At 32.7% G+C, this 105,372-nt stretch overlaps 4 protein-coding genes across 5 annotated transcripts; 1 reads left to right on the plus strand and 3 right to left on the minus strand.

Moving 5' to 3' along the window:
* Nucleotides 1-2,123: 2,123 nt before the first annotated feature.
* LOC139496152 (ras-related protein Rab-35-like) lies at nucleotides 2,124-15,021 on the minus strand. Of its 2 annotated transcripts, none has more exons than XM_071284617.1 (8): nucleotides 14,364-15,021; nucleotides 8,522-8,782; nucleotides 7,333-7,393; nucleotides 6,141-6,201; nucleotides 5,213-5,290; nucleotides 4,307-4,414; nucleotides 3,613-3,732; nucleotides 2,124-2,905 (listed from the first exon to the last, which is right to left on the minus strand). In XM_071284617.1, the coding sequence occupies exons 2-8, from the start codon at nucleotides 8,652-8,654 to the stop codon at nucleotides 2,450-2,452; spliced, it is 1,017 nt and encodes a 338-aa protein (XP_071140718.1). In that variant the 5' UTR covers nucleotides 8,655-8,782; nucleotides 14,364-15,021; the 3' UTR covers nucleotides 2,124-2,449. The 2 variants fall into 2 exon arrangements, with proteins under 2 accessions (XP_071140718.1, XP_071140719.1); XM_071284618.1 differs by lacking the exon at nucleotides 14,364-15,021 and adding an exon at nucleotides 10,737-10,876.
* A 9,983-nt stretch (nucleotides 15,022-25,004) lies between these two features.
* Nucleotides 25,005-44,061, plus strand: LOC139496153 (G patch domain-containing protein 4-like). The gene is made up of 7 exons (XM_071284619.1): nucleotides 25,005-25,098; nucleotides 29,603-29,676; nucleotides 30,811-30,903; nucleotides 37,538-37,639; nucleotides 39,128-39,219; nucleotides 40,931-40,981; nucleotides 43,559-44,061. Exons 1-7 carry the CDS (start codon nucleotides 25,044-25,046, stop codon nucleotides 44,031-44,033), a joined length of 942 nt encoding a protein of 313 aa, XP_071140720.1. The 5' UTR covers nucleotides 25,005-25,043; the 3' UTR covers nucleotides 44,034-44,061.
* A 6,822-nt stretch (nucleotides 44,062-50,883) lies between these two features.
* LOC139496154 (uncharacterized) lies at nucleotides 50,884-63,818 on the minus strand. The gene is made up of 7 exons (XM_071284620.1): nucleotides 63,749-63,818; nucleotides 61,322-61,356; nucleotides 60,160-60,480; nucleotides 56,477-56,791; nucleotides 55,429-55,470; nucleotides 53,810-53,881; nucleotides 50,884-53,077 (listed from the first exon to the last, which is right to left on the minus strand). Exons 2-7 carry the CDS (start codon nucleotides 61,353-61,355, stop codon nucleotides 50,925-50,927), a joined length of 2,937 nt encoding a protein of 978 aa, XP_071140721.1. The 5' UTR covers nucleotide 61,356; nucleotides 63,749-63,818; the 3' UTR covers nucleotides 50,884-50,924.
* Nucleotides 63,819-67,376: 3,558 nt separating this feature from the next.
* On the minus strand, nucleotides 67,377-79,828 carry LOC139496155 (ficolin-2-like). Its single transcript, XM_071284621.1, has 6 exons — nucleotides 79,743-79,828; nucleotides 74,575-74,682; nucleotides 73,705-73,838; nucleotides 72,760-72,856; nucleotides 70,250-70,414; nucleotides 67,377-69,537 (listed from the first exon to the last, which is right to left on the minus strand). Exons 3-6 carry the CDS (start codon nucleotides 73,816-73,818, stop codon nucleotides 69,302-69,304), a joined length of 612 nt encoding a protein of 203 aa, XP_071140722.1. The 5' UTR covers nucleotides 73,819-73,838; nucleotides 74,575-74,682; nucleotides 79,743-79,828; the 3' UTR covers nucleotides 67,377-69,301.
* Between the last annotated feature and the right edge of the window lie 25,544 nt (nucleotides 79,829-105,372).

Here is a 105,372-nt window from a genome sequence, read left to right on the forward strand (position 1 = left end):
ATCTATTAACTGCACTAGATGTGCACATTCGATAGCTAGCTTCTTATTTGAAGTATGAGGCTGAAGTTTTTGAAATCAAAATCATTATACTAATGTTGAAGACATTATGTAAAGCTTTGCGTGAGGAAGATAAAGTCTGTTACTTCAAATTGCGTCCGAGTTCGTTCTGCAAATTTCTTACAAATAAAATCCATATGTTCATGAAAGAACTTAAGGATTGGGGTAGTAGCCTGGTGATACCTGCAGGAACTAACACTAGTGATACCGTCAGAGAATAGCGGTCCAACAGAGCCTGGTGATACCTGCAGGAATTAACACTAATGATACCGTCAGAGAATAGCGGTCCAACAGAGCCTGGTGATACCTGCAGGAACTAACACTAGTGATACCGTCAGAGAATAGCGGTCCACCAGAGCCTGGTGATACCTGCAGGAACTAACACTAGTGATACCGTCAGAGAACAGCGGTCCACCAGAGCCTGGTGATACATGCAGGAACTAACACTAGTGATACCGTCAGAGAATAGCGGTCCACCAGAGCCTGGTGATACCTGCAGGAACTAACACTAGTGATACCGTCAGAGAATAGCGGTCCAACAGAGCCTGGTGATACCTGCAGGAACTAACACAAGTGATACCGTCAGAGAACAGCGGTCCACCAGAGCCTGGTGATACCTGCGGAAATTAACACTAGTGATACCGTCAGAGAATAGCGGTCCACCAGCAAATATACTGTTTCAGTTGTAGTTATAAAATTAAGCGATATCAGTGTTACTGCACCAGATGCACATTTGGACAACTTAATAATGTTCGAGGCTAAATAATTTTAAAATCCAAAATAAAATAGGCAGCACGAACCTTATACAAAATTATTAATCAATTCTGATGTCTATGCATTTCTGCCATTTACGTTTCGTCATTGATGTTCGACGCCAAACAATTAAAACAATCTATATAAATGAAGAGATGTGGTATAAGTTCCTATGAGACAAATCCTCATCCAAGATTCAATGTATAAAAAGTTAACAATTATAGGTCAATGAATGGCCTTCAACACGGAGCCTTGGTTAATACCGATCAGCACTCAATAAATGACCCCAAAAGGACTAGTATAAACAATTCAAACAGGAAACCAACAGTCTAGGATATCTTTCTATGTTGGGATGTTACACTATTGTTTCAGGTAAGGGGGAAAGTTCGTACCTTTTAAAATGTTTAAACACGCTGTATGTGTTTGCACCTGTCCTAAGTCAGGAACCTCATGTTTAGTGGTTGTCGTGTGTTGATTTTTGTTCATAAGTGTTTTTCGTTTATTTACATTGATTAGACCGTTGATTTTCCTGTTTTAATTCTTTAACACTATTCCTTGTGTGGCCCTTTATAGTTTGCTGTTCGGTGTGAGCCATCGCACCGTGTTGAAGGCCGTACTTTGACCTACAATGGTTTACTTTTACATATTGGGACTTGGATGGAGACTTGTCTCATTTGCACTCATACCACATCGTCTTATATCTATAATCTATATAAAAAACGGGAACCAACAGACATTTATGAACCACACAATTAAACAACAACAACTGAACAACAGGCTCCTGATTATAATATAGATTAGGTAACGCTTTAGGCCTTTTCACAACTGAGGATGAACTTAGTTGCCTGGTAATTGTGACGCTCATTGCAAATCAATTTATATTATTGATAGAGATAATGCAGACAATTTCATTGATATAGGAAATGCAACTCTTATCCTACCAAAAACTAGGGATGGACTTGAACGCTTGACAACTAAACATTTTTGAGCGATCTCTGAGGACTCTGAGGGTGAACAATTTATATCCCACAATAGATTAGTAAAACTCATACACTTTGCAATGGTAAATAGTTCAGGTTCAAAACGTGACTTCAGACTGGTTACTCTTCTTTAACTCCGTTGATGAATTCTATCCTGAGACTAGCAAGTTTGTAAATGTACATCGCAACTTAAATAAACGATTATATTATTTTCAATGCATTCAGTGAATTCAATGTTACACACGCGTTATCTTCAGGATTAAACCTTGCACCCTGTTGTAGCGAGGACCATGCACAATTTATATTACTGCTTGTACAAAAACAAAACTGGTGTGATTGCCTAAAAAACTATATAGCAAGTTAATTTTTTTTCTCTAGACAAAATTACAAAACTTAGAAAAGTATTAAACATGTTAAATACGTTTTTCAAATACAATTAATATAAACCTTTAACTTATATTTCAAATTAAGTTTGAGAGAAGTCAACATGGTCACCAATGCCACTAGAAATAATTTAATAATGAACACATTCATACAATAAAATGTTAAACAGTGGTCTTCAGTATAGTGTCAAAACAGCACCTTCCTTTCTCAATGACTGTTCGATACTTTGCCTTGGCTTCAGAAATGAGACACTGTATAATGATGCTTCTGAAGTATCACAATATAACACAACTATGATCATGTCTTGATGTGTGGCCGTAACTGCTGTCACTTTCTCTCTTAGAACTATTTTGTTTCCGCCTGAAAAGTTTCCGCCAAAGGAATCCTAGTGTCTTTTTCTTCTTTTTCCTTTTATTTTTATTTGTAGTTTTAATGATTCGTAATTTTCTCTTTGTTAATTTGAGTCCTCGAGATTTTTTCTTTATTTTCCCATTTTGTTGTGGGTTATGTTCCTCACAGTTTGTGATTTCATTTTCTAGGAGATGGCCATTTGAATGTTCTGTTGATGTACATGGAGATGTCAATAACTTATCTTTTTTCGATTTATTGTTATCTTGTTTGTTCGTTTTCTCTTTCTTTTTCTTCTTTTTCTTTTTCGAATTGTCATTTTGCTTCCGCTTTTCTTCCATTATTTCTGGCGGTCGTAACATGTATGGATGATAACTTTTCATCTGTTAAAAATAAAAGTTCGAAAATACCATTGAAATTTTATTATATGATCAAATAGTTAATATAAAGAGAATATCTACCGTATATTTGACATGTAATGTTGTGATTTTTACCACAAAGCGTGAGTTGCGGCTAGCCACAAAACCAGGTTCCACCTACCATTGTTTACAAAGTCAGGAATATGACAGTTGTTATCTAATCATGCTTTTTGTTCTTTTCTATGTATGTTGCAGTGTCGTTTGTTTTTTGTTGCACTTCAGTGCTTCTGATTTTTCTTTGTTTTCCTTTTATAGTTGGTATGCCTCCCTCAGTTTTAGTTTGTAATCCGGATTTGTTTTCTTTCAATCTATTTATGACTTTTGAACAGCGTAATACTACTGTTGCCTCTATTCACCATGATGAAATCATAAACATAAATAAATACAAAATCTGATGTACAGTTGTCGTTTGTTTATGTAATGTATACGTGTTTCTCGTTTCTCGTTTTTTTATATAGATTAGGCCGTTGGTTTTCCCGTTTGAATGGTTTCACACTAGTAATTTTGGGGCCCTTTATAGCTTGTTGTTCGGTGTGAGCCAAGGCTCCGCGTTGAAGGCCGTACATTGACATATAATGGTTTAATTTTTTTAATTGTTATATGGATGGAGAGTTGTTTTATTGGCACTCACACCACATCTTCCTTTATCTATATAAGTAAAATATTCTTACCACTTTAGGATCAAACGTTTCAGTAACATACTGAGCCAGTCTTTTAAACATCATGAACACATTTTCATTCTTTTTGGCACTGGTTTCTATGAAGTCAAACGCCAGTATTTTCGTTGCTAGCTATAAAATATGAAACAAACTTTACTGCTTTCGCTTGTGAATCATTTCAGCTTTTTATTTAATTTTTGTGTTAGTTTTCTAAGCAGTCTTTTGTGGATATAATTTTCTATTTTCTAGTATTCAATGGTGTCGGTAATCGGTCCTTTTTGCACTTTGATTTCAACATACATTTGTGCATGCTGACTTGATTTTGTGTCGTTACGTTACTGTCTCATTAGCGTATTCCTAAAATCTCAACACAGTTATATTCGAGTACTGGTTTATAAAGTACTTCGAGTTTCCAGTAACAGTTGAATGATTTCTTTGCGCAAACTTTTGCGTACCTTTTCATATTCTACAGTGGCGGATCCAGTCATTTTAAAAAGGGTGGGTGGGGGTCCCAACACAGGACAAAGGGGGTTCCAACTATATGTCCCCATTCAAATGCATTGATCGGCCGGACCCCCCCCCCCCCCCCTGGATCCGCCAATGTTCTACTATTTAAAGTTAAAGGGCGAGGGTTTGAACCGTAGGAAAATGGTTTCAGTTCTATAGAAATGGTTTTATTGAAGTGTTTGTTCTAAGCTGTACCCACCTCTTTGCCTTCTTCTTCCTCTATTTGTCTGTCTTTTTCTAGATCAGATTTGTTCCCCACTAATATGATCGGTACGGTGTCATATTGATTCTTACTATTGGTTATTCCCTGAAAAATGAGAAAATCATACTTATCATACACAATGTTAAGGAATTGGTCAGAAATATATTGAATAAATGTGATACATAGTATAAAGGGCATTTTCACTGATTTGTTTTGATTTGATAGTGGCTTGCTAAAAGTGAATTATTATTTCACTTTTCGCTGTCATTACATTTGAGCGTTGTGGTGTTACATTTGAGCGCATTACCATTACATTTAGCGCATTGTCGTTACATTTGTGCGCATTTACATTACTTTTAAGCACAATACTGTTACATTTGAGTGCATTACCATTACATTTAGCGCTCTACCATTACATTTGAGCGCATTATCATTACATTTAGCGCATTCCCATTATATTTGAGCGCAGAAATTATTACAAATACAATGATTTTAGCTTAATATATATATATAGGTTAATTATTTTAAAAAAATTAACCTATAAAATTGAGAATGGAAATGGGAAATGTGACAAAGAGACAACAACCCGACCATAGAAAAAAACAAAAGCAGAAGGTCACCAACAGGTCTTCAATGTAGCAAGAAATTACCCCACCCGGAGGCGTCCTTCAGCTGGCCCCTAAACAATTATATACTAGTTCAGTGATAATGAACTATGTATTGTTAATGATGTGCACCGTGCAAATAGGGTGTATCTCCTAATGAAGAAGACAAAGAAGAAGATGGAGCATGGGTCAATTTTCTGTTATTACGTGCAGTTTTCAAATATACATGTGTCTTCAAGTCATACTAGAGTTGTCTCACCGGCACTCATACAACATCCTCTTATTTCTATCTACTTACTTTGTTTACACTGTCGACCCAAAACGATAAATGTGTGAATGATTTCCTGTCTGTGATATCATAAACTAATACTATACCCTGCAATAAACATGATAAATAATGATAAATTATACATGAAAAAATAACCTTTGGAATTGAAAAAATAATAAAGAAAACATTTAGAGTATACATAGAGGAAGGACATATTTCGCTCCGATCTTTATACGATTATATTATTTTTTTTAAATTAATTACTTTATGTTTTTTTCTGGTGCCATTGCATCATTGATCAATGTTATATTTTATACTGTTGAATGGTTGACTACGTGGGAGGTTTGTGTACACATTTGTATATCTTCTAAGTTTGGCTATCTGAATCATGAGTTGTTCATTGTTATTTGAAAGTTCGTTTTAATGAGTTTGGTTTTGGTGGTTAGGGTCTGTTATACTCTCTAATATTTTTGACGGTTCCTCTTATTAATTTTATGTATTAATGTTTTTTGTGTAGTATCGAAGCGTAGTTAAAGTATATCAATGTACACAAGTAAGAACACCATCATACGGGGTTAGAAAATTTACTTGTATTAAGAACACGGACGTGGGGTACGTAACTGTATTTGATAAAAAATACACTCTCTTTGAATAAGAATGTGTATGTTATTATTAATAAATGGACTACCATTTGATATTTTGTGGCTGAGAAGGGCAGCAGGATTTATTTTCGGATTGATAATTTATTTTAAACTTTTGCTTTATATGTATTCAAATCCCCCCTTTTTTTAACACATTATTATAGTTCCCTGCATTCTGTGTTGCAGAACACTAATTTTCATCCTGTCTTGTGCTTAATTATTCATTTTCAGTTCTTCCCGGTCTATATTTTCTAAATCCTTCGGCCCTCCCGGGAAAATCAAATGGTATTCCCTTAAATGATTGATTAAAACTGTACCTGTACTCCTCTATAGTGCTTCCTCGTGACGGAATGAAATCTCTGTTGACCAGCTGTATCCCTGAATAAAAAAAATAACTAATACAATTTTTCACAATTCGCCGTTTCAGAATGTAATGCATCCTGGGTACTATTTTCAAGAGTGTACACCAAAACGTCGTTTAAAAATGTCATAAACAATGGAAATTTAACCAATGACGTGACGTTATTTTCATTTTGGGGTACGAACAATGAAGTTACCCATGATGCTTTAGTTTCTGAAACGGCCAACTACTAGTAATCAAACGGGTGTGTCGATATGGTATTCTGTTTGTTTTCATGTAACTTTTCTAATATGTTTTCATTTTATTATTGTTTTCTTAAAAAAGATACAACGTTTAGATGTATTTTACCAATGTTATATATAAAGTAAAACCACAAAAGTACCGAACTCCGTGGTAAATGCATAACGAAATCCATAATCAAATGGCGAAAATACCGAAAGCTCAAATACATCAAACGAATGGATAACAGCTATCATATAATAAGCTATCATATATAAGGTTTTTCTTGATAATATATTTTAAATGTCAAACAAGCATCTAGTATTACATGTATATATAGACTTCCTTCACCTTCAAGCTTCTAAAACCGTCACTTCTTTCTGTAATTAACCGTGCATTTCAAATATAAAATTTGATTCTTGCGGGTGATCTAGGGTTGTGGCTAACATGCATTTAATAAGACTTGTATTTCACACCATTAGCAAGTAAAAACTTCTTTTACATGAACTCCTTCACCAAAAGATCATGAACCAGGTTTAATCCACCATTTTCTACATTTGAAAATGCCTGTACCAAGTCAGGAATATGACAGTTTTTGTCCATTCGTTTTTGATGCGTTTTGTTATTTGATTTTGCCATGTGATTATGGACTTTCCCAATTGATCTTCCTCTAAGTTCAGTATTTTTGTGATTTTACTTTTTATTCTTCGTACTTTGATGGGTTAAGTAATTTCATCGGACTATTATTCCAATTACGCAGAGTGGCAAGCGTGTAGTCACCAATGTTGGCATATCATAATGATTATTTTTTTCTCAATGCCATAAAAGTTGTAATAAACAGAATTTATCATTGCAGGTCTCCAAACAACGTCTAAAAAGGATATGCTATTAAATAATTATTGATAAACAAAGCACTATAAGCCACTCACCATACATTTAGTTTGACAACGGCACCATCCACTTCAAACGTTCTTCGAACAAAGTCAATACCTTAAAATGTCAATTAATACAGCATTAGTATACAAGCTTATAAATCCCAAATATGATGATAGTTTTTAGACGGATAGTTGTAAAAATTCGCTGAGGCAAGTTACAGGAATACAAAATTACTATAGTTAATCCAATAGTTGACTTCGGTAAACAGATAAGTTTTTTTTATTCAGGGATGTATAAATACTGCCACGTCCGTTCGGACTGGGGATATAAATGGTATGCCTCTTATAAGGAACGTGCATTATACTCTCACGTATATATAAGTAATTCATTGTAGCAACTCTTTTCTAAAGGGGCATGTTGCAGGGTAACAGTTTTGTCCTATTGAACTCAATATCCATTTAAGTGGCAGTATAGATTGACCAGCATTCACCTTAGTTGATCAATTTTGCATAAGCTAATGTATTTATTTCAAATCTTGTCACGTTCTAATGCATGAAATATTTGCCACTGAAAGTTAAGCAAACAGTAATACAGCAAGAAGTCAAATTTTTCATTCAATTACTTTTTAATGTGGTACATTACAAATCTGTGAATCCTACAATAATCTTATAATAGAAATAGACTACTTGCAAGAAATGAATATAGGCAGTAGTGGCTCAAAATGTCTCGGGGCGGGGGCGGGGGGGGGGGAGGGGGGGGGTTGGAATACCTTATTGGACGATAACTGCTTTTGAATGGGAACATATGGTTGGAACCTCTCTTTTTCAAAAATAACTGGATCCTCCGGATCCCTCGATAGGTGCTCCTTCCACAAATCTGATGATCAGACGTTAACGCACTAGCACATATAAAAATTGCATCCAACCAAGTTTGTTTACCTCAACTATTGTATTTATATTTATATTGTATATTTCTCTGTAATATTGTATTTGGTTTTTAGAGAATAAAGTATCTATCTATCTATTTACAGTTTTCCAAGAAGTGGCTAGTTTTATAACTTAGGCATAATATTTATAGTAACAAAATTACTGTTAGTCTGACTTATTAGTTTACAGTTTCAAAATGTGCTATTGAACTACTACATGTATGTCTTTGTTTTTTGCTACATATACGTGTCTAACAATTAAGATTTTATTATATTATTTCTGTATATCAAATTACTAATTAATATAAAATACTTACCAACAGTCGGGAGAGTCTTATTGACGAAATCTTTCCCCGTTAAAGTTCTTAATATAGAAGATTTTCCAACAGTTGTATCCCCTAATACTAGGATCTTATAGGTGGCAGCACAGTCAGAATCAGTTAATGGCATAGTTCAGTAACACAAATAAACACACTAAGTTTCTGTCTGATTTTTAAAAAGTTACATTGTAATAACGATTATTTTGCTTTTCGTAACTTTATTTCCTTTGCATCCTGTTTATTTGTCTTCTCACAGATCTGCAAAATAACGAAAAGAAATTTTATACATCTGAAAGTCAGTGGATTGTTACTTTGTTTACTCCTAAACTTTTCTAAAATAGCATTATACAAATATAGCCTTTGTATGAGGTCGATACAAGGATATATTGACCTGAAAGAAGTATATTGACTGAGGACGAGGTCGTTATACTTCTTTGGGTCGATATATCCTGTATTGACCTCATACAAAGGCTATATTTGTTATATTATTAATTTCCGACCATGTTTGTATCAGAATCGTCATTTGATTATGTTTGAATTTTAAAGATATCATATTGTCTCCTTGACAATAACAAAATATTAGTTGTTATTTCAGTTGCTTTTTTTTTTGTGCATCTTATGTATTTGAGGATATTTTTTGTCAAATAATCGATCACAGATATCATTTGTTTCAAGATCGTTTAACAATATCCTAAAATCCATTACATGACGTCACAAAGTATATCGGTTTTTAGACATTCTAAACTGAATAACCGTGCAATATGCTTTTTGCTGTGCGATATGCTTTTTGCTATCCGCCGTTTTTTCTCTACCTTCGCAAATATAGTTTAACATGTGACTATCCCTAAACGAATCAAATTTGTTAAAATAAACGAAATAATAGTATACACTCATATATAGTTTTGAACGTAGTTTTCAATTTAGACTCACTCATATATATATATACGTCAGATATATGTAAATAAATTCTTGTAACAAGTCTACAATGAAAATCAAGGCACCGCGTTTACTATCACGTGTATTTATGTAAAAAAAAACCTGCGAAAAACTTGAGCCACAAATATGTGAGGCATTCATTTTCAAACATTCACATGTATACGAAACATGTGTACCAAGTTTCAAGCTGATGTGACAATTCGTGATAAACAACATTAAACCAAAACGTAAACTTTATACGGGACCGACGGACGAACGTGAAAACCTTAGGCCCCGACCTTATTGCAGTCGTCTAGTACATAATGGATTTATTTGATGGACAAATGTTGTGTTGTTAATTTATCATCTTAAGTCGATTTGATTAGGTACAATGTCAATTGGAATAAGAATCCAAATACCTGGTTTAATTATAATAATTTTGTCGTTGTGAGAATTTTGTTGTCGAAGCGTAGTCTACAGAAGAAAGAAAAAACGCAACTCGAGTATCTTTATACTGAAAGGTGGCGAATTCAGGGCATATTTTTTTTAAATAAGTATAATTTTTTAGCATTGAAAAATCGTCCGAATTTTTTCGCACCGCCCGCTCGGCAATAGGAACATATTTTACCGGAGTCACGCCCCTTTTTTAAATCCCTGAACAGCATCAACTGCTTGTCATGCCAAGAAATTGCCTCCGTTGAAATTCTGCAAACACCCCATAGAGCAAATTACATGGATGATTAATATTGACCATTTGGTATATGGCCAATCTAATTAAAAACCGATCTCTCATCGCTCCTGTTTCTGATATGTCGCGTGGGAGCGATGAGAGATCGGTTTTTAATAAGATTGGTATATGGCTGTGTTCTAATTGACACGGACATGAAGGTCATAAATTAATTTGTTGAATGAAATCAAATTTTTAACTACTAATGGGTGCCGTAGGAAGTCGACCGGAATTTTTAGCGAGGATTTCTTGGCATTGTAGATCTAGGTAGCGCAAAGCAGAGCAAAAATACGAATACGATGCAATAGATGATTGAAAGCGTAAGACGATGTCGTATAGTGCAGTTCTTACAATAGTTATGGTTTCTATTCATTTGAATATCAGGTTGTAACACTGTAAAACATGATTACTTAAATTTAAAAGTCTTACATATTCATGTACGATATAATTTCTATAACATCATATATTATATATCAAATTTAGTGTGACTTAAAAGTTTTAAGAAAGATTATACGAGTTTCATTTAAAAGAAGCAGCAGGACATATTTCACATTCTTTTAATCTTCTTACCTTGTTTATCGTATTGTGTCCTTGTCATGCAAATTAAATCATATGACTTCTACATGTAATTAGAATAAAACGGGTTCTTCTTGACAGGTATAAAACAGTTACACATGTTAGTTATATTTTCGTGATTGCATTCAAATATAAAACCGGTTTATCATTGAACGGTTTTCATTTCGCTTCGATTTTTATTCATTTATGTCTATGTTCGTCTATGAAAAGGTATATACTATGAAATTTATCCAATTGAGCACATATTTTCAACTCGAGTAATTTTTTAATTGGTCTATTGGTAGCTCTTTTTGGCTGACTACTTATACTGGGTAACATATTTATAAAACGGAGCTCTTAAATGAAGTTTTGTAAATCTACTCACTAACTATCAATGTAACATAAGTGATTTCAAGAGGCCATTCAAAATGAAAAGATGCTTGCTGCTGGTGTAATGGTGTTTATTGATATAAAGCGGTGTTTTACGTCTTTACATGGAAAGATGACAAAATAAATTGACAAAAATCATGATCAGGCAATTGTAATGGAAGATTTACATTCTTTAAAACATTTTTTTTAATTTCACAGAAAAGTAAAGCTATATTTTTTTTGCAAAATAAAGAAAGTATGCAGTGGTGGATAAAAAAAAAGTGGGTCACTGGTTGGAAAACGCTCTTCTTGTGCCGATCAATGCTTCTGAATGGAGATATATGTTTGCCACACCACTCCTTTTTGTATCCTGGGTTGGAAATCCCTTTTAAAAATGGCTGGATTCAACCCTGGTATGTACTAGTATCCATAGATAGTCAAGCTGATAGTTATTAAGTAGCAACAACCAATAGTCTAAATATACTATATACTTATGTTTTTTTTTAAATTTCAAGTGTAAAATAAAAGATTTATCAAAAGATGTATATACATGTGGCGCATTCTCTTCAGGCATTATCATGGTTTTTCAATTCACATCGTCCTAAAAATGTATGAAATATTTGCCACTGGACAGTAATCAACCAATAATCAATTGATTCATGACGAAATAGATCAAGTTGTCTTAATTTCTTCACACAAGGTTTCATAGTACACACTTTTTGGTGTACAAAGTATATAATAGCATGGATGATAAATTATCACAATTTTAAGATGGCATTGACATGATTTATTGGGCCATTCAAGTTAAATTAATGTCTGCTAATTAAAGGAAGATAGATGGTCCTTTCTGAGGGGTGTAAAATTTATACATCTTAGGGATGTTATTTTTTTTTCATCTGACACGTACTATTATACGCAAAAAAACTTCTGAGGTTCTTGCAGCAGTCTGTATTTTTTTCCTATGAAAGACCATCCGCCCAACATGACCAGACACTCTACATCTGATAGGTCCTTATTTTTAAATCTGATAGGTAGTTTTTCATAATGTTTTGTCTGATACCTATAAAAAAAATCTCCCCATCCATCCCCACCGGTCAGAAATTAACTGGAATGGCCCATTACACAAGCATTAACCAGAGTCTTTTACCAACATCGTTGTGCTTAACAGGACTTGTTATTCAGAAGCTTGCACTGGCTTCTACATAAAAATGATGAGATGTGCACACTTATAATTACCGTACATTGATATTGAATGATCTTGAAAGTAAAAAGTTAACCTGCAGGAACTACGAAGCAGTGTCGTAATCTAAATGGAACAATACATCAAAAATACAAAAAAAATCACAATTTAACAATAAACACGTTGTAACATATTGAAATTTGTATATGTCAACTATCGTAAATAAAGGTAAATCATATAAACATTATATATAAGGTAAATGTTGTTTATTTTGAAAATACCGGTATAACCTTAGGTGTTTGTGTGTTGACATTTATATCAATGAAATTAACTTTAAATGAACTCAATACCCGTCCCTGTTGGGATAAAGTTAGGAATGTGTGCTGCACTTTATTTAATTACGATATATTTATCAATAACCATAAAAAAATGTAAATAGAAATAGAAAATGTTAAGACCGACCACAACATTAGCATAATAACATTTAAATGGAGAAAAGGTAATTTCCTTATTATATATTTTTACGTAGGGGAAACTATCAAAATCATTAGTATGTGGTAAAGGAGTGGCTTTGTATAAATGTTTAAAGGGTAGTAGTTTTAGATATACAGACGTTGCTATCGGAGACCCCTTTCTCAAAAAAAAAAAAAATGAAATAAAAGTCAATTTGTTTGTTTCAAAGTAAAATAGACTCCGTATGTTCTACATAACTAGCATATTAAACTGAAAATGTATCTAAAATGTTAATTTGCGACCAAACTGTGACCTATCGGGAAAAGATGCATTTTGCTAATGTTTTTTTTATGCTTTAAACTGATTTAACTTGAAAACGCGTACATAGACCCCTCTTTTTTCAAATGGCATTAGGTTTGAATACGTATGAAGATTATTTGTTCAAATTTTAATGAAAAAGTCAAAATTAATGTATATACCCGGTATATAGGTTCTACGAAATCAGTCTACCGATGTAGAAGGCCATTTATATTTAAGGCCACGCACTGGAAAATGAGTTACATGTATAATACTATATGTCGTATATCATAGGGCTAATACGGACCCTTCAGTAGTTGCATGGCTTTTTTAACGTAGCATGTTCTCTTTAACGCGGCATCGGATTTAACATTCCAAATCCGACCCAACTGTTTATCTCATTCAGCGAAACAGACTCTCTACTTGATGAAGGATTTACTGACGAACGAGAGAAGTCGAAGAGATGTCAATATTTATAAAAACCCCAGTTTTTATTGGGGTCATAATTGGACTGATAGAGATATATATGTTTCTTATATTTACTCATTTGTTACTTGTGCGTTAACTCGAATAATTCAAGCCCTTTCGGTGTCCGATTTTCTACCACACGAGGTAATGTAGCCATCGTAGATCAGCGGAATATAACGACTGAATTATTCGGGTTACTTGTGCGTACATGTATGTATTTTTAAACTGTTTTATGACAATCTACTGTGAGTTTTTGGCAGTGAACGTCCATTATTTTTTTGTTTCATTAAAGATTAATAGACAGAAACAAATAGAGTCGCATTGTCTGCATTTGTAATATTAGTTTTACATATTACTTCGGAAGGGGGATGGTTAGTCTTGAATTCCCTGTCATTTTCTCTTTGGTATTTAATTTAGATAAGCAAGCACTAGTTAGGTGTTTTTAAAGGTTGTGCAAGGGCTGCTGATATTAGAAAACATTGAGCAAAACCCATGCTGTGCTTTATTTGAATTTAAAATTTCATGTTATATTAGAAGTAATAAGAAATAGATTGATTAACTGTGACCTCGATGATTATAGTAGGAAAAAATGCAGTAGGAGGTAGTAGAAAATATGATTTACAGCAATTCAATTCTTCAAAGTTGTGAATTTTGCATTAAAAAATCTCTTTCTTATTGAAATCGTCTTTATATATGTTTTTAACTTTTCGTCGTTTATGTATCACATCAATGAAAAATTCACGATAAAATGTGTATGATTTTGAAAGATAAGCTTTGTGTCAAAATGAAGATAATTTAATGTTTACATACAAAATGATAAATATACTTGTAACGTTTTAATAGTATGTAACCAAAATAAATTTAAAATAACATACCGTTCAACAGTACACTGTATTCTGTTTATATTTCAGAAACTACGAGGTAACAGTATCCAGACTTTATCCAGTTGTCAAAGAGGTCGATATGATTACGAATGTTAAACACGTATTTACACTCAAAAATGGTACAGTCATGGTTGTTTATATGAATATGAATATGAATTGATAATCCTGGTTAAATCAAGTTTACAATAGATTGTAGAATCAAAAAGCGAATTTTAACAATCCTATGTAGGTATAACTAGTTCCTTTGGTTATGTAGTTTGAGTATGAAATCCAAAATATTAAAACATGCGTACATTGAACTCGATGGGAATACACATCTTTTCAATAAATATAATCAGGTAAAAGAAGTTTAAACCACATTATTTGCATAATAAATAAAAATCAAGGTAAGAGTGTCAAATCACGTTACGACGTTGATCGTCCATTAGTTAACAACTGAAGTTACTCCTACATTCCAATGATAAATCAAATCTATCTTTTATTCCCAAGTGAATAATACCAATTATCACCCTTTTGTCAATTTTAGTGTAAAACTTAAATTGTTACTTCCCCGTTAAGTAGCCGTCTACATTGTCTACATTCACATCTTGTACGTTTTAGCTAAAGGTAAACTTTAAATTTTTCTTTGTTATAACATGCATGGGACTTTAAATATCAAATTTTTGATTTTTACGCTAATAGTAGGTTAAGGTTGTTTATTTTTTTGTAAATAAGATAAATCGAAATTGAACAGACTATATAATAGGGAAAGGGTTGCGTCGGCTTACATTTGTTCCTCAATAATGTGTTTAACCATAATACTGAGTGCGGTTGGTTTTATTTTAGTATTTTCAGGTTTCTGGTTCAGAAATAAACTGAACTCCAGGGAACTCCATTTGTATCTCCAACATACTGATTCCACTCTAGTTTACAAAGATTTAACTGTTACTCTATCTTGACATTTATTTTATTTAAAAACAAAAGCATAAAATTTACGTAATAATTTGTCTAGTAAAGATAAACAAACAAAATGCTATTTATCCATTTTTACAATTATGTAACACGCATGCGATAATCTCGCGATATTAATTAGTACCGTCTCGAGAAAATCGTTCTTTTTCTTCCCATTAAACATGCATTGTATGCAATTACAAAAATCCTGACACTAATTTCTATAAATTGACTGCACAATTGTAAATTGTAAGCAAAGTTGTTTTATGATGCAAATTATCAAAATGTCTATACTCACCCACCCAGACAAAAGTACAGATTAAAATTACAGTCGAAAATCTAAATCCAAAACCATTAGTTCCACAGAACACTGTGGGAAACGGAAAGCAATAAGTTCAGACTTTGTTTACAATATATTCACCTGTCGATAATCTACACCTGGCCAACATTATCATCTGCTGATCTCTGGGTTGAGAGGTGAAGAAATCATTACTTTAATCCAATAAATATTTATATCTTTAATATATACAGCAATCATATTCTCCGTCCAATTTGAGATTCAAATATACCGTGACTGATAACTTCAAGCAAGATTTATTCCATTGCATCTTTTAACTAGAAACGTTTGCTTTAATTATAAAGATATCTTGAACTTTTGTATGAATTCGTGAAAATCATGTAGAATGTCGTCAAACTGGAACAACTGTATAGCTTAGATATTGATTGATTGTTGGTTGCTTAACGTCCAGTGGCAAATATTTCATGCATATTCAGGACGAGAACAAGTTCACAATAAATACAATAGGTAGGTTGTTGTAATAGAGGCAATCTAGAATGATGGTCGGGGAAATTGGGACTGCCACTGGAAAATGAGGGTATATTGGATAGGGACAGAAATTTGGCCTTGCAACAGGCCACCTACGGACCCCTCAAAGAGTTGTTGCAAGGGTTCTTAACGTGCAAAGAGCGTGGCACTCTCTTTACACGAGGCATCGGATTTAACGTCCCCTTCTGACGGTCGTGACTGCGAACTTGATACATCCCGCACAGCCAAACGGACGCCCCACTTCAGCAAGCGTTTTACTGCCGGTCGGGAGAAGACCAAGTGACCATATTTCTATACCCCAGTCACCCTTGGGGTTTATAGCTTAGATAATATCACTAAATAAATGAAACATATACTAAACTGTACCGTGGGACCAACTATACTTTGTTAAGGAAAACCAACTATGAAACGATTTTCTTAAATTAAAAAGAAAAAATGAAATGCGTTATAAACTATACGTTCATACCTGGTACTGTTTAGAAAACTTGATTTATCTTTTATAAAATTTGCAGTATCGCATGCAGCTAAATGTATGTACTTTGGAGTTCTCATACACTATTGCTTTTATCTGTTTATAGTACTTTGTTCGTTGTTCGTTGATAGATTGCAAGTCCAATTTTGCGAAGTTCTTCAAAAGTAACAAGATTGAATAATTTAATACCATTGTGAAACTAGCGCAGGGAAGAAATACATTTGGAAAAAGCCAAATAATCTGTTCTGACTGCCAGATATATACGGCACCATATCATGCAGATGTAAAACAGTACTATACAATCAATTTTCAAATGCAATGATTTCATTCTGGTTCCGAATGTACAGTGTAAATTTTTCAAAATCAAAATATACCTTTTTGCATATGTTGTCTTTAACATTACTATTTTGTAAATGAGCTAATGAAGCTTTGAGAGAGAAGCAAAATATCTCTTGAGAAAATGTATTTCGATTGAGAAACAGACAATCGATTGAGAAAAAGGCAATCGATTAAGAAACAGACAATCGATTGAGAAAAAGGCAATCGATTAAGAAACAGACAATCGATTGAGAAACAGACAATCGATTGAGAAACAGACAATCGATTAAGAAACAGACATTCGATTGAGAAAAAGGCAATCGATTAAAAAACAGACAATCGATTGAGAAACAGACAACTGATTGAGAAATATACAATCGATAATTAAACACACACTCGATTGAGAAACAGGCAATCGATTTAGAAATAGATTTATATAAATAAGGCCGTTATAGGTTTTCTCGTTTGAATTGTTTTACATTGTCTTATCGGGGCCTTGTATAGCTGACTATGCGGTATGGGCTTTTCTCATTGTTGAAGGCCGTACGGTGACCTATAGTTGTTAATGTCTGTGTCATTTTGGTCTCTTGTGGACAGTTGTCTCATTGGCAATCATACCACATCTTCTTTTTTATATTTAGAAACAGAATCGATACTGAGAAGCATATTTATTGAAAAACCGTTTAACATTTCGTTGTGATACAATTTTCTTAAAAACAGTAAATGGAAATTATCACGAAGATAGAAAGTTTCTTGATTTGAAATGCTACAACTGCTTTCTAGGTTTTAATTGACTTAGTAATCTGAAATAAAACTCATTCCTAGACCAACGATGACCAGATCAAGACTGCCCGGATAGTTTTGTTTGATTCAAGTAAATGTCTACATCCAATTGCCCTAATTCATACGAGAGGGTCTTGCATGATGGGGTTAACAGAATAGAGAACAATGACCAACAAATGACGAATATAGAAATATGAGCAAAACATAAAGAATAGCTATTAATGGGCTGTGCAATTTTTATGTATAAAAAAGCATTTAGGTAACTCATTTCTGCTTACAGAAAAGAAATGAACGATACAATTGAGAATGGAATTGGGAAATGTGTCAAAGAGACACCAACCCGACCAAAGAGCAGAAAACAGCCGAAGGTCACCAATGGGTTTTCAATACAGCAAGAAAATTTCGCACCCGGAGGCGTGCTTTAGCTGGTCCCTAAACAAAAATGTGTACTAGTTCAGTGATTATGGACGTCATACTGAACTCCGAAACATATTAATGAACTTAAATTGAAAATCATAAAAGTCTAACAAAGGAGGCTCCTGACTTAAGACAGGCGCATACATGTAGCGGGGGTTAACATGTTATAAAGCAAATGTGCATAGCATACAGAATGCATAGTATTACATATGAATTCAATAATGCAATAAGTTCATGAGAATTTACAGATATAGAGTTATCTTCAAAGTTAAAGAAAAATACTGAACTAAAATTAAGGAGTATGGAAAGGAAGGGTCCCCGTCCAGACCCCATCTCGAGGCTTCTCTTACATCTAAAAAAAACTCAATGTGGACTTGTTATACATGTATACGAAGTGGCGGAAGTGTTTATAAATGTGAAGCACTGGTCTTTACACGAAATCAATTTCAGAATAAAAAGAAATATGTTTATATTATATCTTCATGTTCTTTCTGTCTTTCAGCAGTTTTCAATATACTTTACTAATATACAACTATCGACCAAGGATAGTCAGATGTTTCAGAGTTTAATGATTCACAAATCTTGCAGAATATACAGATCTAATGATTTATCTCAACACAAACAGGCATCTATCTCTCGGCCTCGTTAACCAAGAGAAAAATGATATACTTGCACTGATAAAAGTTTAATTACTAAAGTATGCTAAGTATTTTAGATTTGGTAAAATTCACGTACAATTTTATCATTAATATAATTTAAAAATTATTTCAATTTAATATTTATAAACGCTATTTTAAATCTAAAAAAGTCAGGTAGTCTCCATTTTTGTCATTAATATCATTCTATAATTATTTAAATTCAGTATTTATTAAAGTGGACGAAGATGTTAGATTGTGCCTTTTTCAATTTTCATTTCAGTCAATATAATCTTGACCCTTTTTCTCTTCTGTATTAGCTAGTATATGAATGTACCCTTTATCTATGAAGTTCCTTGATTTTTCACTTTGTACAACTTTAACCTACCCACGTTCAAAAATGGCTCGAGGTGCCAAAATCGTCTTATAATGGATAAGCATGCCGATTTTTTTAATGGGAGTTCATTCCTTTGGTTCATATCCTAAGATAGGTTCAGTGGTGCTATTACTGATTTAAATAACCTTTTTAGCTCAACTGGTTCGAAACCGAATATGATTGAAAGCAGTAAGTTATGTTTGTTGTGAACACGGCCTGTGTCCTAAAATTGAAAATGGAAATGGGGAATGTGTCAAAGAGACAACAACACAACCATAGAACAGACAACAGCAGAAGGTCACCAACAGGTCTTCAATGCAGCGAGAAATTCCCGCACCCGGAGGCGTCCTTCAGCTAGCTTATATAATTAAGAACAGATATTTACAGCTCAACAAATAATGTAGTCACCAATTCGTAGATTTCAGAAACTATAGGTCACTGTACGGCCTTCAGCAATGCACAAAATCCGTACAGTATAGAAAGCTATCAAAGCACAAGGGACAACTAAAATTAATGTTAAAAAAAATCGAAAAGTATATTTATAACATGGTAACAGGTGTTAAGGTCTACGTCATTTGGTCTCTGGTGCAGATTGGTTTCGTCATTGGCAATCGTACCACATCTTCTTATTTATAGAATGGCAAAAACATTTATATCCAAATGTGCGACGATAGTAACATAGCAACTCTGCTTATTCTGGTTACACGATAAACTAATGGAAGCAACAATTCACAACACTACAATATCTCCATCTAGAGTCATGTATTATTATGTTATCAAAAATCGATGTGCTTCAAACAATTATCAATCATTTTACTTAAAAAATAATATAAAACAAAGTTTATAAATTATATTGAAAAAAAAGGATGTTAAAAAATTAAAAGACGCATACCTGCACAATTGTGTGGCAATCCTTTGTATGATGTCAATATACCTCCGACTAGAAATAATCCGAAAAGTTGTGCTCAATGCCATGTTTGTGAAATTTGAACTATTCAAACATTCTAGGGGGAGCGGGTGAAACGTTTTGATTTCTTTTAAAAGAAATATAGCTAGATAGTATCGTGTTTTATTTATATATCGAACCCTTTATATATATTTTATTACTTGCTAAAATATTTCCTGTGGTCAATTCTCACTTTAAGGATTTACACGAACGCACAATAGACATTTGAGGTATCTAAACGTTTCACAATCACAAAATAGTTTCAGGGATTTTTTCTTGTTGTATATATTAGTGTATGAATATTGCATTGCATAAAACAAGCACAGTGATAAACAAACAGAAAATGATGACCCCCCTCCTTATTTTTTTTGTTTAACACGGAGTGATTTCCCAGCATTAATATAGGAGTTCTAATAATTATTTATAGGAGATTTTCAACAATTTATCATGTTCTATATCAAAATGTATACATAAAAAATATGTTTTATATCACAAGTGCCAGGGGCGGATCAAGCCATTTTAAAAAGGGGGGGTTCCTAACCCAGGACAAAGGGGGGGTTCCAATTACATGTCCCCATTCAAATGCATTGATCGTCGAAAAAAAGGGGGTTCCAACCCCCCCAACACCCCCCCCCCCCCCTGGATCCGCGCCTGAGTGCTGTTTTTTTCATTAACATTTATTTGTACATATGAACCTCGTCCCCAATCTATCGACAAAACAGACAAGTAAAGATATCAAAGACAATTCCTTTTCAGACTTTCTTTTCGTTTTGACATTTGTTTCTTTATTATTTTAAGCAATACTCAGAATTTTGACTTTATCTATTTGAATTGTTTCTCCTTTTCGCATATCAAGATACTTAATAGCTTGCTGTATTATATATACGGTATACTGAGGTTTCGCTCATTGTTGAAGGCATCAACTTCTTTTTGTCTCTTCTGGATAATTGTCTCGTTGACAATCACACTACACATCTTTACTGTTATTATCTTATACAGAGATATTTTTTCTTATATTAATAACGTTTTTTAATCTTTAAAATATGTGTAACGGGAGTGGAGTTTCCACTAGTTTCGTTTTCCCGTTGTCTACCCAAGTTCTGGGATATTGGACAAACTACGTAAAACTACGTAAATATAAACAAGATGTTTGTTTTAAAGACAAATATATGAACATAAGTTTACATAATAAAATACTAAAATATACGGTGGTGACTATAGTCTACTTGTCCTTATAAAGTTCCATATTTGTAAGCCAAACGGTATGAGCGTCTGCTCATTTCAAATCCTAAGTATAGACTGCCCCAAACCCGGTGAGTGACGTCATACTTATAGATCCTAGGGACAAAGAGCCCAGTCGAGCCGGATGTCGGGCACGTGCAAGAAGCAGGAAGTCTCGACAAGAATAATTTATACATGGACGGCCTCGGGAGAAAGTGTTACGGAACTATAAGTAATGCTAACATTAACCATTTCCCCCATATAAATAGAATGAACAAGTAAACAAAGTTTCCACCATTACATATGTGTATGCGCAATTAGTATCTTTAATTGTTTCAACTATAAACTCCTATGAACCAATATTTTCTGTTAAATGTGATAGTATTTTTTCATAAATAACATATAATTGTTAAACTCTTGTTTTTGTCATTGCCGTGGTACTGCTATGTAGAACTAATGTATTATTTTTTTTTAAAGACTCTACATCCTTCCATGAAGGAGAGTATATAGTCATGGGAAATATTTAAATAAGATTCATATGACGGTCAAAATGTATAAGGTGTGTCTGTTAAATCATCTGTCAATTAGCAATTGTGACATGCCGTGAAGATATAACGGTCTGTTTAGTACATACATAATCAGATTGACCACAGGTTATACTGGTCAATTTGGTCTTTAAAGTATACCTCCCGAATAATTAACATCTAAACGTGAAAATTCAAATACATTGTATGTATATACGTTTACCTAGCTCAATTTGTCAAACTTTTGATATACATTAATTAAAACGCGTTTCATTAGATCGGTATTATAGATTGTAATTAATTTCGTGAACACGGAGATTAATACAATGTAGTTTGAATTGTAAATTTTGAGAATCTGTATTCATATATAGAAAAGTAACATATTCTACCCATCGTTAGACTGTTGACATGAATATTGCATTATGCACAATTAGTATTCAATATGTATTCAGTATTAATATGTAGTTAAATTATATATAAACCAATTCTTAACGACTATTTTTTTAAACTTATATTTTATTCTCATTATCTCATAGATAAATGTCACGAAAAAATAAAAAAACAATTGAATTTGATATAATACAATAATGATGGATGTGTATAAAATACATGTGAATAATTCATTTTCTTCAGCTTTGTAAATGGCAAATAACAAGTTAAGATATACTATTTGATTATTCAAAGTTGAATTAGAATAAATCCCGAAAGCTATTCTAAATCACCAACAGTAGATTATCATACTTTGATTACATTTTAGAATATTTGCCTTGCCCTGCAGTATTGCCGTACTATATTATTTTCCTTTCAAAGCGATAAACTGAAACAAAGATATGCTTATTCTTCATGTTCTTTCAAATTCCGCTCAATCTAAACATGTTGCAGTGGCGGATACAGTTTAGGTAGGGGGCTTAGGATCCCCTGGATTCAAATTAACAAAACATGACGATATGATTAAGATAGCTTTTTACAGTTTCTTTGAGCTCAGTGCATATTGAAAAAGCAGAATATAACAATTGGCGATAAGAAAATGACGTTTGATCCTTTGAAGCCTAGACATCTAGCACTCACTGCAAGTACATTACACTGAGTATTAAGGAAGACTACTTTCTTTTGAGGACTTAAACTTCAGAACACTTAGACTATCCTTAATCTGATCCATTTGAATCCCTATTGTTTTGAAATGAGTCAGTCGCTGTGTTTCTGGAACAAAACTAAAAGAAAATGACTTACCGTCAATCATGAATTTAAGTTAAAAAGTAAAGGAAACTTATCAAAATAATTGAAGAGAACGAGCCGAATCGCATATACATTTGTTGACATGTATATCATTTCTCATTTTGCACATCACTAAGATGTAGATAGCCTGATGAAAATAATCGAAGTTCCGGAATCAGTGCAAACCTTTATTGGTCATAAAAAGAAAGTTTTCGTAAATTTGAATTGTGTAAGAAAAAAAAAGATAGTTAAGGAAGTTTTTGTCAATAAATATGTCCTGGCTACTTTTAATACTGAGAAATATGAAATTCACCTAAAACACTATTATCTATTAATAACTTCCCGGACATCCTCCAATTCTTCATCAATTCTTTTTATTAGGTTTCCACCCTTTTATTAATTTTTAAATGACACGAACGTCATGGTTATTTCTTAATTGATTACTTAGTTACGACGAAGAATGAAGGTCCCAAAAATATAAAGAATCATAATAGAGTAAAATGATTTAAAATAAGAAAGAAAAAAGAATAGAAAATGGGTGTTAGAATGTAAAGATGGAAGAATAATAGTCTTAAAAATTATAAATAGAGAAAATGGGGCCATATATTATATACATATAGGTTAACTAAAAGTGCAGAAATAAAGATTCCGCTGTCAAAAACCTCTTTACCTTGATAGTCTATGATATTTATTAGGAACATCAATAGCACAAACAAATATACAACAAATGCAGAGGCGGATTTAGGGGGTGGGGGGGGGGGGGGCAGGGGGCCCGGGCCCCCCTTTTTGGGAAAAAATTTGGTTGCTTATATAGGGAATCACTGAAGCGTGACTGGAGCGGGCCCCCTCTTAGGTCAGTCAGTGGGCCCCCACTTATGAAAATTTCTGGATCCGCCACTGAAATGGTTAAGGCATGATTATTTATAGACAATAAACTGGACACACAATTGTACAGTAATACAGAGAGCGTCACTCCGTGGTTTTCATAGAGGGGCCTTTTCATATATGATGTTAGAAAATGTATATACAATTATTATTTACAGCCTACAAAAATATCATTAACAATATAGCTAGATAAGGAAAATGGAATTTCTACCTCTGGTAAGGGAAGGGGTAAAATTAATTTCTGTTCCGAGATACTAGGTGATTGTTTAATGTATAAATATATATATGATACTAAAAAATTAGACAATTAAATTTTCTTAATAATTACCTATGCTTCAAAATGCGTGATGCTTTATACCTATATTTTTGACTTTTCTATTGTATATGCTAGTAAAAAAAACTTTGACTAATGACAAACAGACTGATTGAATGATGCAATTTTTATCAACGTACATTATAATTCTTTATTCCGTATAAGCAAATACAGCTCATAGGATCAAACAGATACACAAATTATACAGTTTACATATACCAGCTAGTATACAGCATTAAAATTGAGAATGGAAATGGGGAATGTGTCAAAGAGACAACAACCCGACCATAGAAAAAAAAAAAACAACAACAGAAGGTCGCCAACAGGTCTTTAATGTAGCGAGAAATTCCCGCACCCGGAGGCGTCCTTCAGCTGACCCCTAACTATATAACAGAGTTTGGAATACAACTTACATTGGTAATAAAGGTACATAACAAACAATCAAGTGTTACGAATTTTCTCTGTCTCATACAGGTATTTACCCAGATTATAATATTTAATCCTTTAATATTTCTAAGTATACAGTATAAAAATTGTTGGTTTTTATAAATAGCTATGAGTCAGATATATACATTTTTTTCAAAACTCGAGTAATCATTCATAATGTATTGATTTTTTTCTATAAATTTTTATTCTAAAATAGAATTAAAAAAAATCTCTTGTCACAGGGACCTTGACAGTTGTTAGTATAGAAAGTTCCTGCTTGTCACTATCTATTTGTGTAATAAAAGTCTCCTTTCCGTATTATCCAAATACGGATAAAACACGTCATTGTACAGCTTTTATAATGCATCACTGACTTCCGACAGCATGTCGAAAAATAAATTCGCAAGGAGTCAACTAGCTAAACATGGCTGGACTGAAGGTTATTAGAGCTCATATTTACAATGAAAGTTTCAAAATCACACAATTAATATATTCTCAACTAATGATACACGTGTATTTTTTTGGAAAATAAGTACAGTGATCAGGTGATGCTAAAATATTTATGTTGTTGTTGGTTGTTCTAGCATAAAGCATAAAAGATTTATATAAAGTCTGTATCTTTCCTCCGCTGTCTGGCGAACTGTAATGTTTAAAATGGTGACACAACTCTTCTTAAAAAATGTGTATGCACTTTCCCTCAAAATTGGATCAAATTGTTGATCTTGTATTTGTAAACACATTTGAGCATACAAGTAACGTACATGACATATGACATATAGGAAGAGCAGCACAAATTCATTGCCCCTTTCTCAACTTCACACAGTCTCGGTTCTTGTATTTCAAATAATGTAACAGCCACAGCATGTCAAAGCAACAGGTTAACTGGGACGGTGGTGTTCCATCATTTCAAAGGCTGTTTGTGAGCCTTAAAGGGGCACTAGCTGTCAAATTCATTGTAACCGATTTGACTCAAATTCTCATATTTGGTCTATAACAATGTAAAACATTTATCCAAACTATCAAAAGTCTAAAATAAACAGTTTACAGAGCATAGGGTAGATAATATATAGGTTCGTTTCGTGTGTATTTTAGTCCAGACGCCATCTAATTAACTATCGATTTGACCTCAGATGACCATATAAGCGATGTAAACAAAAATAAAGATACGAATAGATTAAACCAACACGTGCAATTGCATTTTTATAGGTCTGTTTGCTTTTATTTTATAGATTAAAAATAGATGTTTCTCATTGTTTTTAACCATATAAGAATGATTTTATGTGCATCGAATTAGTAATCAAATGATTTACCGTAGTTTCACTTTCATTGTTGACATTCTTTTTCTTTAAATAACCAGTACACGTACAATGCATGCGTTGTCAATCTCCAGCTAGGGGTTAACTTGAAGTTCACATGAATACCGGTTAGAATGGTGATGACGTTTTCACTTGCAAGTGAATCAGTCAAAAATTATGTTTAATCGCTTATTTCAACAAAATTAAAGGAAATTGATTGCTAAAAGCAAATTATTATTTCATTATTCCAATTTGATTAATGATTGATCTAAAAAAAATCATACTTTATTTTTATATATATATCGTAGCTAGTGTCCCTTTAAACTAGTGCCTGAAATGAGGGCCATGGCTCGAAATTATTTTTTTGGGGCAAGTAAAAGTTCAGGATTACTGGCCCAAATGATATAGTGCAAGCCCAAATGTTTCGAACAAATTTTTATAGTCAAATGCTGCCTGTTTTGTCAGAACATACCCAGTTACACCCCCCTTTCCAAAAAAAAAAACTATTGAAATAAAAGTTCACTGAAATTTTAATTGATTGACACTCTGTAAAATTGCAGACAATGAAGGAATCTGGATTGAAGAATAAATATTACTTACTTGGCATACTTTGACGGTTTCTTCTCTTCTCCTACCACTTCTTTTTAGGAGTGACCAGCTGTTTTTCAACTCTGCCATATTTCTTTTAGTTGTGCCGTGTTACAACCCCTGCTATATTTACCAACTTCGTTATCATTGGTCGCATGTATTCAGTTTAACCAATCACTACGTCTGTTATATATATACGTTTCAGCAAAGTGTTAGAAAACTCGGCCTGGAACATTACAGACCGGATTATAGGAAGATAACAATCCAAGCAAGGCTTCCAAATCGGTCATATATTCCGGACTTTTGTATAATGTCCGGTAAAAGTCCGGCTGGGCAAAGCATGAAACTGTCATCTACTTTTTAGTTTTCAAGGCTTTCTTAAGAGACGGTCATTTTAACATAATTCGCGATCTTTTTGACCCAACCTTTTGCCTTTAACCATGTTAACAGCTTCACATTTCCGGTCATAAAAGTGACATGATGATTAACACACAAATGATTAATTACTATCAAAACAACCCTTACTTCAATACTTTCTAATTTTAATCAAGGCTAATTAGTTGTTGGATAGCTGAAATCTACCTGTTCAGGTGACAGGTAAACTATATTTAGATCGGTCTATTCAAAGTTATTTTCTTACATTTCAGCGGTTTGTATTTAATTGATTTAGTCCAAGATTAAAATTATAAGAAATACGTTTAGAAACATGATTTGATGAAAAATTTAAAAAGGTTTTAAATGAAAAATCGTCAGAACTACATTGTATGAACTAGAACATGTGTGCACATGTGCACAGGTGGGAAATTTAATAATGCATCCTACATTTCTTCAAAAATGCTAAAATTATCATTGTATCTAACGTTCATTTCAAATATTTTGTTGAAGAAATAACGTGGAAAGAGCTTCTTCACTCAGTCATGCTTGTAAACGTACACTGATTTTACGTATCCGTTTCTGGTCCATGTTTTACCATTGTCAAGTCAACATCCGGTATAGAAAAATGTGATTTTAAAAACAAAAGTAAAATGTTTTGACAACGTCATTTTGCACAAATAACATGAATAAAGAGTCTAAGGCAGAAATGAGCACGCTTATGTGCACACTTCGAATGATGCACTGCCAATTTAACAGTTTACGTCAGAACATCAAATTCATATCAAAGTAAAGTTTAATATCGGTTTTTTTTAATCTAATGTCAATCAACATGATCAATGGGATGGCCATCTGATTACCATAATTGCCTTTTGTGACTTAGTCTTAAGAGATTAAAATCAGGATCAGATATAAAATGACCGGCTGGCTTAAATATTTTTTAGAAGCCCTGAATCCAAGTAGTCATAACATTTCATAATTTACTGTCCGAGTAGTCCTGGACCGAGTTTCCTGTAAGCCCAGTTGTCAGAATTTTCTAGTTAATCAACATGATCAAGAGTTGCCTTCCATTGTTTTTTCTTACAGGAGAGCAGAGCTCTCTGGAAAACATCATGAACATTGAATTCTTTACATGATTAAATTTTTTTTTTTTTAAATTACTATGATTTGAATTTTAGCAGGAGTGTAGGGCAGTCACCCAGACGTGTTATTTTGGGCCAGTAATTACTTGTCTTTTGATAACTTCTGATCGCCCTGAACAAAAGTGGTTACCTCAGGCGAGTGGGGCAACCAGGCCTAAATTAAAATATTGTTTGTTTGCCCTTTTCCGACCCTATATTTTGAAACAGGGTAGGTAGGTAGGTAAAATATTTGATTTTTTTCCCCAAAAAAATTACTTGGCTCGGTATATTTTTTTTCATGGGTAGGCAGGTAGGTATAATATTTTATTTTATAGATACAAAATCTGCATGTCATTTTTGTCTGTTTTGCTTTTGCTAATAAGTTTCTGGGACTACGCTTCAAAAAAAAGTATCATGTAGAATGTGAATTTAATTCATATGCACTACTATTTTGTTTTCAAATATCAAAATATAGAGCTGTGCCGCATATTTTAAACGTTTAAATATGCCTGGAACTTTGAAGAGTTTTAGATTGCACTAATATTCTGTACTACGTACCTTGTACGCTTACCTCTACCATAAGGTTTTGTGTAAGAGATAACTTTGTCCTGGTAAAATATGTCCGGGCAGACATACATTACTAGTAAAAAAGTCCCTAGAGTGTTTAAATTTCCGTGTGTGCCTATGTTTCTAATAAAAATGGTACAAGACTTAAACTCAATTGTCACATAGTTTACATCGCATTTATAAATGATCTGTATGGAAAACTTGGGCGATTTTACTGCCAAATATTCTCCACTTCACAGGCTTTTGTCACCTTTGGTTCATGTCAGATATAAATAATATAGCAATGCTGGTCGAAGGCATCGTTAACATAATCTTCCTGATCAACGGATCACAAAAGGCCATCCCTACATAGAATACAACGTCCGTTTACACAAAATACTACGGTTTGTACACACGTTGATAATTTTGTATTAAACGAACTTTTTTGTAAATGAACCCTGCTCTTCAAGTATAAAAATACAGAGTTAACGTACGTCATATCAAGATTTCAAAGCGTTCAACATCGATTTCAAACAAATGCTTTGAAATTCTAAATGCAAGTGTTCATGTCAAACGCTCACGTGATACCAAACGGACTAGACCTTTCACGGTAAAGATAAAACCCGAGGATTCCGGTAAAAAAGTTTTGAGCGGGAAATACAAATAAAAGATTTTTGGTAGGAACGAAAAAATAAAATAAAATAAAGTCTTGCTGATAAGTACAAATAAAAGATTTTCAGGCGGAACGAATTTTAAGGGTCAGTCGGTAAAGGGCAAACAAACAATATTTTAATTTAAGCCCCAGCCATTTCAAGCACTGCATAAACTCTTCCCTTACCTACATTTTGACAGGGGTGTAACAGCAAAATATAAAAATCAGTTGCAATAAGCCTAGCTCAAAAGATCAGTATGGGGAACAAAAACACAAAAACAAAAATCAATCGACAAATACAATAAAGAGTACTCTCACATCATGCACATTTATACATGTTATAGTTATGGTTTTTATCCTATTTTTCAGGATCTGGTCTTGGTAAGAATGAAAGTGGAATTACAGATGCAATCAAAGTGAAACTAAAGCATGATACAGCGGGGGTTAGTAAAATAGTTATAGAAACCTTGTAATATCTTTCTTAATACTATATTTTATAACCAGTAACTATGCTGTTAAAAGCTTATGTCCATCTCTCTTTAGCTATTCTTACATGTCTTACGAGAACTTTTTTTATTTTTGTGCTATTTAATGTTTTAACTTCTAGCAGTGTAATCACATGTACTTGTCTCAGAAATAAAATTTCCTATATACTTTTATTATTTAATTTTAGATGTAACACTTGATTGGCTGACAGTGTTTTGTCTATTAGCTCATTTTGTCATGTGACTGTGAAGTAATCAATGTTTTTTTATGATTTATTCCGGCTTTAAATAGAACTTATATTTTCAAAATAACATGAAAAATGTGGTGCACACTATAATCATGATAATGTAACATGCTAAACAGGTTATTTAGTGTGCACAACATTTTTGATGCTATTTCTTCATAGACAAACAAAAATATTAGTCATTCCTTAAAAATATGATGATAATCCGTGATAAAAAAAATATGTGTTATGTTTTTGAAAGAGACTTAAATATAGACCCAATGGGTCAGGTGTGTTTTATTGTTTTTGTATAAATTTGTATTTTGTTAAACTGTTCAGTAAAACAGGTGAGACATTTCAGTACATGCACTCTGGTTCAAGTTATTTTTAATTCGAATATTACAAAATTGATATAAATATATTTTTCTTATAAAATCTGATATAGATATATTTTTCTAATAAAATCGATCAAAAGTTGGTCTCCCATAGAAAATTATGTAACTTCCAGTCTGCACGGTTAGCCACTAGTCCGATGCCCCAGACTAGTAAAATTCCTTTCGGACTAGTGAGTTTTTGCAAAACTTTGTTTGGACAAATAAGAAAAATGTCTTAATATATAATTGATCTTCGGACTAGTAGTTGAAAAAGTTTTTGGTGCAGACTGAACTTCTCCAGGTCATGGTTTGTAATCCTGTTACTTTGTGTGAATGAGTATTTATGTTTTTAGTTTAAATGTTCTTATAAAGTCATTCTAATCATTAACTGTGCTTTATTTCATAATTCTGTTGATTGTATAGCTCAAATTTTGGGCACCTTGATTGGTTAATAAAATCATATATTATCTTATCTTATTTACTTATGTTTACAGGTAGGCCATAACAAAGGAGATGAGTTCACATTCCAGTGGTGGGACCATGTATTTAACAAGGCAGCAAGTAGTATATCTGTCAAGTCTTCTGATGTAAGATTTTCTCACAAAGGTGATCCCCACAACTTTGCTCAATCTAAAAAAAGATTAACAGATTGACCATGTATTTAACAAGGCAGCAAGTAGTATATCTGTCAAGTCTTCTGATGTAAGATTTTCTCACAAAGGTGATCCCCACAACTTTGCTCAATCTAAAAACAGATTAACAGATTGACCATGTATTTAACAAGGCAGCAAGTAGTATATCTGTCAAGTCTCCTGATGTCAGATTTTCTCACAAAGGTGATCCCCACAACTTTGCTCAATCTAAAAAAAGATTAACAGATTGACCATGTATTTAACAAGGCAGCAAGTAGTATATCTGTCAAGTCTCCTGTTGTAAGATTTTCTCACAAAGGTGATCCCCACAACATTGCTCAATCTAAAAAAAGATTAACAGATTGACCATGTATTTAACAAGGCAGCAAGTAGTATATCTGTCAAGTCTATTGATGTAAGATTTTCTCACAAAGGTGATCCCCACAACTTTGCTCAATCTAAAAAAAGATTAACAGATTGACCATGTATTTAACAAGGCAGCAAGTAGTATATCTGTCAAGTCTTCTGATGTAAGATTTTCTCACGAAGGTGATCCCCACAACTTTGCTCAATCTAAAAAAAGATTAACAGATTGACCATGTATTTAACAAGGCAGCAAGTAGTATATCTGTCAAGTCTCCTGATGTAAGATTTTCTCACAAAGGTGATCCCCACAACTTTGCTCAATCTAAAAAAAGATTAACAGATTGACCATGTATTTAATAAGGCAGCAAGTAGTATATCTGTCAAGTCTTCTGATGTAAGATTTTCTCACAAAGGTGATCCCCACAACTTTGCTCAATCTAAAAACAGATTAACAGATTGACCATGTATTTAACAAGGCAGCAAGTAGTATATCTGTCAAGTCTCCTGATGTAAGATTTTCTCACAAAGGTGATCCCCACAACTTTGCTCAATCTAAAAAAAGTTTAACAGATTGACCATGTATTTAACAAGGCAGCAAGTAGTATATCTGTCAAGTCTTCTGATGTAAGATTTTCTCACAAAGGTGATCCCCACAACTTTGCTCAATCTAAAAAAAGATTAACAGATTGACCATGTATTTAACAAGGCAGCAAGTAGTATATCTGTCAAGTCTATTGATGTAAGATTTTCTCACAAAGGTGATCCCCACAACTTTGCTCAATCTAAAAACAGATTAACAGATTGACCATGTATTTAACAAGGCAGCAAGTAGTATATCTGTCAAGTCTTCTGATGTAAGATTTTCTCACAAAGGTGATCCCCACAACTTTGCTCAATCTAAAAAAAGATTAACAGATTGACCATGTATTTAACAAGGCAGCAAGTAGTATATCTGTCAAGTCTTCTGATGTAAGATTTTCCTCGCAAAGGTGAGTCCCCACAACTTTGCTCAATCTAAAAAAAGATTAACAGATTGACCATGTATTTAACAAGGCACCAAACGTATATCTGTCAAGTCTTCTGATGTAAGATTTTCTCACAAAGGTGATCCCACAACTTTGCTCAATCTAAAAACAGATTAACAGATTGACCATGTATTTAACAAGGCAGCAAGTAGTATATCTGTCAAGTCTCCTGATGTAAGATTTTCTCACAAAGGTGATCCCCACAACTTTGCTCAATCTAAAAAAAGATTAACAGATTGACCATGTATTTAACAAGGCAGCAAGTAGTATATCTGTCAAGTCTTCTGATGTAAGATTTTCTCACAAAGGTGATCCCCACAACTTTGCTCAATCTAAAAAAAGATTAACAGATTGACCATGTATTTAACAAGGCAGCAAGTAGTATATCTGTCAAGTCTTCTGATGTAAGATTTTCTCACAAAGGTGATCCCCACAACTTTGCTCAATCTAAAAACAGATTAACAGATTGACCATGTATTTAACAAGGCAGCAAGTAGTATATCTGTCAAGTCTCCTGATGTCAGATTTTCTCACAAAGGTGATCCCCACAATTTTGCTCAATCTAAAAAAAGATTAACAGATTGACCATGTATTTAACAAGGCAGCAAGTAGTATATCTGTCAAGTCTTCTGATGTAAGATTTTCTCACGAAGGTGATCCCCACAACTTTGCTCAATCTAAAAAAAGATTAACAGATTGACCATGTATTTAACAAGGCAGCAAGTAGTATATCTGTCAAGTCTCCTGATGTAAGATTTTCTCACAAAGGTGATCCCCACAACTTTGCTCAATCTAAAAAAAGATTAACAGATTGACCATGTATTTAACAAGGCAGCAAGTAGTATATCTGTCAAGTCTTCTGATGTAAGATTTTCTCACAAAGGTGATCCCCACAACTTTGCTCAATCTAAAAACAGATTAACAGATTGACCATGTATTTAACAAGGCAGCAAGTAGTATATCTGTCAAGTCTCCTGATGTAAGATTTTCTCACAAAGGTGATCCCCACAACTTTGCTCAATCTAAAAAAAGTTTAACAGATTGACCATGTATTTAACAAGGCAGCAAGTAGTATATCTGTCAAGTCTTCTGATGTAAGATTTTCTCACAAAGGTGATCCCCACAACTTTGCTCAATCTAAAAAAAGATTAACAGATTGACCATGTATTTAACAAGGCAGCAAGTAGTATATCTGTCAAGTCTATTGATGTAAGATTTTCTCACAAAGGTGATCCCCACAACTTTGCTCAATCTAAAAACAGATTAACAGATTGACCATGTATTTAACAAGGCAGCAAGTAGTATATCTGTCAAGTCTTCTGATGTAAGATTTTCTCACAAAGGTGATCCCCACAACTTTGCTCAATCTAAAAACAGATTAACAGATTGACCATGTATTTAACAAGGCAGCAAGTAGTATATCTGTCAAGTCTTCTGATGTAAGATTTTCTCACAAAGGTGAGTCCCCACAACTTTGCTCAATCTAAAAAAAGATTAACAGATTGACCATGTATTTAACAAGGCACCAAACGTATATCTGTCAAGTCTTCTGATGTAAGATTTTCTCACAAAGGTGATCCCACAACATGCACAATGTAAAAAGGATAACCAACATGACCAATTGACAAGCATTTTCTGTTATCATTCACTCTTTGTTAAGTTGTCTGGTTAATGGATTGTTTTATACCCCTGGGACAAAATATAGAGCCGCATATTGGTCAGTCTGTATATCTATATATAGAACAAAATACATGAGAATTAAAATTCGGCAGCAATTAGAATAAAGCTTTTAATTGAACATGTTGATTTCTACTTAAATGTCACACATAAATCACTCGTTAAACATGTAGGGCCTTTAAAATGCACTTACCCACAGGCAAATTATCTTGAAAGTAAAAGCAATTTTTTCTATGTCTGAAAAAAAGGCTTGATATATGATTAATTAAAAAATATAAACAACTTTATTTGTAAACATTGATCACATTACTGTTTGGGCCAAAATTAAAAATATGTTTGTTTCCCCTCCCCCCACCCGGGTCAAAAATAAGCCCCCGGGTCAAAAAATTATTTTCCACAAAAAAATCGAAATTATTTTTTTCCTGAAAATAATTTGTTTCCATTTTTGGAAAGTGCTTGAAAGCAGAAGGATTGATAATCTAAATAAATACACTCGAATTGAGCACAAACAACTGATAAGTGGCCTGGACTGGACAAGTCAAACCATTCATGTGACCATGCTATGACAATCACATCCAGTTAAAAAAAAAAAAAAAAAAAAGAACCAGCCTTCCTGGTCTGTTTACAAAGGGTAGACCCGGGGGAGGGGAAACAGACATTCTTTTAAATGTGGCCTTGGGTCTAATAATATCTGTTTCTTTGATAAATCAGCGGAGAGAAAATATTTATGCACTCGTGGCTCCATTAGTGTTTACTGATAATAACAAACTACCATTGTATACACAAGGAAACAAGTGATCAATTCAGAGAACCAGTTTCTAAACTAGAATTTTTCCAATAACAGACTTTTTCAAACAAGAATACAACCCACATACCTGCCAACTTTTGAAAATGGCCATGGGGGTTTTTGTGCGCGGCACCATTTTTGAGGGTAGAATTTTTCGCGGCATTTTTTCATGTGATGATTTTGCTCCTAAGTGTCTGACATACTGCTTTTTTGGGGGGGGTGATAGTTGAAGATGCTATTATAACCTATCTTTTTTTAAATTGTTTGATTGTTGTATTCTTTTTTGTTGAGATAAACACAAGTAAGATGACTTATGTTTGTCTGATACATTGTCAAGAAATAAAAAAAAAGTAATAATTTTAATAATTTAATAACAGAAAAAAAAAAAAACAATATATGAGGGTCTGGAATGGGGGGGGTCTGTTGTTCTGTAAACATTTAATTTTCACCCCTTTTTTCTCTAATCTTCAAAAAAATTAACCTTTTTTTAGCTCACCTGGCCCAAAGGGCCAAGTGAGCTTTTCCCATCACTTGGCGTCCGGCGTCCGGCGTCGGCGTCCGTCCTCCGTCGTCGTCGTCCGTCGTCGTTAGCTTTTACAAAAATCTTCTCCTCTGAAACTACTGGGCCAAATTAAACCAAACTTGGCCACAATCATCATTGGGGTATCTAGTTTAAAAAATGTGTGGCGTGACCTGGTCAACCAACCAAGATGGCCACCACGGCTAAAAATAGAACATAGGGGTAAAATGAAGTTTTTGGCTTATAACTCAAAATTCAAAGCATTTAGAGCAAATCTGACTTGGGGTATAATTGTTTATCAGGTCAAGATCTATCTGCCCTGAAATTTTCAGATGAATCCGACAATCCGTTGTTGGGTTGCTGCCCCTGAATTGGTAATTTTAAAGAAATTTTGCTGTTTTTGGTTATTATTTTGAATATTATTATAGATAGAGATAAACTGTAAACAGCAATAATGTTCAGCAAAGTAAGATTTACAAATAAGTCAACATGACCGAAATGGTCAGTTGACCCCTTTAGGAGTTATTGCCCTTTATAGTCAATTTTTAACAATTTTTCGTAAATCTTAGTTATCTTTTACAAAAATCTTCTCCTCTGAAACTACTGGGACAAATTAATCCAAACTTGGCAACAATCATCTTTGGGGTATCTAGTTTTAAAAATGTGTGGCGTGACCCGTTCAACCAACCAAGATGGCCATGGGCTAAAAATAGAACATAGGGGTAAAATGCAGTTTTTGGCTTATAACTCAAAAACCAAAGCATTTAGAGCAAATCTGACAGGGGGTTAAATTGTTTAGCAGATCAATATCTATCTGCCCTTCAATTTTCAGATGAATCTGACAACCCGTTGTTGGGTTGCTGCCCGTGAATAGGTAATTTTAAGGAAATTTTGCTGTTTTTGGTTATTATCTTGAATATTATTATAGATAAAGATAAACTGTAAACAGCAATAATGTTCAGCAAAGTAAGATTTACAAATAAGTCAACATGACCGAAATGGTCAGTTGACCCCCTAAGGAGTTATTTTCCTTTATAGTCAATTTTTAACAATTTTCATAAAATTTGTAAATTTTTACTAACATTTTCCACTGAAACTACTGGGCCAATTCATTATAGATAGAGATAATTGTAAGCATTAAGACTGTTTAGTAAAGTAAGATTTACAAACACATCACCATCATCAAAACACAATTTTGTCATGAATCCATCTGCTTCCTTTGTTTAATATTCACATATACCAAGGTGAGCGACACAGGCTCTTTAGAGCCTCTAGTTTCTCTAATCTTCGAAAACTTTGACCACGCATTTCTCAAATTTTCATTTTTTTTTGCCCGTTATTCCCTTATCTTCATTTTGAAGGGCATTATATTCTCTAATAAATTTAACCCCATCCAAACCCTCATATATTATATAGATCAATATCACAAGAAGTACTAGAATGTTTGGAGACATCATTAGGGCCACCGTGGTCAATTTTAAAGTCTCTGTTGCAAACTTTACAAAAGGCATGTGACAATCCTAACGTTGATTTAGACAACCAGCCCCTGTCTCCCATTTCTCTAAGTATTTGCACGAAGCAACACGCTTTTTTCTCTTAGGCGGTGACAGAACTATTTTGCAAGTGATAACTCGCCCATCATGATTCCAATCTTTATAAATTTAACACCCAAGCTAAAAAAAAAACAACTCAAAATTTCGATTCTTTGATTGTTTACTATGCCGACATTAATCAACTGGTGAATGCGTGATCACTAAATTTTGATTGGATGAAATTTGTCAGACACGATTTGTCTCCCTTGGGAAAACTTTCAAAAGTTCAAAATCGGGAACAAAAATATTTTTCGTGTAAATTTTACTAAAATCGTGTTTTTTGGCTATTTTCACGATCACGATCGTGTAATCGGGACAGAGGGTCAAAATCGTGTAGTACACGCCTAAATCGTGAAAGTTGGCAGGTATGAACCCACTTGAAAGTGTCATGCATAGACGATTCACTTTCCCAATGGGTAACTGGTACCTGGGTTTTCACTTACCAGACGATCGTTTGGAAAATGGGAATTTTGAAGCCCTAAAAGTAGTTGTTTGGATATCTGCATTTTTAATTCATGAATGCTTATAGAAAAAATATCCCTTTGAATAACAAGCTTGAATGTTTCATAGAAATTATAAAGTTATAATAGTAGTACATGTATTAAAATTTGGTTCATTTCAGGAAGGTGTTGCTGTTAAGAAAATCAGAGACGGTGGACCTGTCACTAATAAAAAAACAAAAACATATAATAACAAGGCACTGTTGTATGGCCAGTTTGTCAAGGTACATTATATCTCTACTAAAAAAACTTTTTACAACCCTGCACCCCTCAAAAAAGCAAGGATTAAAATGAAATCTATTCTTTTGTCTTCAAGTGAGATGGTTACTTTGGAAGAGTTTCTGAATGTGTGTAAAAATAAATGAAATGTACATTCATATCAAAAATTGTACCAGATTTATTATTTTAATAGTTGTTTGAAAACTATGATAGATACAGAGATTTCTTTTAATGTAAAATGATAAGCAAGACAATTATCAGACAATTTCTTATTTGAGTTATTGCTCTTTAATCATTGTTAATGATGAATTTTATCATGTTTTTATGATTTTGCCTAAGATCTTAAAAACAATAATAGACATGATAGATTGAAAGAAACTTAAAATAAACAAAAGTGATCAACAAGTCAAGATCTAAAAATGAACTAACATAACAGAAAACATCAGTTGACTCCTTTTTATACGACAACAAAATTTATTTTGGGTTTAATATTATGCTATGACAATGTTCAATGATGTTTAATATTGTAATCATTGTTGTCCTAAGACACATTTGTTTTCCGAACAATAAATTGAAGTGAATGGATATCTATGAAAATTGTGAAGGAGGTTCAATACTACAAAAGGAAGGGTTGGGATTGATTTTGGGACTTTAGGAATTAAGGGCCAAAAATGGCCAAAAACAATTTTTTTATGTTTCCAGACAATAACTTGTGTTTAAATGTATGGATCTCTCTGACATTGTACAACAATGTTACATATCACAAAGGGAAGATTGATTACAGTTTTGGGTAATTGCTGCAAACATGCAGGAATTGGGGCAAAAAAGGGACAAGAACAAGCATTTTTCTTTTTTCAAGACAATAACTTGTGTTTTTAATTGTATGGATCTCTCTGAAATTGTACTATAAGGTTCCATACTGCAAAGAAAGGCTGGAATTGAGTTGGGTGGCTGTTTCACCAAGGGGTGATTCAAAATGTTTAGGAAGGATTGTTTTTCAATTTTTTTTGAGAGGTTCATATTTTTTTTTCAAATTTTTTAAAAGTTTCAAGAAGAAATCTTCAATTGAACAGTATTGCGCATAGATTTTTAAGATCTTTGACCACATTTAATTTGTCTTCAGCCTATATTATGTCAAAAATTTGATCACAAACCAAATTCAGATAGTATCAAGCTTGAACATGGTGTCCAAATTTGCCCTAAATGTTCATGGTCTGACCCCTGTGGTCATACCTGTAGGCTGTGGTCAACAAAGCATTTTATTTGCCAATTATTTTGATACTTTAATATAAAGATAAACATGATAAAGATAGAACATTTATACATCAAAAATTATCAGCAAGGCAAGATTTACAAAAAAGCTATCATACTGGATAAATTTCGGAACACTCTTTAAGTGAGAACAATGTTGAAATATTAAATTAAACACAATAGATGTTGCCAAGGAGTCATGGATGATATATCCCCACATATAATTGTTTTTGTTGTTTCAGGGAGCTACCTTAACAAATGGTAATGAAGACCATATTGAGGAAGGCGTTGAAAGCAGTGAGGATGAAGAAACAGAAAAACTAAAGATGAACAGGTAGTGAAATTTTAGCATCGATTAAAGGATGGTTCCCTTTATGATCATGTGTGACTGAATTTCAATTTTGTCGTAAATAACCAAAAAGGTTATTAAATGGACATATTTTGATATCCTTACTGGTAGGTTAAACAAATCTTTACAAAAGAGTATGTTATAGACTCAAAGTCAATACATTTTAGATATTTTGTCAAAATTAAATCCATAGATTTTGTGCATTTTTCAGACTTAAATGTTTAGGAAAAACCTTGGCCACATGCTATGGTCCTAAATTATTTCAGATTAGGGGTTTTAAACTAAGTAAATTATTCCTCAAACTGTTATATACATGTATGAAAGAAATGGACCAAAATTGACTTTACAACACCTACAATGCACAATAAAAGGGTAAATTTTTCATGAATTATAATGTACCAAAAAAATATTTAACCCTTTGTTAACTTACTCCTTTTTGTTATGCTCTACCACAACACACCATATAAAAATGCCTAGAGAAATCTTATGAGGAGATTGAGTAAATCCTTTTTATCCCCAACACAAAGCAGTGTAGAGGCATAGAAATACTAGACATGTGTCTGTCTGGTGTTGTAAGTGCTCTCATATTTAAAATTCTTGGCATATTTTACAGAAATTTATATCACTATTTAATACAGCAATGACCAACAAGTTTAAAATTAGATCTGATCTACAATTTTGGAGGGTATTTGATAGGCCACTTGTCTAAATACCACATAGTTACCAAATACATTGTAAACATGTTTCTCGTTTTTTTATATAGATTAGACCGTTGGTTTTTCCGTTTGAATGGTTTTACACTAGTAATATTTAAGCCCTTTATAGCTTGTTGTGAGCCAATGCTCCGTGTTGAATTGACCTATTATGGTTTAATTTTATAAATTGTTATTTGGATGGAGAGTTGTCTTATTGGCACTCATACCATATCTTCCTATATCTAATCGGTAATAAGTTTGGATGTAACGCGTCATCTAATTGGCTGACGATATTTTGTTATGAGCCCATAGACATAATTAAGTCATGTGACCGTGACATCATCAACATTTTTTCATGGTTTTCTACGGTTTAAAATGGAATTTAGAATTAAATTATAAGAAATGACTGTAATTTTTTTTCTGTCTATTCGAAATAACATAAAAAATGTGGTGCACACTGTGAAATAACCTGCTACGCCAAGGATCTGGAAATTTTTTCACCTAATTTCGGTCATTTTCATATAACTTAAAAGTTGGTGTCTCTTTTAGAAAAATGATTGTCAAAATCACATAACTGCATAAGATTCATGATGAGTATGCTCATACTCGTAGCATCAACAAACTTGTTTCACTGTTGCATCAGAATTACTTCATGATTTATCCTACCATTTTTACTGTTGAAAAATAAAATTTGACTTTAATCCCAATTAAAAGTTTAGGACATTATACTTTCAGTTTAGGACAAGACTGGCAAATATGACCATTTCCAGACCCTTGCGCTACGCGCGTTATTCAGTGTGCACCAAATTTTTTATGTTATTTCTTCATAGACAGAAAAAATATTACAGTCATTCCTTAAGTAACTAATAATATTTGTTGTACATGTTAAATTATACATTACTGTCACACAATGAATGGGACAATGAAATTCTAATAATATTTGTAAACAATATTGTATATCATTAGTACCAATGTACATCATAATTATTATATTTTTACAGACTTATGGATGACAATATGGTGGACATTTGTGGTGGTATGACAGCTCATAAGTAAGTTATTGGAATATATATATGTAAATGTATCTTTTTGAAAATCAATTCCACATCCATCAACTGTACCATGAGTACTTACTCAAATTATTAATTAGTCCCCTATAGACACATGAATCATAAATACAAAGATATTGATTTGATATTTGGTACATGACAAGTTACAGATCAAGTTTGAAATTGTTCCAGTCTGATAATTTTGTGCTGGGTTATGGCCCTCGACTTAGAAAATTCACTCAAATATTCAGTTTTCCACACATTTTTACGTCATGCTTAAAAATATTGATTTAATAATTTGTACATTGTTTTATCATTACAAGTTACATATCAAGTTCGAAATTTTGTACCAGTTTGATGATTATGTGCAGAGTTATGGTTCTTGGACCTAGAAAATTCACTCAAATTATAATAAATTAATAAGTTTTCCTCACTAATTTTCATCATGCTTGAAGATATCAGTTTGAGGTGTAATACCACCATTGATTTTCCCCTATAGATGAGTCTTTGTTAAATTTGCACTTTTCAAAAAAAATGTTCAGAATTTATCTTTGCTTCAAATAAAGAAATACTTGGCATGAGTAAAGTTTTATACTTTCCAGTTCTATAGAAAAAAATTCACATAACATTTCATTGCATATAAGAAAATAACCATCATTGGAAGTTAACCAATCAAATTTCTCCCCTTATTTTATCTGTGTACAAGGTTTAGTCACCATGTAACCTCAAGATTACAAAATTTTCTATAGAAATCCCAAATAAAAAATAATGGTGTTTTGAAATACCCAAGACCTATATGTTTATGACACAGAAATGGTTTTACTGCAATAAAATGTAGGATTAATTACCTACAACTGTTAAATTCAAGGGAATATTTTTTTCGACCTACTTTCGTATACAACCAGATGTGACGTACCCTGATTTGGTGGTATTACACCTTGATAACAGGTGCATAGTTTTATCATGACAAATTACAGATCAAGTTTGAATAGTGTTCCAGTGTGATGATTTTGAGCAGAGTTATGGTCCTTGGACTTAGAAAATTCTCTTAAATTACCAGTTCTCCACACATGCTTGAAGAGATTGACTTGATATTTGTTATATATAGTTGACATCTGACAAGTTATTGATGATGTTAGAATTTTGTTCCATTACAATTAATTTTTATCAGTAGGGGACTATGTATTGTCATGCAATACACTCAGAATGCTTGTTTACTTATAAGCTGTCATAAATTATGAGAAAAACTTGCATGATGCCAATTCAACATCTAGATTTAGATCAATTGTGTTAATTTCTGATGCAAAATACCTATGATTGAATCATTATTAATTTAAAAAAAAAACTGCCATCTTTTATTACAACAGTATATGTAACTAACCATTTAAATAAGTAAGCTTTGGTTAGCATTTTAGGTAAATGTTGACATTTTTGTGTTTAGTTAAAAAAAAATAACCGGGTGGGTAATACTTTGCCAACCCTGGCTTGTACCAGTGATAAAAATTACTGTAAGTTTTGACAAGTTTGTGATATCTTAACCCTGGTGCAATAATTTTATTTTTTTTCTCGTCAAATACATTGTTACATTACATGAGTGAATCGAACAAGTAAAGATGTTAATATAAACACAATAAGATGTTTCAAAGGAATGCACTTATATCATCATACAACAATTATTAGTTAACAATAGGCCAGTTCATGACTAAAATGCAGGCATCTTCACTTCCAACACACGTTAAGGGAACCGGTGAAAAAGTTTGAGCTTATACTGCACAAAATATTTTGAAAATCGAAATCAAATAAGCTGGTCACCTTTCCTAAAGGTGGTACCAAACACCTTGACTAAAATTTATTTGGCTTGTTTAAATTTTCATAAAATTTTGACTAAATGTTTACTTCGAATCTTTGAAAAAATATAAACATTTCAATGAAACACACACTTTTATATTGGAAATTTCATTGGATATTTAGCAGTTAGACAAACACTAATTTTGATCATTGAGAAGCTTACAACTGCCTTAACAATATATAAAGTGATTAAAACATCAGTTGATTTTTACAGAGTTATCTCCCTGTAGTGTTATGTACCACTTTTAAGTGGTACAGGAATTAAGATCATGTACTTGGAAGAAAATGAATTATTTCTAAAGTAGTCTGCAGAATGACTATTCTGAAAGGGCTTGTAACTTTTATAGAGCAGGGATACAGGTGCACATTCTTTCTGGTAAATTGTCATAAAGGTGTTTGAAATTTGCAATATGTTTAGGTAAAAAACATGATTCGAGAAAAAACCCATATAAAATGGAAAATCATCTCTTTTATATATTTTTTTAGTATAAGCTTCCTGCTATATATAAAGCGTTTTGGATCCAGGAAATGGCAGTGTTCATTGTTAGTATTACCTTTATTTTAAATAAGGCCAACAGGATAAATCTCTTCAGTGTGCATACTGAAGCAGTCATTATTGAGATCAACCATGTCATCCAAATATCTCAAAGTGTTATTAAATATTTGTATCATATGTTGTATTGATCGTCCTTTCACATGCTTTTAATCTTCAATATTTTTGTTTAATTTTAGAGCAGCGAGACATGGCCATAAATTAAGTGCCAAGATGGCAAGAGTTATGGAGCAAGAAAAACAGGAATTGGAAAAATTGAATAGAATAAAAGAATTAAAACAAAATTCTGGAAGAAAACGAACAAGAAGTAAGACTTTAAATGATACAGAAGAGGATAAAATAAATGAAGAGGAAAATAAAAGTGTAAAAAAGAAGAAAAAGAAAAAGAAAAACAGAGACCAAACGACAGATTCAGATTTACATTCTAGCAGTGAAAAAGCTAAAAAAAGTAAGGAAAAAGTTGATGTTGATGAACATATGTTAATAGATGGTTACCACATTGCAATATCTAATGGCTGTTTAAAATCAACAGATAGTGAATCGACAGAAAGCAGTAAGAAAAAGTCAAAGAAAAAGAAAAGAAATAAGGAGAAAGTTGAAGAGACAGAGGCAATTGGAAATAAAAAAAGAAAGAAAAAGAAACAGAAGAATTAAATTTAAATAAATTCATATTTTAATTGTTGATTTACTTTAGAACTTTTTTATTTTGCCACCAGCATGTCTTGCCCATTATATCAGTCCTGTTTCTTGTCATCGCAACCCCTCTCAAACCACACAACAGAATTTCAGGAAACCTTTTTAGATAATAAGAACATACTATGTAGTTGTGCATATCGACAGGAAATTACGTTTCATTTTTTTTCTAGGAGTTAAGCCCTTTGAACTTATTTACTTTAATGTACTACTGCAACAGTTTTTCATCTCAACTCCTCTAAAACCACAACAGAATTTCATGCAACTTTGTAGATAATAAGGACATAATATGTAGATGTGCATATCGACAGGAAATTACGATTCAATTTTTTTCTAGAAGTTACACCCCTTTGAACTTATTTGCTTCAATGTACTACTGCAACAGTTTGTCATCTCAACTCCTCTAAAACCACAACAGAATTTCATGAAACTTTGTAGATAATAAGGACATACTATGTTGATGTGCATATCGACAGGAAATTACGATTCAATTTTTTTTCTAGGAGTTACACCCCTTTGAACTTATTTGCTTCAATGTACTACTGCAACAGTTTGTCATTTCAACTCCTATTAAACCACACAACAGAATTTCATGAAACTTTGTAGATAATAAGGACATACTATGTAGATGTGCATATCGACAGGAAATTATGATATTTTTTTTCTAAGAGTTACACCCCTTTGAACTTATTTGCTTCAATGTACTACTGCAACAGTTTGTCATTTCAACTCCTATAAAACCACACAACAGAATTTCATGAAACTTTGTAAATAATAAGGACATACTATGTAGATGTGCATATCGACAGGAAATTACGATTAAATTTTTTTTCTAGGAGTTACATGCCTTTGAACTTATTTGCCTCAATGTACTACTGCAACAGTTTGTCATCTCAACAACTCTAAAACCACACAACAGAATTTCATGAAACTTTGTAGATAATAAGGACATACTATGTAGATGTGCATATCGATAGGAAATTACGATTCAATTTTTTTTTCTAGGAGTTACACCCCTTTGAACTTATTTGCTTCAATGTACTACTGCAACAGTTTGTCATTTCAACTCCTTTAAAACCACACAACAGAATTTCATGAAACTTTGTAGATAATTAGGACATACTATGTAGATATGCATATCGACAGGAAATTACGATTCAATTTTTTTTCTAGGAGTTGCACCCCTTTGAACTTATTTGCTTCAATGTACTACTGCAACAGTTTGTCATTTCAACTCCTCTGAAACCACACAACAGAATTTCATGAAACTTTGTAGATAATAAGGACATACTATGTAGATGTGCATATCGACAGGAAATTAAGATTCAAGTTTTTTTCTAGGAGTTACACCACTTTGAACTTATTTGCTTCAATGTACTACTGCAACAGTTTGTCATTTCAACTCCTATAAAACCACACAACAGAATTTCATGAAACTTTGTAGATAATAAGGACATACTATGTAGATGTGCATATCGACAGGAAATTACAATTAAATTTTTTTCTAGGAGTTACACCCCTTAGAACTTATTTGCTTCAATGTACTACTGCAACAGTTTGTCATCTCAAAAACTCTAAAACCACACAACAGAATTTCATGAAACTTTGTAGATAATAAGGACATACTATATAGATGTGCATATCGACAGGAAATTACGATTAATTTTTTTTTTCTAGGAGTTAAGCCCCTTTGAACTTATTTACTTTAATGTACTACTGCAACAGTTTTTCATCTCAACTCCTCTGAAACCACACAACAGAATTTCAGGAAACTTTGTAGATAATAAGGACATATTAAGTACATGTTTATGTGCATATCGACAGGAAATTACGATTATTTTTTTTTCTTGTAGTTAAGCCCCTTTGAACTTATTTACTTTAATGTACTACTGCAACAGTTTGTCATCTCAACTCCTCTGAAACCACACAACAGAATTTCTTGAAACTTTGTAGATAATAAGGACATACTATGTTGATGTGCAAATCGACAGGAAATTACGATTATTTTTTTTCCTAGGAGTTAAGCCCCTTTGAACTTATTTACTTTAATGTACTACTGCAACAGTTTGTTTTCTCAACTCCTCTGAAACCACCCTTCAGAATTTCATGAAACTTTGTAGATAATAAGGACATACTACGTAGATGTGCATATCGACAGGAGATTACGATAAATTTTTTTCCTAGGAGTTAAGCCCCTTTGAACTTATTTACTTTAATGTACTACTGCAACAGTTTGTCATCGCAACTCCTCTAAAACCACACAACAGAATTTCATGAAACCTTTAAAGATAATAAAAAACATACTATGTAGATGTGCATATCAAAAGGAAATTACGATTCAATCTTTTTTCTAGGAGTTACACCCCTTTGAACTTATTTGCTTTCAGGTACTTCTTCAACAGTTTGTCATCTCAACTCCTCTGAAACCATACAACAGAATTTCATGAAACTTTGTAGATAATAAGGACATACTATGTAGATGTGCATATCGACAGGACATTACGATTCATTTTTTTCTAGGAGTAAGTTCCTGTTTCCTGTTTCAAAGGACAGCCTAAAAAATAGTAGTTGATTGGCGCAATATCAGATAAAAATTCTTTTAGTACCCTTAATGTTATAGAGTGTGGTCTAGCAGCCTTATATTGGATTCAGATTTGATTATAATTTTATTATGCCATTTTCAGTGATCTTTAAGTCCTGTAGTAAAGAGCAATAACTTAATTTGTCATGTTGCATATTCAGTGCTTATGAAATTTATTTTATCTGAAAAAGCTGATTGAAACTGCTTATGTTAGATGTTTGCCTTTTCATCTGGGTCTTGACGAAGTAACCCATTTCCTCTTAAAGGTGGTATTTTGATTTCCATCTGTGTTTGATGAATGTCCAGAAACGCTTCATGCAGTTTAGGTTTTTGTCGTTACTGTAAATTCAGAAATGTTTTTATTTTCCCGAAAAAAAAACGACAGGGTTACAATAGCAATAATTTGAACCCCCATGTTTTATTTTTTTTATATGGATTAAATAGGATTTTTTCTCATTATCGTAAAAAAATGTAATCACATTTTAGTCTAAAATGACATAGTCGCAATAAATGCATGTAATCATTTCTGAATTAACAGTATAATATGGATCTGCTGTATCAATGTCCTCTATGTATTTTCAGTATGCCCACCTGATTTCTCTCTACACCAGTCTATTGAGTTCTTTGTATTTGCTGTTGTGCTTCATACTGATTCGAAAGTAAATGGTTTCTATACACTTTTGTCTTAAAAAAGAATTTGATTTGCTACTTCTGGTTCGGATCTCATATGGTAGCTCTTGTCCTTACAGAAAATTTGTCTAAATAGAAACTAGAGTATCGCAAGATCCCATGTCCCTTACCTTGGTCTATGGGCATATCAAACAAAGCACACACTCCCAACATTGTACTGACAAGAATAGACTTCCTGACTAAAATTATCTTTTGTTGATCTTACATTCAATTACTGATTACTGTTTAGTTGCTTTGACTCATTAAAATATCTTGCCTTGATGTTAACTTTTGTGTTTAGAGTGTTTATTTGTCTATCATAATTTAAATCCTATGGGAAATAACAAAAAACAAAAAATTCTGTCTAAATAAAGGCAACAGTAGTATACCGCTGTTCGAAAGTCATAAATCGATGGAGAGAAAACAAATCCAGGTTACAAACTTAAACTGAGGGAAACAAACACATCATCTATAAAAAGAAAACAAAGAAACAACAGAAACACTTGCAGCAAAAAAAAAAAAAAGAACAATGAAACACACACAGAATGGAACTATAAGATATCAACTGCAATTTACCTAACTTGGTACAGGACATTTAAAGAACAAATGGTGGGTTTAACCTTGTTTTGTAGCTAGCCAAACCTCGCGCTTTTACGGCAATGTTATTTATAACACTAAAATGACAACAATACATAACAGGACTACAGTACAAACAATTGCAAGTACATTCATGACAGAGACATATCATTGTTTGATGGTAATAGGCAAAAATGAAAGATGACAAAAATCGTAAAATTAGTCAATTAGGTGCAATACCTTCCTATACAAATTTGTCTTAACAGTTTTGACGTAAGTAATGACCATTGGTTGAGCTCGTTATTCTGATCATATATTTTCCTTTTAAATGTTCTCTTTTTGTAATGGTTTAAAATGTATAAACAGACAAAACTTGGTTTCTAATCCTACTTTTTATTTTTAACAATATACGCCATATTGGTTAGAAGACGGGGTTATCTGACACATGTTTTAACTAGATACCTTACTGATGATTGTGGCTATATTTTGTTGAATTTATCTCATCATTTTAAAAGAACAAGATTTTTGTAAAATATAACAAACTTTTACAAACAATTGTCAAATATACTATGAAGAGCAATAACTCCTAAAGGGGTAATTTCATCATTTTGGGCATGTTGACTTATTTGTTGATCTCACTTTGCTGAACAATTATGCTGTTTACTTGTATCTCTATCTATAATGTGAAATTCAAGATAATAACCAAGAACTGAAAAAAATCCTTATTCTTCCAATTCTGAAAGAAAGAACCCACCAACAGGTTGTTTGATGCTCCTGAAAATTTCAGGGCAGATAGATCTTAACCTGATGAACATTTTCATCTATGTCAGATTTGCTGTAAATGCTTGTTTCAGAGATAAAGTCAAATTACCTACTTGTTCTATTTTAGCCATTGAGACCATCTTGGTTGATGGACGGGATCATCGGATACATTTGTTAAACTACATACCCTAATGATTATTTTAGCCAAGTTTTTGGTAATTTTGGCCAAGTAGTTTCAGAGGAGAACAGTTTTGTAAAAACATGCAAAAATTTACGAAAAAATGCTGTATAAAGTTTATCTCTATCTATTATAATATTCAAGATAACGATAGATGAACTGCAAACTTTTCCTTCAAATTACCAATTAAGGGGCAGCTACCCAACTAAGGGTTGTCTGAGGCGTCTGAAAATTTCATGGCGGATAGATGTTGGCTTGATGAACATGTTTACACCGTCAGATTTTCTCTTTGAGCTTTATGCCATTATGCCAAAATCTGCATTGTAACCCCCCTGATGTTCTATTTTTAGCTATGGGGGCCATCTTTGTAGATTGGCGGGGTCGTCGCGTACATTGCGTCTGTCGGAAAAATTTCGGCTCGTTGAAAAAAAAACCTGGATTTTGGTATGCATCCATGACACAAAATCAGTTCATGTTTAGCAAAATCAAATATACACAAAAAGCTAAGGATTAAGGCCATCAACATGAAGAAAAACAACTCTCATCTCGCTGCAAGTGTAAGACGGCCCCTATAACCGGCTTGAGCGGAATTCGTCGGATAAATAATGTGGATAGACTTTGTAAGATGTAACACCAACACATTTGGCCCGGTTATTAGTTTTGCATTTGTTTGCTGTGTTTGAGCTTTTGATTTTACAATTTGATAAAGGACTTTTCTTTAAAGCTGAAACAACATGAAGATTCGTATAATTTTTAATAAATAGACCGTTTAAAATTTCAGTGAGTTTCTTTGGGTTATACACATCGTCGCTGGGCTTTCAAAATGTTGTAAAGTACAAATTAATCAAGAAAAAAATATCTCACAAACAGGCTTTGAAAATTTTGACAAAATATATGCTTCCAAAATGTTGTTTGTGAATTTTAACATTTTTGTGAATAGCTTAAATTATTTTCACAAAAATAAAGAAATGTATAATTATTTTATTCCCAAAGCCATTATACAACGATTTTCAAGTTTTCATACAACATTTTGGAAGAAAACTTTACAAACAACTGACATTGGCAATTTTGTAATATGTCTTATTTCAAACGTTTTTGATTGGTCTAACTGTATGCTATTTTGTAATACCAAAGATTCCTCCCGCCAAGACCATTGGTGTCAAAAAGTATATTTAGCCAAAAAAGTCATATACGACATTTTGGAAGCCCAGCAACGGCATAATAAATTATCAATGAAAATGGAATCCGCTTTAACGTTGTATTTTACTACGCTTTTACAATTGGAAAAGAGGGACGAAAGATACCAGAGCGACAGTACTAGTCAAACTCGAAATTAGCCAAAGTTAGTCGTGAATAGTGATACTGGCATTTACTGTACCAACTTTACCGTACCTGTTGCATAGTTCGATAATGTATCTTCAGTGATGCTCGGGACACAAATATGTGAAAACCTGATACAATCCTCGAAGACCTGATGAAACAAAACAAAAAACTGAAAGTATATCACTCAACGCTTTATCTGAGGGAGATACATTTCCAGTTACTTTTCTTGAAAAACTCTTTCAAAATTTTACGATAAAGTTTAGGAAATGGTGTGCTTTATTTTTGATTCGAGCGTCACTGATGAGTCTTTTGAAGACGAAACGCGCGTCTGGCGTAAATATAAAATTTCAATCCTGGTATCTATGATGAGTTTATTTATATTAGAACAATAAGATGTTCAGTTTATATTTATGTGTCACTATTCTTGAAACGTGAATTAAGTAAAGTTTAACATCTGTAAGAAGAATATATCTTGACTATATTTTTAGCCGACTATACGGTATGGGTTTTTCTCAGTGTTGCTTGCCTTAAACTACTTACATCAATTTCATTTGCACTTTGGTTGATAGTTGCATTTGACTCAATGGCAATAATACCACACCTATTTCTTTTATAGCAATGGATATAGCATCTCAATGGATAACGGAAGAACTTTAGAAATAAAACTAATATAAGTATACCGTATATAAGATTTTTTTTAAAGAAATGAAATAAAATGAACGTAGAGACAAACAAATCCGATTTAGAAGAAAATAACAACACTCTATAAAGTATGGCAATGTTCATGTTCCAAACATAAGGTCACGTCTGCCCCTTTATCAATTAGTGTGTTTGAAATAAACGAATTTTTATTATGGCATGCCTTATATAAAGGTGACGCACCTCCTTTCACGCCAATGTTGACATCTGCCCCTCCTTCTATTAGTTTATTTACAATATCAATATTCCCACTACATATTGCAACATATAATGGTGTATATCCTGATTGTGTGTATGTATTGGCAGACGCACCATTATCAATCAATGCGTTTACTAATTTGACTTCGGCAGTATTACAAGCAATATATAGTGGAGTGAACCCGTTCAAGATACTTTTGTTAAGGTCAGCTCCTGCAGATATCAGCGCATTAACAATAGAAACGTGCCTAATATAACATGCTGTATATAACGGTGAATTAGTTTTGGAACATATATTTACATCCGACCCATTCTCAATAAGTAGTCTGACAGTTTCAAGGTGTCCTACGTGACAAGCATTGTGTAAAGGTGTCATTCCAATGTTGGAGCTTTTATTAACATCTGCACCTTTGTCAATGAGTCTTTTGGCGATCGAACAATGACCGTGCATTGACGCTACACCCAGTGCAGTTTGTCCATCACTTCTACAAACATCCACGTTTGCGTTGCAGCTCAGCAAAAAGTCTACAACAGCAATATGGCCCGCTTGACTTGCCATAAAAAGTGGAGATACGTTATTCTTCTTTGATTGGTTAATTGCAGCACCATGATTAATTAAAAGTTGAACAATGGGTAAAAGATTCATATACGAAGCAATTAAGAGTGGTGATTCACCGTTTGGTCTGCTCTTGTTGCAATCATTATCGTATTCTAATATCCAGCTTGTAATTTCTTTGTCCCCTACAAAACAGCTCTGTAGTAAGGCACTGTCATCAGTATTTCTTATATCTGTTTTTTTGGCGAGGTCCGATTGCTCAGACGTATCAAAACTCTTCAATTGTTTAAGTAAGTCTGTTCTAAAGGACAGGTTTTTCATATTAACGTTGGACAAAGCGACGGATACATTTCCTTTTGACCATTCAGAAATAACTCTCAAAATGTATTTGGAAGTACATTTTACTGGTAATGTTATTGAAAATTCTGCATTATTATCCTCTATTGGTGTGGGATATGAAAAACGCTCCTTTATAAAAGAACATGCACAGCAATCTAATAGACAGTCGATGTGTCTTGTCCCAAAGTATTTACCAATAAAATCAAACAGTTTATCATGTATAGTATGATATATGTTGTGTTCCTTTGATATAAACGCACCATTGAGTAAGTCTAGTGCTTTTCTAAATACAAGCTTGGATGAACCCTTGTTTAACTCGCATGCCTCGCATACTCTTTCAAGTTTTTCATTAAATACCAGGTCATTTGTTGTAAAATGATTTTCACTCAAACTGTTATCATAAATGACGCAAAGTAGAAGAGCACAGTATTTGTATTTACCTTCATCCCCACCAACAAACAGACTATTAAGTTCATTTTCAAAGACAGAAAAGGGATGTTTTAGAAAATCATCTAAATTAAAATCCAAATTAGTTTTATTCCTTTTATATAGTTTACACATGAGAGGAAAAAAGTCACATGTTTCTGCCATCGTAACAGCTTTTTTAGAATGATCCCCAAAATATACATCTGCTAGTAATACTTTCTCGTCTAAAGTTAGACAGAGATCGTCAGCGTTTAGATTGCATACACAAGTTCTAAAAAGAGGCAGTTCTGCCATTTTCGTATCATTGAAAACTTGCAATCTGCAAGTTGCGATAATTTTACAATACTCGTCTTCTAATACGGTTTGTATGTCTCTCAGCCACAACTTCCATTCTTCTATGCTTTGATAATTAGCCGTGTAATTACCACACAGGTCATCGATAACGAAAATGGTTCTCCTTCCAGTGGAATGGAAGTCTCTGATATCTTTTGGAACAGTAACTGGAATAACTTCATATCCCATCTTTTGCATTTCAAGTGCAGCGTATTGTGTTGTCACTGTTTTCCCGACTCCAGGATTCCCTAAAACTGTCACACATTTATTGCTCTGGAGACATTCCATTACTTTCGTGCTGGCCCTTGTAGACAAAAACTGCATATTATCAGTTTCCCAAGATTGTAAGATTCTACAAATGTGGGCTGAAATTTTAAGCAAAAAATTGTTTAAGGCCATTTGTCTTGTAAAAAATGCATATAGTATACAGTTTTTATTTCGCTGTTGCTTTTGTTTAGTTATAAACAGTTATTCGTTGACAGAAATTGATTTTTTGAAAAAAAAATATTTCGTTTTCTGTTTTTTTTTTTTGCTGTTCTGATTTTATTAGTATGTTAATTTTGTGTTTTGTTCATTCAATATATATTGGAAGAGACAAATTTACTACGCACATCAGTTTAACTACTTGTATCTACGATTCCTAGATCTTTTTATTTTATTGATGAAAGTTAGAAACTAATAACCCAAAACGATTTGAATTACAAAACCGGTAGCAGTAAGTTTGCAAATTAACTCGAAGTGTAAAGAGTAAATATATTATTGTTATACGAATTAATCAATCAAAAATATTTTACTCATTATTGTTGTCAATATAATGGAATTTTATGCCGGTGTCATACAAGTAAAAGATTTAGCTAGCTATAATACCAGCTTTGAACCACCCTTTTCAACACAAGGAAATGCCCGTAACAAACCAGTAGTATGACAGTTGTTTTCCATTCGTTTCATGTGTTCGATCTTTTGATTTTGCCATTACATAAAGGACTTTACGTTATGAATTTTCCTTGAAATTGCAAATTATAAGTGTTCAAAATTTGCACAAATATGCCAGTAAAGCAACAATAGTTTTTAAAAAAGTAATCTCTTATATTAAGTACCTCTAACGTTTTTTGGAATACTTTCGTATATATCAATTTCTAACTTCTGTACCTTTTCTTGTAAATCCTTCACTAAAGATATATGAAATGGAAAACAATGTAAGATCAACTGAAACATGAGCCACAGACATATTTTTAGCGCTGAATGTTTGCTTAACTCTTTGGCTACTAAGAATGTTGTGCAGAAACATTTAATCAAGTCAAAAAAATGCATTTTTTATCTTAGAATCAGATATCATAGAATATATATATATATATAAAAGAAAATGTGGTATGATTGCCAATGAGACAAGAGATCAAAATGACACAGACATTTACAACTATAGGTCACCGTACGGCCTTCCACAATGAGTAAAGTCCATACCGCATAATCAGTTATAAAAGGCCCTGATATGACAATGTATAACAATTCAAACGAGAAAACAAACGACCTTATTTAAATAAAAAATAAATAAATTCGTTTCTGTGTGTGTTGCTTTCTCATTCTTATTTTTGTTGCACTTCGCTGTTTCTGTTGTTTCGATGTTTTACCTCATTTACATGATGGGCTTACCTCAGTTTTAGTTTGTAACCCGTATTTGTTTTCTCTCAATCGATTTTTGACTTTCGAACAGCGGTATACTATTGTTGTCTTTATTTGAAATAAATGATTGATATAAAAATCTAAGTTATCCACCAAAATGTGTTGTTTCATTCTTGAAAGCTATACTCCTTTACAAATAAACGGGTTTGTTTTTGGTGATAAAAGAGAGGGGGAAGAGTTTGTGATCTTTATTTTATAACATCACCAACATTGTCACACATATTTAATGATATATTTTAGGATTCGACATTGTATTTCGTAGCTTACTATTTTCGTGTCTGTAAGACGTACGACATACCAAATTTGCTATTCATCATGTTCATTAGTGATATTGTTTATTATTCTATTAACATATATGAGCGTCGCCGGATAGAAATCGCCAGTGCACGTCTACATGTGTAAGATGTATAAGACTTTTATTTATTTTAAAGCAATGAAATATGAAATGAAAAAAAAAAAAAAGAATTTTGGTCAATTTTGTAGAGTTTTTATAACAACCAAAGTTTTAAGTAGTTACAGACTTTCCGAATAGATTTTTTTTCCAATTCAAAAAAAGGCTAACAGGTGTATTAGTATTTATTTGCATAGGTCAATTTCTATCTGATGTAGCTCATATATTAATCATTGTTAATTGTCTGATTCTATGAAAACAATTGACCGAAAAAGATACAATTTCAGATCGTTTACTAATCTCTGGCACAGAGATCATATCCGTTCAGATCAATACTACTTAGCACTACACTCAATCTTGACATATTAAGTGTAGTATTGCGGAGCATGTAAGGAACTAATATGAACTCTGCGCCGGAGATTGATAGTTTACATAATCTGAACATCTTAATAATAACATAGATATAGGAATATGGGGTATGAGTGCCAATGAGACAACCCTCCATCCAAGTAACAATTTATAAAAGTAAATCATTATAGGTCAAGTTACGGTCTTCAACACGGAGTCTTGGCTCACGTCGAACAGCAAGCTATAAAGGGCTCCGAAAATTACTAGTTTAAAATAATTCAAACGGGAATTTATTACCTTTTTCTGAATCTTTTATCCTGTCATTTAGTTTGTCTCTTCCTGAAATAGATATAAGTGATACGACATTATTACATAACTATGCAGTTTAACAGTCAAATCGTATATTGTTTTGTAATGTTCCTTACTTTCCCCATAACACATTCGTCAGGACATATCTTTGGAATCATTATATGAAGGTCTGGAGGGGAGATGGTTCTTCATTTATACTATTTGGTTTTTTTTTGGGGGGGGGGGTCATTATTCTGCACTTTTTTATCTTTATTTTCTAGTCTAAAATTCCAACCAGACCCTCATTGATATATTTTAATAAGAACATTTATCTTGAAAAGACTATTGATAAATCATTGTAAACATTTCTTTCAAAGCTGAGCTAGCCACATAACTAGAAAAGATGTTTGCTCGTTATAAAATAGACCAATTAACCTCAAAATTTATTAAGGGAACAAGTGAAGCCGCTTCATAAAAAACACAAAAAACTAGATTATCTGATATGTCCGAGAGCACATGCATACTTATGCAGTGTTTACCGTAAAAGCTTTTACTTCCATTTCTCTTCAATTTGCAATAATATGAGTTAAAAAAAAATACATGTTTATATCCTTTTTATATCCGTCGTTATTATAAAAAAAAGTCTTCAGCAAATTATAAAAGTAAAATCACAAAAATAATGAACTTCAAAGAAAATTCAAAATGGAAAGTCCATAATTAAATGTCAAAATCATATGATAAAACATATCAAACGAACTGACAACAACTGTCATAGTCATGACTGGGTACAGGCATTTTCAAATGTAGAAAACTGCTGGATTAAACCTGGTTTTATAGCGCTTAACCTCTCATTTGCATGACAATCGCATCAAATTCAATTATACTTACAACAATGCGTGAAAACAAACCAGACATATTAGGTGAAATTGTCAAAATATGGACAAAGCAATCATCACTGTGTCACAATTTCAAAACAAATAAATGTTTAACAAAGACGCACAAAAAGCATCTATCAAATTTAACAACCACATTCATTGCTTCGCGTTAATGTACTTACCTATCATAATAAATATGCTATCAGTTTGACTAACATCTGTTTGTTCAATTTCATCTGCCAAAGCACTGTCACAATCGTCGTCCCTTAATACTTCTAAAAATGTCCTGTAGCAAATTTTATTCTTTGGAATAAGTTTTTCGATAATCAATCTGTTGCGATCTGTAACCGTTAGTTCTGTCGCCATAATCTGTTCTTTTTCTTCTCGGCCTATTACATCTTCAGAAAACAACGTGTCAACTATATGTAAACTTGATCCCATCCCATCTACCAAAGATTTGTAGTTTTTCTGCAATCTGACAGAATGTTCTCTAAAATCTGTCAACAAAAGACAAAACATTCAAATACAAAATAGATGTGTATTGTAGAAGACTGCTATAGTATACACATGCTGGAACGCAAATTTTTATATATGTGTCATGCTTTTAATTGGGTACTGTTAAAATTTACAGAATAATTGAATGACTAATCAGTATTTTTTACTATTATTACTTGGTATGATGATCCAGCTCTTTTCTCTTCCCCCGAAGCAATGACAAAAGGTGAACACTAGTTGATATGTATATTTATGTCTTTGGGTGCTGTCAGATAGGCTATAATCAAATCTCCTAGTATCAACATTTATCGCACCATGACGGATTTTATATATGGTGCAGGATCTGATTATTCTTTCGGTTCATCGGAAATCAACCCAGGGGTTCGTGTTGCTTAGACTTGAATTTTTTATGCGATTTCTGGACTGATTTGTATTTTCGTTTGCCAGGTATGTATGTATGTATGTATGTATGTATGTATGTATGTATGTATGTAATGTATGTAATGTATGTAATGTATGTATGTATGTATGTATGTATGTATGTATGTATGTATGTATGTATGTATGTATGTATGTATGTATGTATGTATGTATGTATGTATGTATGTATGTTTGTATGTATGTATGTATGTATGTATGTATGTATGTATGTATGTATGTATGTATGTATGTATGTACTGAGATTCCGCCAATGTAGACGCACCCCTTGATTGACTGCAAGGGTACAGCGGATCCACGTACACTCCCTAAGGATTAATGGAGATGTGTCCTTTACATAATTTTGTCTTTTACATGCGTTTTGAATTTCCCTTTGATATCTTCCGCCTCTTTCGACTCGAACACTTAGTCATGTTTTCAAAGCAGAGGTATATACACAAAAACACACCTGATGGTAACACACTTTTGTATTAAGTATGATTTGATTAGAGGCTACTGAGAGAAAATTCAACATACTTAATTTGCTTAGATGAATAATAACAATAAACTTGTGTATACATGTATCAAAAGAGAATAAAGACACACATAAGACACGTAACAAATTTTAAGTTTGTCATCTTGGCGTCAACATTAGACAAGTGTTCTTACAACTTGCATTTGGCAAACGTTTTATAGCAACTTATCTAGAAATGATATGCTTTTCACACAGAAATCTGTGTATATCCATACAAATTCTGCACAGAAGCGTCCTATAAAGTGCCAAAATCAAAGACCACCATTCTAAAAGTAGAAGATACTCACAAATGTACGTACTCTTGATGTGATGTAATTGTCAGTTTAATGTATTAGTATGTATGTCAAAGTTGCAGAAACTTGTTAATATTAGAAATGAAACATTCAATGAAATCGGCATATAAGTGATCAGTGTCGATTTGTATGTTTAATGAGATGGATCCAATATAACAGTCACATGATCAAAGAAAAATAAATGTGCAAAAGGAAGGAACTACTATAACCGTTTTAAACATTTATTTGTGTGAACAATAAGTGTTTACGTCTCCCTAATGGAGATTAAAGTTTTTGAATTTATATTGGTGATGTCAGACGGTCTATAATCACAGTGTAGATACTATTCTGTACTCTATCCGGAAGTCACGATTTTCGAAGCGAGAACTTTTTGGGTCACATTTTGAATTTGATGGATATACTGAATTAAACGGTAAGTTGATCATCTGTACATTGCTTGATGTATACTTATGCCGACATCGATATTCTAAAATGGTTTAGAATTAAATCCAGCACATTCATTATTCGTATCTTTGCCTTAATTAAGAGATTTGCAAGTGCATCACTAAGGGAAATCAGTCGGTGAACCTAAAAACAAGCTTTTCACCCTCTTAGTGTACAGATTAATGTAGACTTAATTAATTAAATGAAGTATATTTCAAGTGGTGGTATAAGTTTCAACCAGATCTTTGAAGCCGGAAATAAGAAAATTACACTTGTTTGAATTTCTCACTGTACGGTCGGTCTCGCTTGTATATTTTGAAAATGTATGATCAGTGTTTATTTCACTGTATTCTTGTGATGATTTTAAAGTTATTTATGATACATAAGAAAGTGGCATTTTTCTAAATAACACAAATATATTTCAATAAATTCACATCCTGAAAACTTATGAAACATGTTTTAGCTTGATAGGGTGTACATTCTACTCGACTTTCTACATTAAGTATAAAGATGTTTAAATGTTGCTAAAATAAGATGACGACTTGTTGTATATATAAGTTTCAGAAATGTCCTCCGTTATACATAAAATTGTACAAACACACAGATTTAATTGTTATATAAAAATGCATGTTACATTTTAATGTTGTGTCGTTGTTCTCCTGTAATATTTAATGCGTTTCCCTCAGTTTTAGTTTGTTACCCCGGTTTTGTTTTTTTCCATAGATTTATGAGTTTTGAACAGCGGTATACTACGGTTGCCTTTATTTACACACATTCAAGCCTATAATTGATCACAGTTCCTTTACTTTGTTTTGGATATAGAACTGTCTCTTTGACACTCAATTGTACACCACTTTGTAAAGCGGGGGTTTATAGTGATAGAGAAGTCCGTCTTTCTGTTCGTCCGTTAGACCGGTACAATATGTTAAAAGTCTTTAAAAATTTAATAGCTAAACAGATTACTGCCACGACACATTATTACAAAGTCCACAAGCGAATCACGTATTGCTTTTTAGGCATTTGATTTTAAATAAAACTGACGGAACAAAAATATAATTATTTTGCCGTCTACAATAATCATCAGACATATATTTGTATTGTCTGATAAAAGAAATTACACGTTATAGTTCCCTGGACAATTCATAATATCACATAGACTCGTATATACCTTCAAATTGCCGGTTTTTTTTTATAAATCGGGCCATACAGTCAAAAAATCTTCTAGACTGATTTAAAAATGTATTTTGGGATCCTCAAGGAAAACATATTTTTTATGGGAAATACAAATATTCTACTTAAATACGAAAAGAATATTGAAACAGTATATATTTAACTGTAAACTGATGCAAAAATTTAAGATCAAAAATAAAGATTATTTGCTTTGTACTACAAGAGCACACTTATCCATTTATTTCACTTTTCCTATCAAGTTGGTGTGATGCACACGTATATTTTATATTCTAATGCATGTTTTTGTTACAGTTACTCATATATATGATGCTATACATAGCTTGAAGATGTTTAAAGCACTTTATAGATATGAGAGTAAACAAATGATGAGAAAGTCAGCGTAGGCAAAACCGTCCTGTTAGCCAGTTTAAAATCATCGCTTCGAAACAGCGACTTCCAGATAGCGTACAGAATAGTATCTTCACTTTGATAATAGTAAAGACAGATCCATTTTCTAGTATATTAGTCTTACCACTTCTAAAGGAATCTTGCTCAGTTTCAGTGTCTGTTCTGATGTATGTCTTGTTTTGTCTCATCCGTAGCACCAGATCGAGGTATAACGAGCCCGATTCCTCCAAAGCATCAACAAGATAGTAAAAGCTGTTATAAGGCCGGTCTATTAGGATATCTAATAAGATCTTGTTTCGTTGAAACTGTCCAGGTGGACATTTTATTTCCCGTGCATCATCAATAGTCAGAACACATCTCGAAATGAGGTAATCAACTACACATGTGTGCAGTTCGGTGTCATGTAACAGTTCGTTATAGAAAACATATATTCCGTGATTTGTAGCTGAAAAAGAATAATGAAAACATTCTTATATATTTTGATTGAATGTATTCTTCATATACATAATCTGATAATGTATAGGTAATCAACACGTCTATATATTTACGTTAACAGATCCATGTTTGTACACTACCATCAATTTGCCTAACGTTTACATGTACATTAAATTCCGCTATATAAAATTAAAATAGTACTTTTATGAAACATCACTAATCAGTACATTTAATGCCGCTATATAAACAGTACTTTTATGAAACATCACTAATCAGTACATTTAATGCCGCTATGTAAACAGTACTTAGTCTCTTAGAAAACATCCCTAATTAGTACATTAAATGCCGATATATTAACAGTACTTTTAAGAAACATCACTAATCAGTTCATTTATATTCTCGTTTCTTGTAGAAAACATGAAGGTGCTTCATCAAAAAGCGTCTCTAATTATAACTGTTCAATCATAGAAAATGTTATTGCTTATACATAAGAAAAATTCATGCGTTCTGTAGTCTGATAGGTTAATATGGAAATAAGGAGATGCGGTATGATTGCTATTGAGATAACACACCACCAGAGTTCAAAGGAAGTGGGTGTCAGAAATCCAGGTGTGTCCGTGATAATCCTTTCATTATAACTCACCACTTTCTGGTATTGACCATGTGTATGTGGCCATCCTGTAAATATAACTTACCATTATCTGGTATTTGTCATGTGTCCGTGGCCATCCTGTAAATACAACTTACCATTATCTGGTATTTGTCATGTGTCCGTGGCCATCCTGTAAATACAACTTACCATTATCTGGTATTTGTCATGTGTCCGTGGCCATCCTGTAAATATGACTTACCATTGTCTGGTATTGATTGTGTGTCCGTGGCCATCCTGTAATTTATATATAAAAAATAATAATTTGTTTTGCTGGATACAACAACAAGCGTACACTTTATTGACTACAAACATAGATCAACAAACTGTAAATTTTGTCCTTCTTCAATATTTTTTTTAACTTCAAAAAATTTATGAACAATGCAAAAAGACTGGAAATACTCCAAACTTAAATCATCAGAATCAAAAGCATTATCAGAAGCACGTATTTTTTCTAAAACATCTAAAGAATTTTGCACACTCCAAAAATAGTTAAATCCACTATTTTCCTATATTCTAGTACAAAAGTTAATAATAAATATTGATAATAACTAAAAGCACTGAAATATTATTTGTAGAATAATTCCTAGAGAACGCGATTAGATAAAATTTTCCTCTTTTTTTGTGTATTTAAGGTAACCAATACATTGCAAAGACCTTCATATAGTCAATAGAGAAATTAAGTAATGATGTGGTCGTGATACGTTTGTGCACTTTATGTCTTTTTGAGATGGCTTTGACTGTTTTCTGCTCTTTGGTCGGGTTGTTGTCTCTTTGACACATTTACCGTTTCCATTCTTGTTTTCGTTGTCTATTCGTCCGTTATCAATTTCTTAAGTTTATTTGTTATTTTTGCTTTTTACTAATCCTGTTTACCGAAAATCATAATTCGATTTATACATTGTGATATGGTTTCAATTTAGAAAAAGAAATCAGATGGTGGCCTCACAATTTAATAGTTTCGCTTTATTTAAAAGGGAGGCCAAAGATACAAAATGAACATTCATTCTCATACTTTAAAAAAATAATTTAAAGCATGGTTAAAAATGAAATAGACAAACAACAGTACACAAATAAAAGAAAACTAAAGACTGAACAACACGAACCCCACCAAAAACAGGGATAATAAGGAAGGGTATGCAGATCCTGCTCCACACACAGGATAATGCATTAAGTTCACTGATAAGTTTACATAAAGGTGATGCCTTATATACATAAAATACAACATAATGTGTAACATTCAATGATAAACTTTAGGATACTAATACAATTAAATATTGATTTATTAAAATGGTCTCAGGATTAAACGAAACATTATTCAATATATATATTTTTCAAAGATCAACAACCAAAGGTGTAAAAAATTGGTCCATAAAGTACTTCTAAGTACGTTTATTGTTTTTTTTCCCTTAAAATGTTATTTGATCATTTAAACTGATATTATGTAACGATCAAAATAATTAAAATAAAATTGAGAATGGTAATCAGGAATGAGTCAAAAATACAACAACCCGACCAAAGGTCAGACAACAGCTGAATGCCAGTAATGGGTCTTCAATGCAGCGAGAAACTCCTGCACCCGGAGGCGTTCTTCAACTGGTCCCGAAAAAATGTATAATAGGTCAATGATAAGGGATGTAAGTTCTAGAATCGTATTTCAACTGAGCAATGGAATAATTAATATTTGAATCCTTTGGCAACTAGCAGTCATCAAATCTATGGGTACATATTCAACTTGAAAGGAAGAGTGAGGTTAAGCTCCATGTTTAATAATGCTATATGCGTTGTCCGTTTTGCTGTTTTTCTTGATAAGCTGATCAAAATAGAAATATGAAAATATTGTTGCTTATCACTTTTACAAGTCATAAAACCGAATATTTTGTTTGAAGTTTTTTTTATATTATCTATTCTATGTACATGTATGTGAAACCAATGATACAGCAATTGCAATACACTCGTCTTAGACGAACGTTTTATGGTATACCACTGTCCGTCTTTGTTTCCGTCCACTTACTAAAAAAATGTTCATCAATTTTCATGAAACTATCTAATTGGTGAATTGTTTATATCTAGAGACGAAAGCTCCCATTTCATTTTTATACATTTTATATTTGAATTGACGTTTCCGAGTAATGAAATTTTATTGAAAAAAAAGCAGATTTTCCTGTTTCAAGACAGTTATCCAAAAAACTTTAAGCGTTGTCTCATTTTTTGGTTCACTACCTTTGCATATTTAATTTGTTATGATGCAATCTATTTCTATTCCGTTATATCTGGATTTTCCCTTATCTTTTTCTATATTTAGTAACTGTGGAACAAGTCCGTAGAACAAGTTTAGAGAACAAGATTGTAAAACTAGTTCGACGAGGAAAGCAAGCCTACATTTTGACTTGCGTTTTATTTAGCCATGTAGATAGATAAGAAATGTTTTAAATTTTGACGAATTTATGAGGGAGAATTTGAATATATATTATTTAAGCCGCATTGTTCGGTTACACGATGTTAGTTTAAACAGTATTTATTAATGAAAAATGTCATGATGAATATTACAATGTTACATAAAGTTGTCTCTGATTATATGCAGAAAATAAAATATGCAAATATAGCATTTAAAAATAACATATCTTACCTTTTTCAAAGAACTAACAACCTTTTATTATACATAGTGTAGGCACAAAAGTTAAAAAGTAGAACATTCCTCTAACACGTCATATATAGAAAAGATAAATTACAAATTTTACCTGTAACGTCAACTTCTAATGTGTACCGTATTATCAAGTACCTTTACAGGATAATGACACGATAAAAAAAATAGGAGATTTTAAACTGTGAAGGAAAACTGATTTAGACACGTTTTATTGTTCTAAACCCTGACCCTTTTACATAAGTCTTTTTTGATAATCGTTTATTATAAATTCTGATAAAAGAAGAGCACCGTTAACGTACAATCGTAAGAATAATGTTAATTCAAGACTAGTTTAATTTAAAATTTTATTTGTAAATATATCCAGTTCTTACACCTTACACCTTGTTATTATTTCAAAACTATATGGTTTAAATACTGTAATGACTAGACTAAGAATTAATTATAATATACATTATTTATGATTATTATTGTCCTTTTTCGGTTGTCTGTACATAATTTTATATGTTTCCTTATGTTTTAATGAAATAACAGGTAACTTATATATATATATATATATATAGGTATATTGACCTACAATGTCACTACTCTTATGTTTTTTTCTTTAAGTAAATGTAACCAGATATTATTTTCCTTAACTTGACCATAACTTGTATACGTAAATGACTTATATGCATAATATGCAATCCATATTTAAGCATTGCATTTATATAAAAAGAAAACCAATGGATCTTCCTACCTTTTTCATTAAGTAATCATAACCACACATTATTTTTCTTGACCTGACTAAAATTTGTACAAATAAACATGATTCATTTCATAACTGATAAATGTTTATAGTGTTAAAAACATTTCAACGTATCTACACATCCCATTTATTTCACCAAGTGGCACACATTTAAATATTATTTTGCGACTTGAACATATTATACTCAAACTTAAATAGACAGATGCGATATTGATAGTTGGTAAATACAATGCCAATATGTCAAATATATAAATGGGATAACATATCAAAAACAATAAAAAACAATATTTTATAGACTTTATGATTATATAATACAGGAACGAAAGATACCAGTCAAACTCATAGATTTGAAAATAAACTGACAACGCCATGGCTAAAAATAAAAAGACAAACAGACAAATAATAGTACAGAAGACACAACATAGAAAACTACAGACTAAGCAACACGAATCTCACCAAACACTGAGGGTGATATCAGGTGCTCCGGAAGGTAAGCAGATCCTGTTTCACATGTTGCACCCGACGTGTTGCTTATGTTATTATAAATCCTTTAAATAGTCTGATTAGGTAGGTCCCTATAAAAAGGGAAGAGTATTGTAGTTACGACATTAGGAATATATCCGATATCATCTGTGAAGCCGTTATGTCATAACGGTCAACCAACTCGTAATGGCGTCTGTTTAATTTACAAAGGGATACATCACACTGAGTTGTTATAAAAGTTTCCTGTTGTCTTTTATTCAATGATTTTTTGGCAAAGTTTTTAATTGATAACATTATTTTTTTTTATTAAATAGGTCACGCATGTCAACAACAAAATGTACAGTTATATTTTAATCATTTTAATAGAAACGAATTTTGATGATAGTTAGCAGAGGTCGAACTGTTACAAAGCGTGAAATGGTGTTTATGTCATGAGTGAGTCCCATGTTCAGATTAAGCAGCGGACGTGAAGTTTACAATGATCTGTAAGTTATTAAAGCTGGTTGACCTTGATGGAGTAACCGTTTCACAAATGATATCGGATATGTTCCGTACGTCGTAACTATAATCTCCTTCCCTTTCATGAATGTGACCTACCGAATTAGACTATTTACCGGATTTGTTATCACATAAGTAACACGACGGGTGCTACATGTGAAGCAGGATCAACTTACCCTTCCGGAGCACCTGAGATCACCCCTAGTTTTTGTTAGTGATGAATAACCCATATTTCAGCCAATACTTACATCTCATATATCCCAGCGAACATGAAATTAAGGATACTACTGATACTAGAAGGACCGCTTCATACCTTGATATTTTCCTCAATATTGACGCAGATGTACGACTTCACACGAAAATCTATGATAAACGGGACAATTTCAACTTCCAAATTATCAAATTCACATTTCGCAGCAGTAACATACCCTCTGCCCCTTCGTATGGTGTTTACATATCACAATTGATACGTTATTCTCGTGCTTGGTCACACTATACAGACTTCATATACAGAAGTGTGCTTCTTACACAGAAACTGCTTCAACAAAGTTATGAGGAGGACAGATTAAAATTGACACTCCGTAAATTTCATGGACACCATCACGAATTAGTTGATTCATACAATGTGTCTTTGACCAAACTAGCTAAGGACATTTTTACCACATGTTGATTGTGATTTGTCATTACGTCGTCTAATCTTTTAATTACCGAACGTAACTTATTCCCAATTGTGACTGTTTTGCTGAGTGTGAATTCGCTTTACTATAAGACGTGTTACGGTACTTACCTATCCCAAATTCATGTGTTTAGTTTGATGTTGTACATCTATTTGTAATTCTCATCGGATTTTGTCAATTTTTGACTTCTTTTCTATTATATTCATGTGTTATGGTAAAGAAAATTAATCACCACCTTTATTTATTAGATTTGATTTTGTTCAACGTAATATGTACGATGTTTTACGTTTGAAGTTAGATCCAAAACAAACCGAACATATATATATATATATATATATATATAATATAGTTAATTGCTATTAATAAGAATTGCAATGTGCATTGTGTTTAAATGTAATATCAGTATTTAGTTCTATTATATCTCAAATCAATCCTAATTCTATCTTATTTTTAGATATAGTTTTTCAATGTGACGTCATTTTTGTGCTGTTTCAGAAATTCAAATGTGACGTAATTTGTGTGCCTATTCCCGATGACACATCTTTTGTCCTGTATTTTCCATAGCAAAAATTACATGTACGTCCATCTGTTTGTTATTTTGAAATACCCCCAACACGTTTTGAATATAACATGATAGTGTCAAGTAAGAAATTATTACTTCTGTAAATATTAAGAGAGTTAACATCCTTCTTCTCTGTGCTTGCAAACAACTATTACAACCATTTTTAGAAAATCTCATCGTTAATTATTAAAACAGATAGATGCACCTTATTTTTACAGTTTTGATTTATGAGAAAATACGACATGATTGCAAAATACCAATCATAACACCATTACAAACTCAATTCCATTTACATATTATTGTTTTTTATTGCATAACACAGTGCTTGAAAAACAATTTCTGATCAGGGTTCATTTAACACATCAGTAATACACATGAGTAAACTAGCTGTTATATACGGTAGAATTATCAAACAAATAAACTGATTAATTCTTTTAAAACACGTGCAATTTAAAATGCACTTTCACAATTTTAAAAGTACTTCCACAATTTTAAAAAATGAAAACCACACCAATATATATTATATATTTATATTTTTAATTATTTAAGTAAAACAAGTTACAAAATTAATTATTATAAAAACCTAGAAATGTCAGTTTTCAATAACATGTAAGAGGCGAAAACAAAAAAAAAACACAGTAAAAGTCAGATGAAACCAAATTTTTAGGAAAAGTCGAGGGAAACTAAATGTAAAGTAAAAGTCTGAGGAGATAAAAAAAAATCACTGGAATAGTCAGAGGGAACAGCGGATCAATAAAAACGACAGGGGACCAGAGATATTCAAAGTCAGTTGATATCAAATGGATAATTTGACGTTTCGACTTACTTTTTCGGCAAACAATATATACAATGCATCAAGCTCTTTTAATTGCAGAAAAGTAGTAATAAAGCTGACAAAGACCTTAAAAGAAATACCATCGAGCTTTTCTTATCATTACAAAATATAATTACATATTATGTTAACTTTGATAGTATATAGTCCGATGTGTTAAGGGAAGTTTCATTCAACCACTATCATACTACTGATATGCTTTTTATCATTTTCTCATATGAATGGGTTTTTTTTCCAGACAAATCTTCTTACGTTAAATATTTCAGTTTTAAAACGTTAAACAGATAAACTTACTTAAACTGAAATCAATGCATACATTAAGTCTTATTTTTAATGCTCGATTTAATTAACAGATACATTATTGTTATCATTGTACAAGTAATTCATAGATATAAGATGTTGTGATATGAGTGCCTATGAAACAGCTCACAATTTGTAAAAGTAAACCGTTATAGGTCAAAGAACGGTCTTCAAAATGAAGCCTTGGCACACACCGACCAGCAAGCTATAAAGGCCCCAAAAAGTTATTAGTCAGTGTAAAAGTATTCAAATATAAATCCAACGGTCTAATCTATATAAAAAAAACGAGAAACCTATATGAACCACATCAACAAAAGACAAATACAACATCATGTTCCTAAATTAGGACTTTTGCAAACAAATGCAGCGGGTTCAAACATTTCCATAGTTACCAGCCTTCATCATTACATGTACATGAAAACAACAGTGTAACATCACAACATAGGAAGACACATCATCAAATATAAATTGAAATGACTTAACTCAATCAAAAGTCATATAAACACAAACAAGTGAATATAAACTGAACGAATGCATTTGATTTAAGACACAATGTAAATACAAAATCAATAATATAGAGAGTAAGATGTTAAACGATATCAGAAAGATAAAGATAACTTTGGACTTTATATCGCCAAATAAAATAATTTACACAGGTTGATGAAAATAATATTGTTTTTAGATAAATACATAAATATGTTGTTTATAGTACGAATACAAAATGATGTGAACAGTTATAGTCATACCAAACACTTATCAAAGCTGGTATACATAGTAAAGATGGAGGTCATGGTAGCTTCATTATCAACGTTAAGAATGAGCAAATAGAAAGTATTAGATGTAGATTATGTTATAAATAACATATTAACTTATTTATTTCAAACATAATTGAATAATGTAATAACATAATATTATAACCATGGCTTCTCATCATAAACAAGTAAGTCAACTGATATAATTACTTTTACTAATAATATTAAACTTTGTTCACAAAGATGGGGTTACAGTTATGAATCAATCATTTAAAACATGTAAAATGAAGAATACGATATGGTACATTCAACCTGTATATCACACTCACCTGTTATATATATTTCTTATATATTTCTGATTGTCTTCAAATCAATGTACTTCTGAGAAAGTGTAAAAGTGTAAAATTGGTAACATACTATTTATTGTTTGATAGTTCACCAATTTTGACAAAAACTACTGTAGTGACAGCATTTTAATCATTTTAATATAAAAGTAATTTATAGCAGAGTCGAACTGTTACAATTTTATGTTGTTTTTATTGTCATTTTGAGATTAAGCAGCGGTTGCGATATCTGCTAGGTTTTGTTATGTACGTTACTCATGAAAGATATCTATATCTATGGAACAACATTATTGTCATAAAACAATGTTCTACATTATATCGTTTGTTACACATAAAACATTTCTATGCTCTACGGAACATCATTTTTATCGACTTTAGTGAGTAGTAATGTCCTCTCCACGGATACCAGTTCACACCATCAGCAAATGAAGCATGCGCACCTGTCAGATACTGACCATTCAGGTTGCTATGGTGACAAGCATTGTACCACCATGCTCCTTTATAGGTCTTGGAACATTCCATGTTATTTTTATCTTTCGTTGAAAACATATATCCATTATGGTACGTAAGCGCATCTCCTGTAAACAATATTTTTTAAAGATTAGAAGACCCGCAGTATGGTGTCGAATGCCAAAAAGTTTTTATATTTTTTCATTGATCTTTTATTGATTTAAACTGCAGTTAAACATCGCTATACATATATTTATAATTTTTTCCAACCCTAGAACGAACCAAAAATTGTGTAGAAATGTGACATGAATTCAACATTGCACGAACATTTCTATAGTTAGTTGATATAGACAACAGAAGTGTTAACCTGCAAATTAGATGTATTTCACATACAGTTATTTTTATTTTTTTTATTTTAGAAACACCTGTCACATGCACATTTGTTTATTGTTCATGCTAGAAACACGCATTGTACACACGGCTATTTACTTAATATTGAAGAATTACATGTTTCACGTACGGTTCTTCACTGCGTATTCCTGAAATATGTATAGTACACATCGGTTATTGACTGTGTACTTCAAACAAGTGTTACACACACGGTATGTTAATGAGTAGACCAAATGTTAAAACGCGTTGTTCAATGTGTATTTCAGAAACACATGTTTGAACACAGTAATCATATTTAGCTTTATAAAATTACGAAACATGTTGGTTTGTGTTCAACTTGTTACCTTAAAGTGACATTCAGACGAAGAACATCAATCTATGATACCCATGTTCTGTACAAGCTATATCGACAAACAATTGATACAACTATTGATCATGTTTGTTTACTACCTGCATCTCCTGTATAGTCACTGATGTGCAGTTTAAATCCAGAACGTTCATCACTTATGGAGAATTGGGTGTATTCTGCGTAACGATGATTTCCGTCAAAATCTTCCAATTCGATTCTAAGAGTAAAGGTGCCTTGGTTTGTTAATTGATGAAGGTATTTATTACCTGAAAATAAATGGATTAGATTTAAATTGTCCCAATTAGTCTGGTTAATCTCTCAGCTATTGCAAACTCTAGGAAGTTTTGTTTTTGTTTGCTATGTCGGTGAGAAGGGTCCCAAACATTTTGTATTTTAGGTCATCCAAATGTTGCCCCCGGAACACTTGCTTAAGATTATTTATATGCATTGTTGTCACAAACAGTTAAAAACTACAGTATGGGTCGAAGCCTCGCTGTTTGTGAATTGCCTACACCCAATATCATCTCTACCATAGACCTGTAATCAACGCTCGATATTATCCAAACGTTTTTTTTTGCAAAATAGATATAGGAAGATGTGGTGTGAGTGCCAATGAGACAACTCTCCATACAAATAACAATTTAAAAAGTAAACCATTATAGGTTAAAGTACGGCCTTCAACACGGAGCCTTAGCTCACACCGAACAACAAGCTATAAAGGGCCCCAAAATTACTAGTGTAAAACCATTCAAACGGGAAAACAAAAGACTTTAAGAGGTTTCAGTGCGTTGTTAAGTGGCTACTGCACGTCATGATCTCATACCTAATATAGTTAGTGCGGGTCTTAGACCTTTCCTTAACTTATTACCAGCCTTTCAGAAAATTTAGTTTTGTTTTCCATGCCACCGAAACTATTGATACGATATAGATTATACAGTTTTTGAAGAAAAAACTCATAAGAAACAATGTACAAAGTACAATCAAACCTGCTTTAAATGTCCTCTCTTATAATCGAATGCCTGTTTTTTTTAATAATGAATACATCAAATAAAGTATCACCTCTATTGTAGCATGTGTAAAGTAAGTTCATGTGATCCCAAAGAAAACCTTTATTGGTAAATTCAACTGTATTTTGTAAATTCTAATTTATGTTTGTTTTTTATCCGGATTGTATTATCATGTCTCAGTCTGTAATTTCTGATACATAAAACGAAATAATTATATATATATATATATATATATATATATATATATATATATATATATATATATTTGTTAGAGAAAATATGCAGGTCTAAACTTTTTGTGACCACAGCTCTTGTCGAAAAAACTTTTATAAAAAGCTTTCATCTGTACTTAGTTGTATTACATTTTTTTCTTAACTCTAGATCAGAACAAATATATATTTGTTTTTGTCGAGCCTGTAACTTTTGTTGCAGAAAGCTCGACATAGGAGTAGTGATCTGGCGGCGGCTACGGCGGCGGCGGCGTTAGCTAACTTCTTTAAAGCTTTATATTTTAGAAGGTAGAAGACCTGGATGCTTCATACTTTCTATATAGATGCCTCATATTACGAACTTTCCGTCAGTCACATGACCAATGTCCTTGACCTCATTTTCATGGTTCAGTGACTACTTGAAAAAAAGTAGTTTTTTATGTTAAATTCTCTCTTATTATAAGTAATTGGATAACTATATTTGGTATGTGCGTACCTTGCAAGGTCCTCATGCCCGTCAAAAAGTTTTCACTTGACCTCGACCTCATTTCATTGATCAGTGAACAAGGTTAAGTTTTGGTGGTCAAGTCCATATCTCAGATTCTATTAGCAATAAGTCTAGTATATTCGGTGTATGAAAGGACTGTAAGGTGTACATGTCCAACTAGCAGGTGACATCTGACCTTGACCTCATTTTCATGGTTCAGTGGTTATAGTTAAGTTTTTGTGTTTTGGTCTGTTTTTCTTATACTATATGCAATAGGTCTACTATAGTTGGTGTATGGAATGATTCTAAGGTGTACATGTCTAGCTGACAGGTGTCATCTGACCTTGACCTCATTTTCATGGTTCAGTGGTCAAAGTTAAGTTTATGAGTTTTGGTCTTTTTTTTCCTAAGACTTTATGCATTAGTCAACTATATTTGGTGTATGGAAATATTTTATGATCTATATGTCTGATACGCAGGTTTTATTTGACCTTGACCTCATTTTCACGGTTCATTGCTAAGTGTTAAGGCTTTGTGTTTTGATCTGTTTTCTTAAACTATAACCAATTGGTCAACTATATTTGTTGTATGGAAGAATTGTTAGCTGTACATGTTTGCCTGGCATGGTTCATCTGACCTTGACCTCATTTTCATGATCAATGTTTTGTTTTCTTTGGTTAATGTTGAGTTTATGTGACAGTTGTAATAAAGCTTTATATTTAGGTCTATGAACATAATAGCAATGATAAGTAAAGAAGGCGAGACATTTCAGCGTGTGCACTCTTGTTCTATTTATTATCGCCTATTGCATTGGAGACGAAATCTCTGATCAGATATACCATACATTTGTTTTACTTATGTAATGCATTTTCTTTGCCAATTGAACTTAAAACATACAGCCCATGTACCTAGCCAGAACTCGTCACTCATATTTCCAAATCCGAGTTTGTAAGAATTCCAATCCCTGTAAAAGTCAACATTGCCGTTTTGTCTTCTCTGGAATACCTAAAATAATTAGTTTAGGCTGGCTGGTTATTTGACAAAGTTTTGCAATTACTTATAATATAACCAACATGGATATATACCAAAATGATGTGCTAACGACATATGCATCTGAGTCAACCTTCACCTATGAAACCATTCAATGATCTGTCTTATCCATGACATTGTAGCCATCTCAAACAAATAGTTTAAATAAATTTGCATTGATTGGAGAACAAAATCTTTAACTTAAAAATGTATTCTTTTGTCGTCACCATTCTGATAAGCAGCGGTTAAATATTAATGTCAAATCCAACACGATGTCAAAGTTCTGGCATACATCAGATTTCTTTTCTCATTTCTGCTACGCATCGCTTGGTCATCTCAATTTGCGACTGTTAAATATATTTTTTTTATAATGCCAAGCGTTAAATACAACACAGTTATCTCCTAAATAGTATGTACGTACAGAGATAGATTGCATTTGAATTTTGACCAGAACGCATTTGCTTTTATTATGGTCTAACGAAGACCATTTTAACGTGGTTTTACATATTGTTCAAGGCCGTATAAATAATCTGTAGTTTCTTACTATGCTGGTAGATAATCTTATTTCAATTTTCTCAATTTATCTATTGAAACGATCTACAACTCATAGGAAAAACTTAAGTTATATAATTCATTTCGTGTAATGCATTAACGGAGTGAAATAACTGTCTGATCCCCCATACTTTACAATGATTACTTCACTTCCTGTCTTAATGCAATGATACAGTTTGCCAACCTCAGACTTTTTTCCATTGCAAAGAAACAAAATCGTTAAACAACCTATGACAATTTAGAACATCTGACAATTATCTTGTAATACTTACAGTCCAGCCGCCTCCATTATCATTTATTACACAGAGTACATTAATGGTGCCATTCATATTGAGTTGGTATATACCAGTTTTGCAGATAGGGCTTTTAAGGTCAGAACAGTCCATCTTAACACCACACACATTGGCTTAAAGAAAAAGTTTGTTCAAATGTAGTGCTTGATCTTAAGATTGTATTATATTTCGACATTGGCAATTGATCAAAACGGACTATCAAAAATGCTTAACGCCTTGAAATATTTTTACCATGTATCATCGAAAGTGAAGAAAGGCGAATGATAACAAAGCAAAATTCAAGTAAAAAAAACCCGCTGGCAACGCCAGGGATTAAAAAATTTAATAAAAAACAACAGAATACTTTACACAACATAACGTACAAAGCATTTTAAAAGACAACAATTAATGTGTTAATCGTATAAACATTCTGTTGTGTATATATTTTTTCTCTTGTGACATTTGCAATTCATCCGAAAACCTTTTCACAAGAACAATATCGTAATGTTGATTTTTTTTAAATACGTAATAGCCTTTTAGCTCATTTATATTTTATCTGATTCTTCCAAATGTCTCTACCATTAATAACAACAGTTATACGGGCTGTTCTTCTTATGCAAAATATGAAGTTGTGAGGGAGCACGTTTAAACTACGTTCATTGTGAAATGATATAAGCAAGAAAGATAAACTAATAGAAAATTCGTTGATGTTATTAAGAAAAAAATAAAACTTACGTAAGCACACACACACACACACATACACTATCAGATAATAAAACAACAAAATAAAGGACCATGCTCCGAGAGCATGTATACCCTTATTCGTCCACCTCGTCAGTCACATATTTAGAATAAAAAATTGTAACTTACTGTCACAGTTAAGACCAGTCCATTCATCCGGACACGTACATACATAACTGTTGACCTGATTACGACAGACCCCTCCGTTTGTACAAGGCTGCTCATCGCATGGCGATCCTGTTTATGATACAATCGGTATTATTATTTTAATTATCATATTCTTTTTTTATCAATAACTACTTGTAAACAATCTTCTTATTTTTTGTGTGTTAAATCGTTTGTCATTATGTTTTTTATAAATGACCACGCATCTGAGCAATCCAGTAAGTGTAAAATGTTGTATTTTTATGAGGACAATCAGCGCATATGACATATTTCAGATTTTACTGTATAGACCTCTTATGTTTTCAGTACACAGAATGTATACCGATTTGTGTAGTTTTGTTTCTTTTCAAGAGTATTATTGTAGCAATCATGGATTGCGACTTCACAGGCGTTCATATAAATAAACGTATACATAAAGCTATCTCTGTAGAGTATTTAATAGGTTTATTTTGTTGATGAATTTTGACGTATAATAGATGTTTGAAATATGTATATACTGCTTAATATACCATGGTACATGTTGTGGCAGCTTTGTATGTAATAAATCCAAATGACTTTGTACGTTTTCGAATTTGTCACTTCTTGGAATATTAGTCATATTGATTATAACGTCATAGCAATGTTTAGACCATTTCGTCTTCGGAATAAGAAACAAGAGTTACAGATAAAACATAATTCAAACAAGGCTGTATGGTGTGATTTTCAATGATACATATAACAGCAACAAATAGTGACAACAATTCAAACTTTGTAGTAAAAAGGCCGAGGATGACATAATTGTAAACAAAAATAGAACTAAGAGCCAGGTTTAAAATAACGAAGATATACGGAACACAATTATAACACACTTTTTTTTCACGACGACCACCAGGCTGTAGGTTTATTTCTGTAAAAGGAAATACTAGTATATAAAAAGTTGGGTGGTACAAAAATGAATTTAACATATCTTTGACAGCTCAACCTTACCTTAACAAGGAAAATGATATTACGACTGTCACAGTGAGTGTTTATTTACGTACGTTTATAATCATCTAAATCAGTAAATTAAATTCGAAAAGAGGCAGCACAAGAAGTGGGAATATCGTCCAAAACGTGAACAATAAAATTGAGAATGGAAATGGGGAATGTTCCAAAGAGACAACAACCCAACTATAGAGCAGACAACAGCAGAAGGTCACTAACAGGTCTTCAATGCAACGAGAAATTCTCGCACCCGGAGGCGTCCTTTAGCTGGCCCCTAAACACATATATACTGGTTCAGTGATAATAAACACCATACTAAACTCCAAATTGTACACAAGAAACTAAAAGTTAAGATAATACAAGACTAACAAAGGCCAGAGGCTCCTGACTTGGGACAGGCGCAAAAATGCGGCGGGGTTAAACATGTTTGTGAGATCTCAACCCTCACCCTATACCTCTAGCCAATGCAGAAAAGTAAACTCATAACAATACGCACATTAAAATTCAGTTCAAGAGAAGTCCGAGTCTGATGTCAGAAGATGTAACCAAAGAAAATAAACAAAATGACAATAATACATAAATAACAACAGACTACTAGCAGTTAACTGACATGCCAGGTCCGGACCTCAATTAAACTGATTGAAAAATTATGTCTTCATCATATGAATATCAGGCACAATCTTCCCCGTGAGGGCTTTAGTATCATACCATCATAACATATATGAGAAGAACATAACCCGTGTCATGCCAACAACTGGTTTATAAATAATAAATGTGTTTAGTTCCGATGCAAAGACCCTATAAGTGAATCAATATTAACGCCAAAATAAGCAATCTTTAATGACTTGACAACAGTATCGTAACTATATCCCTTCTTCATAAGTCTATTTAAAGGTTTTGTTAGGTTCTGAGGTGAATACTGCCATTTTTGTGCTTTACAAAGAATATTTCCATAAAATATTGAATGTGAAATACCTAAACGTATAAGAAGTCTGCATGTTGAGCTATATTTACGAATGATGTCCTTATACCGATGATAAAATTTAGTAAATGTTTTGACTAGTTTGTGATATCGAAAATCCTGCTGTAATAATTTTTCAGTAATACACAAATTTCTCTCATTAAAATCTAAAACATTGTTACATACACGAGCGAATCGTACAAGTTGAGATATATAAACACCGTAAGATGGTGACAAGGGAACGTCACCATCTAAAAATGGATAATTAACGATAGGAAATGAGAAATCATCTCTTTTATCATAAATTTTAGTATTAAGCTTTCCGTTAATAATATATATATCAAGATCAAGGAAAGGGCAGTGGTCATTGTTAGTATTAGCTTTATTTAAAGTAAGTTCAACAGGATAAATTTCTTAAGTATATATACTGAAGTCTTCATTATTGAGAGCTAAGATATCATCCAAATATCTAAACGTATTATTAAATTTGTGTATCAGATGTTGTTTCGATGGGTCTTTACTGATTTCTGTCATAAATTGTAACTCATAGCAATACAAAAACAGGTCTGCAATAAGTGGTCAACAGTTAGTCCCCATTGGAATTCCGTTAACATGACGATATACGGAATCACCAAAGCGAACAAAAATGTTAACTAGTAAAAATTCAAGAGCAGATATAGTATCAAAGCATGTCCAATTGACATAGTTTTTTTGTTTGTTGCTACTAAAAGAGTTTGAACATATATATTCACATTCTGACTTTTTAAATGCCCATTTAATTAGGTGTGTGAATTTTTTCTTAATGAGAATGTGAGGCAATGTGGTATATAGGGTAGAAAATTCAAAACTTTGAACAGATTCAAAATCACCAATATAAGCATGCAATTTATCAAGTACTTCCAACGAGTTTTTGACACTCCAAAAGTAATAAATTCCACTATTTTCGAAGGCCTTATTTGAACAATTTATTATCAAGTTTTTAATTGTACCAAGGGTAGATTTCTTGTTAATATAACAAATAAGATGGAGCTCAGTATTATCAAAATATCCAGGAATTTGTTCTTTAACAGAATGGTCGTTAAAAATACCAGCAATATTAACAAAATCAAAACCTTTATTGACATACTTTATTTTAATGAAATGTTTTTGATGATTTTCAGGACGATCAATTTTAGGAAACAATTTTGATATTTATATCTTAGTGGTAATATTCATGTGATTATTTGTTTATAATGAGAAGCTGTTTAGTTGAGATTGTATCAAAAGGAAAATGTCATTACACTTTATTTAATAATGGATAAGTTCATATATCATTTACAAATAATCTATCGTTCAATTATTTTATAATTGCTTATCCTGTACGTTTATTAGCTAACATCAATATATAGATTACTTGAGTAATGAAACTATTAATTAAGCTGTTAATCAAACATTGAAACATTTAATGTAAAACATGAAAGGATTACAGATTGAAAAAGTTAATCAATTTGACTTGCTTCAAAAGTTTTTTTAAAATTTTATATGCTGGTACTGATTTAGATGGTAGTGATGTATTATATAGAGTGTTTGTTAAGAAAAGGGTAACATAATCATTCTCGAATTTACTAATCTCTTTGAAGGTATAAGATCCTTCGAGCTTAACTTGAGCAATGGGAACTATAATATACACATTGGAAAGTGCTGGTACTGTAACGCATTTAACTTAATCTCAGTTTTCTAAAAATAAAATAAAATTCGTAGTTACAATTTTAAATACAAAGTTTGTATTTCTATGACATTACAACATCTGTATCGTGATAAAATCATAAATTCCATTTGTTCTCCATTGGGCCATATGCCAGGAGAGAACAGTAGAAATCTCAATTATTGTAATTGCTGTGATAAAGCTTTTACTTCAGCAAACTATATGTAGACATCTGTTAACTGTTGACAATTTTGTGATTGTTTTAAGTGTTGTTAGCTTGCTGCGTCAATGACACGAACTTACACATTTCTTTTATTTCCTAGCTACTATATATGAGCTAAAACCATTTATTTAATACAATCAATAAAGAGAAGTGTGTTCAGACAGACAAGAAATGCACAAATGAATTTACAATTAGTTTGTAAATTTAGGGTTTACAAAAACTGACAGGTCATCATATTTGAATGGCAGAAGAAAACCATTCAACCACAAAAAAATGTATAGCAAAACAATAACAATCAAAACCAAGGAGTAAACAAAGACTCGTAAAACCAAAAGACATTTACATCAACAGTTATATGTAATAAATAAGAAACAACACGAACTCCACTAAAAACCGGGAGTTAAATTATGTGCTCCGGAAAGGTAAGCATTTCCTTCACCGGATACGACACCCGTCGTGTTATTTCGTTGTTCAGTTCGGTAATGATGGAAGGTTATTATGACTGAAGATGAATATCAGATAGGATTTCTGACACACTTTTGTCATAATGGCCAATCAGCTCATGATGGTTACCGTAAAATTTCTTGAGTTTTGACCTTAATTTGATTGATTCATAGCCCTGTCTTAGCATATAGCGTATAGTGTAGCATGTATGGGGTGCATATGGACAGGATGAAATAAAAGGAAATTGGAGAAAAATAATATTTGTCAATGAAAAACCGCCTTTTGTTGCTCTTCATTGTTTTTATAATGCGAGTCTCTATTAGCAAATATAGTTAGATCATTCTATTGGTTTATGTTAATGATTGTTCAATCAGACACTACACTTTAAGGCCAACCATAGTATTTCGAGAGGGTTGTGTTTCTCATCTTATGTATTTTGTGAGATGTTTCGTAACCTTTTTGCTGTTATTTTTCTTTTTGTCTTTTGCCATTATTTTCGCCGTTCCTCGACATTCTTGTATGCTTTCTTTTCACTTTTACTTTCCTTTTGATTACTTCCATGTCTTTTAAAAGTAAGAACTTCAACAAGGTATAACACCAGGTTTTATCCACAATTTTCAGCATCAGTAAATGCCTGTACCATGTGGAAATGACTATAACTTTAAAGTCGAACGGAATAATACAATAAATAGTATATGATAAATATTTTGACGAACCGCGTATTCAAGTGCCATTTCTACTTTTTTGAACATAAACGTTGCACACATGAAATATGAAAAAATAACAAACTCAACCAAACTTTTTAGTTGGGAAATAACTCTCACTAAGAATGTCCGTTGGTGTTGAAGTATACTTACGATATGATATGCAAACGTGTCCATTCTTATCCAATGGAACACATTTTTCACGTTCCTTACAGGGATTGGTAGGCAGACAACTATCTCCATCCTGAAATTATAATCTTAAAAAAATCAATACAGTTAACGTCCGTCCAGTGCACAGTAATGACAATATATAAATAAATATTGTACATTTATAGAGAGATACATTTATATAAACATTATACTTAAAATGTTATTACGTAAAATTGAATCACTTCTCCGGCAAATGTACTTCGAATCTTATAACTATGTAGCGATTACCAAAGAATAAAAAATAGCCGCATTTATAAGTGATTGCCAGGCACCTCTTAGTCATGATCTTAACAGGTATGTTTTATCTAATCTGTGAAAAATCACAACGGAAAAAAAGTCCCTTATTAAAAAGCGCAAACACATCTAACGAATGGAAACAACTGTCACGTTCTGTTAGCGGTGTCGTGTAATATTTAAGCAATGGTATTTGATGAAGAACTATTGCGTCATAAAGTAACGTTTATATCAATGTTAAAATGTGGTTATAATAATATTCAGATTAATTGTATTTTTCACGGACAAAACCTAGTCACGTCTGTAAAATAATTGGTGCTTGCTTTATTTCCAATGGCAATTATTTTGTGCGTATTCAGGACAAGAACATATTTACAAGTTGATACAATGAGTAATTTCTGCAATTAGAACGACCGGGATTAAAGGCAGATAATTTGGACAGCCAATTGACAATAAAGGTATCTTGGATATGAACAGACATTTTAAATTGCAGGAGTCACCTAATAGCTATCAAAGGTACCAGGATTATAGTTTAGTACGCCAGACGCGCGTTTCGTCTACATAAGACTCATCAGTGACGCTCAAATCAAAATATTTATAAAGCCAAACAAGTACAAAGTTGAAGAGCATTGAGGATAAAAAAATCCAAAACACCCATCATTTAGCTGTTGTTTTGGTTCGTTAACGTGCAAAGAGCGTGCCACGCAATCTCTATCTCTCCCTTCAGAACACATAAGATTTCATGTCACATTACGCCCGGACTAGGCTGTAGACTTGAATATCCCAAATTGCTAAGTGGACAAAAGCGATACTGTAGGGAAGGGCAAACTTGAAGGTATGATAACATTTTAATACCCCAGTCAAATCTTAGACAATAAAGAATTATATTGAATAAACCATGCTTTCACACGTCTAGTGATTTAACGCGAGTAGTCTTTAGTGATGTTGCAGTCTAAAGAACAAACAAATCAATCAGTCAGTCAATGTTTGTCAGAGTTTAAAATTAAGTTTAAAGCCAAATTGGGAGAAGGTAGGCGCCAGTGCCTATAATCTTCCTCTAACTATTATACTGATTTTTGTTTACTTATACAACAATTCAACAACACTCATCAATTTCCTCCTCATGTTTCTCCCCTTCTTCTATCATAACTACAACTGTATTGTAATTATTGTAACTAAAGTTATAATATACATTTGTATAATATTAAGCATATTGTAAACTAGAATCAGAATAAAAAACTTACTAAAGTATAATTGTCTAAATTAGCGAATGAAAACCCTTCACTATCTTTTAGTTTGTCTCCTGGTAGGGATACAGACAACAGTTGGCAAGTCAGTGTATCCCGTCTGTAATTCACACCATTACAACCTTTATAATGTGTACATTCCCGAAGACACATGTTTGGTCCTCTATTTTCCAATTCAAAAATCACATGTGCGTCCATCTGTTTGTCTTTCTGGAATAAACTTAACAAGTTTTGTAAATTACACAATAGTGTCAAGTAAAAAAATGCTACTGATTTATGTGTAAACATAGTTAACATCCTTCCTCGTTTCTTTTGCATATAGTTATGAAAAGTTTTATTTGACAATTTCATCAATTATCGTTTTTGGTTAATTATTGATATTGATAATGTAATTAAATATTACTATAGAACACTATTTGATTAACCAATAGTAACTTATACCGGCACAATAAGTATTGATTTTGTTTAGCAACTGTTATGCAATGATGCACTAAATCATATAAAGTTTATATTTCAAAGTTCAATTGTTTATTCAAGTCTAGTCATCGTATAACAATATTTCAAACATATTTAAGTTATAATGTAGTTAAAAAGTACAAAATGTGTTTGCGCAATTCTTTTTGAGACTATATCAATACATATTAATATTTATATGTTTTCATCAACAAAACATATTACATGGCAACGAGTGGTGTTACATTTCATTGATTCCTGTTTTTAAACGCCTGATTGATTGCTTTTCTTTATTATTTATATTTGACATGTTATTCATAAAGTGTTATACAATAGAGTTTATTTAAAAAGTACAACAAACAAATATATCTAACAAAAGATGGACGAAAGATACCAGAGGGAGAGTCACACTCATAGATAGAAAATAAACTGACAACACCATGGCTAAAAAAAGACAAACAGACAAATAAAAGTAAAAAAGACACAACATAGAAAACAAAAAACTAAGCAACACGAACCCCATCAAAAACTGGGGGTGATATCAGGTGCTCCAGAAGGGTAAGCAGATCCTGCTCCATATGTGTCACCCGTCGTGTTGCTTATGCTATTACAAATCCTGTAGATAGTCTTATTCGGTAGGTCACATTCGTGAAAAGGAAAGGTATTGTAGTTACGACATAAGGAACATATCCGATATCATCTGTGAAACGGTTATTCCAAAACGATCAGCCAACTCGTGATGGCGTCCGTAAAATTTTCGAAGGGATGATTTCAAATTCACCATTTGGAACTCTTGGTTTAATAGCTTCTTTGTGAGTAGCAATCCTCTGTCAAGGAAATCATAATAAAAATACAAGCCCAGGATATAACAAACTTCCAAGTTTATATAACACAGCATCAAAACAAGTCATTTAAAAAAACATTATTCACGAATGGCAAATTACGTTTTCAGATAGACAAATTAGAGAACTAGAACGGGATGTAACGATATCGACATTATCAGCCTTTGCTGTAGGAACAAAAAAAAATTATTGGTTAAGTGGCGAGCCTTTTTGCTTTTTTGTACATTTTTTAATTTAAATGAATGTCCTGTTTCATTAAAAACGATCTGTTTATTTATTCAATTTTTGAGTACATCGTTCAAATCAGTCAGTTCTATAAAAAATTATGTATGTGGGGTTAAAACTATGCATTTGATGTTAGACAAACCTTTTGTTCATTCAGATGAATTTTCTGTCAAGTTATTATTGAAAGGGATTACTAGAGAGAAGCAGCATTTACCACAACAAGCTTTAACTATTACTGTAGATATGATATTAGATATTAATAGAGTTATAAATCACGACGATCCAAAGCAGTGCACTATATGGTGTTTATTTTTATTTGCCTTTTTCTTAATGGCGCGCAAATACCTAATCGAAAATATATCTAATAATGAAACAAAGTTACTTAAAAGTACTCACTGAACATATACTATAGATAGTAGAGAATTTCGAAATGTTGAAGAAAACGAACTTCGCATATAATTATGCGTTTTTAGAATTAAAAACTATACAATTATGAAAGACAAGATTACAAAAATTATCATAGAACAATAACATGAATAACACAATGGCGGGATGTAAAAGTACAGAGTCACGTCATATATATCAAAGAAACACAAAAGGTCATATAGACAACGCACACAAGACAGAGAAGAATACATAAAACTATAGAACACTATCGGGGTGCATAAGTTTAGAGTCACTTCAAATGGATATCACCAAAAAACAGAATTAAAATATAAAAAATCATAAAACAACGAATACTATAACACGTTATTAAGATAATAAACAACGCCAGTAAGCATAATCGATACTTCAAGACCATTCAGGTTCCTAGATATGATACCTATTTTTCATCTCCTAGAGACACAACTTTGGAATGTAACCGGTATAAATACACATAAGTACCGGATGCCTTGTTTTCCTTTGAAGACAATAAAGTGGAGGGAGAGGTAGAACATACTTTCAATATAAATTTAATCTTATAGACGCTCGTGATATATAAAAGAAAAAGTCATATTATATAAATCTTATCATATTCCTTCAATGGTTGTTTTCTGCGTGACATGACGTAATACAAAAGCAATATGGCACATAATGTATCTAAATATGTAGAAACATTTAAAGACATATAAATCTACGAATGAAACTTTTTTCAGAGGTGAACTGTGAAACCTTGAATGGACCAAGGGTTTTGTCTTTCTGTAAAAATAGCGGTCACTTTATATGATTCATAGTTGAGATTTAGTAATTGGTAATAATCGACAACAAAATGATTATGAGTACAAAAAGTATGCAACAAAAGTAGCATTTTACATTTGCATCTTTTATCAACACATGTTGAACACCAACATGTTTTATATCTTGAAAAGGATGGTTCTCCGTGGACTTTAACTGCACATGCTAATTGTGTATAAACATTATAAAGACCATTATAATATAAGATTGATAAGAAAGCAAATGACATCCTTACAATATATATTTTGTCATTCGGCCTGAAAATATTCATTCGGTTGAAAGACTATATATGAACTTTTTATCCTTATATTTTCATTTGGACAATGTCAGGAGGATCGTTTGTGGCGAATAAACACACAGAAAGATCTAAGAAAAGTTCAAGAAAACAATAACAATATGGACTTGTATTTAATTTTTTTTAAGTAAGCAGCTATGATTATGAGCACATAACTTTTTTTCAGTAAATGAATTTGGCTCATATATGAGAATCGAGAAAAAGTGCAGGGGGTTTACAAAAAAAAAAACGTAATGCAGTGCTTAACATGCTAAACATGCCAAAAACGAACAAAGAATTATGAGCCTTACAAAAAAATGGTAGTGAAAAATGCAATAAAGCATAATAATTAAATAAAGACTCTAGCCACAAATAATGCTTAATTCCAATGGGGACTAACTGTGCACCACTTATTGCGGACCTGTTTTTGTATTGTTATGAGTTACAATTTATGACAAAACTAAGCAAAGACCCATCAAAACAACATCTGATAAACAAATTTAATAATACTTTTAGATATTTGGATGATATTTTGGCTCTCAATAATGACGACTTCGGTATGTATATTAATGAAATTTATCCTGTTGAACTTACTTTAAATAAAGCTAATACTAACAATGACCACTGCCATTTTCTCGATCTTGATATCTATATCACTAATGGAAAGCTGAATACTAAAATTTATGATAAAAGGGATTATTTTTCATTTCCTATCGTTAATTATCCGTTTTTAGATGGTGAAGTTCCCTTGTCAACATCTTACGGTGTTTATATATCTCAACTTGTACGATTCGCTCGTGTATGTAACAATGTTTTAGATTTTAACGAGAGAAATTTATGTATTACTGAAAAATTATTACACCAGGGTTTTCGATATCACAAACTCGTCAAAACATTTACTAAATTTTATCATCGGTATAAAGACATCATTCGTAAATATATCTCGACATGCAGACTTCTAATACGTTCAGGTATTTCACATCCAATTTTTTATGGAAATATTCTTTATAAAGCACAAAGGTATCAGTATTCACCTCAGAAACTTACAAAACCTTTGAATAGAATTCTTAAGAAGGGATATAATTACGATACTGTTGTCAAGTCATTAAAGATTGCATATTTTGGCGTTAACATTGAGTCATTGATAAGGTCTTTGCATCGGAACTAAACACATTTATTCTAAAAACAGTTGTTGGCATGACACGGGTTATGTTCTTCTCATATATGTTATGATGGTATGATACTAAACCCCTAACGGGAAGGATTGTGCCTCATGTTCATATGATGAAATCATAATCTTTCAGTCAGTTTAATTGAAGTCTGGAGCTGGCATGTCAGTTAACTGCTAGTAGTCTGTTGTTATTTATGTATTATTGTCATTTTGTTTATTTTCTTTGGTTACATCTTCTAACATCAGACTCGGACTTCTCTTGAACTGAATTTTAATGTGCGTATGGTTATGCGTTTACTTTTCTACATTGGCTAGAGGTATAGGGGGAGGGTTGAGATCTCACAAACATGTTAAACCCCGCCGCATTTTTGCGCCTGTCCCAAGTCAGGAGCCTCTGGCCTTTGTTAGTCTTGTATTATTTTAATTTTAGTTTCTTGTGTACAATTTGGAAATTAGTATGGCGTTCATTATCACTGGACTAGTATATATTTGATTAGGGGCCAGCTGAAGGACGCCTCCGGGTGCGGGAATTTCTCGTTACATTGAAGACCTGTTGGTGACCCTCTGCTGTTGTCTTTTATTTGGTCGGGTTGTTCGTCTCTTTGACACATTCCCCATTTCAATTCTCAATTTTAACACGAGACATACATTCGTTGTTTCGTTTTTGCGTTTGTATAGATTTGAATTACATGGGCTTTTAAGTTTATCATAAGATGCCAATAGCAACAACGTTTGTATTGCTGAATTTTGTATGTATTGTATGTATTGCAACAGTACTTGTAATGTTATGTTTGTATTTTACCTTTGAGAAACGCTGCATGAATATGTTGTTATTTGCTATTTCATCATGAAACGCTCTGTAGCTTCTGTTAGAAGGTATATATATTGACTGAAAATAAAACATTGAATTTGAAGGTGCCTATCATCTAAAGCTCATACCATTTTGAATTTTGATCTGTACACATGGTACAATTTAACTTGATATGATAAACGAAAAGTAATGAAATGCTTAGGAATGTCAACTACTTATAACTCTTAAAACTACACTTCAGCCCCTCTTATGAAGTAAAGTAAATTATCAGATTACGTACACGAACTACAAGTGTTTTCCGGAAATGACATAATCGAATTACTATAACTGCTAATATTTAACATTACAAAAACAACACTGAATGTACAACAGGTGGACAAGGATATAATGCCTGCTCTGTTTTTCAGTGTATACTTTATGTTTCGTAGAATGTTTTTTCCGATATTCAGGCATACTTCAATTGTTACCAACATACATTCATAGTTCTCAAGCTTGATTGATATCTTTGATGATTTTGTTTTTATAAATCTCGTCACCGTTAGTTGTGCAAGAATGTATGTTGACCTCTAAAAGTAAATTTGTTATTAGAATTGCTAAGTTGGTGTCTTATTGATTCGCACGGCTATTGAAGTGTATTTACACATAGATTTATACCTTACAATAATATGAAGCCGTATATTTACGTACTAAGTATATATGAACAATCAGGATCCATTTTTTGATTGCGCTTTCTACAACATAATATTCAATAATCTTTTAGGAATATTGTTTAGCAATGTAATTATTTTGCAACCTAAGTTAAGCAGGTTAAGGTTCTGGTGGACTATTTGTTGTTATCGTGGTTTTTTTTATGACTTGGGGCCAATTATTTTACAAAGACTGGTAGATAAAATACCAATGTTTTCCTCTAAACACCACACAATCTAATCGGGACGTGCACTCATCCAACAAGTTATAATCAAAAGCTGATTTTTATTTCTGAAATGAATTAAAAATACTTGTACACAATTTCCAAAATTTGTCGAATAAAACTATAATTTGACATATGGAAACTGAAACAAATTTGTGTTAAGAAAGGCATCTATACATTGTAAAGTTTAAATTCCATTTTGAGAATAAATCTATGTACCACATACATACTGAGTCAAAAAAGTTTTGCAAAAAATATAACATTTTATTTTATAACAAAATCATGACAAGATATAATTTTAATAATAACAAAATGGAATTATGACATGTCAGGAGCAACATGCATGTTAATCACTCTCCTTTACTAGAAATTTCTTTTTATGGAGCGCAGAAGGGTCAAAATGCGGAAATGAGTATAGTGTTATCTAAAATCTATTTCTCGCTATGCTTCACATGCATCAATGAAAGATTGGCAAACACGTCAGTAGCTGTCCTTAGTTTATTCACTACTCTGTTCGCCGGAATCAATTTGTCACGTATTGACGTAAAGCGAAGGCAGTGCTCCTCTCTTGACGTTAGTTTTGTTTGGTCTACCAGATATCGACCTATCCTGTGCAGTTGCAATTTGTCGATATCTGTGTGTTAGTCTCTAAACTATTGACTCATGCACATTAGATCAATCCTCGACGTCGGCAATACTCATTCCAGAATCGACCATTCCAAGAAATTTCTTACGGTCATTTTCGGGGAGAATTGGTTGACGCCCAACGAAATTTTTTCTAACGATTATATTAGTTTAAGGTGGTACCGAACACTTTCACTAAAATTAATTTGGCTCGTTTAATTTTCATAAAATTTTGTCAAAGTATTTACATTGACACTTTAACAAAAATATAAAAATTAAAAAAAATTTGAAACAACCGTTTTGTCAGAAAAATTACACTGGTTATATAGCAATTTGACAAAGACCAATTTTGATTTTTGAGAATATTCCTTTTACAACACAACGTAATTAAAACGTTAAGAAGACTTTACAGGGTTATCTCCCTGAAGTGTTAGGTAGCAGGTGGAAGATAGGTCCGCTGCTGTATGCCCTGAGGTAATCGGTGCCCTCAGGTAACCGGGGGAAATTGGTCATCGATTATTTCGCACGAAAATATAGTTCCCTATGTAGATCAATCTTAATACCACATTGTAATGTGACTTAATACCAAAACCAATTTAATTAAATAATGTCTTCATTCACATTATAGAACTTCATGGACGTTGTATTGTTTATGTTATGAATGTGTTCATGTGATCTGAGTTCATTGGAGATGAATTGGTTGAATTTTAAGGTTGTTTTTTGGGGGGGAGGGGGTGACCTCAGGTAACCCCTTTAATTAAGGAATAGTAAATACTATGCTATGATATATTTTATGCTGCAGTAAACTATTTTTTTCATTCTGAATGTAGAACTTCATGGACACTGCATAGCTTATGTCATATATTTGTTAAGATAAGAATTGAGTTAGATTGGTTATATTTCTTGGTTTGTTTTTTTTTTTAATTTTTTTGTTTTGAGGGGTTGGGATTACCTTAGTTATCCATGTAATAAAATAGTAATAGAAACAATGGATAGGGTATATAATTATTCTGTAATAAATTAATTTCTTCATTTTAAAATGTAGGACTTCATAGACGTTGTATTAATTGTGTAACGTATTCTTTAAGGGGAACTGAGTTAATTTGGAGTTAAATGGATTATACTCGGGTTTTATTTTTGGGGTACCCCCTGTAATGAAAGAATAATAGATACAATGCTAGCGTATATTATTATGCTGTAATAAACTAATTTCTTCATTTTTAAATGTAGGACTTCATGGACATGATGAACATTGCATAGTTTATGTCATATGTTTGTTAAGATAACTTGAGCTTAATTGATAATATTTATGGTTTTTTTTTCGGAGGGTTACCATAAGTACCACTTGTAATGAATAGATAATAGATACAATGCTTGGGTTTATAATTCTGTAATAAATCTTTTTTTTTTTCATTTTAAAAAGTAGGACTTGATGGACGTTGTATTGTTTGTGTTATGTTTTTTTTTCTGCAGATGAACTGACATAATTTGATTAAAATGGGTTACATTTGTCTTTCGTAAGAAGGTGACCTCAGGTACCCCTGTAATAAAAGATATAAAGATACCATTCAAGAGTATATAATTATGCTGTAATATCTTACAACAGATTACATAAGGGCTTTATTAAACCAGTCTTCATACAATACATATTACCTAATTTCAACTTCATTCAACCAGTCTTTATACACTACACTGCATTAAGATTTGTTTTATAAAGGTGACCTCAGGTAATCTGTCTATACAGACAGGTTAGATAAAGGTGACCTCAGGTAAACTGTTGTGTAAGGAGACTGGCTTAATAAAGCTGACATCAGGTAATCTGTAGTGTATAGAGATTTGTTTAATAAACGTTACCTCAGATGATGTGTTGTGTTTGAAGGCTGGTTTAATTAAGGGGACCTCAGGTAATCTTAAGTGTATGACGAATGGATGAAAGAAGGTGAAATCAGATAATCTGAAGTATATGAAGGCTGGTTTTATAAACCTCTGATGTCATCCGTTGTGAATGAAAACTGGTTAAATAAAGTCCTCAAGTAATCAGTAGTGTATTCATATTTGTTTTATGAAGGTTACCTCAGGTAATCTGTATATGCATATTCAATAAATAAAGGTGACCTCAGGTAATCTGTATATGCAGATTCAATAAATAAAGGTGACCTCAGGTAATATGTTGTGTATGAAGACTGGTATTATTTAGGGGACCTCAGGTAATCTGTAGTGTATGAAGACTGGTTGAAAGAAGATGAAATCAGATAATCTGAAGTATATGAGGACTGGTTTGATAAACCCCTGATGTTATCTGTTGTGAATGAAAACTGGTAAAATAAAGTCTTCAAGTAAACTGTAGTGTATTTAGATTTGTTTTATAAAGGTGACCTCGGGTAATCTGTATATGCAGATTTAATAAATAAAGGTGTCGTCAGGTAATCTGTTGTGTATGAAGACTGGTTTTATTAGGGTACCTCAGGTAATCTGTATTGTATGTAGAATGGTTAAAAGAAGGTGAAATCTGATAATCTGAAGTATATAAAGACTGGTTTGATAAACCCCTGATGTTTCCCGTTGTGAATGAAAACTGGTTAATTAAAGTCATCTAGTAAACTGCAGTGTATTCAGATTTGTTTCATAAAGGTGACCTCAGGTAATCTATATATGCAGATTGAATAAAAAAAGATGACCTCAGGTAATCTGTTCTGTATGAAGACTGGTTATATTAAGGGGACCTCAGGTAATCTGTAGTGTATGAAGACTGGTTGAAAGAAGGTGAAATGAGATAATCTGAAGTATATGAAGACTGGTTTGACAAATCCCTGATGTTATTCGTTGTGAATGAAAACTGGTTAAATAAAGTCCTCAAGTAATCGGTAGTTTATTCAGATTTGTTTGATAAAGGTGACCTCAGGTAATCTGTGTACACAGACTATTTTAACAAAGATGACATCAGGTAATCGGTTCTGTATGAAGACTAGTTAAATTAAGGTGACCTCAGGTAATCTGTAATGTATGAAAAATCGTTGAATACAAATAAGATCAAGTAATCTGAAGTGTATGAATTCTGGCTTAATAGGCCCTATTGTAAGCTGTTGTGAATGAAAACTAGTTTTATAAATTTCTCAGGTAATCTGTCACATTTATTTAACAAGTTGTCATTCACACAGATTATCTGAGGTCACCTTTATCAAACTAATCTCCATGCACAACCGATAACCTAAGGTTACCTTTATTAAACCATTCTTCTTACTTCAAAGAGGGACGAAAGATACCAGAGAGACAGTCTAACTCATAAATCGAAAATAAACTGACAACGCCATGGCTAAAAAGGAAAAAGACAAACAGGCAAACAATAGTACACTTGACACAACATAGAAAACTAAAGATTAAGCAACAACCAAAAAACTAGGGGTGATCTCAGGAGCTCCAGTAGGGTAAGCAGATTCTGCTCCACATGTGGCACCCGTTGTTATGCTTAAGTGATAACAAAACCAGTAAATAGTCTTGTAGGGCACATTCATGAAAGTGAAGGGATTGTAGTTACGACGTAAGACACATATCCGATATCATTAGGGAAACGGTTATTCCAAAACGGTCAACCACGTGGTGATGGCGTCCGTAAAATTTCCGAAAGAATGATTTCAACTTCAACATTTGGAACTATTGGTTTAATAGCTTCCTTGTGAGCAGCAACCCTTTATCAAGAAAGTCATGATAGGAAATGCAAGCACGTGAATATCGTATCGATTGGGAGATATATACCCCGTATGCAGATGCTGCTGGAATGTTGCTACTTAAAAATGGAAAGTTCACAAAAGCTGAAATCATCTCTTTTGTCGTAAAGTTTCGTTTTCAACCCACCCTCATTGTCAATTTTTAGATGTAAATCAAGATATGAGGACGACTTAACTGTATCTGTAGTATAGTATATCAAATGTACCAGGATTATAATTTAATACGGTGTTAGTGTCCTTTATCTCTAGTTCAATGGGATAGATGCGTTCAACATAGTTACCAAATTATGAATTATTTAGTGAAAGAACATCATCTATATAGTGGAAAGTAGATTTAACGGATATTGCTAACTTCTTATCTTTCTTCCTCAGAAGTTCCTGTATGAAGTCAGCCTCATAATGATAAAGAAACAAGTCGACAAGAAGAGGGGCACAATTTGTTTTCATTGGAATGCCGACAGTCTGTTGAAAAACACTTCCTCCGAACGTAACAAATATATTATCAATCAAGAAATCATGCATCTTGATAATGTCAGATTCAGAGATGTTTTGTTTGAATCAGAGTGATCCTTTACAAAGTAGGAGTTATCCCTCCCTCAGACAAGATACTTATATCTACGTTGGTCGTTCTTTTTTATGTAACAAAGCCATACCAACTCTTTTAAGTTGTCTTTTAGTTTGGAATGTGGAATACTTGTGTAAAGTGTAGAAAAGTCAAATGTTTTCATACTATTAAGATGAAAGAGAGTAAGATTGTATGTACTCTAAAACATCTTTGGAATTTTTAAGTATCACATCTGCTTCACACCACCTCTAGAAGAGGTAGTTTCACAATAACTGTGAAGGCCGTTTTTGAAAGCTGATAAGATAGATGTTAATAATTTAGAAAGAGATTTTGTTGAGCACTTGGAAGACCTAACAATATACCGTTGTTTGTAAGGTCACCTATGTAGTATAAGTATCCAATACAATCCAGTTCCTCATCTTTGGTTCCAAAGGAACATAGAATAGACCTATAGTTATCCAGGATTTCCACTTTGGTAAGTGTCGTCAGGGTATATGTTGAGTTTCCAAGTGAATTGTCAATACCTAATTCGTTCATCAAGCAGTTAATGTAATGAGTTTTACTCACAAAAACGATGTTGTTTTGGGGCTTTAGCTGTGGGGACAACAACATATTTGTCATGGAGGTAGGATGAGTGTTTTGCATCATTTCGGTTTTTAAAGATTGACGTAGCATGGGCATTAATAGACCCATTCAGTTTCTTAATTCTAATTTGCATCAACGACTTCACTGCCTTAATCCATTCTGAAAAAGTGTCTACGTCTTCCCTTTTGTACTTAGCCCATTGCCTGGCATAATCTTCGACTGAATCCATCAACATTTTAAAGTTGTATTTCCAATTGATGGATTTAGGCTCACGATATTTCGGAACTTTTGATAGCACATTTCGTTACTAAGGTTGCGTGAGGACTTTAATAAACAAAATGTCGTACACAACAGATTACCTGAGGTAACCTTTATTTATCTATTTTTTATCGACAGATTACCTGAGATCACCTTTATAAAACAAATCTGAATATACTACAGATTACCTAAAGACATTATTAAAACAGTTGCCATTCACAACAGATTACATAAGGGGTTAACTAAACCAGTCTTCATACATTTCACATCTTCATTCAACGAGTCGTCATACACTACAGGTTACCTAAGGTCACCTTTATAAAATCAGTTTTCATACACGACAAATTACCTGAGGTCATCTTTGTTTAACCAGTCTGCATACAAAGATTGCCTGAGGTTACCTTTATTTAACCAGTCTGCATATACAGATTACCTGAGGTCACCTTTATTAATCCAGTCTGTATAGACAGATCACCTGAGGTCACCTTTAATTAACAAATCGCAATACAGAGATTACCTGAAGTCACCTTTTTTAAACCAGTTTATATACACAACATACTACCTAAGGTCACAATCATCAAACAAATCTCAAAACGCTTCAGATTACCTGAGACCACCTTTATTAAAGAAGTCTTCATAAACAACATATTACCTAGGTTCACATTTATTTCACCAGTCTGTTTACACAGATTACACACATTATCTGAGGTCACCTTTATTTAACAAATCCCAATACACTACAGATTACATAAGGTCACCTTTATTGAACAACTCTACATTAAAAACATATTTCTGAGGTCACCATTATCAAACAAATTGAAAACACTACATATTACATGCGGAAACCTTTATTGAGCCAGTCTTCATGCACGACAGATTACCTGAGGTCAACTTTTTTTTAAATAAGTCTGCATACAGAGATTACCTAAGGTCACCTTTATTAAACGACTCTTCATAGCTATAGACATATTACCTGAGGTCACCTTCATAATACAATACACTAAAGATTACCTGAGGACTTTATTAAACCAGTTTTCTTTCAAAACAGATTACATTAGGACTTTATTAAGCCAGTCTTTATACACTATAGGTTACCTTTGTTAAACCTGTCTGCATATACACATTACCTGAGGTGACCTTTATGAAATCAGTCTGTATACACAGGTTACACTCAGTCACCTTTGTTAATCACGTCTTCATAGACAGATTATATAAGGTCACTCTTATTCAACCGGTCTACATTAACAACAGATAAGCTTTGGTCACCATCATAAAAAAAAATCTCAAAACACTACAGATTACCTGAGGTAACCTTTATTAAACCAGTCTTCAAGCACAACAGATTACGTGGGTTTACCTTTATCAAGAAAGTCTGCATTCGTAGATAACCTTTATTAAAATGTCTTTATACTAAACAGATAACCAAAGGTCACCTTAATTAAACCAGCCTGCATACACAGGTTCCCTGAGGTCACCTTTAATAATACAGTCTTTATAGACAGATTACCTGAGGTCACCTATATTAAACTTATCTCAAAATACTACAGATTACCTGAGGTCACCTTTATAAAACAAATATGAATACACTACAGATTTATTGAGGACTTGATTTAACCATTTTTTATTCATAACAGATAACATCAGGGGTTTATCAAACCAGTCTTCATATACTTCAGATTATCTGCGGTCCACTTTATTAAACCATGCTTTATAGACAGATTACCTGAGGTTACCTTTATATAACAAATCTTAATACACTACAGTTTACCTGAGGACTCTATCTAACCAGTTTTCATTCACAACAGGCACCTTAAACCAGATAACATCAGGGATTTATCAAACCAGTATTCATATACTACAGATTACCTCAGGTCCCCTTAATAAAACCAGTCGTCATACACAACAGATTACCTGAGGTCACCTTTATTTATTAAATCTGCATATATAGATTACCTGAGGTCACCTTTATGAAACAAATCTGAATACACTACAGTTTACTTGAGGACTCTTTTTAACCAGTTTTCATTCACAACAGATAACATCATGGGTATATCAAACCAGTCTTCATATTGATTTCACCTTCTTTTAACCAATCTTTATACACTACAGATTCCCTGAGGTCCCCTTAATAAAATCAGCCTTCTTACACAACAGATTACCTGAGGTCACCTTTATTTATTGAATCTGCATATACGGATTACCTGAGGTCACCTTTATAAAACAAATCTGAAAACACTACAGATTACCTGAGGACTTTATTTAACCAGTTTTCATTCACAACAGATAACATCCGGGGTTTATCAAACCAGTCTTCATATTGATTTCACCTTCTTTCAACCAGTCTTCATACACTAGAGATTACCTGAGGTCCCCTTAATAAAACCAGTCTTCTTACACAACAGATTACCTGAGGTGACCTTTATTTATCGAATCTGCATATACGGATTACCTGAGGTCACCTTTATAAAACAAATATGAATACACTGCAGATTTATTGAGGACTTGATTTAACCATTTTTTATTCACAACAGATAACATTAGAGGTTTATCAAACCAGTCTTCATATACTTCAGATTATCTGAGGTCAACTTTATTAAACCATGCTTTATAGACAGATTACCTGAGGTCACCTTTATAAAACAATTCTTAGTACACTACAGTTTACTTGAGGACTTTATCTAACCCGTTTTCATTCACAACAGGCACCTTAAACCAGTTTTCATTCATAACAGATTACATAAAGACTTTATTAAACCAGTCTTCATACACTACATATTACCTGAGGTCCCCTTAATAAAACCAGTCGTCTTACACAACAGATTACCTGAGGTCCCCTTTATTTATTGAATCTGCATATACGGATTACCTGAGGTCACCTTTATAAAACAAGTCTGAAAACACTACAGATTACATGAGGACTTTATTTAACCAGTTTTCATTCACAGCAGATAACATCCGGGGTTTATCAAACCAGTCTTCATATTGATTTCACCTTCTTTCAATCAATAAATACAGGGGACCTCAGTTAATCTGTAGTGTATGAAGACTGGTAGAATAATGTATTTTTAGTTTATTCTATTTTTAGATCATGTTATTACTACGCATATGGGCACTATTACCACGATTACCTGAGGGCACCGATTACCTCAGGGCATACAGCAGCGGACCTATCTTCCACCTGCTGTTAGGTACCACCTTAAGTGAAAAATAATTTTCAAATTTCGTTTAAAAAATTCAGGTACAGAGGTTAAACATTAATTTCACGTGGGAAGCTTAAATGCCGCGAAATCAGTCAACCGGGAAAAATGCGACAGGTAAGACCTTAGAGCTGCTAAAACTTTTTGGCTCAGTATACATGTATAAAACGATAAGTTTTCATACTGTTATAATCTTTACGATTTTAGATTTTGTTGGGGTCAATATACATAATTGATATAATCGTTCTTTTGTAGACAATAACTATTTTCACCACTGAATCGATGCCACTGATGGTAGACGTTTCGTCCCTGAGGGTATCATCAGTCCAGTAGTCAGCAATTCGGTGATGAAAAGCATATAAAAAATATGGTCATTTTTAAAAATTTACTGTTTGCAAAAGTACAAATCATTCGAAATACGAAGGGGATTTACTTATCACAGTCATAGATTACCTAAGCCGTATTTGGAACAAATTTTTGGAAATTTCGGTTCCTCAATGCTCTTAGACATTGTACTTGTTTGGCTTTCTATATATTTTGATATGAGCGTCACTGATAAGTCTTATGTAGACAAAAAGCGCGTCTGGTGTATTAAAACTTATAAGCCTGGAACTTTTGATAACTATTTCCTTTCACTCTTTGTTTGGATCCTTTCGGTTCAATAGAACTTAAAAAAAAATGAATGTTTTTTGTACACAAATAATTATATCCTCCTTTTCGTTATTAACTTAAAAAATAGAATATGATTCTAGTGTATATAAGTTTCTAGAGTCTGACGTGTTTTTTCTACATTTTCCGTCACCAGCTGGAACGTTTCAAACCAAATATTTGAAAGCAAATCAAAGAACGTTAAGCGCTAGATAACCAAACGGATATCTTAACGGAATAATAGATGAACTTTGCTTGCGAGATTCTGAACCTTATTTTCTTAAGGGCATACGATACAGTAGAGATCCCTCGTTGATTTTTTCCAGTAGGTCAATTTTAATGTGTACTTTCCAAATATGAAAAGAAAAAGTACCTTCATGACTTACTTTTTGAGATAATTTGGTTCGAAATTTGCATATTTGGAAGAAAATTCCCGAAAATTCATAAATAATGACTTTTAAAGAAAGTAACAATACTTTTGAACAAAAAGTCATAACTTAACCGGGTTTTTTGTAAAACGTTCCCTTGATCAATGTCATCTGAAACAAGTTTAAGGTTAAACCAAATTATAGTTTTCCGGATTTAGATTGATATATGCGAAATAAAGAAATTGACCATATTTTTGCGTATTTTCGTAAGTGCAGAAAAAAAATGATCGTTGATTTTTTCTTGAAATTTTGGCGGAGTGTTCTTGAAACAATACTTGATTGATTGCAAAAGAAAAAAATATGGGTCCATGTGCTTGTTTTTTCAATAAAAGACATATACCTTAATTTTGACGACGTCTGTCAGTATGGCGCTAAATTACGTTGTATAAAGTTTTAATCGCACCAACGTCGTGTAATTATTCCCGCCGTACACGACTTTGCTGTCAGGTATATGAAGGTGTTTTCCAAAGCGTTGATACTTATCATAAAAATTCATAAGATGGTTATTCGTAAAATCGCTAAACATTTGTGCTAAACATGAGGCTAAACATTTACGAAACGGAATTTGGACAGGAACCTTTTCATGATAAAAAAAAGGATATAGAAAAGGATCCCAACAGATTACTTTGTCAGATGTACGGAAAAACAGAAAAATCTTATAGAAGTATACAGGTGCAGCTCCGTCCGACATTAGTTTTAAATTACTTCATGTACCGAAAGAGGATCGCCAACATTATTGCAAAGGCCCTAACATGGCAAACTGTGAACCAACTATAAATAAAGTGAGGTGATACCATTAATTAACAACCGTATAACCTTCAACAATGACAAAACCTGTCAGCTTTAAAAGGCCCCGACGTACTTGGATTTTTTTTCTTTTTACATTCTAAAGATAATCATCTTTCAAATTTAGATTATAAGGAGTACTTCTTGTTCTATAGTTTGAGCTGTTTTGTGCAATTTCATGTCATCATTGCCTCAGTCGACTGAAAATGAAGTTGTAGTATAACATTTCATAGGAAGTACTGCAGCTAGTATTAGAGAATAATATTCAAGGATGTCTTTATCAATAGATAAGTTGCATTACCTTTCATACGGCGTAACTGTATGAATATTGGCGTACTTGTTTGTCTAGAAGTAGAGCTATATTGAAAACACTTTATTTGTTCTTCTCTCCGATCGTCGAACTATAATTGTGTTACTTTTCTCAGAAACAACGCTACTGCATGACTTCATATTTGCTCATCAGCTTGACAGCGACGAGTTTTAACGTGTGTACACTTTCTGATCTGTCTGCAATTAGTGTACATTTGTCGATACTTCAATTTATATCTCTCAATACATTGAAGTACAAAAGGCAGATGCTTATACAAATAAGAAGATGTGGTATGATTACCAATGAGGCAAATCTCAACCAGAGACCAAATGACAAAGACGTAAACGACTTTAGGACATCGGACGGCCTTAAACAATGATAAAAACCCATACCCCATAGTCAGCTATGAAAAGACCCTACATGACAAATGCAAAACAACTCAAACGAGAAACTTACAGTACAAAACAATGAACGAAATACAAATATGATATACAATAACAAACGACACCATTGAATTGCAAGACCTTTCAACAGCACGTGAACGGACGTTTTCTTGTTTTGGTCTATAACATCCAGACTGATTCCCCAAAAAATAAACCAATTAAACAAACTAACGTGTGACAATTCTGCATCTATTGGCAATATTTTGCTTTAATTCAAAACAAAAACGACACCAATGTATTTTTTTTAAAACTTTTTAACGGACTTTTATTGACACATTTTCTACATACACATACACATATAATATCATATATTTAAAAAAAAAAATATTAAACTCTGCAAATTTTTTTTATGTACCAAGGCAAGTCCAGAACAGGATGAGAGACTTCTTTGTCTATAATTTTATTTACTAATAGGGGTGTTATACGACCTTGTCCACCCATGAGGGTCTCGCATATGCAGTCGGTTTTGTTATTTTATTGATTGTCTGTTAAATTCGGCCGTACAATAACAATTCACCATTCAATTTGCAGTCTGCCCAATGCTATACAAGAAGAAAAAAATAAAGACACAAACTATTTTGATTCTGATTATCTTTCAATTCAATATAGTATTATTGACTTCATTATCAATGAATGAAAATAAATGTTCTCGTCATGAAAAATATTGCACAGATGTACCCCACACCGTAGTAATGACTTTTGTGTATGGATTTCAAATCTTCCAACACTAGACCCGATTCGGCCACCCTACGCGCCATATATTTTGTTAAAATTTTCTTATTAATCACGGGTTCATACGTTTTCTCATTTCTTTTAGTTTCATTAGAATAACATGTTGATATCATAAATGTTCAATTAAATATTTGCCGCTGGACGTTAAGCAGCTATTAATAGATATAGGAAGATGTGGTATGAGTGGCAATGAGACAACTCTCAATCCAGGTAACAATTTATAAAAGTAAACCATTATAGGTCAAGGTACGGTCTTCAACACGGATCCTTGGCTCACACCAAACAGCAAGCTATAAAGGGCCCTAAAATTACTAGTGTAAAACCATTCAAACGGGAAAACCAACGGTCCAATCTATATAAAATCTATACTCATAATTAACTATTGCAGCTTTTGTCATATTTGTGCTGATGTCAAAAATAGCAGGTCCTTTTGTTCCGTAATGTGTCTTATTTGTTAAAATGTTATTAAGCATTTTACAGTTTAAGCAACGAATAGTAGGATAGCTCCGAAATCCTTGCAATTTTTCTTTCTCTTAGTACGTTGAGCAGATTCCGTTTGGCCGTACAGTTTTGGCAGTTATTCAGTGCTTTTGCCAGACTAAAAACCCCCACAATTCTTCTTCCGTCTTTCCATGTTATACTATCAGAACTCTCTTTTGAGTCTTTTACCATTTCTTCAATTCGTCATATAAAGTTGTATTTGATTTATTTTTGTTCATCTCCAGTATTTCCTTTGATCTCACTGCTCTTCGGCGGATTTCGCCGTCTTTTAGAAACGACATAGCCACTTTTTTAGCAGGTACTTTTTTTCAATTCGCGCAACCTGATTATGACGTTAATGAATATTCCGCGAAAATATGACTTCATTTAAAGCGACGTCGCGAAATGTTAACGTTCTTATTAGAAACATCGCGAAATTACAACGTTCTGGTTACCAACGTCGCGAAAACAACACGAAAAGTTTTGAAAACATTATTATCTGCCCCTGCTACTGTATCGTATTCCCTTAATACTATTAATTCTTCGTGTATCAACATGAATAAATATTTTGTCAACGTTTTACAGTAGATTGGCAAGATTTGATCTTTAAATGCTAGATATCAGACAAAGGTATTTAGTTTTAACATATTTATTCATCATCAATACAAAAATATCATCGTACAAAATACACATTAAAATTAATTCACACAAAAGTATTTAAACGTTATCTTATTGCATGCATCAAGCTTCTAATTTAATGATAAGGTATAAGAAAAAAAACAAGTTTTTTGTAAGTTGTTTACTTTATTCACTGTATAACAAGGGGGTGCTTATCATTTTTTCATTGCTTATTTCTTTTCAGTCTTACATAAGAAAACGTCACCAATCAACAAAATGAATGGTAACCAACTGTCATATTGAACATACAAGTAACGGCTGCATTAAACAAGTTGACAATTCAGTTTACTTATAAGTAATTGCACTTAGTTAAACATCAATGTACAACTGTTCAATACATATATTCTTCCATGATGTCCATGAAACTGTTAAAAATGTATTCGTTTTAAAAAAAAACATGTAGGAAATGTTTCTGTTATTAATGCGACCAGACTTGTTACAACGAGACTGTTTAATTTATTTTGAAAAGCTTGCTATATGGGCTATTCGTTGAAAAATATCATTTAACATGATCTAAAAAGCAAGTTGCATGACTTATTTAGGTGAAACAGTTGACGTCCCTGTATCAAGATAAATGCATTTAGAAAATTTTAATAATTCAATCATCCATCATCGTTATTCCAAGTATATGTTAGTGGGGCGGCTAAGTACCGATAGTTATCAAAGGTACCAGGATTATAATTTAGTACGCCAGATGCGCGTTTCGTCTACATAAGACTCATCAGTGACGCTCATATCCAAATACTTATATAGCCAAACAAGTACAAAGTTGAACAACATTGAGGATCCAAAATTCCAAAAAGTTGTGCCAAATACGGCTAAGGTAATCTATGCCTGGGTTAAGAAAATCCTTAGTTTTTTTGAAAAATTCTAAGTTTTGTAAACGGGAAATTTATAAAAATGACCATATTATTGATATTCATGTCAACACTTAATCGGGGATGATACGTCCACCAGGAGTGGTATGACCCAGTGGTGCGATTTTTGACAAAATCATGCAAATGGTGATACAAGCATAAGATTTGGCACATACGTTCTTTAGGGCAGAAAATAATTCACCACTTCCGGTTACGGTCGTAAATTCTTACAATCGACTTAGATAGTAGTGTCAAGGATATGCTATAAACATTTGGTATAAGTCCATTATTTTAGACAGACAGGAAGGTCGATTAATATATTACTTCACCATATTTTCTGGTGTTTTTCGTTTTAACAGCTACAGGAACACATTGTTGTGGAATCTGGTTTGACGGACTTGCCTCTACCAGAACAAGTTTTCTTGCATCAATTTTCTTCATGGAAAAGTTCTACAGTGTCCAATTTGGAATCCACAACTCATTTGCAGTCTCATTAATCCATCAAAAATCACCCGGACTAGGTAGACGCTGTTCATGTTTGACTGCCTGTCCCTATACATGACTACCTTGATATGCAGTTCGTTTGGTGTGCGCAAGCAGTGCAGCTCTGGTAGACGGAATTGTTTCATACTGTTTTTGTTTCCTTACAAACAATTACAGCCTTGATTCATTGATGTCAAATATTGGTGTTGGGGTTATGCATAACTAAAACTAATGCCTCTTTCAACTCCATTTCAGCATCACTCACCGATGCAGGTTTCTTACTCAATCGCACAAACACCCCGGTTTCCAGAGTCTGCCATGCAGGCTTCTTTTCATTTCCATGAAAATTGGAGAGTGTCACTATTTGGCCTTTTAAGCATTTTTTTATTCGATCGTCACTGGTGAGTCTTTTGTAGACGAAACGCGTGTCTGATGTAAATATAATTGTTTTGTTTGGTATCTATGATGAGTTTATTTCCAGTTAAAGCGTAAAATAAATGGCAATATCTCTGATTACGAACCAAGAGTGTGATCAATTTCGTAAATCAGGAGCTATCTTGCAGGTCATTTCCTTTATCAAATGCCAAAAAAAATCTACTTTAAGTGTCTTGAAAAAAACTACGTTAATTATTAGTGTCGTCTTCACTCCCTTTAAATGCACTTTTGACCACTCAAACTTATTCTGTAAACTCATGAACAGATAGTCGTAATTTAGAACAGAATGGCAGTATGAATAACATCTTCGGGCAAAATAAGTGGTTCTTGTTTTGTTTTCAGATGCAGGTTTAATATTCATGTAAGCATTAGGAAGTTCAGGTAACTTTTTAGATTTTGGTTTACTTGTGGGTAATATAATCTGATCCTTTCTAATGCCAACATTTTCGTTCGTTGTTTGTTGAAAATTACAGATTCTGGTCCCAAGAAATATAAGTTTGATGTTGTTAAGATGGAGTTATGGTCTATGTTATCGACTGCAGCTGTGGTTAATAAAGACAACAGTAGTATACAGCTGCCCATAAGTCATAAATCGATAAAGGGAAAAAATCCGGGTAACAAACTAAACCCTAGTGAAACAATTGAATAAAAGCGGACAAACCTCATTTAAATAACGTTCAATAACAACTTCACTTTGTTGAGTTGATATTTACAGTACCTGGTCATACGATATGCATATCCCATGTTGAAGCAATGTATCTATAAGCTTTATTTCTTATGCAGCAAAAGTACTGCAATATGATTAGTTAATTACCATGGTGTAAATAACACCCCACCCGTGTTCATCCCGGGATTAATAAAATTTGCCAAAATTGAAAAAAAAAAAATATATGCCAAAATGAAAAACAACAGGACAAAAATTAAACCAAAAAAATGGTAAAAAATTCCCGAAATAGAGGTTTGTCAGGTCTGCTTATCGAAAAACTACTGATTCTTCAGTCTTTCGTTGAGTTTCAAAGATCTATGTAACCAACTCAGCAAATACAGTTTCTATCATAATAGTTTCCTCCTCAGTACAAATGCTCTCGGCCTCTGTGACTCGATTATCAACTTGGTTCATGATTTTATACCTGCTCGTCAGATTGTCTACATCGTCCCCCGTTTCTGTATAGATCGTTTGCATCACCAATATTGTGATGTTGACAACATTGTGATGTTGACAACGTGACGACAGCATCTACAGTGTCTCCCTTTCTTGTCTATATTGTTAACATCGCTGACATCGTGATGTCGACAACATCGTGACGACTTCGTATTCATCGTCCCCCTTTCCTGTCTACACTGTTGACATCCCTGACATCGTGATGTTGATAACATCGTAACGACATCGTATACATCATCCCCCTTCCCTATTTACATCGTTGACATCGTCATCTACATCGTCTCCCTTACCTGTCTACATCGTTGACATCGCCGAAATCATGATGTTGACAACGTCGTGACGACATCGTCGACATCGTTGACACCGCGATGTTGACAATATCGTGATGACATCGTCTAAATCGTCCCCTTTCTCTGTCAACTATCGTTGACATTGCCGACATCGCGAAGTTGACAACATTGTTACAACAGCGTCTACACCATTCTACTTGCTGTTTACATTGTTGACAACGCCGATATTACTTGGTGAGTTATACGATACACTTAGTATATGTTTTATATTTGGCATTGTACGACTTCGTATTTTGTCATTTTTGTTTATAAAAACTGGGGATGGCAACGAGTACTCGAGTAATCGGGTACTCGATCAAAAGGCCGAGTACTCGAGTACAGTTTTAGTACTCGGATACTCGTTTGGCTGTTATACATCTTGAGATATTTCTCTTCACATTCCCACTCACTTTAGCTCTTTTGAAATAACCCATTCGTAATACTTAAATAAAATCAATTAACAACATAAATATAATATATTGAGGCTACTTTTTGTTATAGTAGTACCAGCAACGTGCTTTCCTTCCGAGGGAATTTTTTCATATACATTTATTGAAACAAACATAGAAAGTCAAACAGTCTTTCGTCTGAAATTGTTGACCAGATCATATTTCTAAACAAGAACAAAATGACCTGCGTTAAACCCTACACAACTGATTAGAGACATTTTTAACGGTGTTTGTACACGATCAACACTTTCATGGATTAATAATTAACTCATCACAAGCCGTAAAAACTTACCTTTGTTTGTTAATCAAGATTTCTATGTAAACGTAATTGGTATGAGATGTATATCTAAATTAATGTAATTAAATGAAAATAAACTGACAACGGCATGGCTAAAAAAAGATCAGACAAAGGATAGCGCAAAAAAAAAACCCACAGAAAAAGTAAGACTGAACAACACGAATAAGCACAATTAACTGAAGTCCAATATTGTTGTTGCCAATAAATGGAAAAGTCGTATTATAAAAAAATACGAACTCCTAAGAAACAGACGATACAAACATGTATATTGTCTACTTTGTCGGTATTCATATGTAAATATTTTTGATTTTTGTTTGGAATAAGGTTTATGAACACGAACACAAACAATTAGTGTTGTTATGATTATAGGTTATTTATAGAAACGGCAGTCGGCAATTCATTGTTTAATTGACACAAACAAAACAGCATTGATCAAGCTATGTTTGTAGTACTACGTTTATCTTTCGTTAACATGTTTATGAAAGGTTTTAACAAAAATACTGCATCCCACTTAAAATCTAAACTTTTCAATAAACATTTAAGCTTCACCCGAGTACTCGCGAGTACTCGAGTATCATGACCGAGTATCCGAGTATTAAATTTCAGATCTTTTGACATCCCTAATAAAAACATAACTCTAGACCCATAATAATGGAAGAGGAATACCGGGAAAAAGTCTAAATTGGCAATTTTGTGGACTGGTTTTTTCTAAATGTATC

The sequence above is a fragment of the Mytilus edulis genome, chromosome 11 (assembly GCF_963676685.1).
Source record: "Mytilus edulis chromosome 11, xbMytEdul2.2, whole genome shotgun sequence".
In the NCBI taxonomy this organism is placed as follows: Eukaryota; Metazoa; Mollusca; class Bivalvia; order Mytilida; family Mytilidae; genus Mytilus; species Mytilus edulis.

What these genes read in the sequence shown, in the direction of transcription:
- LOC139496153 (XM_071284619.1), top strand. Translation starts at nt 25,044, where the DNA reads ATGTCGAAAAATAAATTCGCAAGGAGTCAACTAGCTAAACATGGCTGG. An exon ending in TAAACATGGCTGGACTGAAG is followed by an intron (nt 25,099 to 29,602) that starts GTTATTAGAGCT and finishes CCTATTTTTCAG; the next exon opens with GATCTGGTCTTGGTAAGAAT. An exon ending in TAAAGCATGATACAGCGGGG is followed by an intron (nt 29,677 to 30,810) that starts GTTAGTAAAATA and finishes TTATGTTTACAG; the next exon opens with GTAGGCCATAACAAAGGAGA.
- LOC139496152 (XM_071284617.1), bottom strand. Translation starts at nt 8,654, where the DNA reads ATGCCATTAACTGATTCTGACTGTGCTGCCACCTATAAGATCCTAGTA. An exon ending in GTTGTCAAACTAAATGTATG is followed by an intron (nt 6,202 to 7,332) that starts GTGAGTGGCTTA and finishes TTTTTTATTCAG; the next exon opens with GGATACAGCTGGTCAACAGA. An exon ending in GGGTCGACAGTGTAAACAAA is followed by an intron (nt 4,415 to 5,212) that starts GTAAGTAGATAG and finishes CTCATTTTTCAG; the next exon opens with GGAATAACCAATAGTAAGAA.
- LOC139496154 (XM_071284620.1), bottom strand. Translation starts at nt 61,355, where the DNA reads ATGGCCACGGACACACAATCAATACCAGACAATG. An exon ending in TAGCATATTTATTATGATAG is followed by an intron (nt 55,471 to 56,476) that starts GTAAGTACATTA and finishes TATCTATTTCAG; the next exon opens with GAAGAGACAAACTAAATGAC. An exon ending in TATTCCAAAAAACGTTAGAG is followed by an intron (nt 53,078 to 53,809) that starts GTACTTAATATA and finishes TTAAAATTTCAG; the next exon opens with CCCACATTTGTAGAATCTTA.
- LOC139496155 (XM_071284621.1), bottom strand. Translation starts at nt 73,818, where the DNA reads ATGGACTGTTCTGACCTTAAAAGCCCTATCTGCAAAACTGGTATATAC. An exon ending in GAGTGACGAGTTCTGGCTAG is followed by an intron (nt 70,415 to 72,759) that starts GTACATGGGCTG and finishes ATTTATTTTCAG; the next exon opens with GTAATAAATACCTTCATCAA. An exon ending in TGACTATACAGGAGATGCAG is followed by an intron (nt 69,538 to 70,249) that starts GTAGTAAACAAA and finishes TATTGTTTACAG; the next exon opens with GAGATGCGCTTACGTACCAT.